Below are 121896 nucleotides of genomic sequence, written 5' to 3'. Positions count from 1 at the left end.
ATTTAAATCAAAACTTCACCACAAAAGATACAACTATCGCAGAGTGGATACATCGAAGATGTCTTGAAAAGATTCGGAATGGAAAACAGTAAACCAGTCGCCACTCCCATGGTTATTGGTCGAAAACTTTTAAAGGACAGCGCATGGTCCACCGACGACCGATGAGAAAAACCATATCGGGAGCTACTAGGAGCGTATATAACAACTGTTTCAGAACTGAACATTGGATCGCAGCAAAGCGCTGATTCTGGAAATTGCGCTTTCGACAGTCGATCCTATACCGGTTCAGCGTTTGTATTTGGAAAGGCTTCAATATCTATCACGCAAACAACGTACAGTGGCTCTATCCTCGACCGAAGCCGAGTACACCACCCTCGATCGAAACACATCGACATCAGATACCATTTTGTCCGTGAAGTAATCAGAAATTCGTCCATAACACTCGATTATATTCCGACGGAGAAAATGGTCGCAAACATTTTAACCAAGCCGTTGACTAAAGCAAGTTACGATATGTGCTCGATTGGACTTGGACTTCATCATCTTCGGACAACGAATTGAGAAGGGGTGTTGGAGTCTGGCAATTCCCTCTCCTTTGACTTTTATTTTGCGCCATGTGCGCCCTCTTGTATTCATATCTTTGTATTACTTCTTATATTCAAAGTTCAGACATAACGAATAAATTCTTTATTTCATTTTGTATTTTCAATCCAAGCGGACGCATTTTTACTTATAACTCTGATAGCTTCGAAAAGTCATTGGACTCGGGTTATCATCCACATTTATATTGAATTGGATATATCGCCAATGATTATAATATATTATTCTACATTAAAAACTAAACTGGAACTAAACCATAACAAAAACTATTTTCAATTAAGGTTTCTCAAATTTAACCCCATATAAACAAGAATCCTACATTTATATTGTATTACGCGTTAAAAGATAAATTATTTGGTTTATTTTCCCATACTTCCCTTTCAAAAACACTAAATTAAGTCAAGGTTCCATTTTCTTAAAATTGAGTATCTTTGAACACGTCTATTTCTTATACAAGTTCACCTCCATTCCACTAGGTGACGCAGTTGTAGCTTAAAAGAAACCCAGATGATTTTTCGCCAAAATAGTGACAAGTCTTGTCTTTTCATTTTAACATTCGTTAGCAAAAGAATAGAAATAGATCGTCTCGAAATCTTTCTTAACTCTTTTATTAGTTTGTTTTAAAATTATCAAATTAGTTTCGAAATTATGTTAACTGAAATTCGTATACGACCACGTCAGGTCCTTTTGTTGATTATAATCTTCTTCGGAGCGCTTATAGTTGTTCATCGGAATGCAAAAAGATGTTCCTTGCCCGAAAAGCTCCAAACATTCTATGACAATAATCATCTACCAACGATTTACGCCATCACACCAACTTATGCACGCCCAGCTCAAAAAGCTGAACTCACCAGGTAAATAAAAGACACTTAATCTTCTTCAACAGAGAGTAAAACTATTAAGAAATTAAATGCTTCCCTAGATTATCACATGTGTTTATGCTTGTGCCAAATCTTCACTGGATTTTAGTAGAAGACGCCAACTCCACCAGCAATCTAGTGCGAAACCTTCTCATTCGAGCTGGTTTAGAAAAAAGATCGACTCATCTGAATATTAAGACTCCTGCAGCTTTCAAACTGCAAGGCAAAGACCCCAATTGGATAAAGCCTCGTGGAGTGGAACAGCGCAATTTGGCCCTGCAATGGATTCGCTCCAATATCAAACCCAACGATGGCCATGGTATTGTTTTTTTCATGGATGACGACAACACGTACACAGTGGAGTTGTTTGAAGAAATGTGTAAAATCGAACGAGGAAGAGTGGGAGTGTGGCCTGTAGGTCTTGTCGGTGGTCTGATGGTAGAGAAGCCGGTCTTAAACAGCGACAATCAAGTGATTGGCTTTAATTCTGCTTGGCGTCCAGAAAGACCATTTCCCATCGACATGGCCGGATTTGCTGCTAGTGTGGATTTGCTATTTAAATTTCCTGAAGCGGTCTTTTCATACGAAGTCCAGCGGGGCTATCAAGAGAGTGAGATTTTGAGACATCTCACTGTGGTTTCAGATTTACAACCACTCGCAAATCTATGCACTGATGTACTCATTTGGCATACTCGAACAGAAAAAACTAAACTATCTGCGGAAGAGGCTCTCATAAAAAAAGGACAACGTTCCAATACTGGAATGGAGGTCTAGATATAAGACTTGCATTAATCTTTTCATCATCTTCAATAACTCGGACTCAGGAGGCTGTGAAATTAAGGGGTTAGTAGAATAACTTTTTGTAACTTGCTCTCTGTGTTTTGTATTTATGTATCTAAAGTTAAAAGCAATAAGGAAGTCCCGTTTTTATTTTATATTTACCGACTTTTGTTGTATGCCAGAAATATTAACAGACGAAAATTAGGTCTGCAAAAAGAGATGCAAAATCAAAAGTAATCCAAATAGTTTACAAATTCATGTATCTGGCGTAAACAAGCGATATAAATAATTGAAAGAAGCTACATTTTAAATGAATTCAATTTTAATAGAATATTTAAGACAAAAAAAAAAGACACCAATTAAATGTTATTGTTTAATATAAAGTATTGATCATGATTATATTTATGTATTTATTTTGTTTTTTTTTACATTATCAAAGTACCTATAATACCCCAATCGCAAAGATAACTATTAGATTCTTTAATAATTCTTATAACTCAAATGTATTGGAGCTTTTATTTTACTTAATACAGTTATTTAAATTAATTTAATTACACGAACAGTATTTGAAAAAGGAATTCAATTATTTTTGACCTTCGACGACTCAAGTTAAATTCCCAAATGAAATTTTTGCAACAATTATTTTTGATTTGATTCTTTATTTAGCTTCTGCTATTTTTTACAATCTTTAACTTAAAACTAATTTAAGGAATAAAAACTAATATTTTTAATTAAATATAATTCATTTTTACATATAATATCATTTTTCTTTTAAAAACAATAAAATTATTTTCTGACTTTAAGTCAAAAGGCAAGTTATTAAATAATTTAAAACCTTTATGATACAATATATTCTGCGATCTACTTGTTGTAAAAAATGGTAGCCTGAAATCACCACCATTTCTTAAATTATGTGTTTGCACATTAGATACATAGACTATTTCATTATAAAGATAATTAGGTAACATATTATTTTTCATTTTGAAGATAAACATTAGTACATTCATTAGTGTTCTTTGGTTGATGTTTAGCCATTTTAGAGTATCAAACATAAGTTGTATCGGTGTTAACCTATTACACATGAGAATACAGCGCATTCCCCTGTTTTGTAATTTTTGCAACCTTTCTGACATTTGTCTAGAACCCAAAAACAGTATTGTTGAACAATATTCAAAATGTGGTTTGATCATTACATTATAAATTTTAATTGCACAATTCATAGATACTTTACCTCTTATTCTTTGGAAAAATCCTATTTTCTTAGCAATTTTATTACATATATTGTTAATGTGATTTTCGAAACTTAATTTTTTATCAATAATAACTCCTAAATACTTAATTTCTTCAACCTTTTCAATTGCCACTTCATTAATAATAATATTTTGTACAGACTGTACATTAATTATAATAGCTTTTGTTTTTGAAGTGTTAAGCTTTAATTTATTCATTTTAAAATAAGATTCAAATCCGCATTCAGTTGATCGATACACTCCTCTGCAGATCTTCCAGACACATATAACAATGTATCATCCGCAAACAGCCTAGCCTTCGCATGTCTTAATACATTTTCCACGTCGTTTATGTAAATTATAAAAAGAAGTGTTCCCAACACCGCTCCTTGAGGTACACCCAGCGTTACATCCAAAACTTCTGATAAATTACTTGACACTTTGGTTCTTTGAGTTCTGTTTGATAAATAGCTTTTGAACCATTGTAGTTCCACTCCTTTAATACCATATCGATTCAGTTTTTTCAGCATTATATCTCGATCAATTGTCTCAAATGCCCTTTGTAGATCCAGAAAAACCGCCACAATAACTTTCTTGTCGTGAACATCGGTTTTCCATTGCGTAATTACCAGATTAAGTAATGCTTCACAACTGTGATTTTGCCTAAATCCAGACTGATAATCCGTTAAGAAATGATTGGCTTCCATATAATTCTGCAGCTGATTATGTACAACTTATTCAAGAATTTTACTCTCCGTCATAAGCATGTTGACCGGCCGAAATTCAGCCGGATTAACAGTCCCCTTAACTGTTTCTATTGGCACTACAATTGATTCTTTCCAGGAACTAGGAAAAACACCACTACGAAGAGATTCGTTTATCATACTCAAAAAACAAGGTCCAATAATGTCCATAGTACACAACATCATTTTAGTTGACAAACCATTGAAGTCCCTTTTATTGTTCATGTTTTTCATTATTTGTGTTAAATCACTCATATTAATTCGCTTAAATTTAAAACTTATTTCTGGGTTTATATTTATTTAATTTTTATAATGTTCAAATGGTATTTTATCATTTAATTCCAATACACTCTTAACAAAAAATGTATTCAGCTTATTAGCTATGTCAGACTTATTCTTAATCACTTCACTATCACAGATTATTTGTTCTATTTCACTATTCTCTTGATTAAGGACTAGATTTTTTATTGTTCTCCACACGGTTTTTTGATCCGTTGATTGATCAATCTTTCTAGCAATGAAATTATTTTTTGTCATTTGAAGTTCAGTCGCGTACCTGTTTCTATAGAGTCTATACATACTCCAGTCACCGGTGTTATTTGTCCAAACAGCTCTTTGATGCAGTTGGATTTTCATTTGCTTCATGTTAGACAAATGTTGATTAAACCAATCAAAATTTCCATTCCTCCCATTAATTGATCTTGAAATTATCATTTTTTCCAAACTATGTTTTAATTTCATACTGAAAGATTTAGCTGTATCATTTAAATTATTCCAACTTATATTTGTTATCTCATTATCAATAAGCTCACTACGGAAAACGTCTTCTTTAAATGCCAATGTCCGAATAATTTTTTTAGTAGATATTTTATTTATAGAACTTGTTTCGATAAGGATTTCTAAAGATTCGTGGTCACTGATTTTAAATTCTTTTTTCACATTTGCCTTTGTGTTTTCAATATTTGTTATTACATAATCTATTAAAGTAGTCGAGTTTTGCGTTATTCTTGTTGGTTCAGTCAATATTTGTTTAAATGAGATGTCCGATATACTTTCGAAAATTCTTTTTCTGTAAGTCCCATTAACAAACCAATCGATGTTAAAATCACCCATTATAATAACGTCTGCAGGTGAAGAACAGAGATCTTCTATTTTATCTCCACAAAATCTTCTATTTTAAATCACAAAAAATTCGTTCGGGAGAGTTTTGTTTATGTGGTGACCTATAAACTGCAACTAAAGTCATATTTATATTGTTTAAGCTCACTTTTATTACTAGCCACCAAATCATTTTACCAATTGCTATTTTACAAATTTCCTCAACTTGCCATTCTGGTTTAACAAAAAAAAAGAACACCACCAGTATGACTAGAAACACTATCGCATCTAAAGATTTTATAATTAAGTAGCTTTATCTCAGAGTCCTCGATATCCGTTGTTAAATGAGTTTCAGTGGCGCATATAATATCGAAATCGTTTATAACCGTTATCACTTCTAGTTGATTTAAATTTGTTCTCACTCCCCCGATATTTAAACAAAAACACTTAACAGATGGTGTTTATTGCTAATAAATTATTCTTTCATTTTCAATTTTTAATTTACGTTGGAGCGTACGACAGCAGTTGTCTCTGCAATCATAGTTAACGTCAATGTCATTTAAATTAAGTTTATCTTTTGCTTTTTGGCAATTAACACACTTTCTATTTTCATTAACACAATCTTTAAACGAATGACCTTCCTCTCCGCACTTTGCACATACCTGGCAACTTTTTTTACAGTGAGTAGATGTATGATTGAATCCCCAACATTTAAAACATCTAAGTACAGATAAGCTTTCATAGACTGAGCACCTATCCCACTCAATATTTAATTTTCCTAAATTCATCACACTTTCAAAACTTTTACCGTCTAATTCAATTATTGCATTATAAAACCTCTTGTTTTTAAATGATTTATACACTTTGATGCACTTGACATTGTCACACATAACATTGTTTTGTTTTTTTATTGCTTCAATTATTTTGTCTCCTTCCATATTTTCACTCAATCCAGCAATTACTAATTTAGGGAGACGCATTTTCGGCAGATGCACATCATATTTGTCACTCATTTTCTCTTTCATTTCGTTTGCCAGTTTTGATCGCGCTTCATTATTTTCACATCGAATTGCAACCGCGCCGTCTTGCCTGTTTACCATTGCACTCACTCCTACATTTAGCTCCGATGGTTTAATTTTTTCTTTAATTTCATTCTTTGTTTTCTCACTTTCTTGCTTTGCCTTAGGCTTCAATACAACTGGTGCACTCACTCCCACTGACTTCTTTAATTGTTCAGCATATGAACCTTTGTTTTTATCACTGCCTTTTATTTCTTTCACAATATCAATTCTCATTTCCTTTACACTTTCAATTACTGTGCTGTTATTACTTGTCATCTTTTTCAGATCACTGCATATACTATCGCTTTGCTCTTTAAATGCTTTACTGTAGTCATTCACTTTTTTTAACTCTTCTACACACTTTTCACACATGGTTTGGGTATTCATCATTTCGTTTATTCTTTTAGAATATCCCTCTTCAATAGCTTGCAATAAGCTCATAATCTCCCGTTTGTTATTGTCCAATGCACTTTCAAATTCGTTTTTGTATTCCCTTAAATATTCACTATTTTTTTCAACCGCCGACGACATATCTTTTAATGCGAAATCGACATTATGAATATACAAAATACAGTCCCCGCATATGAATCTTATGTTTTCGCAAGTCTCTAACGCGTTCGCGGTATACGAATCGAAACCACAAAAACTCGCCGAGACGTGGAAAATTTTATTGCATACGGCCGCACATCTTATTCCCGTTTCTCCGCGAATGGCTTTTTTACATTTTCTGCAAGTATTTTCCATATTAAACAGCAACTTGAATCCACATCAAATTCAAAGTTTGTAAACTTTTGCTGTTAAATAAATTAAATCAGATTATTAGTTTTTTTTCCTTTAAATCACTCAGAACACTTGAAAACACGTCTATCTCTTACGGAATCTTATCTTAAACTAAATTATGCAAAACGATAGGATTTTATTAATTATTAAATATATATATATCAATGGAGTTTGGTCAAAACAACATAAGTTAAAAATCTTTGTTTTGGGATAAATGCGTTTCAAAGTTAAAAAAATTCCTCCAAATCCGGTTTTATTAAATAAATATTTTTTGGATGCAATTTTGTTTCAAATAATAATATTTACACGAATAAAATAAAAAAGTAATATTTAAGCTTGTTTATAGGGGAGAGGGAGGCACCTTAGAACAGTTCTTGCTAAAAGCGCTCTAATTTTCTTAAAACACGGTGTATTTTTTCGAAGCCTGCAAATTATCGTTGTTTATGGTTTCACATATCATTATGATACAGTATGCATTTTGTTTGATTCATATTTGTATGTATATAAATATTTTTAAAAATGTCTCCAAGTGTCCCAATCTACCCCTCTGGGGAGGCACTTTTGGACAGTAACTCGAAACATTTTATCAAATAAAAAAATAATTCTACAACGAACTCTGAGTTTTTAATGTTAACTTGTTGCTTTAACAACAAGAAATAAAATTATTCCCAGAAAAAAGTTTCTTTGTGAGTATCTTTATTAATATAATCTGTTCGATTAATATATATTGGTATATACTACAAATTTCCTGAAATTACATATTGGTTTAAATCTACATTGTTTTATTTAAAAAAAATTAAGTTGCTTACTTTTAGTTATTTTCAGGAATAAAATTATAAAATAAATTATACTTTGTGTTGTTTTGTGGTCTTGATCTTTGCGCTTCAATTTACAAAATACGTTTGTCTGGCTCTTTTGAATTTGCCCAGCTGTTTTGTTCATTTAACGAAGGCTTCGTTCAGTGGGAAAATGATAGAAAAAGGGTTTGTTCGAAGATGTCGGTGATGCCAATATCTTTAAAGATTGAAAGGTGTGTTCGAGATGTCGGAGATGCCACTGTCATCAACACTCCCCCCCGGTATGACGACCTTCATATCCTTTGAGGTCGACTTACCATTCAAAACATCGAGGACTGCCAGCTTAACAGCGGGCCTTTCATACAGCCCTGATGTAGTTTGGACGGTTGCACGCCTAACTTGGTCATTTTTTCCAAGAGTGACATCTATTACACGTCCCTTGGGCCATAGGTTCCGAGGATTTGCTTCGTCTGTCACTATTACGATATCTCCCACGGCAATCGGTTTCACAGGCTCAAACCATTTTGATCGGCGGGTCAACGTGGGCAAATACTCCCGTATCCATCGTTTCCAAAATAGGTTTGCATACTGTTGCGACTTCATCCAGTTTCGTCTCAACAAATTGTTGTCGTCTGTTAAGATGCTATCCGTTTTCTCGCCAGTTGAGGCTCCCAGCAAAAAGTGATTCGGTGTCAGGACCTCATCATTGTCGTCTTCGAGTGGGATATACGTTAGCGGTCGGGAGTTAATCACTTGTTCAACTTCTAGCAACATGCTGTGCAGTACTTCATCTGTAGGGTTTCTTGTTGGCAAGATTCGGTATAATGTTTTCTTCACTGACTGGATGAGCCTTTCCCAGCTTCCACCCATATGTGGGGAGGCTGGAGGGTTGAAGACCCACTTAGTGTTAGCACTTGAAAACTCATTGGCTAATTGAATTTACTGTTGTTTTAAGGTTTCTTGCAATTCTCTTTCCGCTCCATAGAAGTTAGTTCCATTGTCACACCTTATTTCTTGTGGTATGTCTCGGCGGGCAATGAAGCGCTTGATTGCGAGAATGCAAGAGTCCGTTGTTAAGCTGTTGGCAACTTCCAGATGTACCGCGCGGATAGTCATACACGTTATCAGTACTCCCCATCTTTTCTCAGTATGCCGCCCCACTGTCACATACATAGGGCCGAAATAGTCAATTCCTATGAAAGTGAACGGCCTACAAAATGGTGAAAGCCTTGCTGCCGGTAGATCACCCATTTCAGGTGGACTGGTTCTAGCCTTTCGATTCTTGCAAAGTTGACAACCCTTTCGCTCTTTTTTTACAGCTGCTCTTATACTTGGAATATAGAACTTTTGTCGAATTTCGTTCACAACGGTTTCGTTGTTGTGATGATGATACTTCTCATGATATGAATTTATTATTAAACTGGTAATATGATGTCCTTTGGGTAATATTATCGGCCGCTTTGATTCTTCAGTTACACCAATCACAGCATCAATTCTCCCGCGAAGTCTTAAAACATCATTTTGGTCTAAGTACGGAGATAATTTTCGGATTTGACTTGATTTATCGAAAGGCTTACGAAGTTCTACAGAAAGTTTGATATTATTCTTCAAGATTGCTATTTCATCACGAAACAAATCTAACCGCGCTTGTCGATATAAATTATTTTCGGCTTCCACATATTCTTCTTGTGCTATGAATTCGTCGTTCCTTAGTGCAACCCCTCTCTTCTTTGCTGTAATGTTCCATATGAAACGAGAAGCATATGCTTGAATACGTACCAGTCTTATCCATCTTGAACAGCGTTTGGGTTCAACCGAGGCACGATTATATACTGCATGATAAAACAAAACAGCTGGCTTAAGTTCTTCAGGCGTATCTGGGATTTTTGTCAAATTAGCTGGTCACTCATTTTCAGATTGCTTGAGAAATGGTGGTCCAACAAACCAACGGCATCTTGGAATTCGGACTCGGTGAATGTTCTTGAGGTGGTTTACCCATACGCGCCACTTGTCATAAATTACCATGGATAGCTTCATCCCAGCCGAGTTTAGGACGCCAAATCTCTTGCATTAAAATCTTTATGTAAATTAGTGAATTTGCGATCAGGCCGAGGGGATCAAAGACACTCATCAAAACACGTAACACTTGTCGTTTGGTTGGTTGTATATCTTCTGCTAGGAGCTCACTCATAGATGCTTTTGTTGACACTGCATACCCAACACCTTCTCGGAAGAACTCTCTGGGTTGATGTCCAAGCTTCTTTTTTCTTCTGGTCGTTGCTCACCCAGAGCTTCGATGACATGTGATGAATTTGAGATCCAATGGCGAATTTCAAATCCGCCATTTCGATGTATGAGTTTGACTTCCTCGGCTAGTTTTATCGCCTCATCTGCTGTGTCAACACTATCCAGGAGGTCGTCAACGTAATGGCTATGGAGGATTGAGTCAACTGCCCTTGGATACTCGTCCGAAAATTCTTGTACATTTTTGTTTTTAACAAACTGGGCACAGCTGGGAGAGCAAGTGGCTCCAAACGTTAACACTTGCATTACGTAAACATCTGGTGTTGAATCAAGATCATCATTCCATAGAAAACGTTGGGAATATTGGTCCTCGCTTCGTACACCGACCTGGTGAAACATCTCACGAATGTCGGCGCAAACTGCTATTGGTCGTTCTTGAAAGCGATATAAAACTGATATTAAAGAAACCAGTTGATCAGGCCCTTTCAAAAGTCGTAGGTCCAAATTTTCTTCCTCATATTCTTCGTCCTCTGCGTTTCCGAAATCAGAATCACATTCAGCGTATATGACTTCTTTATCCGTGTTTTCTGAACTGGAATCGTTGGTCCTCTTCGTTGTTCGTTTTGGTTTGGTATTTTGCATCCGGTTTATTTTTAATGCCGATTTTGTTAATCTTTTTTGTCTTTCTAGGAAGGCCGCTTCTATTTCACTTTTTTCTGGAGTTTCAGTTAGGATGCGTGACCTTCCTTTTTTCCTTCCTTGCAAGCCTTCTTTTCGCGGAGCAGCTTTTGGAAAAGGCTTCACCATTTCTGGAGAAAAAATTTCTGCAACTTGACTTGATGTTGGTGTCTGCACCTGTTCAGTAGTTGTTACAGTGTTTCCTGGTATTGATGGTTGAGACACTTCTGGGGAATTAAAGATCCTTTTAGTAACTTCACTACAATCGAAGTCTTCATCACTACAAACATTTCGTGAAAAGGGAAAGATCCCTGTTGCTCTGAAACCTGACCTGGTGTGAATGAATTGTTGTATGCCGGTGTCACTATTGAAGGTAGGTCATGAATGGTAATAGTCTTCTTTGGATTGTTGAGTAGCCAATCATTTTGTGAAAGTGATAGTTTCTTTTTAAACGGTCCTATGACTGAAACATCTAACGGCTGTAACTTGTGGGTGCAGTGGGGTGGAAAAGTGAGCAAAACAATGCCATTTTCCCGGCAGAACTTTATGGCGTCTATAGAACAATGGCTTTCATGGTTATCGAGAAGTAGAAGAATTGGATCATTCGTTGTAGACCTCGAATATTTTTGAAGGTGGTCAAGGACTTTCACAAATAATTGGCTTGTCATCCATCCGTTTGTGGGACTATTTGCTAGTTCTATCGAACCGTTTGGTGCTCCCTTAAGCATATGATCGTGGAATCTTGCTCTTGGAAATACAAATACCGGCGGTACAGAGTTTCCAGCTGCATTTACAATCGCACACATTGTAATAAGATGCCCTTGTCTTTTCATAAACGACTTCATCCACTCTATGCCTGCAATTTGGTTCTGTTCTCACAGCAGTGGGCACTAATTCAATGCATTTGCATATTGAAAAGCTAGATGTCTTGCTTGTGGATACATCAGGACATAATTCATTTTAGAAGACTTTAAAAGGGTAAGCTTCTAACATACCTTCTTCTGTCTTGTTGAATACTTGGGCAACAATATGTTTGGATGAGTATTCTTCACTTTTAAGAGCCTGATTCCGTTTTTTCAAATTTAGTCTGTACTCCAAAGGGCTTTTTGATATCCCAAAAACTTGTGCAGCTATAAATAAACATAACTTCAAAGCACTTTTCAATTGAAACTTGAACGAAATTTTTAAATTAAGTACTTACATCGTGGAGCAAAAAAAATACAACTGCCTTCCAGAAACACACTTTTGCTATGAAATTTTTTGTGTGCTGGTACCGTTACAATATCAAGCAGATGGTTGTTTGTAAGGGTGCTGACACTTTAATATAATTTTTCGTCCTAAACTGCCCCCTCTCCCCTATATTAATAGTGAGATATGTTCTTTTGCCGCCCAAACTGGGTTGCGTTCAAGAAAAAGATTATTTTTAGTTGTGTCTTTAATACCAATATTGAAATACGATTTAAACTACGTTTTTTTTTAGAAAATAAATTTATTTCACTTTAACAAAATACAAAAAGTAAAAACTAAATATAAACATTATAAAAATTCATTATTAAAAAAAGGAACGAGGAGGGAATAAAAGTTTTTATTGATTTTTGTTTTAATATTAATCTACATCGGATGAATCGGATAAATCCGGATCTACATCCTGTTTTTCCTTTTCTGATTTCAAGGCTTTATAAAAATCGTGGAAAATCCAAATCAAATTTTGTTTAGTTTTTACCCCTTCGTTTGAAACTTACACATCGAAAAACTGTTTCTTCATGCAGTGTTGTTTTGAAAAGGGCTTTTCCGGGATCTGATTTCAAATAACGCAACCATTTGATAGTTTGAAAACCAAAAATGTTCCCATCTTCATCTTTCTCTCGAACGGCGAAGCCCGCACTCGCTTTCAATAAATTTGAAAAATTCCAAACTTCCTGTGGCTTTAATTCGTGTACCACAAATTTTTGTTTTTCCCCACATGATTTAACAAGTTGGTACCAATCATGGGGGTGGTAGATTTCAGAATTTGAATATTGCTTCTTCTTTTCTATTACACAATGGTCGATATCACACTCCATATGTGTATGGCCAGGAATTAAAAATGAATGTTCCACTGTCTCTATGCCGATTTCGGGTGTTTGCATTGATAACAAAAACATTGTCACAACAATCGTGTTTTTGTTTTTGCCCGAACAGGTATCGGAATAAAACTTCACCGATTTGATAGAACTTGGAAGGGTTTTAAGTGCAGAAAAATGCATGACGCGATTTCATTTGCCCCTCTTCCAGTTATTCCTTCATGTCACATATAATTCTTTAAAAACTCATACGATAAATCATGCATAGTCAAATTAAATGTCCAAAGTTGCTTCTTGTAAAATGCAACTGATGTGGACAAGCTTGGCGTCGGCAGATATTGCTGGAGATTGAAAACAAAACAAGCTTTGGCGCTATCTTCTTGGGCTTCAAGCTTGTCTTTTTTTTGCATTGTATGCCATGTCTGCCTCCTTATGATGTTTATCTAATATTATTTTAAGTTGCTCCAAATCATCACTTTTTTCTTCGGTTGCAAGTTTTATCTTCATCTGTAAAGAATCACAAGTGTTGCACGTGTCCTGTTTTGGTCTTTTAAACGTTAACTTCATTTTATGAAATTCTCTTTCATAAATGGTTCTTGAAACATGCTTTTCTTGTTCTGTGGCTTGGTATAATTCAAACATTTTCGCCAATGATAAGTTTGTCGGCAAAATACGACGGTTGTTTGTCCTTCTCATATAAAGGCTATCATAAGATGGAAAAGATTGAATGTGCTGTTTAACTGATTGAATTACAAAATCAGACGTCTTATTACTAGGAGTGTGACAGCCACGTTGATCTGTAGGCAAAGTTCCACTTAAGGATGAAAGTTTCTTTTGCAACACTGTTCTTATGAAAGAATCTGTCTCATCCACAGTGTCCTTAAAGCATTTTTTACAAACATTTTGTCGTTTTCCATTTATTTCGAAAAAGTAGTAACACGACATAATTCTGTTTTTTGGGTTAGAGGAAAATGTTGGCCGGTGATATTTTGGATGATCGTGGCATATTAAGTTTCCAACAAAACTTGCCCTTGCATCCCGAGAGCCAAGTGACCAATAAGCATCAAAGATATTTTTTTGTACATCGGGTTTCAAAATTCAAAACAATCGTTGCGACATACAGCTTGTCAAGTTTTTTGATGCTTGACAACGCTTAACTACATTCTTGGCAGTTTTGTACGATTTACCTGCATTACGACTTTGTTTCCTTTGTCGACGAAGAGATCGTTTCCAGGGCTTAGATTCTGCCGCAGTAGATTCTGCCTCAGTAGATTCTGGTGGATTTTTTTCCTCGGACGGGTCCACCACTGGGTCCACTGTCTGGCTGTCACCAGAAAAATTAAGTAACTCCAGTAATTGTGGTTCTATATCTGGCGCCGAGGATGAAAAAAAAACATTGTGTTTTAGGTTTTTTCTTAAAATATGTGCTGCCACCTGACGGACAAGACGAGAAACAGCATAATTAATTTTGTTTAAAGCTGAACTGGAAGTATATGTGAGCATTTTACTTTAAAAATCTGGCGGGATGACTGTTGTTCTTCCTTATTATTGGAACAACGTGATGCTTATTAAAAGAACAAAGAATCAAGTTAAATTTGTCAGTTTCGAATTATTTTTATTTACAGTAGAAATTTTATGAAAAACAATCCATTTTTTTCGAAATTCTTGGGTTAGTTGGTCTTCTCTCGATGAGTGCTGAAATACGTTTGTGTGAAATTTTAATTTTTCGTTTCTTCTTGGTATTGCAGTTGGTATTGGCATGGCTTAGATTTTGTATCTTAAGTTTGGTATTGGTATGACATTGAAGTTTGTATCTTGAAAGTTGGTTCCATTAATCTTACATAATAACCTTATTGCTAAACTTACTCTAACTTAATTTATGCTACTCTCACTACAGTACGGTGGGAATACATATCAGATATAAGTGACTGTGATGCCACTGCCACTAACACTTCCCCCGGTATGCTGACCTACAGATCATCAGGTCGGTATATCCCGAAAAACATCGAGGACTTCCAGTTTCACAGCTGGTCGTTCATATATCCCTGACGCAGTTTGTATCGTTGCTCTCCGAACTTGTCCGTCTTTTCCGGGCTTGACATCTATAACCCGTCCGACGAATCAATCCCCCGCCATAAGTTGCGGGAATTGATTCGTCTGTAACTATGACTATGTCTCCAACAGCAATAGGCTTCGTTGGTGTAAACCACTTTGATCGTCGAATTAGCGTCGGCAGATATTCATGTAGCCACTTTCTCCAAAATAGATTCGCGTATTGCTGGGCTTTCATTAAGTTTCTTCGTAAGAGCGTATGGTCGTCGGTAGGAATGCTATCTGTCTTTTCACCGTTGGTTGAGCCTAACAAAAAATGATTCGGACTTCATCATTCGCATCTTCGAGTGTAATATAAGTCAAGGGGCGAGAATTAACTACCCGTTCGACCTCCAGCATCATGATGTGCAGCAATTCGTCAATTGGGTTACGACTTGGTATGATTTGATATAACATCTTTTTTATGGAGCGGACTAGTCGATTGTAAATCCATTTGGGAGGTTGAGAACCTTTTGGCCATGTCGGATTGTAATTCATTTTAAGATTCTTTTAGTTCATTTTCTGCTATATGGAAGTTTGTTCCATTATCACATTGGATTTCCTTGGGAACACCTCTACGAGCAATGAAACGTTTAATCGCTAGTATACAGGAGTCAGATGTAAGGCTATGGGCAATTTCCAAATGAAATGTCATCCAAGTTATCAATACACCCCATCGTTTTTCAGTATGTCGACCGACAGTGGTGTACATCGGGCCGAAATAATCGGTGCCAATGAAGGTCTGGTAAACGGTGCAAGCCTGACTTCTGGTAAGACTCCCATTTCCGGTGGGTTCAGTGAAGCACTTAAATTTTTGCATAAATGACATTTTTTACGTACCTGTTTTACAGCTGTTCTAATATTCGCAATCGAAAATTTTAGTCGGATCTCATTCACTACGGTTTCGTTGTTATGTTGATGATATTTCTTGTGAAATGACTTGATAATCATAAACGTGATGTATGAGTCTTTAGCCCTTAAACCACTGACATCAAAATATAAGAATTTTGGTTCTTACATGATTTTAGGTTGAAAATTACGAATATGAAGTCCTTTTGTCCAAAAAATGTCACCTGGAGGAGCCAGGTGAAAATAACGGAAGACCGTCTGTACAAATTATTGTTCTGTGTGATAAGTTTTAAAGCAGTTTTTTACTTTTGAAAAACATACATGAATTTTGCATTTGGTACAAAATGTGTGTGTAACGGACTTTTTACACACTTTGCAAGAATTTTTTGTTTGCGCATTCTGGAAAACGATTGGTTCCATCAAATCTTTCACTTGCTACCGGGTGTACAGCTTTTTTCCCAACCTGTTTGCTGGAAGTTGCCTGTGCAGCAGATGATGGACGACCAACACATCTTTCTTCAGCAGCAGCACAGGTTTGGCAATGCTCAACCGAAATTCACACATCTTTATATCTTTATTTGTTCTTCTTCAATACGATTTTTTCAGCGTTCCGTCGTCTATATAAAATAAACGCATTAGTTGTAGCCATATCTAAAAGATGATAGAAAATTCTTGTCGCCATGTCCTGTGTTTTTATTTGAAGTCCATTTCGACCCATGTCCATCAAATCGACTCCACCCATGTGGGCGTTATACTCACGTATCATTTGTGCACAATCGATTTCATGATAGGTTTTCTCTTTCCTATTGTAGCGAGCAATTTTTGATGGCTGGCTTACCAAATTAATTTTTAAAAACGGCTTTGTTCCAACATACGTTGAACATAGTCTGACATTTTTTGTGTCCTTCCAAAGAACTGTGGTAATATCGACAACGTAAGCGGATCCGACGTATTATGTCGAAAAACCTCTGGCTGCTTGTTTTTAGCTCTTCACTTTTATCAGTCGGAAGTTTGCATTTATATTTTATGAATTTATTCATACCGATTATGAATGTTTTCATGCGATTTATTTTTTCTTTCATGGAATTGATGCAATATTCATCTTTTTTTATGTAAGACTACATACAAATTATGTAAATTTTCATACAAATTTATGTAAGCTTTCATAAAAAATGTATGAATACATTCACACTGATTATGAATGTTTTCATACGATTCATGTTTTTTTCATAGAATTAATGCATAAATGTCATAAAATATATGAATAGTTTCATTAATTTTATGAGCTTTTATGCAAAAATTATATCAACAATATATGAATCGTATGAAAACATTCACAGTCAGTATGAATGTATGTAGAGACGCTTCCACTTTTATACAAATTCAGATAAGCTTTATTTATTTGAGAAATTCTTAAATTACAGATTAAGGTTTAAATTATAGATTAAGGTTTAAATTATAGAGAGACAAATATCAAGACGCGACTACCGCCACTGCTGAATTTAAAAAAAATGCCTTCCTTCTGTTTTTCCTGCTGCAACCGGCTGCATCTTCTTATATTAGCTAGCTGTCTCTTTTTGTTCTTTACTTTTTTTTTTAATATTTTTTCATCTTCACACGGCCAATCCTACATGTCATCGGCCTCCGATGATTCGTACCGCCAAAGCTTCAAATTATCCGCCGACGAACAGGTGTTGTAAGGGCCTTCACTGGTACCGATTTTATCTAGCTCATATCGGTCGTTGCCCATCAGCTTCATGATTTTGTACGGACCATAGAAACGATTGCGAAGCTGTAGGTGACTGCAAATTGCAAATTGCGTCCTCTTCATGGCCACTGTATCGCCAACGGAATATTGATAGGCTCCCTTTCTGTTTTTATCATAATACTGTTTTTGTCGTTCTTGAGCCTGAAGAATGTTCTGCCTCACCTCTGCCCGATGTTCGGATCTCTCACTTATGAAGTCTCGTATCATCTCGTTCCGAAGCAATTCGTACACGGACTCATCAACACCATCTCTCATTTTAACTCCCGTCATGACTTCGAATGGAGTTAAGTCAATGCTTGAGTGATACGTAGAGTTAATGCATCGGAAAAATCCATTCTTTAAATCTATGGTAGAGAATACTTTTTACCTTGAGAGTTTATCTATTTGGTCATCAATCCTTGGCATAGGAAATCTATCTTTCTGGACAATACTATTCAAACGCCTGTAGTCCACGCATAGACGATAATTTCCATCCTTCTTCTTTACGACAACGACTGGACTAGAATATTCTGACATGCTTGGAACTATAACACCTTCCCTTAGCCATTCTTCAGTTTGCGCCTTGATAACAGAATTTTCCAACGGGACCATACGCCTGGCTCGCTGAAAAATTGGTATATCGTCATGCAGAACCAGTCTGGTCTCAATTTTTGACGATTTTATCTTTTGAGGAATATACGAATCAATAATATTTCTTACCTCAGAATAATATATTCTTTTGGAACATTGATCTCGTCAAAATCCGTAGCTACCCCAATGTTGAAAATGTCATGCTCATTCAGAGCAGCTGTCTGTTCCTCAACACCACCTGTCATATCAGAAACCTCGATCTTCCGCAAAGTTATTTTATTTGGAGTTATGGATATTTCACACTTATTTAGTATTTCCGCGCCGATTATTATTTTTGTCTTCATGCTATATTCCGGCATTATAAAAAAATCGCTTTCAAAGTCATCACCGTTTATATTTACTGTTTCTCGAACTTTACCACAGGGCTTCACGCACGCACCCCCTAAGCCACTAAATGTTTTATTAGAATGTGTACATTTCGGAGAGCCAATTATTTTATAAATATCGCGTCTTATCAAATTTACATCACTTCCAGTGTCTATCAAAGCCTTTAATGTTTTCCCGCGCAAATTTAACACCACCGACATGCTATTGACTTCTTGGCAACAATTCACATACGATGAACTTGTTTCATTTTGTTTTATATTCTTCTGTGGACATGCTGGGGATATATGACCGAATGCTTGACACTTATAACACCTTGGGCCTTTATCACCACTAGGACATTTTTTGGCGATATGTCCATGCTCACCGCATTTAAAACATTTTGAATTGCTAGCACCAGAATTTATTTTAAAATTTCGTGATATAATCTTTTTAGGATTCGAACTTATCACCACTCTGTCTTTTGTTAAATTCTCGTAATCCACGAGCATGAGCATGTCTAACGTTGTAGCACCGTGTAAAATAAGTTTTTCTGGTGAGTTATCTTGAACTCCTTCTACTATATAATCGATCAAAGCCTTAGTTTGCAAATTGCCTTGCGACGCTATTGTCATCATATCGTACACGTATGTTCGCCACGGTTCCGCTGGCTGTCTTTTACGATTTCGTAATTTTTCGTGAATATCCCGCCTGTTTACTTCTATTTCGAACTCATTTTTCATGACAAATTTGAATTCAGTCCAAGAATTAATTTTGGGTTTCAACAAAACAAATTTCTTCGCCGCCCCGCACAACATTTTTCTCGCGAACAACAATAATTCATGATCACTATATTGCAGAATGCAATTAATGTCGTCCAGTTGTTGCAACCAAACATTTATATCTTCCCGCCCGTCACCATTAAATTTTTCGACCGAGTCTTCGGCATCACGAAAAGAAATAAACCGCGAAGTTGACGAGCGCATTTCAATTTTGTTGGGATTCACATTCAGCCCATTTACTGATCCACTATTTGGGGCCGCTGCTGTTTTTGAATCACAACTTGTGTAAATGGTATTATCGTGATCTTGCTCATTCACATCATCATAATTCGCCGCGTCTTCATCTTCAAAGTCGTTATTTGTCTCTTTTTCACCACCACCACCAACACCATTGCTCTCCTTGTCATATATCGTCATCAAACGAAACTTTAATTCCGCCTTCATTCCGTCAGTATTCTCGTCTCTCTTCTTCAATTCAACTTTGAGTTGACTAAGATTCATTTTGTCTATGGCATTAAGTCCTGCCATCTCGCTCAGACAAACTCAAATTAAAAAAAAAGCACCACAAAAAAAAAACGAACAACGGTTTGAATGTGCCACTTGGATTGCTCCACCAAAAACCAAACTGCGTAGCACCCGACTAAGTCCACCGACCCGACCACTTGCAGCTATCACCAACAATCCACTGTCCAACAAACTAAGCAGCACTATTTCCACCCCAATGCAAATGCACTCAACAGCCAACACCAACAAGAGTCCACTTCTCTTCTTTTTTATTTTTCTTTGGCTATCCGTTCCTTCTCGGACGATCCCCCAAATTTGTAGAGACGCTTCCACTTTTATACAAATTCAGATAAGCTATATTTATTTGAGAAATTCTTAAATTACAGATTAAGGTTTAAAGTATACATTAAGGTTTAAATTATAGAGAGACAAATATCAAGACGCGACTACCGCCACTGCTGAATTTAAAAAAAATGCCTTCCTTCTGTTTTTCCTGCTGCAACCGGCTGCATCTTCTTATATTAGCTAGCTGTCTCTTTTTGTTCTTTACTTTTTTTTTTTATTTTTTCATCTTCACATGTATTCATACAAATTTTATGAAAATTGATATCATTTTTATGTAGTTTTACCTACAAAATACGACTAATTGCATGCATTCTAAAAAGAAACATAAATAGCATGAAAACATTAAAATACGATATAAATACATTCTTATATGGAAAATTAATATTACATAAAATGTATGTTAAGTTCTTAGCTTACCTATATGTTTTTTCTTGGAAATGTATGATTCATTTTTTAGTTTTATTTCTGTCCTTTTTTGGGGATTTGTTTTTCCGAAAATCTTGAATCCTTTATTAAAAACTAAAGACTTTTGTATGAGTTTTAAACTTGTTATTATTTCCCAGAATAAAATTAATACATTTATGGCTTTAAATTTAATGTAAATAATATTAAAGTAAAATTAAATAATATTTAGCAAGAAGAGCCCCTTAACTCTTCTGAAAGAACAAACATTTTAGAAGATGTATTTTTTGAACTTTTCATATCATAAAAGTGATTCTCTATAAATGACCAAAATTAAGAGCAGGCTAGAGGATATAAAAACAAATATCAACAGCCCTTAGGAAGCTATTGAAAATAAACTTAACGCCGTCTAAATATACATAAAAGTTTGAAATTGTATTAAAATTATTGTCACCTAGACCAAGAATAAACGGCTGAATATTTTCGCCTTTTGATTTTAAAAATTCAAGGTGATTGTTCATTTTTTAAACAGAAGGGGCTAGAAACAGGAACGCTTGCTGTGAGCTGTGAACTGTAAATTTAAACACTCTTTTTTCCTGTGTTGTCCTTTTTTACAGCTTTTTGAGTTGGTATTAAAAAGAAGTGCAAGCACCACATCATTTTTACTGCTGTTGTATCTGAAATTAAAATTGAAACAAATGATTAATAAAATAAAATGGTAAATAATACTACTTAAAATCGAAATAACTAATATACATAATAAAAATGGCGGTTATTCATAGTTTGCAAACTCAACTATTAATAATCTACAGCTTTAACTAAACAACAATTTCGATTTCTAAGATAAGTTCACCATCAGAAGCATAATATGCTGTACTAAATAAAAACAAAATGTGTAAAGAACAAATTACCTTTATTCATATCCGAATCCCCAATTTCTTGAAGCATTTCACGTATTGGTTTATCCTTCAAGTGCAGTTTCTTGTTCCGGCCATCTTGAAAGGATTCCTGGACGACTTCCAAACACAATCGCAAAATCCTTATCAATCTGAAGAATTAATTGATTTTGTAATATAAATTAACAATTATTTTTTAAATAAGTACATAGACGAAACTTTTTTCATTTTCGTTATAATGCTAATAATATTTATTCAAATGAGACTTACTAAGCGATATCCAGTTGGGTGTTTATACTCCGGCCATTTTGAAAATATGCTTTCCAGAGAACTGGCTTCCTAAATGTTTTTCATCCTATACTGACTACATGATTGCCAACAGCTGTCAAATTGCATAGCCGATAAATTGTCATACTTTAAGCTTCGGATAGATTCTTCTGCATCACCTTCAGGACCTGTGGGGTATAAAATATATTACATACCCAGGTTTACTAAAAAAAAATTATTGGTAGTCTCCTGCCTAGGAAATAAAATAGAAAAGTGATCTCTAGCTAATTTCATATAACGTTTCAAAAAGTCTAACTACAGCTTTGAGAATTTAAGATTTTTGTGTCAAAAAAATAAAAAAATAAATAACAGTACATGTAGCTAGAACCTAACAGCCCTATTAATAAAAATACACCATCCGCTCGTAAAAACACGTGTCCTTTGGACAGCCGATTCCGAATAAATAAATGACTCAACAAGAAGTTAATTTTAATCTTAATTTTATTATCAGATTGCGACCGTGCGATCATAACGACTTCTACATTCAGAATGAATGGTTATAAAGATGTAAATGAAAAGTATAGACAAAGAGAAGGACATATAGATACATAAAAGTGAATACACGGATGTTAGGATAGGAATATACAAATGAAGGAATGAATACAGGGATGACAGCTCGGCCCTTTCTGACTTCAACTCGTCCCGAGTTACTCTGTGTTATGGTTCAGATTTTGGTCTTCTTCTTCGGTGTCGTAGTCTTCGTCGATCTCTGGATATACATAGAGCACACCAAGGTTTGAGTTTATCGCTGCTAACTACTGTAGTAAACTTGCGCTTAACTTTCACTCCATCAATGTTCTCCACGACATAACGATCGAATCTCAGAACCTTTGTCACCAAGTATGGACCCTTATATTTGTTTTCTAGCTTCCGAGACTCGCCTGTACTTTGGATCGGACTTTCGATGAGCACAAGATCTCCTTCCTCGTATTTTTGTGGCGTTTTGTATTTAGCGTTGAATCGTTTCTTCCACTCTTCTCTTGCTAATTCGATATTTTTGATTGCTTCTTCACGTTTCTCATTAGCTGGTGGGTTGTCAGCGAGATTGATGTCGTCCTCATGGAGTGCTGATAGCAATTTATTGCCACTGATGTCACGGAGTGGAAAATCGTATATGAGTTCAATCGGAGAAAATTTTGTTGTTGAATTAGTTTTAGTGTTTATTGTCCACTGCAATTCACGGAGCTTGGTATCCCAATCTTTAACATCGTTGGATGAAGTTCTTAAATAGGCCAATATGCTTTGGTTCACTCTCTCAGCAAGCCCGTTTGCTCGTGGAGTCCTCACTGCTACTTTAATATGTTGTATTAAATTATGGTTACAGAAGTCTTCAAACAAAGCCGAGGTGAATGCAGTTCCTCGATCGGTGACAATTGTTTCTGGTACACCGAAACTCAATGTCAAATGGTTCAGCGAATCGATGACAGGCTTACTTTTTGTTGATTTAACAGGAAATATAATAGAACACCTTGTAAGAGCATCGACAATAACAAGTATATGTTCGTTTCCACGACGACTTTTGATAAATGGTCCCAGATGATCCATATGTAAGACCTGAAATGGAGTTTTAGGAATATCCATTCCATGCAGTTGGCATTCTTTCTTTTTCGGATCACGACTATAGCAGCATTCAATACATGACCCTATGAATCCCTTAACAAAATTTCGAGTTCTAGGAAACCAGAAATGTTGTGAAATTCGTTTGACTGTTCCATCGACGCCAGGGTGTCCTATGTCATCATGACACAGTTTCACGACTCGCCAACGCATACCACGAGGAATAACTAGCAAAAGTTTGTTTCCATCACCTTTCTTATAGAGTCGATTGGATTTCACTACGTACTCGCTACAATATTTCGTCTGTTGACTTGACTCTGTTTTCCCAGAGAGAATGTTCATTATTTGAAGTAATTTTTCGTCTTGTTTTTGCATTGTCCACACCCAATCGCTTTCAGAGATTCGTACATTCATTATGCAGGCACCTATGTCTTGTGGTTCATGATCGGTTTCTACCGGAGCACGGCTCATCGCATCAACATGCCTCATCGCCTCTCCAGGTCAGTGGATAATGTCAAAATCATATTCCAGTAGTTTTAGGAACCAGCGGGCTATACGTGGTATAAGTGGTTTCGTTGATCTCAAACTTGATATTGCAGAGCAATCGGTAGCAATCGTGAAATGTTTTCCAAGGACATAAATGCGGAATCGTTCACATGCCTCGACTACAGCCATCACTTCGAGTTCGTAGCTGTGATATTGACTTTCGGATTCGCTACATGCCCGACTGAAGTATGAAACTGGTTCTAGCTGCCCATTTTTGTTCTTTTGAAGAAGAATCGCTGCGAGGCCCACGCTGCTGGCATCAGTGTAAATATGATGCTCCTTATTTACATCATAGATTTTAAGCACTGGTTCTTCTGTCAAAATGTGTACAAGCTTTCGAAACGCATTCTCACAGTCGGTTGACCACTTGAACACGGCTTCCTTTCTTGTCAGGCGAGTCAAAGGTGTTGCAATATGGGCGTCGTTGGCTACGAACTTCCTGAAAAATCCAGTGAGACCCAAAAATCTTCGAATCTCCGTTGGGTTAGTCGGTACTGGATATTCACGAATAGCGTTTGTTTTGTTCTTTCCTGGGGTAATACCGTTTTCGTTAAGTTCATGACCAAAAAATTTTACATTGTTTTTCATAAATGAGCATTTTGATAAACGCAATGTTAGACCCTCATGTCGAATTATAGATAAAAATTCCTCTTCGAAAGTGTCCGATGCAGACCCAATCTCATCCACATACATGGAGACTTTACTTTTCAACTGATTTTTTATTCTTTGCATCATCTCTTGGAACGTTGAGGGGGCATTCTTGAGTCCGAAAGGCATGCGATTGAATTCAAAATGCCCATCCCTCGTAACAAATCCTGTGTATTGTTTGCAATCTTCTTCGATTTCTATTTGGTAATAGCCTGACATCATATCAAGAGTATTGTAAAATCGCTTACCTGCCATAGATGTAAGAACTTCTTCGACGGTCGGCATTGCCCAAGGTCGCTTTTCTGTAATTGCGTTCAACTCACGGTAGTCCACACATAGCCGCTCTTCACCGTTTTGTTTCCGAACAATAACAATTGGTGATGCATACGAAGATGTAGCTGGACGAATTATGTCTAAATCAAGTAATTCCTGAACAATTTTGTTCACAGTTTGTTGTTTTGGGAAAGGAATAGCGTATGGTTTTTTTTCGATCGGTTTGTTTGACATGAGCTTAATTTGCATTTTCAACGACGTGCACTTCCCAAGGTCTTTTAAATTATCACCGAAACAACCCGCAAACGAATTCAAAAGAGCGATTAATTTATGCTTCTCCTCTGCGGAGAGTTGATCACCAAAATCGATCTTTTCATGGTCAAGCGCAATTATTTCACAATGTCCGTTTTCGATTACGACGCGGCCTTTACCCAGAACATCGACTCCAATTATAACATCGTACGACATCACCTCATCATCGATGACCATGAGTTCACTCTTAAATTCAGACCCGTCAATTGTTATCGGCACCATCCATTTTTCCCGACACTCAAATTCGCCTCCTGCAAATCCAACGAGTTTTTCATTGCACGGAACGATATTATTTTTGAGATTCGCGGACAATTTTCTACGTACAAGCGAGAAGCTACTTCCGGAGTCAATTAATGCAACACATTTTAAGTTCTTGATAAAAATTGTTTTCAATGTTTCTTGACGCGCACTATTCGTGATTGTATTAATTGGGGCTCTACTTTGATAGGGACAATTTTTCGTTTCGTGGCTATTTGTCATACATTTTTCACAGCGCGGTTTCCTTTGAGGTTGGTTACAATGCCTTTTAACGTGTCCGCGTTCGCGACAATTGTAGCAAATAGGTCCCGAATTCTCTCGTGGTTGACCACTGAATTGCATTTGTGGAGCTTGAGTATAACGTGGTGCATTCACATAAGGAGCTTCACTCGCGCACACCCGGTTCAGAGTTTTCAGTAAATCGCAACACTTTGGGAACGAGCAAGCTGACAGCATTCTACGCAACCCATCATCGTACAGCCCGTTAATTACATAACTTATAATCGCGTTATCATCGAGACAACCGCGACGACCGACTGACAACACTCTATAATAGAATTCAATTAGTGTTTCACCTCTCATTACGCGCATTTGCATCATTTGTCTATGTACATCGGCTGTATTAATATCGCAAGGAAAATCTAACATGAAGGCATTCACAAATTCGGGCCATGATTTAAAAACATTTTGTGCGTAAATCCACAATTTTGCAGCCCCTTTCATTTTACATTGCACTGCGAACAGAACGGATGCTTCGTTCCACTGATACGCGATTTTTAATTGTTCCACACGGTCGACGAATTGTGTGGAAGAAAGACTTCCATTACCGGGTTCAAACTCTGGAATTATACAAAGTAAATCGCGAATGTTAACGTTTTGTGCAGGCGGCAACTCGGTTTGTGTTGATTTTCTATTTTCAAAATACAGTAACTCATTCGCTACTCTATTTACTCCAGCCGACGAAGGAGAAACAGAAATGCTTTCGGGCACACACACATTGGATATACATGTCGGTGGCTGTTGTGTTGCCAGCAATGGCAGAGACAGAACATTGGTAGAGCAGGACGGCTGCATGGTTGGATTTTGATTTCTCGTGTTAGTGTTCGTTTGCATTATTGGAGACGGCGGCATAACGGTTGATCTAGAAGCGACGAGACCACTCGTTCGCGTCGTTTGGCTGTTTCCGACGACCGTTACATTCTGTGCATTCGAAACCACTGAGCACGTTTGCGCGTTGTTATTTGCTGCCTCCACTTCGCTCACTAGCCTCGAATTGTCCTTTTGGAGACTCGACGACAGTTGGATGACGGTAGTAAGTTGTTGGGTCAGCAACTCCATTGAACGTTGGAGTGCACTTACATCGTCCCTCAACCTACCTACGTCCGTCTCGTCTTCCCGCTCTTCATTCTGACCCAATTGGCTTTCGGACGCGACCGATTCTTGTGCCTTTTGTACTTCTTCGAACTGGTAGTTACTGAGACGATTGATAAGTTCGTTTTTGCTTCCCGTCGTTTTATCCTTAAGCTGGGCAAGAATTCCCTTTAACTCCCGCACTGTGCACTTGTTAAAGTCCATATTTATTTTCACTACCTTAAACTTTTATTAATTATTTGTTATTGGGTATATCCCACTTCTGATATTGTCCTTTGGACAGCCGATTCCGATTAAATAAATGGCTCAACAAGAAGTTAATTTTAATCTTAATTTTTTTATCAGATTGCGACCGTGCGATCATAACGACTTCTACATTCAGAATGAATGGTTATAAAGATGTAAATGAAAAGTATAGACAAAGAGAAGGACAGATAGATACATAAAAGTGAATACACGGATGTTAGGATAGGAAGTATACAAATGAAGAAATGAATACAGGGATGACACACGTTTTACTCAACACATGGTACATGGATAGTGAACTTAGCCATTTGATAAAATAAAATATAAATAAACTTATTCTGTCTTCAATTTATCTGTTCCCTGAATAACACCGAAAAGTAGGCAGCACTTCGCTCAATTGTACTAAATATTCAAGTACTTCTTTCATTTTTAAAATCTTTCTGTCATATCAGTCAGCTTTGAATTGAATTGTAAACGGTAAAGTTTTCCGCTCGTTACAACACCAAAATTGGTGAGATAAGTTATCCGTTCATTGTCAAATGTCTTTTAAGGGTAAAACACATTTATTTTTAAGAATTATAAGTTAAAACATGTGTTAGTGTTGTTTCATATCTATTTTGTGATTATTAATAGGGCTGTAAAAGTATATACATAGTTTTGGAACTATTTGAAACCCTAAAATAATTTTTAAAAAATGCGAAATACAACTCCATTTAAATATTGTTTAAATATAAGTAGATACGTGGATTTGTTGATTCAACATTAGGGGTATCAGGTGCATCCGGTACCGGAGCTAATGTCCACAAATGTACAGCCGTCAGACAGCATGATAAAAAACTGTGTGTTCTCGGTAAAATAGCGCCTTCACTGGACATGAACCGTTCATGTCGCTGTCTGGAGATGAGCTTTTGTTTGTTTTATTTTATTGTTTTCTAGATTTTACTAATTTTGTCTGTAAATTGGATTCACTTTTCTTTAAAACCGATATAAATGGGTAAAATGCTATAATTTATGTCCAATATCTTTCAACAACAAATATTAAATATGAAGCTTTGTAGTTCGGTACATACAAACTATGCTAGGTTTCCCAACAACAATTTCAATGGAAATAATTTTTGAACGATGAATATAGTTACAAACATTTGAAGTAATATGTTCTTGTTCTTATTTTTTTATTACTCAGATCATACATTTTTGCATTCTGGATTTTCCCCTTAAGATTGTGAAGCAAACATTTTTATGGCTCCGGTTCATACATCCGATGATTTTTTCATACTAAGTATACAAGGTTTCATCATCATCATGAGACATTATTAAATTAGAGTATTATTCCGTAAGTTTATGAAGTTCTGTTTTTTGTTTTTGTGACATGTGACTGTCTCTAATGGTGACGGAGTTTATTGAATTAGAAATTTGCTATTTGAGTCGGATTTTTAATTTATTTTTAATGAGCATATAACTTTCTTTTGTAAAAAAGACAGCTGACAAGTCTTTAAGGCTGTCATTGCCTAGAATTCCGTGGAAGGACTTAAGTGTGGGAAGAATGAAAAATTGTATTTGTATGGTAATGATACCGAAAAGGTTTATCATAGTATGTTGGCTTATTTCAACTTTACTGCCAATCGAATTTGCAAAAAAGTTTTGTTTATTGGTAATTGGATTCTTTACTAAGCTGGGCTGAATATAATTTTTGTTCGAACCTGTGTCGACTAAGAATTTTAAGATTTTACCATCGCTCGTCTTACATTCAAAGTATGGCAAGGAGGAGCTTGTTAATCTAAAAAATGAATATCTGCAAAGTCGTTAAGGTGTTGATCGTAGTCATTTTGATTTGCAATATAATCTTCTAATGATTCGTCTCCAATATGCATTGCATTCGTTGAATTCAAAAGTGAATTGTAAGCATTGACGTCAGATTGGTAAGGGTAGTCATATGGCTGAATATTATTTGAAGCAGTGTTAATTTGTTCATCAGTTTGCTCAAAGTTTGGATTTTTTATTGATTCAGGATAGGATGGTGTCGTTGAGACATGGAAATTTCTTTGAATTTTAGGTGGGTTTACTTGCGCAGATGGAGGCGGATTGTTTTGTTCGGTTGGTCTTTTACCGAATAATGGGTTTTGAGGTTTTAGTCTGTTCATGTAATTTATTCCTTTTGAGTGCATGCTTTGGTCGATGTCCATTGGGACTGGTTTGGGGAAAGGTTTTGGAGCGTTAGGTCGAGGTGGGATACCTTGTTTTGGTAGGAAGGGATTTTGTTGCGAGTATTGGTAATGTTGTGGGTACTGCGGGTATTGCGGGTATTGTGGATAAAATGAATTTTGTAGAGGGTGTTTTGGTATATGCGCCAGATGTGGGAAAAATTGTTGTTGTTGTGTATTGAAAGTGGGTTTGCGTGGTGGTAAATCATGAATCGGTTTTCTGTTATGGGTGTTAGGGTAATTGGCATGTTGTGATCTTTAATTTTGGTTATCGAGTTTTTGGCATAACTATAGGGCCTGTGGGAGATCCACGGGTTCTCTGATACCTAATAATCTAGGGAGATCACCTCTTAATCCCCTTATGAACGTGTCGAGTGCTTTATCTCGGTACGTTTCCGTTAACAGATGCATAGCATCTGTCGAAATATTCATGCTTGAAATTTTGTTCAGTATCAGTGACAAATGCTAATATACCATTTGGTAATAGTTTTAAACACTGTAACTGCCTTGCGTAAGAGTAGTCATTTGGTACTCTAGTGTACCTAAGTCTCCCTTGTCAGCATAGTTTGTAGTGAGGCATTTGAAATGCACTCCCAATTTAACGGCGTGTTGTAGGATTCTAGGACGGCATCTGCGTTTCCTGTTATTTTATTTCGTATGGTATTGAGAATACCAAAATATTTTGGGGTGCCCTTGAGGTGCTGATAGATATTTAAGATTCTTTCAATGCTCTTTCTTCAAGAGCTATATTCACCAGGATTTCCTGAGAAATCCCTTAGTGTTCGAACTACGTCCAGTACTTTGGCTAGATCGTTTAGATTTCTTGAAAATTGAGCGTCAATAGTCTGTTCTGTGCCCTTATAGAAATTGGCATGAGGATTAACTATAGTCTGTACAATGTTCCTACATTGGTCATTACAGACTCTTGAGACAATGTTTGTTATTAAAGCTTCTAGTTCTGGGGTGGCAACTGCATTTTGATTTTAAGGTGGTACGTTAAGGTTTGGAGGGGGGGGGGGAGTCACAATGCTCAATCAGTCATGGTGGTATCACAAAAACCAACTAATGTTGAGTTCTTAAACCTAGTTTATACTCTTTAAGTTCGTTGGTTCTTAAACCAACCTTTAGCTCCTGTTCTCTTATAAATAATTTTCCTTTTTGATTGGTAGTGTTCTCTAAAGCTTGTTGTCTTAAAATCTGAACTTCCTCCCGTTTGAGATCTCGTATTTCTGACAATACGTCCACGACTTTTTTGTAAAAGTCTTCACTGGAACTTGCCGAGTTCTTAAACATTTCCAGCTTGTCCATCATTCCTCTAGATGCAGATGATTGTGAAATGTTCTTTTCAGTATTTGTTTGTTCCGCAAGAAGAACAGAAATCGGAACAGAAGCAGGAACAGTCTTCTCACTTTCTGAACTCACAAGGGCTTTGACAAGATTTTCTAGACTGTCCTTTGACTCCCATGATGAAGATGAGGAAGACGAATAGCGCGTAGGTGGTTGGCTCGCAGGTCGTTGGCTCATAGGCGGTTGCGGTTGAATATCGTCACTAAATGTCTTTATGTCGTTTATCCCATATACTGCTGTCCGTATTTTTGCTAATTCCACTACAACTTCCTCGAACGGAGTTAGTTCCTTTTTCTTGTATGGGCCACCACCAGTTTTGTTTTTGCCCATGTCTAAAAAAGAATGAAGTTTATGATGATAATAAAAACAACTATATAAACATTACTAACTTTCTTCCAGACCTTACAATTTTTGATGGGGGGCCCATTCGAGTTAAGCTTTAAGGTAAGTGCTTTCCACCGTTTGTTGTTCTGGAATAATGCCAATAATCGTTGAAAAACGAATAATAGCTTTTGTTTCGTTTGTTACAGAATCTGGCCCCTGGTTTTTGAACCAATCTTGTACAGAGTTTCAGCGACTTCCAGGCGAAAATCTGCTGATGCCATGACGGCCTTGTCAGGAATGTTTTTGTTTTTGCACACCTTCTTGTAGAGCAGCCATGAGTTAGCCATTGTAAGATCTAAGTAATGATCAAATAGACGCATCTGCCATCGTTTGCACCTTAGTCGTATTTTATAGATACCCATTATGTTGTCGATAAGGTCAACACCGCCCATTGGTCGGTTGTACTCGCCTACAACATCAGGTAGTGCGATGTTGATATACCTGGAGTTCTTCTTACCGTATCTCCGGATTTCAGAAACTAGATTTTGACCTTGTAAATGTGGAGGTCAATGTAACTAGTTTTTTGTCCTTCGTTGATGTTGGCTTTTTCATTATTACTTTTTCATTCGAAAGCTTGCAGTCAGGTATTCTATTTCTTCGAATAGTACCTAAACCAAAAAATCCTTCTTTGACTAAATATTCCAGAAGAGGCAAGGAAGTGAAATAATTGTCAAAGTAGATTCTATAGTTTTGGTGACGTGGAATCATACGTGACAATCTTACAACGACGTTGGAAGAGGCTCCAAGATCTTTCTATTCTGCTCTGACAACATTTTCTTTGCCAGTTTCAACCTCTGTCGAATAACCGAAACCAGAAACGCCAATTAAAACTTATAGTTTATTGTCCCACTTATGAGGTTTGTTGCTGTTGTATCTTTTCAGCATATTCCGCGCTTTTGTAGAGCACATTTGTTCGTCTACACAAAGCCACGGTTCTAACGAAACTAAGCATATGCTTCGTTCAAGGCCTCAACAACTGGACAAATTTTGAATATCCTATCAGCTTTCGGATTGCTTCTGGGAAGCGATTGTGTATTATCGTTGATGTGAAGGTGTTGTCTTATCTTTTCAAATTTATTGGACGGCATTGTTTGCTGAATATATCAATCAATAACATTATATACACCAGACCTATAAATTGTTGTTTTGATCTTTTCGTACCAAATACAGGTTTGTTTCCTCTAAAATTTTCTTTATAAGTTCTGGTGGGAAAAGGTAAAGAAAGAACTGTATGTGAGTTTGCAGATCTAAAATATTAGAACCCAATGATTCGTTGCCAGTAAATGCCAGCTGCTGTGCATTCAGCTCCAGGTTCTTCTTTTTCCACAGTATTGTTGACTTTTCAGGCTTTCGTCCTTTTGCGGGGGGACCTGACGGATCTTGAATGCCAGAACTAGAAGGTGTTGGTTCTACCTCAGGATTAGAATTGCGGATGTCATTATCCAAATTATCTAGTAATTTGTCCATATCAAGTTCGTCCTCAAAAGTATCATCAAGAAATTCTCCAAAATTTGGGTCAAAATCAGGATCTGCCAAACTATCGTCATCAAAGTCGAGGCCATCTTCACTTCCAGAATCATCGTGGATTGCACAGGCATCGATGTTATGAAGTCGCAGTCGGTGAGCCATCCTATAACACTAAAATAAACAGCATAATAACTTCTGTATAATGAAGTTTACAAGACACAAACACTAAATACCAAAAAATACCAATATACCTATGAAATCGCCACAACATTTTAGCAAAATAATAATGTTAGAACACTTACCTTGCAGGTTTTAACCCTTCGTAGCCCAAGAACATACAAAATCAATCAAAAATGAAGACATTTGTTTGTCGGTGAGATTTTTTGTCTTTCTGTTTCTTCGGTATAACAGTCAAGAATTCGCCATCGTCAGGTCTAATAGATGATAGAACATTCGCACTTTCCATCTTTTGCTTCTTATCATATGAATGGGTGTATCGAGCTCCAATAAATTTGGTGGTAGACTAGAATTTCCCGTGAATCGAAAATGTTGGTTCTTTATAACCAGGTTCTTTTTTTTTCCATTTCAATTCTGGCTTACGTCGCTTTTGATTAGTCGAAACTGGTTGGCTTGTTTGCTGTTCCGGATCTTGAAATGAGGGTTCAGCAATAGGTTCACTGGGTTCAATATCTTCAATGATTGAATCTTTCAAATCTGCACACGCTCACTCTTGACACTACTTTCTGACTTTCTTACCGAAAAATTCAAACTGATGAAAGTCCAAAATTTCCTAATTTCTTAAGCCTAATTTTATTAATAATTAATTTATACTTTTTATCACAGGCGGACGACTTGAAAACTTTCGTACTTTTAACAACAATGGTATATACACAAAAAGTAGTGACAGTTAGGTTACTTTGATTATACTTGTTTGAAAGAACGAAATGTAGACTAAAGTCTACAATGCGCGCAAAGGTAAAAAACGTAATATGTGAAGAATGACGAATGGTTAAACGGAATGTTGCCTGTAGTCTATTGTACGCTATAGAGGGTTAGGTCATTCCAACTGACCTCTTTGGCAAAACAGCTCCATTTTCAAGACGCATGTCCGCTTCTCTAACAACTCCGTCAAGTACAGGATAAACTTTTGTTACTCTACCCATTCACCAAGCGGCTCTTGCCTCTCCCGGATTGATTACTTCGAACGCCTTGTTATTTCTAGCAGGTATTCGATGTACCATCGCCTAGTGAATTCTTTCATAAGATGTTGTGCTCTTCTGCTATACAATCTGCTCCATTTATCACTATCAGAAAAAATTCCTGTTGAGGTGACGTCTGTCACTTTCGCCGAAAATAATTAAGTTAGGGGTGAGCGGCTTAGGATCTGCTGGATCAACGGGTGAGTGGTCGTCTGTTGTTCTGGCCCTGTGCTTCCAACATACTATTTACAAGTACGTCTTCTCGAGGTGTCACCTCTAGTAGTATAAATCCAGTAATGGATTTAATTGATCTTATAAGTCCCTCTTAAGCACCGCTTATCCAGGGAGAATAAGCTGGGATAAACTGCCAAACTATACCCTCGTATTCAGTGACGTCCGGCAGTCCATTTAAATGGGTAGACACAAATTTGTATTCATTATTTCGCATTTTAAGCACTTACATCATTTGGTTTAAAGCCTTTGAAGAAGGTTTTTTTTTGTTTTTTGTTTTTTTTTTTTTTTTGTTCTTAATTTTTCATTAAGTTTTTAGAGGCGTCTAAACTAAACTTGTTTTTTTGTGTTTTTTTTTTGTAGTTTTTGTTTTTCTTTCTGTTTCCTTCATATTAAGTTTTAAATGATAGCTTAACTTGCTTATAAATTAATTCAATGCGCCTGGTCTTTTGTTTTGCGAAAATATCGACTACTTTGTTTTTGAAGTCAGTTGAAACCATTAATTCTTTAACTAATTATTTTTCAATTGAAAGTAGAGCTAAGCTTGTTAGTCCGCCATTCTATTTCTTGTTTTTATCCTCTTTAGTGCACTCATAGTGAAAGATCACTAGTGGCTGTTGAAATTGGAATAGTCAAAAACAACTTTAGTAAAGTAAAAGTTTCTGAATAAACATTTTCAAGACCGTTTTCAATTAGAAGGTTTAGCAGTTTCAAAAGGGTTTATGGTATTTTGAGGTGTCGGAATAAATAATTTGCAGTTCATTTTTTAACTTTTCTGCATCAAAATATTGTTTATAATTTTTAAGCAGAACTTGATTCGACAAAACTTTTTCATCCATATCACTGAGTTGTCGAGATCCGTCCACTACGCTCCCAACAACAGTTTTATTTATAAACGCCCTTTGCTCGTTGGCTTGTTTTTTAACGGACGATTTGATGTCTGTCCAGCACTAAAACAAAAACAAAAAATTAAAAACTTTTTTCCTCGAAACAAGATCAACGCCAAAATTGGTGCTTAGTTTGTTTTTGTATATGTGTATTATGTATACCTTTTTCCATTGCTCAACAGTTTTTATGTTAGGTCCTTGAGCATTTAGCTGTGCGCTTAAACTCTCCCACGTCTCACTCTTATTTTGCCTAGAATTTAGGCTTGAGAATTGGCCTCTTGCAAATGGCTTGTTTTGGGCCATAAATTCTATATTTTATTGAATAAAATAATGTAAAAAAAGAACTTTTTATTATTTATTTATTTGTTTACCTTTTTAGCTTCAGACATTTTATTAAGTTTCTTGATCTATTCGCCTGCTTAATGGTAAGTGATTAGTTTTGACATTTAAATCGATGAACTTATCGACTTTCAAAGATACAGAAACCGATTTTATCACATTTTTCCAGTATTTCTGTTCCGTTTGTTTCAGTCGATAAAGTTATCGACTGTCAAAAGATACAGAAACCCGATGATGCGATAAATTGATTTTTGTACCGATTCTCACCGTTTCTCGAAGAATTTTATCGATGCGATAGTTACAGAACATGGGTTCAGATTCACTTATGTCTACTAGCTTCCATATAAAATTATTTTTTGGGAATGATACTTACTTAAAGTGGAGCTACAGTCCTGGGTGAACTACCACCTCACCCAACAAACTTCTCCATCTAGCTCGGTCCTTAGCTAGAAGTCTCCAGTTTCGCGCTCCAAGTTGGGTGAGGTCACTTTCCACTTGTGCGCGCCACCTGATCCGCGGTCTTCCTCTACTGCGCTGTCTTGTGGGTTTAGATTCGAAGACTTTCCGGGCCGGAGCATTGGTTTCCATGCGCTCTACGTGACCCAGCCATCTTACTCGTTGGAATTTTACCCTTCTTGTTGCAATTTATTTTGCCGAATATTAAAAAAAGGTATTAAACAAAAATAAAATTAAACAAATCAACCGCGAAAAAAAACAAGAATCGAATTAAAAGAATTATACCGAACTGTCAAACAACAGCGGCGAATAAGCGACGAGGCAAAAATTGCAACAGGCAGCAATTTAAGTGCTGCCACCACGACGAGCTCAGAAAGGGGTGGGTTCAGCAATTAATAATCAATCGATGAATCGATTGATAAAGTTGCGTATGGATATGATATCACGTTGATATCAAAAATATTGTTTGATTAAAAAAAAAATTGCCACAGGGGCGTTCTTACGTTAAGTAAGAAAAGGGGCGCCAGCAATTTTTTCTCTGAAATAAAAAAAAAGGAAATTGCAAACCTTTAAGAAGAAAAAAAAAACAACACAATAATAAAACCACTATAGAAACAAAAGGAAAGAACAAAATGGAAATCTTTTTAAGATATGTTTATTAATTTAAATAGGCCTGAGAAACCTTGCAAAAGCAGGATGAAAACTCAGGATCTTTTCCAACAATTAAACAAAAGATTTCATAAACTATGGACCGTTAAGGCCTTAATTCCCATCAATAAATTGGGGTTAAAAATGAATAAAAAAAAAATGAATTGTCAAAACGATTTTACACAGAACCAATAAAATTTGTACTTATCTTTTTTTTCTGAAAATCCCCAACTAGCAACTTATTTTCAACTAATTTCCTTTTCCTTCTTTATTTTTCTTCAGTCCCGACACTTTTTTTTATAATTTTTCTCAATCTTTTTTTTCACACTCTTTGTTCGAATTTCTCAAATTATTTTTTTTTATCTTCACTCCTTGAAAGTTTGTCAAGAATTGACGGCCAGATCTCAAGATCTGTCCTATCTCTTCTTTACCTCTCCCGCCATTTTAGCTTTCAGCCAATATGGAGTGGCGGATTTCAATCACATCATCAACAGCCAATCGGAGATCGGCATGTTGATCTCAACTTGTGATGAAATTCTCGCGATCCCGCTTACTCGCTCTTCTCTCACAGCTAAATGCAAGTCATCCTAGAATTCGCCGCCCGCTGGATTCAGTTCCAGGTCACGACGATTCCAGGAGCTGCATTCAGCCAGCTCCACTTTCTACCTTGATATCGAACAATGACTATAAAATTTAAGATCGAGAAAAATCTTTACTTTAACTTTAAATTTAACTTTATCTTCAAAACAACCGCGCGAAAGAAAAAAAAGATAATTACAAAATGGTATCTGTTGATTAAACCCCGAACTAAGTTTCCCGAAACTTAACCGTCCAAAAATTTATGAAATCTTTTTTTTTGTATTACAATTCTTCTTTCATTTTTTTTTTTTTAATATGCTTGACGTTAGAAATGATTAACAACATGAGCAAAATAATTAAATTAATTAATTAAATTAATAATTAAAGAATATAAATTTACAAAAAAAAGTTTTCTAAAGAGTTAAAGTTGGGCCGTAGGCCATTCTCCATTTGGAGTGACTTCTCATGAAACTTTACGTGTCGACCAGACCGTCCATCTGGTTTGGTTTCACTTCCATGGAAACCATCCTTCTTTTGAAACCTGAAACGAGACTTGGTATTTTTTTCCTCACGAAAATGACAGAGAGAACCATGGTCAGAAGGACTATGGCCGTCCCGCTCTCTCTCATCCTCGTGTAGAAGGAATATGACAGTTGTCAGATCGAAAATTGTAGACAAAACACAAGTGAGCCAGTGGATGCAAAATGCATCATTGTTTTTTCTTTAATTAAAATTAAATGTTTAAAGAAATTGTTGCGTTCATTTATAACGCAACAAATCCCACCCTTTCTTCCTTGAAAAGGTGTTTGTTCATAACACAAACAAGATTACTAAAAAAAGTTCTCTCGTTTAATAATCACGAGATAGAAACATTACTTAAAAAGGGACTTCCAATATTTATTCATTTTCCGATAACGACGTAAATGGCTTCAGATCTTTTATGTGCCAAGTGCCACGATCTTTGCCGTTGTCATCTACAAGAACATAAGTCCAAAGAGATAACCTTTTAGAGATTTTAAATGGGTCCACAAACTTTGGTGCCAATTTAGCTGCATAGTAATTAGCAGCATCGGATAAAACAAAATTCCTTCGCCATACGAGGTCGTTCGGGAGTTATTGAGTATCTCTCCTCCTGAGATTGTATGTCTCGGCGGATTTCTTAACCGCTACTTTTAATTTTGCAGCTATCTCTATTCTCAACTTCCTGAACCGTTCTTCAATGGTTCCTCCTTCGACTCTCTTATTCCCTTCAATACTCTCACTCCTAATACCTTCGTAATTCCCACTCGTTGACATCTCTTTCCCAAAGTTCGCATGGTATGGACTAATACCTAGAACTTCATGTTGGGATGTGCGTATGGCACAAGCTACCTTAGCTAACTGAGAATCCCAGATTCGATAATTCTCTGAAACGTACGCTCTTAAGGTTGTTTTTGATAATTTGGTTAATCCTTTCGGCAGGATTAGCCTGTGGATGGTAATGCGGAGTAAACCTAATTTTCGACGAATAACCTTCACAAAGTGTCCTCAACTCACTACTCTTGAACTGGGGACCATTGTCACAAATGACAATTCTGGGAACTCCAAATAACAGAAAAACATAATCTTCTAACTCTTTACATACCGCCTTTGCGGTGGCCTAAGTGGAAACAATAAGGGAAATTTGGTAAGATAATCTACTACTGTTAAAATATACATAAATCCTCTGTTGGACTTAGGTAAGGGCCCTACTAAATCTACGCTAATCATCTCCCAAGGAGATGATGCTCCTACTCTCTCAGTCATAAGACCGGCTGGCTTGTCATTGATCGGTTTCACTTGGTGGCATATACTACATTTCCTAACATATTTGGTGACGTCTACTCTCATCTTAGGCCAATAATATTTAGCTCCTACTCTCGCGAACGTTTTCCTAACTCCCATGTGCCCTGCTAGTGGACTATCGTGACACTCTTTCAACACTCCTAACCTATCTTTCTTTCCGACTACTAACTGCCACTCTTCGTTATTGTCGTGCACGATCACATGATTTGTCTTTACAAATTTGTATAACCTGCTATTGTCTACTCTCCAATTCGGAAAAGCTAACGGATTAGACTCAACTGACGAAACCATCTTAGCCACCCAAGGGTCCTTATCCTCATCTGAAATCCCTGTTGCGATAAGAGGGTGGAGGAACGAACGACTCGACATTTGCCCTAATAGTTTCCAGCCTTCTGCCCAAGGCCACCAAGTCGTTGACTGACTTAATGTCAGCTTAACCTAGCTGTGTCTGGTAAAATGGAGCGATATTCTTCATGAGAATAGCCAACTTCCTATTCTCACTCAGAGGCTCCGAAAAACGTTTGAAAAGAGTCTGCATGAGCGCAACGTACATGCCTATTGACTCTTCCTTACCCTGGGTTCGACGCCTGAACTCATCCAACAAGAGATCATCATAGTTGGAGGGCAAAAACTCCAACTTCAATTCCCTAACCAACTCTTTCCATGTTGAAGCCGTGTCCCTAATCGCCCTAAACCAGAGGAGCGCCTTCCCAGTAAACAAATCCACCGCTGACCTGTAAATTGCTTCTTCCGAAACACCGCGAGCCTCCCTTAATTCTTCTATTCTTTCAATAAAAGAGTTCACTGATGAACCACACCGTTAACCAGAGAACTGCACGTTCCACTTGTATGGTCGCTCGGGGTTCCGGTCACGGGATGTATCACCCTGTATTTGGAACCCACTAGAGCTCGTTCGTTGGTCGACTGACGCAGCTGGCGCTTCCAAATCTGCTGTCGACATTGTTGATTGATTATTATCATTATTATTATAAACATTTTTAGGAGGTTCCATCACCTCCTCTACCTCGGACAATTTCGCCATCAAAAGCAAAACTTCCCCCTTAAATCCGCTACCTCGTTAACCTCATCCGACGATTCGGCCTTAGTCCTAGAGATCCTACCCAACGACCACTCGATTTTTGTCAACACTTTCTAATAATCCGACGACTTCGGATTTTTCGACACATTCGGAATCCCTAATTTCTAAAACCTTCGCCCTAACCGCCTTTGAATCCTCTTCAAATGAATATGGATAGTGGGGACTATCCGAAGAAATTGAACCAGCTCGTTCCAGCATACGACTAGCCCTGAGAGTCATCCTCATCTCATCCACTTTAGACCCTTCCTTCAGGCCCCTAGCCCGCAACTCATAAACGAGTTCTTCTTTGGAAAGCCTATTAATATCCATCCTAACAAAAATATTTCCCAAAAGAAAACTACAACAAAATTGTATTTAAAAGCGTTGAAAAATAAAACCACCCTTTTAACTGAATCAACCAACGATGGCAACTACGTCCAATTAAAATAAAACAAAATTTAAAACGATCAATACTAACAAAAAGAACACCTTAAGAAGAAACTCCCATTCTCAACCTCAACTATATCCAATATCAAATAAAAATTATCAAAAAAAAAAAAAAACAATATGGTCACCCCAACAAATGATCAAGTAAATTTTAAGAAATCCTAAGAGAAAATCAATACGATAACACTAGCGAAATTATTTTAAAATTAATTTAAAGAAAAACCAACAAAAAATTAATATGGTAACCCAGTAAGGAAAGAAAAAGAAATCAAATAAATTTAAAAAAAAAACTAAAAGAAAATCAAAATGATACCACCAGCTAAATTATTTAAAATAAATTTTGGGAAACCAAAAAATTACTATGGTAACACTAATAAGAATCAACTAAATTTTAAGAAAACCTACAAAAAATATTAATAAGAAAAAATTTGTATCGCATTCAATTTTAAGAAAACAAAAAAATTACTCTGGTAACATCAATAAAAAATTATATCAAAATTAAATATAGCACAAAAAAAAACCGTCAATAAAAACTTGAAGTTATTACCGCCGAAATTATGAATATTGAATATATGTATTATTTATATATATATATATAGTTATATCAAAATGATCAAAAGATCACCTTCAAGATCAACCCCAAATCTCCACTATCACTGGCCAATATAACTATATATGTATTTGTCTATATATTGTATGCTTAATCAAATTAATTCTTTTTTCAATTTTATCAAAGAAAATACAAAAAAGAAAAAGAAACACTCACTCAATTCAACACTGAAAACCTTCAACCAAATGGGGTTAATTTTTGAGGATTCCCACCGCTGTTTCAACTCCCCGGCACAAGATTTTTCCTTTATTCCACTTCACAAATATCCTATAGAAAAACAAAAAAGTAAAACTTTCAATGATAAAACACAAGAACAAAAAGTCACAAAACTTAGCTAAAGAAAAACAGACACCAAGGCACAGCACACGATTCCCAAAAACAACAAGTAAATTTTTCCACACAAGATTTCCAAAAGAATGAAGTAAATTTTTCTTTTACAAGCCCCACGTTATGGGCGTCAATTTGTTGCAATTTATTTTGCCGAATATTAAAAAAAGTAATTAAACAAAAATAAAATTAAACAAATCAACCGCGAAAAAAAACAAGAATCGAATTAAAAGAATTATACCGAGCTGTCAAACAACAGCGGCGAATAAGCGACGAGGCAAAAATTGCAACAGGCAGCAATTTAAGTGCTGCCACCGAGACGAGCTCAGAAAGGGGTGGGTTCAGCAATTAATAAACAATCGATGAATCGATTGATAAAGTTGCGTATGGATATGATATCACGTTGATATCAAAAATATTGTTTGATTAAAAAAAAAAATTGCCACAGGGGCGTTCTTACGTTAAGTAAGAAAAGGGGCGCCAGCAATTTTTTCTCTGAAATAAAAAAAAAGGAAATTGCAAACCTTTAAAAAAAAAAAAAAAAACACAATAATCTGAAAATCCCCAACTAGCAACTTATTTTCAACTAATTTCCTTTTCCTTCTTTATTTTTCTTCAGTCCCGACACTTTTTTTATAATTTTTCTCAATCTTTTTTTTCACACTCTTTGTTCGAATTTCTCAAATTATTTTTTTTTATCTTCACTCCTTGAAAGTTTGTCAAGAATTGACGGCCAGATCTCAAGATCTGTCCTATCTCTTCTTTACCTCTCCCGCCATTTTAGCTTTCAGCCAATATGGAGTGGCGGATTTCAATCACATCATCAACAGCCAATCGGAGATCGACATGTTGATCTCAACTTGTGATGAAATTCTCGCGATCCCGCTTACTCGCTCTTCTCTCACAGCTAAATGCAAGTCATCCTGGAATTCGCCGCCCGCTGGATTCAGTTCTAGGTCACGACGATTCCAGGAGCTGCATTCAGCCAGCCCCACTTTCTACCTTGATATCGAACAATGACTATGAAATTTAAGATCGAGAAAAATCTTTACTTTAACTTTAAATTTAACTTTATCTTCAAAACAACCGCGCGAAAGAAAAAAAAGATAATTACAAATTGGTATCTGTTAATTAAACCCCGAACTAAGTTTCCCGAAACTTAATCGTCCAAAAATGTATGAAATCTTTTTTTTTGTATTACAATTCTTCTTTCATTTTTTTTTTAATATGCTTGACGTTAGAAATGATTAACAACATGAACAAAATAATTAAATTAATTAATTAAATTAATAATTAAAGAATATAAATTTACAAAAAAAAGTTTTTAAAGAGTTAAGGTTGGGCCGTAGGCCATTCTCCATTTGGAGTGACTTCTCATGAAACTTTACGTGTCGACCAGACCGTCAATCTGGTTTGGTTTCATTTCCATGGAAACCATCCTTCTTTTGAAACCTGAAACGAGACTTGGTATTTTTTTCCTCACGAAAATGACAGAGAGAACCATGGTCAGAAGGACTATGGCCGTCCCGCTCTCTCTCATTCTCGTGTAGAAGAAATATGACAGTTGTCAGATCGAAAATTGTAAACAAAACACAAGTGTGCCAGTGGATGCAAAATGCATAATTTTTTTTTTCTTTAATTAAAATTAAATGTTTAATGAAATTGTTGCGTTCATTTATAACGCAACATTCTGCCTAAGTAAGTAAGTCTACGTCGCTGTACAGCCCGTACAGCTCGTCGTTCCATCTTCTCCTCCACGCCCCTTCGATGCATACGGGACCGTAGATCACACGAAGAACTTTTCTCTCGAACCGACCCAAGGTGCTTTCTGTTGAATCAATTTAAAAAAACAAACAAACAATTTTAAAAAAGAAACATTTCATAACTTTATTCCTTTTACAAAAGAAACAGACTACACAGTTGGTTTTTGAATACAATAAAAAAAGGTTGTGTTCAGCAATAACTTAAAAGATGTTGAGGTGGCTGCATTCAGCTACAATTCAACAGCCCCCCTCAAAAACTAACTTATTTGATTTGTTCAATAGTAATTTAAATTACTTTTATCAGATAAAATAAAGTTAAAATTCATAAATCTACTTAACATGAATTTACAAAAAAAAAAAATTGTACGATAATTCTTAATTGAGGACCGTTTTCGCAAAACTCAACAAGGAAAAGGTTTTTTGTGTGTGAATCAAAAAATAAAGAAATTATTGAAAATGCAAAAAAGCATTTCTCCTTAAAGGTAACTTTGTCACAGTAAACCGGAAGAATCACAATAATGAAGTATCAAACTTACCAAATATTGAGTGATAAAAATTAACAGTTTTTTTCAAAATAAAACAAGTACACACTTTTGAAAAAGCTTTTATTAATTTCTTTTTTACAAAACAAAAAACTGAAATGATAGAAATGTTTTATTTTTAGAAGCAGTTTTCTTGCTCATCGTAAAACTTTTCCTGGTCTTCAATGGAGTCACCAGCGGCTCCAGAAAGAATACCGCGAAAAAATTCTTGCTCATCATCCGGTATGACGAAAAACTGCATAAGTTTCTTCACGTCTATCATTTTTGGCAGCATTCATCATACGCAGAAGAAATGTTTCTTTTAAGTGGCTCAACAATGATTGGTAGGCCAATATAAGTGTTACTCACGCCAATAACTACTCTTTATTGTAAGTGATAATATAGAGGAACTTATTTTAAAAGGCAGCGTCGTCTTGAAAAGTTGCTTTGATACTTTTTTAAAATCGAACACTTTTTAGTGCACACCTATTTGACGTAAATGTCCGTGCTTTTGGAGTATTTCGAAGTACTCATTCCGGGAAACAATATTTTCTTTTTTACGGTAACATTTTTCTATGCGCCAAATACCCGATCAGGTGGCATTTAACTATGACTTCTTATTTGAAAATAATGCTTTATGTCTGAAAAAATGGTACTTTTTTCCAAAAAACACATTAAGGCTGTCATCATTATGGTGTTCTTGTTTTGTGAAGCGCACGAATCAGAAAAAAGGCGCAGTTTCGATGGCACTTCTGCGGTACCGTTTTCGGCAGCTGATTGCTTCAGATCATTTTCCAAATTTTCCAAAGAATTAATTAAAATGGATGCGACTTCGTTGGCACCACGAGGGCCATCTGTTTCGAGCCAGGTTGAGCCAAACCTGACGCGAATAAAAAACCTCGCCAACGGAAAGTTTCGAAAGCGGCTGATTCTGTTGTAAATCGAAAATTATATCGACTGTTCCTTCTTTTGGTTTGTTCATAATCGTATGGAACTTCTTGGCCCGAAGTATATGTAGTTTCTTTTTGGTCCTTTCTTCTTGAAGCCGCGTTGAGTCGTTTTTAAATTTCATGAACTGCACATCGAAAGTTTTGCAAGTTGAGCATGTGTCAGTATGCGGATTTCCAAATCCACGATTGAAATTGGAGTAGAAGATTTTTTTTGTATTTCGCAAGCGAACATTTTGGTCTTCCATTTTGTTCCTGGCACTCAACAAACATATCAAACATTTTCTTTATGTTGAGTTCCGGTGGAAGATAACTTTTTTTAGTTTTATTGCGGGAATAGTGACTTTCACGACAATAGAAAGAAGAAATATTCTTCCGAACTCCTTCGGAGACCTCTCCATCGGTGGTTGTGGAACAAGTTTTGAGCAAACCAAAAGTATGCTCAATTACTATTCGCCCAGAATAATGAATTTCGTTGAATCTGCGTTGAGCATCTGTCATATTCCCATTGTCTTTGAAGGGTGGAATCAGCCATTCAAGACATGGATATGCCGAGTCACCAAGCAGGAATGAGTCAAAAGGAAAACGCTCTTCGGTCCTTTCGAATGAAACTCTATATAAATCCGATCTTCGGAGAAGTCGGCTGTGGTGCAAACTCCCCGGTTCTCCACAAAAGACATTTATAAACCCTTTTTTTTTGCATTCAACACCTTGAAGTAAAATGCTGTAATAATGCTTCCTGTTAAAATAATTTTCTTTGTTCAGAACCGGGGCCTTAATTTTTATATGGGATCCGTCTATGCAACCCAAAATTCCTGGCATCTTTGTTTTTTCTTCCATTAAAGCCATATTTTGAGAAATTTCATCCCAACTTGGCCACTTAAAATATTCATGGCCGATGGATATTTCCATGCTGTGGACTGTGACACGCCGAATAAATTAGATACATCGCGAAAAGTGTTGGTATTTGCCATGTACTACAAAAATAAATATACTTCTTTTGCAGCAGAAGTTTTCGGCAGACCTCTTTTTGGTGTCGAATTGAATCGTGGTAAATGCTTATACCGATCTAAAATACATTTTAAATACATTAGCATCTAAACATAAATATATTATTTGAGTAAAACTGAGTGCATACCTATCAATATGTGGACGGTGGACCTATGAAGTCTGAAGTGTTTTTTGAAGTCTCCATCGGAATAGCTTTGAATTATTTCCAAAAAGTTTTTAATTCTTTAGTGATTTGCAGGAACATTTTCAGAAGTTGTGGAGCTACAACTGGAACTTGAATCATCATCGATAAGATTCAATAGGGATACAATTGAATTGTTTGATTCTTCGCTTTCATCACTTTCAAATAAAAACTGCAAATTAAAAAAGTTTTTAATAGAGAAAAGAAATACAAATTAAAATGAATATTTACATCAACCACAGCAGCTTCCATTTTGAGTATTTGTTTATATTTTTTTTTTGCTTCAAAATGTCACTTTTGAAAGAGCGAATTTGACAGTGCTACCAAACTTTAAATACAAAAAAATGTGATGATCCAATGCTGTGTTATTATCATGATCTGATCCGGATCTGAAACTTACTAAACCTGGAACATCGATAATTGTATGGTCTTTAGAAACCAAAAACTGCCATAAAAATATTCATACTGCATCAAAATTTCATTAAAAAAACTTCAATTTAATAAGTTTATAGTAAAGTAGATTTGTACAACATAATTCTTTTTTAAATATTTTTATGTGTTAAGGGAAAGACATGGATTCATTAACTAATTAATGATCATTCATTAATTAATGACCATGAGGCAAACGGCCTTATTACACATTCATACTACATACACATTCATACTACAAATCCTTAACAAAAGTACTAAAAATATTAACTACGTCCGTGAAAAGTGGTGCATAAGAAGTTTGACAATTTTTCCACCAACAGTTATTTTTATCGGAATCTAGAAGAAAACACTGAGGGACCGAATTTTTGGCCTAGTTCCTGTAATAAATATCTAAATGCTACCTTATTCACACGATTTTTACTAGTGCGCGCCACCTGCTCCGCGGTCTTCCTCTGTCCTGTGGGCGTGGATTCGAAGACTTTTTGGGCCGGAGCATTGGTTTTAATGTGAGCTCTACGTGACCCAGCCATCTTAGGCCCGGTGCACACATGCAGTGGTGCCGCAATTGTTCAGTGCACACTTGCGGGTTTTTCTCGCAGGACTCAATCTGCAGTTTGCGTTTGGCTTGCAGCAATGGAGGTTTATAAAAAGAAACGAGTGATTTTCGCGTATCTAGTTGAATTTAAACACGTATGTTACATACTATTTGTATAAATTTTGATTAAAAATAAAATAAAAACAGGTACTTACATATTTCATTTTTGGATTTATCGGATTTCTCCTCGAAATCTTTGCAAAATACTCGGCAAACATTTATCCACGCCGCTCTTTTCTTTTGCCGGTCATGGTATTCCTCGGAAGCAATATTCCATATTCCTGGACACTTTTTTATCTCATCAATAAATAATTCGATGTCAAATTCTTCCATCTTTTAAATCTTTCTATTAAATTTTAGTTGCGGCAAAATGACACATGTGTGCACCGATCAATAACAAACAATGTACTGAAAGGCCTGCGAGTATTTTTTCCCGCAAGAATGACGCGCGGTGACCCAGCGTCATCGCACGTGTGTGTGCACTACTCCATTTATTTGTGAGTACTGTATGACGCATAAGCGGTGCCTCTGCGTCACCGCGGCGTCAAAAAACGCATGTGTGCACCGGGCCTTAGTCGTTAGACTTTTGTCCTTCAATCCTGACACCTCTCGACTAGTATTGCGTTCTACGAAATCCGCACTTAACTTCCCACAATTTTTTACAATTCGTGGGTTTTGCTTTAGTGTCTTAGTAGCAATTTCACGACATTCATTACTTGATTTTAAAACAAACTTGTGTATTGTACAGTATGCTTGAAAATAGAATTAATGTATCAATTCTTCAATTGATGTCATACAAATAGTTCACTCATTTCACAACAAGCCCTCCGAGTAGTGTTCATTATAAGAACGGGTTTTTCAAATATAGGAATTTAGAAAACAAGTGTGCACCTCACTAAGCACACTGTGTACACTGAGAAGTGTGTTTACTCTAAATACGGATGTGGCGGCCGCTTCGGAACAATCGAAATAATATAATTCCTTTGAGTTCAATGTAGAATACAGAATAATTTTATTTCCTGAAGCGATATGATTTTAATTAAAACTTAAATACAAAATATATTCTACTTACACTTTTTACGTCCTCCTTGCTAAGCGTCGTCACGATAAATGGCGGTTACTTACAAAATTCTGCCAGACAAGTTTTAGCAGGCTTTCAACTTAAAATAAAACATGAAATGAGTGTGTTCAGGCGCCTTAGCAAGGGTGACGTTCAAAGTGTAATTGAATGTACAAGTTTTATGAAATTGACGAATAGATGGCGATAACAACGGATATACTTTCTTCTCTCTCCATTCAAATTTCTTCCTAAATATGTGAAGAAGAAATATCTGTAAAAAATATGGCGTTTATATTTTAATACCAAACAAACAAATAAACTGATTTTTAAAAATTTATTTCTTAAAAAAAGTAAGAAAAATATACATGTATACATATTTTCATTTTCTAAAACTCAATAAGATCCTTAAAAATATCAACGTTTCTTAGATTTGAGTGTAAGAACATTATTTGGATGATCAAAGTTGGGTCGGATCCAATTAAAATTCTTTTTTTTCAGAGATTAATGTTCGGGCTGAAGAAAATATTCTTTCGGTGGCTGCACTACTTGCCGGTGTAGCTAATATTTTGCAACTGACTTTACAATAACAGAAACTCAATTTTGTGTAAATTCCACCACTGCAAAACATCAAAACCATCGTAATAAATGACGTTAACATTTTCTTAATCCAAGAGTTCCTTGTTAATTTTATCATAGAGATATAAATCGCTTCCGGTGTCTAAAAGCGCGGTAAACTTACTCCCTCCAGCTGAAATGTCTTTAAAAATGCGATTTTTCCAATTTTGTTCATTCTGGCTTCCGGCAAAGAATTATTTTGAGCGCTTGTTGTTGCAGTGTGCCCACTCTGGTTCTCAGCTCGCAGCTTACTTGGTCCTGAATCGGTTCTGCACTCACGAGCTATATGCCCTGGTTTCTATTCAGTGAAACTGGCTGTGAGTGCACTTTTAGTTTTTTTTTTAACACCAGTTAGATACGGTTGTTCGTTTTTCAATCGACGAAGACTGTACTGAAAGACCTGTGGTGTGGTTTCTGCAATTTTTACTTTATTGCCTTGATTGATTTATGCTTATTCAATCCCGGACGAGCTCCTAATTTGTAGGATTATTTCCTTCCAAGAATTGGTAGTCTATAATCTAGTCTTTATTTTAAATAGCTTTTAAGTTTTAATTTGCGACGACCGTCCAACTCTGAATACAATCTAACTCTGACTAGTTTGCTTTATTTTTAAAGAGAGATGGTCATTTTTTTCTCTTTGTTCGTTGTATGTACTACTGTCCCGTTGGCTCATTCATGTTCGTTATGTTCTTTCATAAGTGTTTGTTCGTGGCCAGTAATATCATGGAGTCAACATTTTCGTTAACTTGAATTATAGCTCGTTTTTTATCCACAAATCAAATCTCCTATCCACTTTTGTGATAGGACCCAATCCGTGGCAGTTAGATGCAAATTAAAAATGCTTTTCTCTGTTCGGTTTAAAAAATTGTGTTCCATAGAGGTTTGATTGAACCTTTGATTGGTGGTTTGCTTGGTGAAAGCTCTACCATGATAAGGGTTTTGTTCAAACTCCTTTCCGCACTGAACGCTTATGTGATCCTCTTCACTGTATATTCCTTTTTCATGAAGATTTATTTGTTTCCTTATCTCGTTTCCTTAGCTGTTAAAAATGCTTGTATTACCCTCCTTGGCTGTTGCACAATCTCCCTAGAAGAAGGGGTTGAGAAGGGGTTGATGATTTCCCATATAATATGTTGAATGCACACGAATCGTACATAGTTCCCCAAGCGTTTAGGTTCACAGCTGCAGCCGAATATTTCACCAATTCATAAAAGTCCGGACAAAAATCATAATCTAGTCTTGCCAAATTTGACATACACCGGACGGGAAAATGGACATAATGTCGATTGACACTTGGTGTTTTTCTAATATATCTACGCACTCTTTAAGTTGTGTTTCGTATAGTTTTTTGCACCCGATGTCTTCACTGCTGTTTACTAGCCATCCATAAAGGAAAAAAAAAAGAAAAAAAAACTCATACATGTGACACAAGTTTAAAAAAGACGTGTGGCACTCGGGAACTGCCGCGGTAAAGCTATGGCTATATTATTTGTTCTTCATTTTTTTCAAATCTTTGACATGCACTGTTTTTTTTTTTTTCTAGCTCTTTATGTTTTTCAGATCTAAACCAAAAGTGGTAACTAACTACGGTGTCTCTCTTCAGTTCAAGCACGTCGATTTCTTCTTCTTCCACGTAATCCACCATTTCGCTTTTTTCCACCAATCACTTGTATTCGCCGATAGGGTATTTGAGAGAGATGTTTCAGGCAGGAAAAGTAAATACACTTTAAGAATTTGTGGCTGTAGTCAACAGATCTGAACCAAAAGTGGTGAACTAAGGTGTAAGGCACCTTTAGCTACACACACCTGGTCGTCAAATTTGGAATTCCTTGCAATAAGAAATTGGGCAGGAGCCCCATCAGTTGTGATTGATACGAGTTTAAACAAAGGTAGTTTAATCTGGTTATTACATGCTTTGACTTTCTGTGAAAATATTCCTTTTAAGGAAATCATACTTAGCAATTCCCCTTTCATAGAGAAATCATCGAAACCCATCCGACAAAAAAAATAAGTAATTGTGCAGTATCAGTTATATATGTCGACTCGTAAAGCTGTAGCGAAAAAGCAACGTAGCGGATATCTTTTTGTAGTTGTTCTGTTATGTCTAAACTTATCGTTTTAATGCGGCGCATCACAGTATTTCGAGACAGCTGTAAACATTGTTTGGAGCCAGGTCTCCACGGGGGAATGCTTTGGAGTACTGGAAGAGGCTTCAGCACGCTTGTGATTGCACGGCTCAGCTCGTCGCGTGGGGTGGTTCTTGGCACCTCCTGCTCGACTAAACATTAATTTAATTCGTGCCTAAGGTAACTACAAGATGTAAATGACACAAACCTGAGAACTTTGAAGATATCTAAAAAAAATTTGAAATCGGTGCTTCGAAATTAAGTTTAAAAAAAAAATCCAAAAAAAATAATATGACTAATCTAATATAATAAAAAAAACCTTCACCAAAAATAATAATAATAATAATAAAAATTAATAAAAAAAGGAAATTATAAAAAAAATAAAAGAAAACTAAACCCTAACTAAAACTAAGATTAAAAAAAATCTAAAAATGTAAACTTATTCTTCCTAAAGCACCTCTTTCTAACCCACCCAAATATCGTCACACTGAATCCCAAACGTTCGTCTGATGTTATTGACGAAAATCTGGCCAGCCCGCCCAAGTATCATGAAGATACTTCCTTCGCTATCTCCATGGCCGAATGTAGCGGAAATAGCCCCTAAAATGACTCAACCAGTCACAAATTCGTCCGTTTCGAAAGTTAGTCTGTCATGTCGAAACAAAATTTAGAATAGCATCTGGACGGCCTTGCCAAGCCTCCACACACCACTAGCTCCAATTAGTACACCATTTTATTTTCAATATTACTTCAAATTATAATTTTATTTATTAATTTTTCGGTCATTAAAATAACAAAAAAAAACTTAATCGAGTTCTCTTATTTTTACTTATCAAACAAAATTAATTGAACTAAAAAAAATGAAAAAATGTATATAAAAAAAAAAGGTTTAAATCTAAATTCATAAAAAAAAATTGACCTTAGAGGCTTTTACTTTTTGATCTTTTATCAAACTAAAAACAAAAAAAAAGGTTCTTACTTACGATTTTCCTTAGTCCCTCGTCGTTCTGCCGGCAGCACGTTGAGACCCAGGTGTAGCACTGTTTTTTGAGCACTGAATAATTTTTAATTCTGGTGTTCAATAATTTCGCACTGAATTTTTATTTATTCGAGCGTTTTTGTTTTCTTAGACTCGCGAATTGCTTAGATTTTGATGCTAAAACAAAATGACGAATTGTTTTTTTGTTGCACTGATATTTTATTTAATCGAGCACTTTTGTTTTTTCTTAAAACTCACGAATTGCTTAGATTTAGATGCTAAAGCAAAACGACGAATTGTAGATTCGTATTACCGGATTGTTTTGTCTTGTATAATTTCCGTTTATACTCTGACTTACAATCCTACCGACTGCGCCAATTAAAAATGCAATTTAGATGCAAATATTTTTAAAAAAGAATATCAAGAGTGGAGCTCTTGATTCTTGATCTTTATTGTTAAGGAGTAATTTTAGAACTAAACTGGAACGTCGCAGACGACCAGTTTTGAAGTGTATCTTTATTTACATTACTGACTTCGTCAGCATTTTTGTTTCTTTGTTCTTTAAATTGATGACTGTAAGGGAATACGATATCACATTCATATTTGTTTGGAATATGAATGTGATTTCATTTCCGTTGTTCAAAAAATTCTTTTAGTTTGTTCTGTAGTTATAACTTATATACACATGCGCACACTTTTAGTTTTTTTTTGAACACCAGTTAGATACGGTACGCACGGCACTGAAAAATTTGGCTATTGTTTCTAGTGTGGTTTCTGCAATTTTTACTTTATTGCCTTGATTGATTTATGCTTATTCAATCCCGGACGAGCTCCTAATTTGTAGGATTACTTCCTTACAAAAATTGGTAGTCTATAATCTAGTCTTTATTTTAAATAGCTTTTAAGTTTTAATTTGCGACGACCGTCCAACTCTGAATACAATCTAACTCTGACTAGTTTGCTTTATTTTTAAAGAGAGACGGTCATTTTTTTCTCTTTGTTCGTTGTATGTACTACTGTCCCGTTGGCTCATTCATGTTCGTTATGTTCTTTCATAAGTGTTTGTTCGTGGCCAGTAATATCATGGAGTCAACATTTTCGTCAACTTGAATTATAGCTCGTTTTTTATCCACAAATCCAATCTCCGATCCACTTTTGTGATAGGACCCAATCCGTGGCAAAAAAAAAATTGTGTTCCATAGAGGTTTGATTGAACCTTTGATTGGTGGTTTGCTTGGTGAAAGCTCTCCCATGATAAGGTTTTTGTTCACATTCCTTTCCGCACTGAACGCTTATATGATCCTCTACACTATATATTCCTTTTTTCACGAAGATTTATTTGTTTCCTTATCTCGTCTTCATTAGCTGTTACAAAATGCTTGTATTACCCTCCTTGGCTGTTGCACAATCTCCCTAGAAGAAGAGGGTGGTGATTTCCCATATAATATGTTGAATGCGCACGAATCTTACATAGTTCCCCAAGCGCTTAGGTTCACAGCTGCAGCTGAATCTTTCACCAATTCATAAAAGTCCGGACAAAAATCATAATCTAAAGTCTTGGCAAATTTGACATACACGCACTTGCTATAGTCTTGGTACAGTGGATTTTGTATTGGCTTATTTTTTGTGAATAGGTCCATAAGTTCTTTTGGAGCACTTGTTATGACAGGATAGTAACCATGTTTCCGTCTGTAGTTGAAGACAAACTCTCGTCTCATCACTGCTTCTATATTTAATAATGTTTTTAAATCAGATCGAAATTTGTTGGCAACTCCGAATTGTTTTAATTGGTCAAGAAGTTTGTTTGCTTCTAGAGTCGGGTAACCAAAGATTTTTGCAATTCCAGCTAGTTCAAGACCCATTAGTATATCATCTGTCGAGTCACCGGACGGGAAAATGGACATAATGTCGAATGACACTTGGTGTTTTTCTAATATATCTACGCACTCTTTAAGTTGTGTTTCGTATAGTTTTTTGCACCCGATGTCTTCACTGCTGTTTACTACCCATCCATAAAGGAAAAAAAAAGAAACAAATCTCATACGTGTGACACAAGTTTAAAAAAGACGTGTGGCACTCGGGAACTGCCGCGGTAAAGCTATTGCTATATTATTTGTTCTTCATTTTTTTTTTCAAATCTTTGATATGCACTGTTTTTTTTTTTTCTTTTTAGCTCTTTATGCTTTTCAGATCTAAACCAAAAGTGGTAACTAACTACGGTGTCTCTCTTCAGTTCAAGCACGTCGATTTCTTCTTCTTTCACGTAATCCACCATTTCGCTTTTTTCCACCAATCACTTGTATTCGCCGATAGGGTATTTGAGAGAGTTCACCTTAAATAAAATTTGAGGATGTTTCAGGCAGGAAAAGTAAATACACTTTAAGAATTTGTGGCTGTAGTCAACAGATCTGAACCAAAAGTGGTGAACTAAGGTGTAAGGCACCTTTAGCTGCACACACCTGGTCGTCAAATTTGAAATTCCTTGCAATAAGAAATTGGGCAGGAGCCCCATCAGTTGTGATTGATACGAGTTTAAACAAAGGTAGTTTAATCTGGTTATTACATGCTTTGACTTTCTGTGAAAATATTCCTTTTAAGGAAATCATACTTAGCAATTCCCCTTTCATAGAGAAATCATCGAAACCCATCCGACAAAAAAAATAAGTAATTGTGCAGTATCAGTTATATATGTCGACTCGTAAAGCTGTAGCGAAAAAGCAACGTAGCGGACGATATCTTTTTGTAGTTGTTCTGTTATGTCTAAACTTATCGTTTTAATGCGGCGCATCACAGTATTTCGAGTCAGCTGTAAACATTGTTTGGAGCCAGGTCTCCACGGGGGAATGCTTTGGAGTACTGGAAAAGGCTTCAGCACGCTTTTGATTGCACGGCTCAGCTCGTCGCGTGGGGTGGTTCTTGCCACCTCCCAGTACACCTCCTGCTCGACTAAACATTAATTTAATTCGTGCTTAAGGTAACTACAAGATGTAAATGACACAAACCTGAGAACTTTGACGATATCTAAAAAAAATTTGAAATCGGTGCTTCGAAATTAAGTTTAAAAAAAAAATCCAAAAAAAATAATATGACTAATCTAATATAATAAAAAAAACCTTCACCAAAAATAATAATAATAATAATAAAAATTAATAAAAAAAGGAAATTATAAAAAAAATAAAAGAAAACTAAACCCTAACTAAAACTAAGATTAAAAAAAATCTAAAAATGTAAACTTATTCTTCCTAAAGCACCTCTTTCTAACCCACCCAAATATCGTCACACTGAATCCCAAACGTTCGTCTGATGTTATTGACGAAAATCTGGCCAGCCCGCCCAAGTATCATGAAGATACTTCCTTCGCTATCTCCATGGCCGAATGTAGCGGAAATAGCCCCTAAAATGACTCAACCAGTCACAAATTCGTCCGTTTCGAAAGTTAGTCTGTCATGTCGAAACAAAATTTAGAATAGCATCTGGACGGCCTTGCCAAGCCTCCACACACCACTAGCTCCAATTAGTACACCATTTTATTTTCAATATTACTTCAAATTATAATTTTATTTATTAATTTTTCGGTCATTAAAATAACAAAAAAAAACTTAATCGAGTTCTCTTATTTTTACTTATCAAACAAAATTAATTGAACTAAAAAAAATGAAAAAATGTATATAAAAAAAAAGGTTTAAATCTAAATTCATAAAAAAAAATTGACCTTAGAGGCTTTTACTTTTTGATCTTTTATCAAACTAAAAACAAAAAAAAAGGTTCTTACTTACGATTTTCCTTAGTCCCTCGTCGTTCTGCCGGCAGCACGTTGAGACCCAGGTGTAGCACTTTCGCCACCACTGAATTTATTTCACTAAATTAACTGTTTTTTGAGCACTGAATAATTTTTAATTCTGGTGTTCAATAATTTCGCACTGAATTTTTATTTATTCGAGCGTTTTTGTTTTCTTAGACTCGCGAATTGCTTAGATTTTGATGCTAAAACAAAATGACGAATTGTTTTTTTGTTGCACTGATATTTTATTTAATCGAGCACTTTTGTTTTTTCTTAAAACTCACGAATTGCTTAGATTTAGATTCTAAAGCAAAACGACGAATTGTTTTTTTTGTCGCACTGATATTTTATTTAATCGAGCACTTTTGTTTTTTCTTAAAACTCACGAATTGCTTAGATTTAGATGCTAAAGCAAAACGACGAATTGTAGATTCGTATTACCGGATTGTTTTGTCTTGTATAATTTCCGTTTATACTCTGACTTACAATCCTACCGACTGCGCCAATTAAAAATGCAATTTAGATGCAAATATTTTTAAAAAAGAATATCAAGAGTGGAGCTCTTGATTCTTGATCTTTATTGTTAAGGAGTAATTTTAGAACTAAACTGGAACGTCGCAGACGACCAGTTTTGAAGTGTATCTTTATTTACATTACTGACTTCGTCAGCATTTTTGTTTCTTTGTTCTTTAAATTGATGACTGTAAGGGAATACGATATCACATTCATATTTGTTTGGAATATGAATGTGATTTCATTTCCGTTGTTCAAAAAATTCTTTTAGTTTGTTCTGTAGTTATAACTTATATACACATGCGCACACTTTTAGTTTTTTTTTGAACACCAGTTAGATACGGTACGCACGGCACTGAAAAATTTGGCTATTGTTTCTAGTGTGGTTTCTGCAATTTTTACTTTATTGCCTTGATTGATTTATGCTTATTCAATCCCGGACGAGCTCCTAATTTGTAGGATTACTTCCTTACAAAAATTGGTAGTCTATAATCTAGTCTTTATTTTAAATAGCTTTTAAGTTTTAATTTGCGACGACCGTCCAACTCTGAATACAATCTAACTCTGACTAGTTTGCTTTATTTTTAAAGAGAGACGGTCATTTTTTTCTCTTTGTTCGTTGTATGTACTACTGTCCCGTTGGCTCATTCATGTTCGTTATGTTCTTTCATAAGTGTTTGTTCGTGGCCAGTAATATCATGGAGTCAACATTTTCGTCAACTTGAATTATAGCTCGTTTTTTATCCACAAATCCAATCTCCGATCCACTTTTGTGATAGGACCCAATCCGTGGCAAAAAAAAAATTGTGTTCCATAGAGGTTTGATTGAACCTTTGATTGGTGGTTTGCTTGGTGAAAGCTCTCCCATGATAAGGTTTTTGTTCACATTCCTTTCCGCACTGAACGCTTATATGATCCTCTACACTATATATTCCTTTTTTCACGAAGATTTATTTGTTTCCTTATCTCGTCTTCATTAGCTGTTACAAAATGCTTGTGTGCGAATGTAAATAATTCGCGTAAATGCAAACAGAACTTTAAAGTATTTGAACATTCATTCAGTTTTTAAATTCATTTGGTTCATTTTTAATAATAATAAATACGTTCCACAAATTGTTAAATAAGATAAAAATGTCATTTGAATGTCAAGATTATATAAAGAAATTAATGGATTGTATATATTTTGTATTGTACACTAGGTCATATGATAAAATTAAAGATTATTCTAATTTCAAGTTTGAACAAGATAACGTCTTTTCTTTGGAACATTTTTAACCGGCATAATTTCTAAAACTTTGCTAAAGTTTCTAGTCGAGAACATTTGGTCCTTCGAGTTTTTATTTAACATACAAACAGTATTTGAGGTTTTGTTTTTCTTAATTTAAATAACAATCAGTGCAAGCAAATTTAAAGTTAAAACATTAAGTAAATTACATTTACACAAAAAAACTTAATATATAGTGCCGTGTGTGCAGTTTAAAAAACAAGAAATCTAGTTAAAATAAAAAAAAGGAAAAGTATACAAAATATATCATTTAAACGATTCATCATTGACTCGGAGCCCCTGCAGCAACATCAACGACGACGCCAGCAGCATCTTTAACGACGACGACGACGTCAGCAGCAATTCACCGACAAAGTCAGCAGCCGTAGCCGCAGCATACAAGCAGTAAGTCGTTGCTTTTCTTGTTAGTAAAACCTGTCCCGATTTCGTTTTTTTTTTATATTACTCTGTAATTTAAAAATAATTTAAAGAAATGGAAAAATCATATAAGTATGGGGAATTGCAAAAGGGGTTACTTACAAAAGTCATCAAAGACCTTACTAATTTCAAAAAGGCTCCGAAGGAGCGGAGAACACCAGCATATGCATCGGGACGTCTTTCAAAGCTAGAAGAAGATCTAGCTACGTCGAAAGCCTATCACGAGGCAATCATTGGTGGTGGTATGCTGGAAGAATATTTAAAAAAGGATGAATTATTAGTGGTCTATGATCAAATGTATGATATTTACCTCGAATATAGGGCAGAATTGGTAGAGGCGATGGAAAAATCGAAAACACTTATCGCAGGTGATGTCCTAATGGGTGCTCCGCCCCCTCATTCTTCTGCATCGTCCTCACATTCGGCGATTCGTCTCCCGAGGATTGATCTGCCCAAATTCGACGGATCTTACACAAACTGGCGTGCTTTTCACGACAGATTTCAAGCTCTCGTCCATAAAAACGCGACCCTGGAGGACATCGACAAATTGCATTTCCTACAAACGTGTTTAATAGGTGATGCACATCGTTTTATGCAAAACATTGCTGTTGAGTCTGCAAGTTATGAAAAGGCATGGGAACTTTTGGAAGAGCGCTACAATCATAAACGCATTCTGGTGCACATCCAAATGCAATCGCTTTTTGGTCAACCCTCATTGACGCGAGAAACGGCATCTGGTCTCAAGGAGCTCTTGTATACAACTAGAGAATGTCTTCTTGCCCTTGAAAATTTGGATGTTCCGATTTCTTCGTGGGATACGGTCTTGATATGGTTCCTTGTACAAAAGCTTCCTAGTACAAGTCAAAAATTATGGGAGGAAAAATTAGGGAATAGCAAGGACTTACCGAAATTTGATGCGTTTTCCGAATTTTTAGAGACACGATTCCGTACGCTTGAAGTTATGGGCCAACAAGAGCTAGCTACGCCCACCAGGCGCAAAGAAGAGTCATCTGTTAATTCAAGGCCACGCTTTCAACCATCGACTTCAAAGGTTTTACATACAAAGCATGTTGTAAAGCATCAACCTCAGAAAATTCCAAAGCACTTTCAAACTAGCCAAGTTCTTTGCAAATTGTGCAACCACAACAAGCACTCCCTTAGAAAATGCCAGCAATTTTTGGCAATGGACAGTGTCAAACGCCGAGAAGTAGTCCGGGGAATCCATGTTTGTGAAAATTGTCTGACATATGGGCATTCTCTCCAGGAATGCCAGAGTTTGAGTCGGTGCTATTTCTGTCAACAGAAACATCACTCACTCCTGCATTTGCAGCACCATAATAACTCTTTTCAACCTCAACAACCAGGTACTGAACATCAGACCCAAGTCGGAACATCAAGCCAAGGTATGCCGTCTCAACCGAGAGTTGCCGGTTCTAGTTCTAACACATTTCAGGCCTCAGTGAACCCGAATGCGCCTGAGTTCCAACCAGCTGTTCGTCCACAAACTCAAAACTACCACGCGTCGCACGGTGATCGTGCCCAAACACATCAGGTGCTCTTAGCTACAGCAGTTGTCAAAGCGCGAGCCACGGATGGAAGAATTCGTTTACTACGTGCCCTGGTTGATACAGGGTCAGAAACGTCTTTCATAACAGAAGCTGCTGCTCGTCTGCTGAAGTTGGAAAGGCGACGTGCCATTGTTGAGGTATCGGGGTTGGGGTTGGTCAGCAGCGGCACAACACAGCATACAGTCGAAGTGCATTTTGCTTCTCGCCATTCGACGTTTGAAACTGCCACACAGGCATTGGTTTTTAAGTCGCTGACTGGGCATCTCCCGGCCCAACGAGTGGTACCCAATAGTTGGAATCACCTCAAGGGTCTTACGTTAGCAGATCCCCATCTCTACGAACCCGCTCCTATCGATTTATTGTTTGGAAGTGATGTTTGCGCCCAAATACTGCTACCGGAAATAAGAAGGTCTCCGGATAACAATGGACCGATAGCGCAAAATACGCATTTAGGGTGGATCGTGTTAGGGAAAGTTCCAGAGGAACTTCCCCGGCAAATTCGAAGTTTCGTGCAGGTTACTGACCTCGGAATCCAGCTACAGAAGTTTTGGGAGATGGAAGAAACGCCGTTCCAGACACATGAAACCCTAGACAACATTGCTTGTGAAGAACATTTTGAGAGGAATACGACACGTTTACCAAACGGGCGTTACCAAGTCAGCTTACCGTTCAAAGAAGGCCTTCCAGCGATGGGATCCAGCCGTCAAGGAGCTACTCGACGATTTCTCCATCTCGAGAAAAGACTTGCTGCAAATCCTAAACTTTGTGAGGACTATTCAAAGTGCATAAATGAGTACATCAAGCTCAAACACATGGAAGAAATAGATGAAGATGACACGGTTTTGGCGACCCCTTACCATTATTTTCTTCCGCACCATGCAGTTTTTAAGGAAGCGAGTTCCACAACAAAGCTAAGAGTGGTGTTTGACGCAGCTTCTAAAGCTTCGGATGGGAAATCCCTAAACGAGCATCTTCTTGTAGGTCCAAAATTGCAGACCAATATCATTGATCTTGTTCTCAGATGGCGTACTCATCGAGTTACTTTTACGGCAGACATTGAAAAGATGTACCGTCAAATTATGGTTAGTTTCCCAGACCGATACTTTCAGCTAATTTTGTGGAGGGAACAGAAATCTTCGCCGATTAAAGTCTTCAAACTGAACACTGTCACGTTTGGTACAGCGAGCGCACCATATCTTGCGATTAAGGTTTTGAAGAAACTAGCCGACGATGAAAGTCAGAATTTTCCCGAAGGGGCGAAGGTTGTCCGTGAGGACATGTACGTTGATGATCTGATCAGTGGAGCAGATTCCATCGAAGAAGCCAAGAGGAAACAACATGAAGCCAAGCAGCTCTTAGCGTCTGCGGGATTCAACCTGAGGAAATGGACGAGTAACTCCAAGGCTCTCCTGGAAGACATCGCTGCTGAGGATCGAGAACTTGATTTTGAACTCCCGTTTAACACCTCAAATCATGTCAAGACACTCGGCATCAAGTGGTTTCCACTTGACGACTACTTTTCTTTTCAAAATCTGCAAGTTTCACCAGAAGACATCACAAAACGGTCAATGTTGTCCACCATCGCTAAGCTGTTCGACCCACTCGGGTGGATATCACCCTGCATCATCACGGCGAAACTAATGATGCAACGCCTCTGGGAGCATGGTTGTGATTGGGACGATCCAATTCCTACTCCCTTAAAGACGGAATGGGAAGCTTTTCAACGCGAACTTCCTCTCATCGAACGATTGCGAATTCCGAGATGGATCGCGAAAAGCCCATCTAATAAGGCTGTCCAACTTCACGGATTCTGTGACGCCTCCATGAAAGCTTTCGGTGCAGTAGTCTACATTCGGGTCTTAGACACGGACGATCGAATCCTTACCAGCCTGCTTCTCTCAAAAACAAAAGTAGCACCAAGTCAGCGAACCATCACGCTGCCTCGCCTGGAACTCTGTGGAGCTGTTCTTCTGTCGCAGCTACTTAGTTACACCAAGGATATCTTGGCCATCCCCGATGTCGATATCTACGCGTGGACTGATTCGATGATAGCGTTGGCATGGATACAAGCGTCACCAGCAAAATGGACCACATTCGTATCCAATCGTGTATCCGAAATTCAGCGGCTTATACAGATCGACAGCTGGGGTCATGTTGCAACATTGCATAACCCAGCCGATCTAGCGTCTCGAGGTGTATTTCCGGCTGAACTGGAGTCATTGGATATGTGGTGGAATGGACCTGAATTTTTAACGCGACAATGGGAATTCGATGCTCCGCATCGACTCATCGACAATGACACTGAAGAAGAAAAGAAGGATAAAAGTAAAGTGAATGTTTTAAGTATCAATATCACTCATGGCGATAAAATCTTGCAGGCTATTCACGACTCTTCCAGGTTGCTCAAATTACTTAGAGTCGTCGCCACCTGTCGTCGTTTCACAATAAAATGTCGACCTAAGCTTGGTCCTATCACAGGTCCAATCAATCCTGAAGAATTAGATGCAGCACATCAAATAGTGGTCAAGGCAGCACAGAAGGAGATGTTTGGAGATGAGATTCAACAAATTCTTGGAAATGCCAAAATTCCAAAGAATTTACTTTCGTTAAACGCATTTCTTGATTCTGACGGAATCTTACGAGTCGGGGGACGTTTAGCAAACTCCCTCCTTTCCTACGATGCCCAACATCCGATACTGTTGCAGAGCAACCACCATTTTACGAGTCTGGTTGTAAGAGATGCTCACAAGCAAACTCTACACGGCGGAATCCAGCAAATGATTAATTACATCCGACAACGATATTGGATAGGACAGATTCGGCGAAGCGTCAAGCACCAGTTGCATAAATGCCCTTCTTGCTACCGGCAAAAGGCATCTGAAATGCAACAACTGATGGGAAACTTACCTGCCGCTCGAGTACGCATATCGCGACCATTTAGTCACACCGGTGTTGACTATGCGGGACCAATCGAGATAAAAGCCTGGAAAGCCCGTGGAGCAAAAATACTAAAAGGCTATTTCGCAGTATTTATCTGTTTGGCAACCAAAGCCATTCATCTCGAAGCAGTATCAGACTTAACCACACAAGCATTTTTAGCAGCATTCAAACGGTTCACTGCCAGAAGAGGAATTTGTAAGCAGATCTATAGCGACTGCGGAACTAATTTCATCGGTGCCAATAATGAACTGGCAAAAATGATGAAAGAAGCACAACACGACTGGAAGCAGGTAGCAGAACTATTGGCAAATCGCGGTACAGATTGGCATTTCATTCCCCCAGCTTCTCCCCATTTCGGTGGCCTATGGGAAGCGGGTGTGAAGTCTGTCAAGTACCATCTCAAACGAGTCACTGGAATTGAGAGGCTTACCTTCGAGGAGCTCGCGACGCTTCTAGCACAAGTAGAAGCTTGTCTGAATTCGAGACCTCTATGCCCACTAACCGATAGCATCGATGATTTGAACGCACTAACTCCAGCACATTTCTTAGTCGGAGAATCTTTGCATGCAGTACCACAAGGTGAAACAGAAACAAACATTACACATAAAGATCGCTGGAAACGAGTTCAGGCATTATCTGAAGTATTTTGGAGACGATGGAATTCTGAATACTTATCTCGGCTTCAACAACGCCCAAAATGGACAAAAATACAAGAAAAGCCGAAGATAGGAGATTTGGTTCTCTTGAAGGATGAACGACTTCCACCAACACATTGGAATATGGCGCGAATAGAACAAACCCACAGCGGGTCAGACGGTTTGGTACGCGTTGTCACGCTCCGCACCAAGTCTGGACAGTTTAAACGACCGATTACTAAAATTTGCCTTTTACCTTCAAACAAAACCACGGAACAAACGAGTCTAATATAAATAATATTTAAAACCGTCAGAATCATATAAAATCATCACATCAAAACATGAAGTTAAAAACAAAAACAAAAAAAAGAGATCGTAAACAAACCACATCAAATAAAACACCAATTCAATTCTGAAAATTTTAATTTATTCAAAACTATAATATCAGTAACTTGATCTTAAAATTATAAACTATAAATAAGGCTGCAACAAATAAACAATATAATTTAACAAAATTAAAACAATTTGATTCAAAATATTTCAATTTGACTTAAACCAAGATGGCTTATTTCAAATTCTTAATCTAAATTCATCGCTAAAATGGTAATGTCCGCAGCCAAAACATCAAACTTAAGTCCACAATTCAGCTTCAGCACGTCAAACGTCACATCTAATTCACTAGATTCAAAACAAACCAAATAAAATCACAACTCATAAATAAGAACACATACCTACAATTATTCATTTCACCGAAATTAAATATTAATTCACTTAATTCAACGTTTCAAAACACCGATATAATATTAAAATACAATGCAACATTTCGATTAAAACATCAATAAATATTTCCAACAAAACAAAATATATTTCAATAATTTATGAAATCAAATAATCGCATTTGCTAAATGTTAAAAGCACTTCACAGTCACCACCAAATAAAATTTATTTAAATAAAACACAATTTCTACGAATTTAAAATTTGCAACATAAACACTCAACTCAAGATAAAAATTCAACAAAATTATAACGAGTAAAACCATACAACCGATACACGGCACCGCCCGATCCAAATATGTCTGCTTAAAACAAATTACAAAAAAAAATAATAATAATTCTAATCATAACAATACGCGAGAACATACGACCGATGCACGACCCCACTCGTTCAAAATTATGCACATAATTTCTCAAGCCAAAATCAAAACAAACAATTATGCGCACAATTCTCAATTATATACATATGTACAGTACATACATACCGGCTTTTGCAAATAAAAACGGTTAAAATAAAATCGAAAGACTTACGAACTTATATGTAGGTAATTACATATGTACATATGTATATGGAAGCACAAAACTGCATTATTAAATTTTTAAATAAAATTATAATGAATACACATAATAAAAGGAACTCACCCATTGTTTTAACTAAACAACACAACATAATCATATAGGTACCTATGTACCTATTATTTAATTCAACCGCACTTGAATTATATTGCTAAAATTGATGTAACGCATCAAAAATGAAACAACCGTTTTCTTAAATTAATTAAACTAAATAAATTAATCACATTCATAACAATAAATAACAAAATTTAAACTATATCAAATTAAAAACAAACGGAAAGCAACCCGACCGGCACACGAAACACGATATTAAATATATTAAAGAAATAAAATCCCATTCAATTGAATGAGACAAAAAAAAAAAACAAAATCAACAATCAGCGGTACTTTCACTACACATACTACGTTTGTGTTATGATAGAATATTTGTTGCTCTTGGTTTCGTTTACTTACTGTACTTGTTGTTTTTTTATAATTCCTTTTCTAAAAATATTCTCTCTCGTTACATGTTCAATGGAGTTGGGTTAAAATCAGCGAAAACCAAAAGATGTCGATAGTGCAGCGCAAAAGGGTTATACCAAACTATCAAAACAATGGCGGGGAGAATGTGCGAATGTAAATAATTCGCGTAAATGCAAACAGAACTTTAAAGTATTTGAACATTCATTCAGTTTTTAAATTCATTTGGTTCATTTTTAATAATAATAAATACGTTCCACAAATTGTTAAATAAGATAAAAATGTCATTTGAATGTCAAGATTATATAAAGAAATTAATGGATTGTATATATTTTGTATTGTACACTAGGTCATATGATAAAATTAAAGATTATTCTAATTTCAAGTTTGAACAAGATAACGTCTTTTCTTTGGAACATTTTTAACCGGCATAATTTCTAAAACTTTGCTAAAGTTTCTAGTCGAGAACAGCTTGTATTACCCTCCTTGGCTGTTGCACAATCTCCCTAGAAGAAGAGGGTGGTGATTTCCCATATAATATGTTGAATGCGCACGAATCTTACATAGTTCCCCAAGCGCTTAGGTTCACAGCTGCAGCTGAATCTTTCACCAATTCATAAAAGTCCGGACAAAAATCATAATCTAAAGTCTTGGCAAATTTGACATACACGCACTTGCTATAGTCTTGGTACAGTGGATTTTGTATTGGCTTATTTTTTGTGAATAGGTCCATAAGTTCTTTTGGAGCACTTGTTATGACAGGATAGTAACCATGTTTCCGTCTGTAGTTGAAGACAAACTCTCGTCTCATCACTGCTTCTATATTTAATAATGTTTTTAAATCAGATCGAAATTTGTTGGCAACTCCGAATTGTTTTAATTGGTCAAGAAGTTTGTTTGCTTCTAGAGTCGGGTAACCAAAGATTTTTGCAATTCCAGCTAGTTCAAGACCCATTAGTATATCATCTGTCGAGTCACCGGACGGGAAAATGGACATAATGTCGAATGACACTTGGTGTTTTTCTAATATATCTACGCACTCTTTAAGTTGTGTTTCGTATAGTTTTTTGCACCCGATGTCTTCACTGCTGTTTACTACCCATCCATAAAGGAAAAAAAAAGAAACAAATCTCATACGTGTGACACAAGTTTAAAAAAGACGTGTGGCACTCGGGAACTGCCGCGGTAAAGCTATTGCTATATTATTTGTTCTTCATTTTTTTTTTCAAATCTTTGATATGCACTGTTTTTTTTTTTTCTTTTTAGCTCTTTATGCTTTTCAGATCTAAACCAAAAGTGGTAACTAACTACGGTGTCTCTCTTCAGTTCAAGCACGTCGATTTCTTCTTCTTTCACGTAATCCACCATTTCGCTTTTTTCCACCAATCACTTGTATTCGCCGATAGGGTATTTGAGAGAGTTCACCTTAAATAAAATTTGAGGATGTTTCAGGCAGGAAAAGTAAATACACTTTAAGAATTTGTGGCTGTAGTCAACAGATCTGAACCAAAAGTGGTGAACTAAGGTGTAAGGCACCTTTAGCTGCACACACCTGGTCGTCAAATTTGAAATTCCTTGCAATAAGAAATTGGGCAGGAGCCCCATCAGTTGTGATTGATACGAGTTTAAACAAAGGTAGTTTAATCTGGTTATTACATGCTTTGACTTTCTGTGAAAATATTCCTTTTAAGGAAATCATACTTAGCAATTCCCCTTTCATAGAGAAATCATCGAAACCCATCCGACAAAAAAAATAAGTAATTGTGCAGTATCAGTTATATATGTCGACTCGTAAAGCTGTAGCGAAAAAGCAACGTAGCGGACGATATCTTTTTGTAGTTGTTCTGTTATGTCTAAACTTATCGTTTTAATGCGGCGCATCACAGTATTTCGAGTCAGCTGTAAACATTGTTTGGAGCCAGGTCTCCACGGGGGAATGCTTTGGAGTACTGGAAAAGGCTTCAGCACGCTTTTGATTGCACGGCTCAGCTCGTCGCGTGGGGTGGTTCTTGCCACCTCCCAGTACACCTCCTGCTCGACTAAACATTAATTTAATTCGTGCTTAAGGTAACTACAAGATGTAAATGACACAAACCTGAGAACTTTGACGATATCTAAAAAAAATTTGAAATCGGTGCTTCGAAATTAAGTTTAAAAAAAAAATCCAAAAAAAATAATATGACTAATCTAATATAATAAAAAAAACCTTCACCAAAAATAATAATAATAATAATATTAATAATAATAAAAATTAATAAAAAAAGGAAATTATAAAAAAATAAAAGAAAACTAAACCCTAACTAAAACTAAGATAAAAAAAATCTAAAAATGTAAACTTATTCTTCCTAAAGCACCTCTTTCTAACCCACCCAAATATCGTCACACTGAATCCCAAACGTTCGTCTGATGTTATTGACGAAAATCTGGCCAGCCCGCCCAAGTATCATGAAGATACTTCCTTCGCTATCTCCATGGCCGAATGTAGCGGAAATAGCCCCTAAAATGACTCAACCAGTCACAAATTCGTCCGTTTCGAAAGTTAGTCTGTCATGTCGAAACAAAATTTAGAATAGCATCTGGACGGCCTTGCCAAGCCTCCACACACCACTAGCTTCTCCAATTAGTACACCATTTTATTTTCAATATTACTTCAAATTATAATTTTATTTATTAATTTTTCGGTCATTAAAATAACAAAAAAAAACTTAATCGAGTTCTCTTATTTTTACTTATCAAACAAAATTAATTGAACTAAAAAAAATGAAAAAATGTATATAAAAAAAAAAGGTTTAAATCTAAATTCATAAAAAAAAATTGACCTTAGAGGCTTTTACTTTTTGATCTTTTATCAAACTAAAAACAAAAAAAAAGGTTCTTACTTACGATTTTCCTTAGTCCCTCGTCGTTCTGCCGGCAGCACGTTGAGACCCAGGTGTAGCACTTTCGCCACCACTGAATTTATTTCACTAAATTAACTGTTTTTTGAGCACTGAATAATTTTTAATTCTGGTGTTCAATAATTTCGCACTGAATTTTTATTTATTCGAGCGTTTTTGTTTTCTTAGACTCGCGAATTGCTTAGATTTTGATGCTAAAACAAAATGACGAATTGTTTTTTTGTTGCACTGATATTTTATTTAATCGAGCACTTTTGTTTTTTCTTAAAACTCACGAATTGCTTAGATTTAGATGCTAAAGCAAAACGACGAATTGTTTTTTTTGTCGCACTGATATTTTATTTAATCGAGCACTTTTGTTTTTTCTTAAAACTCACGAATTGCTTAGATTTAGATGCTAAAGCAAAACGACGAATTGTAGATTCGTATTACCGGATTGTTTTGTCTTGTATAATTTCCGTTTATACTCTGACTTACAATCCTACCGACTGCGCCAATTAAAAATGCAATTTAGATGCAAATATTTTTAAAAAAGAATATCAAGAGTGGAGCTCTTGATTCTTGATCTTTATTGTTAAGGAGTAATTTTAGAACTAAACTGGAACGTCGCAGACGACCAGTTTTGAAGTGTATCTTTATTTACATTACTGACTTCGTCAGCATTTTTGTTTCTTTGTTCTTTAAATTGATGACTGTAAGGGAATACGATATCACATTCATATTTGTTTGGAATATGAATGTGATTTCATTTCCGTTGTTCAAAAAATTCTTTTAGTTTGTTCTGTAGTTATAACTTATATACACATGCGCACACTTTTAGTTTTTTTTTGAACACCAGTTAGATACGGTACGCACGGCACTGAAAAATTTGGCTATTGTTTCTAGTGTGGTTTCTGCAATTTTTACTTTATTGCCTTGATTTATTTATGCTTATTCAATCCCGGACGAGCTCCTAATTTGTAGGATTACTTCCTTACAAAAATTGGTAGTCTATAATCTAGTCTTTATTTTAAATAGCTTTTAAGTTTTAATTTGCGACGACCGTCCAACTCTGAATACAATCTAACTCTGACTAGTTTGCTTTATTTTTAAAGAGAGACGGTCATTTTTTTCTCTTTGTTCGTTGTATGTACTACTGTCCCGTTGGCTCATTCATGTTCGTTATGTTCTTTCATAAGTGTTTGTTCGTGGCCAGTAATATCATGGAGTCAACATTTTCGTCAACTTGAATTATAGCTCGTTTTTTATCCACAAATCCAATCTCCGATCCACTTTTGTGATAGGACCCAATCCGTGGCAAAAAAAAAATTGTGTTCCATAGAGGTTTGATTGAACCTTTGATTGGTGGTTTGCTTGGTGAAAGCTCTCCCATGATAAGGTTTTTGTTCACATTCCTTTCCGCACTGAACGCTTATATGATCCTCTACACTATATATTCCTTTTTTCACGAAGATTTATTTGTTTCCTTATCTCGTCTTCATTAGCTGTTACAAAATGCTTGTATTACCCTCCTTGGCTGTTGCACAATCTCCCTAGAAGAAGAGGGTGGTGATTTCCCATATAATATGTTGAATGCGCACGAATCTTACATAGTTCCCCAAGCGCTTAGGTTCACAGCTGCAGCTGAATCTTTCACCAATTCATAAAAGTCCGGACAAAAATCATAATCTAAAGTCTTGGCAAATTTGACATACACGCACTTGCTATAGTCTTGGTACAGTGGATTTTGTATTGGCTTATTTTTTGTGAATAGGTCCATAAGTTCTTTTGGAGCACTTGTTATGACAGGATAGTAACCATGTTTCCGTCTGTAGTTGAAGACAAACTCTCGTCTCATCACTGCTTCTATATTTAATAATGTTTTTAAATCAGATCGAAATTTGTTGGCAACTCCGAATTGTTTTAATTGGTCAAGAAGTTTGTTTGCTTCTAGAGTCGGGTAACCAAAGATTTTTGCAATTCCAGCTAGTTCAAGACCCATTAGTATATCATCTGTCGAGTCACCGGACGGGAAAATGGACATAATGTCGAATGACACTTGGTGTTTTTCTAATATATCTACGCACTCTTTAAGTTGTGTTTCGTATAGTTTTTTGCACCCGATGTCTTCACTGCTGTTTACTACCCATCCATAAAGGAAAAAAAAAGAAACAAATCTCATACGTGTGACACAAGTTTAAAAAAGACGTGTGGCACTCGGGAACTGCCGCGGTAAAGCTATTGCTATATTATTTGTTCTTCATTTTTTTTTTCAAATCTTTGATATGCACTGTTTTTTTTTTTTTCTTTTTAGCTCTTTATGCTTTTCAGATCTAAACCAAAAGTGGTAACTAACTACGGTGTCTCTCTTCAGTTCAAGCACGTCGATTTCTTCTTCTTTCACGTAATCCACCATTTCGCTTTTTTCCACCAATCACTTGTATTCGCCGATAGGGTATTTGAGAGAGTTCACCTTAAATAAAATTTGAGGATGTTTCAGGCAGGAAAAGTAAATACACTTTAAGAATTTGTGGCTGTAGTCAACAGATCTGAACCAAAAGTGGTGAACTAAGGTGTAAGGCACCTTTAGCTGCACACACCTGGTCGTCAAATTTTAAATTCCTTGCAATAAGAAATTGGGCAGGAGCCCCATCAGTTGTGATTGATACGAGTTTAAACAAAGGTAGTTTAATCTGGTTATTACATGCTTTGACTTTCTGTGAAAATATTCCTTTTAAGGAAATCATACTTAGCAATTCCCCTTTCATAGAGAAATCATCGAAACCCATCCGACAAAAAAAATAAGTAATTGTGCAGTATCAGTTATATATGTCGACTCGTAAAGCTGTAGCGAAAAAGCAACGTAGCGGACGATATCTTTTTGTAGTTGTTCTGTTATGTCTAAACTTATCGTTTTAATGCGGCGCATCACAGTATTTCGAGTCAGCTGTAAACATTGTTTGGAGCCAGGTCTCCACGGGGGAATGCTTTGGAGTACTGGAAAAGGCTTCAGTACGCTTTTGATTGCACGGCTCAGCTCGTCGCGTGGGGTGGTTCTTGCCACCTCCCAGTACACCTCCTGCTCGACTAAACATTAATTTAATTCGTGCTTAAGGTAACTACAAGATGTAAATGACACAAACCTGAGAACTTTGACGATATCTAAAAAAAATTTGAAATCGGTGCTTCGAAATTAAGTTTTAAAAAAAAATCCAAAAAAAATAATATGACTAATCTAATATAATAAAAAAAACCTTCACCAAAAATAATAATAATAATAATAAAAATTAATAAAAAAAGGAAATTATAAAAAAAATAAAAGAAAACTAAACCCTAACTAAAACTAAGATTAAAAAAAATCTAAAAATGTAAACTTATTCTTCCTAAAGCACCTCTTTCTAACCCACCCAAATATCGTCACACTGAATCCCAAACGTTCGTCTGATGTTATTGACGAAAATCTGGCCAGCCCGCCCAAGTATCATGAAGATACTTCCTTCGCTATCTCCATGGCCGAATGTAGCGGAAATAGCCCCTAAAATGACTCAACCAGTCACAAATTCGTCCGTTTCGAAAGTTAGTCTGTCATGTCGAAACAAAATTTAGAATAGCATCTGGACGGCCTTGCCAAGCCTCCACACACCACTAGCTCCAATTAGTACACCATTTTATTTTCAATATTACTTCAAATTATAATTTTATTTTTTTTATTTTTTTTTATTTTTATTTATTAATTTTTCGGTCATTAAAATAACAAAAAAAAAAAACTTAATCGAGTTCTCTTATTTTTACTTATCAAACAAAATTAATTGAACTAAAAAAAATGAAAAAATGTATATAAAAAAAAAGGTTTAAATCTAAATTCATAAAAAAAATTGACCTTAGAGGCTTTTACTTTTTGATCTTTTATCAAACTAAAAACAAAAAAAAAGGTTCTTACTTACGATTTTCCTTAGTCCCTCGTCGTTCTGCCGGCAGCACGTTGAGACCCAGGTGTAGCACTTTCGCCACCACTGAATTTATTTCTTTCAAGTTTTTTTTTTTCAGCCTATAAAATCACTTTTTTTTCTTAATTTTAAACCGAATTTAAATAAAAAAAAAAAAAAAAAACAAATTTAATTAGGTAAAAAAAAATTTAGAGAACTGGATTCACTGATTTGTACTTTTACTTTACTTAAATTAAATAAAAAAATTTAAAGTTCTTCTTTCTTTCTACACTTTTCATCTTCAACTTTCTCTACTGGACACTATTTTTTTGTTTATATTTAAATCCCTTAGTTTTCTTTCTTCGAGGGATATCTATATATATCTATTACTTGTAGATATAAAGTACCCTCTTGGAAACTACTTTAAGGGTCTTTGAAGTTATTTTCTTTGTTCCGGACAAAGGAATACTTCCACTGTGTTGAATGTCCTTCCTCAGATTTAATACGGGCCTGGGTTCTCCAGAGATTGCTAAAAAAAAGTCTTCAAAAGCAACGAAAAACAACAACAACTTTCAAATTACAAAGAAATCTTCTGTCATACAAAGGAAATAATATTCAGAGGCGGAGGTACTCCACCGTGCTGCTTCTTACTGCAAAGCTGTCAGTCGATTGCCATTTATTCAATTTTTGTTCGGGTTTTTATACATACATTATTGTTCAAAAGCTTTTTTTTTATCTTTATGTTGGAAAGCTTGAAGAGCTTTTATTTGACATTTCATTTTTGTAGTACTTGACACTGCCAGATATGAATTAATATATAAAAAAAGTATTGCCAGAAGGGCTTACTTATTTATTAAAATTCATTTTTAATTGGTATAATAATATAAAATAGAAAAACTTGTTTAAAAATGATATGAGTTGCTACAACTTTTAATTTTTTTTTAGTTTTTTTTTGTATCTTAGATATATGTACTTAGTTTTAATTTCTAATTTATATTTACCTTAAAAAAAATATTACATTTGTAGGATTCTAAAGTTTTCTCGAAAAGTAAGTTTGTGAGAGTTCACCTCAAATAGAATTTGAGGGTGTTTTAAGCAGAACGGGTTGCAGTCGCATTGTTTTTGTGTTCCGTTGCTTTATCTTTTCCAAACTACAATCGATAGTATACATGGTTTTTTAACCTTAAGAATCGGTTTTAGTATTTAATTTGACGAAGATACAACAATTTAATTAAAACGCGAACGCAAATTAATCTCCTAAGGTTTTTTTTTCATTTGCAATCACCTCAAGGTTTTCGTCGGAGATGGTGTCTTCATCAGAAATAAAATCATTTCTTATGTACTTACCTACTTCTATTTTTTCCACTTGGCCAATTCGTCTTCGAACTCCAACTGCAGCCCAAGTTCACTATCGGGAAAAATTTTAGACATGTGTTCCGACCTGAGTAGGAGTAAGCTTCTTTTTGAAAGCCCGCGACCTTTTTAATTAGATACTAAAGTTTTATGTTAGGAATTTACAGAGGTAAAATAATAAATTGCGTATAAGATCGAAAAATCGAAGAGATATTTTGATTAAGAACATACATTTTAAGCAGCCATGTTTATTTTATTAAAAAAAAATTCCCCCTCTGGCTTAATACAGTTAATGTATAAACAAATAACTAAACATAACTTACCTCCTAAAAAATGCGTCACACTTTTAGATAAATTAAAATTGCTCACGATCTCAAAAACTTCCAAATTCAAAAGAATAGAAGGTGAAGGCAACGGCGACGACGAATTACTTATACATGGATTATTTCACTTTCACCTTTATCTTCAATGTTCTCCGTATTTTGAGACAGGACAAAAATATCACTATTCATTTACGAAATAACACTATTAATTATAAAAAATTGATAGCTGACGATCTCTTCTATTTTATAAAAAAAATATTTCTTTATTACTTAGAATACTATAACAATTAGTATTAATAACTAGGGAGAGTACTATGCTGCTCTGCTGATGATTACGAACTGACGACTTGGCTGTGGTAATGTTTGTTAGGAAAATGGAATGATAATTTTGATCATCACTTTTGGGGGATAAAAAGTGTTGTGTGGGTGTTCTTGCTTCTGGGTGGCAATATGGTTATACCATAATACGCTGATGCTGCGATGGGTGGAGAATGAAGATTGATTTCCTTTTCTCTTAACTTTTATTTTGGAAGCCATCTTGCTGAAAGTAGTAATTATTTAAAAGACCCAGTTTTCTCACACTTTCCTTTAAATTCTCTTTGAGAATATTTAGGTAAACATGTTGGTCCATGGTATTTTCTATTAAGACAAGATTTCCGACCCCAGATACAGCCATACAGCCCCATACCACTACTCCTCAATCACCGTGTTTTACTGCATAATTCTGCGCTGTTAATTTTTTTTTTTAAATTCCCTCATAAACTCGTCCTTTAAACTTTCCCAAGTTTTAATACATGTTAGGCTGTTTGCAAACAGTAGAGCTGAACCCCTTAGTAAGCGCTTTGCAAAAATAAATTTTTGCACAAAATTTCACCCAACTGTATCGCTTATCTTTTCAAATTCCCTAACCCAGTTAAGAATGTTTAGATCGTCATCTCCGGAAAATTGAGATATGGACTCCTCCATATCTCGGAATGTAAACGCTGACCTATCTGCATTACCATGTGCGTCTGTAAAGTGCTCGAAATTGTCGTCGTCCTGCATGTTGCCTTCGTTATTTGTCCGAAAAAAATCAATTAACCGAGCTTGCAGCTCAGCCTTGTTCCCTGTACACTCTAAGTTTATTGAAGTTAATTTTTCCTTCAACTGCTCCACACTCAGATTTAAAATTTCAACCAATTCCATTTTGGCAAACAAAATTACAAAACAAACCAAAAAATCTTTAAGTCTACTCTACTGTAAAAAAAAAGTTCAAATGCAAATACATACGGTCAGTGTGTCATTAGGATACACAGAAAAGATAATAAAATACATTTACTAATACACGCTTGCTGATGTTCTTGTTGATGTTGCTTCGATCTTGTTGCTGCTCTCGTCTTCGTTGTTGTATCTTAAATGAGTTTGAGTTCTTTTTCATTGGTTTGAGTTTTTTTTTGTTTTGGCTTGTTGCGGCAAATTACTAATACACGCTTGCTGATGTTCTTCCTGATGTTGTATCTTGTATCTTTGTTATGGCTTGGGATATAGTTTTTTTAGTTTCTCTCTGATATATTTTACTCACTTTTGTTATTTTTTTTCGAAAACTTCACACTTTGTTTTTGTGTTTGTTATGGAAGGGGATTCAGTTTTATATTTTTTTCTTGGGTCGTATTTTACCGTTCTTTTTTGTTCAAATATTAACGTTTTTTTGTATGGCTTGGGTTTTGACTTGTCTTCGTTTTTATATAATTTAGGTTTTATCTTAAAAATCTTTTATTCACTTTCCGTTATTGAATTTCAAGTCTTATTTTTCACTTTTTTCTTATTGGAAAATGGATCTGTGGCAATTTGCACTGGGCGAGCACAACACACAAAATCACTTGCGCACTATACTTTTCGTTTGTTTGTTTTTTTTTTTTAACTCACTATCCTCGGAGAGCCCCCAAATCTGTACGCAATGGGTTTACAAAAAATAAGAAAAATAACACGAAAATGTATTTATTGTATTTTATTTGATATAAGTTTTTTTTTAAATAAATTTTTTGATATTACACAACAAAAAGACACAACTGACTGTTGATAGACTGAAAAACTGAATGCAATGAAATATTGAGTGGAACTTATGTAAAGAGAGAACATGGCTGGCTGATAGCGTTAAGTTCTGTGTTTTATGGTGTTAGTAATGTAAATGTATGTCTGATAGACTATCCGTATCCCACATTTAAGTGTAAAGGTCTTTCCTTTGTGGTATCGTTTACATTTCCATTTTTTTGCTTCGATTTTATAACATTACATAATTTCCAATTTTAAAAAATCTCAGCCAAGTATAACCGCATGCTGCATCGTACCATCATCTACTACTAAAAGTCTTAATTTTGTCTCTTTGTTTTCAAAATAAATAGAGCAGTCGACACAACCTATTATTTTAACTTGGCTTTTATTTATACCATATATTTGTAAATTACATTTTTCTTTTATAATAATAAAATTTGACGTTCTTGGGAAACTGATGAAGAAGAAGTGGGGTTAAGGGTGTGGGAATGGATGAAATTTGGATACGCGGATGTTTTGACAGGAGGATAAACTATCGGAGGGCGAAGACCAACACCCGGATGAGAAGGGTTAACAGAAACTCGTTCTGATTGAGGCTTTATAGAGGTAGGAGAAGTTTTCCGTTTTAGGGATGAAAATTGGTTAGGGAGATAAAAGTTTGGAAATATTCGTGTTTTAAGAGTCCATTTGGGTTCAATATTATTTTTGGGACTATGTTCGAGTTTATTATACTTAATGATATGATTATTGCTACTCATTCGTGAAAACCGCATTCGACCAAGTCGTATATATCCTCTTTGAATCAGGAACTTGAATCTTCTTCCAGACAATTGAAGACATTCGCAGATATTGACACAGAATTCTCGTTTAAAATAGGAGCGAATCCATGTAGCATCAGCATATCCGGGACAATTATTCAGCGTGAACCATGTGTTGTTAGCAGATTCAAGCCGGCTGATTCTTAAATTCCTATCGGATAACTCCAACAATGGCCAAATTCGTTGATTACTTCGTCTTGCGCAATGGTATTTACTCAGCTGGTTTGTTGCAGAGGGTCAGCAGCCAGGTTTGTCGCATGAATTTCATCACGAATGGGTACGTTATCGATATCACACGACGATATGCCGGGTTATTTAATGACGTCGTAAGGCTTTCAAGTTCGCGATGCACACTCGTACATTTTTGTTCTTGATTACTTAAACCTTAAGCAATAGATATGAGTGCGGTTGAAACCCGAGAAAGCTTACAATTAGTGCTTTCAAATTTGTTAACGAGTCTAACGTATGTAACATCACTCAATTGATTGGAAAGGGGGGAGAGCCGAGATGACGTACTTTGAAAACAGCAATCAATTTCCGATTTCAGTAGGTTTAACTGGTCAGACAAGCTTTTTTTCAGATCGTTTGCCGAACAAGTCAACACCTTTAACTTATCGTCAATGTATGAACGGAGAGAATTCAACACACCGATAACGTTACAGTATTGTTTTTCCAGAGAACGTATCGTGGAAAGGCACTGGGTGGACGTTTAGTTGACACTATTGGAGAGATTAGAAATTTGATCTTGGCAAACGAAAAGTTCATTAGACAGGGATTCCTTAAGGCATTGAATTGCAATCATAATATCCGACACGGGTATTTTATTGCATTCATCGCAATAAAACGCAAGCATGCAAGGCATGACTCAAACGAAATGGTGCATGGCAGTCAAAACATGTTGCCTTCTTTATAACATTTTGTTGACAAAAAGCGGACATTCTGAATTCCCTTCTGCTGGTTTAAGAAGTAGAGAACAATAAAAAACTGCTCCTTACACTAAAAAATCTACAAAAACTGGCATTCTCTATTCGTAATACATTTGCGGATTATTTTAAAAATGAAGGCGAAGTGACTGCGCATCCTTTATAATATTCAAAATAATCCATTTGGTCCCGTCCTGCATTTTTTAAGAAGACTTCACATTTTTATTTCAACCATGTTAAAAAATGGACGCAGTCTTGATTTCCGAGGTTGTTAAACAACTTCGGAACTTAAATTTCCTTAGAATAAAACAATATTACTTTATGAAATATCTGCTTATTTATTATGCGACTATGGGTCTTCATTCAACTCTCTACTAATAATTACTGATCGTTTTGTGTATGTTCAGTGATGTCGTGCTTATATGTTGCAAGCTTTTCTTCATGTTTCAGTTGTTCGTTTTTCATCTCGTTTAACATGGTTGTTACATATACATATGGTTGTTACAGCAGCCACTGTCTCAATTGCGGAAAATATTAGGGTGTTTGCTTTTCCTTTTGCCTACAGAAATTTAAAAAAAGTATTTATTAAAAAATAAAAAAAAAATTCAAGTTCAAGTAGAATATTATTTCCTTAGTTTGTTCTGGAACTGTTCATTTCATTCCACACTTCATTCCCACCACGGCGCTCTATTCCTTAATGCCACATAAAACATTTAAAAAATTGAACGTCCAAAGCTGTCGTTTATAAAAACTTATTGAATTTCTTAAAAACGTAGTCGGCACTGCTGTAGGTCAAAAGCAAACGCTTTAATTTCGATCTTTTCGCTTGAAGTTACAAGCGCATTTAATCGAACTGCTTTTGGATTTCTTCCATAGCTGTCGATTTGCAACTCTTATCGAAGATTGACTAATCCAAATCTGTGTCACTTCCACTTTCCATAATATACTCGTCAGAGGAAGACTCGTCCTGACCAGACTTATTTGGTTTCAGACTGGAACTTTGGCTTTGGCCGGTGACTTTCTTTTTCATGGAGTTCTATGGGTATATTGTTCTCTGGGTGCGAAATCTCTGGGTGAGAATAATTCATGGGACAAGGCTTCCAAACCCAATTGTAATATTCTTTAAAATAAGAATAATATATATAGACCAAGAGCATTAATATAAATATAACACAACCTTCGTATATTTTGAAGTTTGGATGTTTATTCTTTTGGAAGAGGTAATACTCATTATCTTCTCAGCCGCTCTTTTCGTGCTTTCCTTAAAATCCTTATCACTCTCATTATTCACTCATTTGTCTTGTCAATGTGTGTGATCTCCATAAATGCCTAAATGCGCATCATCGCTGTCGTCGTCGTCGCTGCCGGCATCTGGCTCTATGTACTGACGCCTTATTTCTGCTGGTAGGGAAAACAATCGTAATAATAATTCGGTTTTTTTACGCAGTCTGTCTTGCCACGACCGCGGCTGAACGGTTGTATATTTCTCGACACGTGACTCGTCGTTTTCCATCTTGCGCAACACAAATTTCGTAACTGAATTCGGTTTCGAGAAAAAATGCTAGTTAGGCTATACATATATACCTACATATGTTTTATATATTTTTCTTTTTTGGTACACTAAACCGCATACAAATTTGGCGGATATCTATCTCACTTCTTGTTTTTAGGACTTAGTTTGACTTTTTTAATATTTAATAAAACTCTGAATTGGTTTAAAATATTTTTCTATTTATTAATATTTATTTTGTTTGCGAGACCAAAATAACACGTCCGACCGATACTAACGACACAATTCAACTAACTCTTCTTCGGTTGGCGTGTTTTTTGGTTCTCTCACTTTACTTAAATTCTATTCTAGTGGCAGCCCTTAAAATGTATTAGTTCAAATAAATAAAAGAGATCGGCTTCTTCTTCGGTCGACGTTCATAGAAAAAGTGCAAAATTATGCTAAGCGAAAGTAATACCACAAAAAAAAATATATATTCCTACATTGCAGGCGCGAATTAAATAAAACTATTACCTTTTTAGTATATACAAATATTTCTTGAAACTATGTCCTTTATTAATACAAATATTTTCTTTTGACTACTACACTGAATTACATTAAAATATATTTCATTAGTCGCTTGTCACCGTAGAAGTGATTGTACATCGCTTCGTTCCTGGTATTTATGCTATTTGCTTCTGTGTTGATAGGAAGGTACAAAGAGAGTCCTTATCATCTACGTGAATATATGTTGGGTGTGTTTGAGTACATTAATAATTATTTTTATTATATACTTTGCTTATTGACTTCTGTGTACAGTTGTGTAATTGTTGCTTTGATTTCTGCGATTTATGTACTGTCGCCATTTAATTAGTTATATTTAATTCTATACTTTTTTGAGCACGGTGTTTTTTATTGCTAGACATAATTATATTGTCTAAGTTTCTTAAATTTTAATTTCCACTGCTTTCTTTAATTTAGAAAGACTTTAAGTATACTTTTATTCACTTTCACTGCTTTCTCTACCTTAGAAAGACTTTATAAGTTTTACATTTGTTAGTTTCTTACTCTAGTTGTAGTTGCTAGTCGCGTACAAGCGTGGCTTACTGTTTACAAGACTAGGAATTCTGTTTTTTTTTCAAGAATATCCCGGTTGAGCCCCCAGTTAATAACGATGGTTCGCTATGGATCCAGAAATACAACTTAGTATTAGCTTGGTATGGTAATACTGTCGTCTATCTGCAATTCAAATATAAGAAACTGCGATTGGAGTATAAAATACACGATCAAGTGTCACTTAATTAAATCGTTTTTTTTCATCGTAACAATTTCTTGCATATTTACTTTTTCTTAATAGATACAAGGAATACATTGCTTATCTCCTAATTGTTAATAATAGATAGTAAGAATACAAAGAGTAAATTGCTTATCGCTTAATTCTAACGTCTACGTAGTCCATTTCTTATCGCTGTGAAGAAATATATTATCTTGATACTTATATAATTTGAAGTAAGAGTATAGCTGTATGTTAACTCGCGCCAACTTATCTGACAATTGGAAAGATCCGTTTGACCGACCAAAGCGGAACTACCTTCCGAACCATAAAGATCTGTTTGCATTAACGTTAGCTAAGTAAAGAGTCATATTATTATTGACGACCATGAAATGATTGAACCAGTAGAAATAAATGTAGGCCTCAAGGTTATTTTTATTTTCTTCTTGCATCTCTAAATTAAAATATTTCTTTGCTGGTCGTCACTTTTGCTGATTCAAAACAATGCGATTCGGCTTGTCGAAAGCTTATGTATGCGTGCATAAACGTAAATTATTCCATTATATTCCATATTCGTTGAAACCTCATTATCTCCAAACGCACAAATAAGATAATAAGTACTATTTTTGTAATTTAAATCTGATAAGTCTTATTGGTGAGAACAAAATTTAACAGTAGAAACAAACAAATAATATTTGCCAAAAAAGTTAAATTTAATCATATACCTTGATCAGGCTTGTGGTTTCCCTTTGTTGAAGAAAGCTGATATATGCGTGCATAAACTTAAACAAAATCATTCAATTATTTTCTAAAACATTTTTACAAACTTTATTAAATATTCAAATGTATTTTTTGAAGTCATTCCATCAAAAGTTTGAATACGATAAATTTGACGGATGTCGAGCCCTTACCAGCCCTTCCTTTTATATTGTTAATATTAATATAACTATTTCCTTAAACTTATGCGGTTGCCAATTCGGCAAGAAAAAGTGATTATGTGTGTTTTTTGATACTTTCTTGAAAAGTATTGCATTTAAGGCGAAAAGTTAAGGTCTATCATAATTATTAAACCTTACTTTACTTGAATGATTTGAAGATTAAAATAAAATAAAATCAAATTTTGTAAATTTGTCTTTATTTATTTATATTACTTTACTAATTTTCACAACATATCTTATTTTTTTGGCGACGCGTTTCGGATATATCTGTGGAAAAACAACATAAGTCACTTTTTGTAGTTTTTCAGGAAAGCAATTTGAAAGTTTGCTATGCGCTCGCAAAAAAAATATACAACATATTAAAAAAGTAGAAACGCAGAATTAAGCAGGATAATAATAATTATTATTTTTTATTTAAATAAGTTAATTTTTTTGATTATTTCTAGGTAATTTTACAAAAAACAAAACTTATGTTGTTTTTCCTAATTAAGTTTTGTAAATATTTCGATGTTAATCGACTTATGTCTTTTTTCCGAACTGAGATTAATAAATTATTTTGTTTTAGTTAACTTATGTCATTTTTACAAAATAGAAACATTGTTTACAATCGATCTAAGTCGACGTTTGTTCTTTTTCCAAAACATAGAACAAAGAACCAAACTAATTTTTTTTCGTACCGAAGCCACCTAAAATTCCGCCAAGAATATTTCTCCCCATCTGTGTTCACTTTTCGCCAAGTGAACTTTTCTATTAAGGATGCTGCAAAGTCAAAAAAATTTGGCTGCTTCATATCAATAACCTTAAACGGATTCTTGTCTCTTAAGCTGGATATTAAGTTTTGCCAGTCTCTGGGATGATGAATCTTAGCTGAGGTGTTCTTTTTATCCATAGCTGATATCTTGTGATGTAGCTTACCACACGCATCAAGCTGGGGTGACTTTATTTTTAAGTTGATATAATGAAAAACTGGCTCACTGGCTCTTCAGTTTTCAAAAAATAGAGATCATACATTTTAGATATTGTTAAACCAGGCTGTAGGTATTTCTTTGATGTCTCCCGTCGCGTATAATTTTATTTATATGAGCTTTTATCTCCTCTTGTTTTAATGGGGATAATGCATTCGGAGGTCTCAAACGACCCCTTTTATCCTTTAAGGATGTGCAAGGTGCTTCCATCTTCTTTCTAAAAATTGTTCTGATAAAACCATTTGTTTCGCTAAAACATCCCAAAAAGCACTTTTTCACACCAGTCTCTATGCTGCTTTGCTGATGGTTATGAACTGACGACTTGGCTGTGGTACTGTTTGTTAGGAAAATGGAATGATAGTGCTGGTCATCTCTTTTGGGGTGATAAAAAGTGTTGTGTTGGTGTTCTTGCTTCTGGGTGGCAATATAGTTATACCATAATACGCCAGCGATTTTACGAATTTCATGTGATATTCATATGAAATTCGTAAAATCACTGGTTTAACCAAGCGACAAGTTGGGAACGCGTTGGCCGATTTGGACGATCGAAACCAAAATTTCAGCCTCAAGTTTTTTAAAACGTCTTTCAAATGTTTTTTGGATTTGGTGAGCTTCTTGAAGAGCACTTTCGTAATTTGAGGTTCCTACTTTCCTCTGTTTTGGACAACTAGGCTGTTCAGGCTGACTTTCGCTATTTTTCTTGTCATCCTGAACAGTTCCACTGTTATTGCCAAGCTAAAACAATTAAAAAGGAATAATTAAGTGTCAGCGCTACTCCCGATTCTGGAGTCGCCGAGTCACCATCCACTGCATGTGTAGTGATGATTCGTAAAATTGCTTCCTCCATCTCATTGAGATCCCTCGTTGCTTCCGTTATACTGCCGCCTCCAGTTTTATTCATAAAGCGTCTTCTTTGGTTTTTTAGCCTTCGAACACTTACCTCTAAGTCAGTCCAACACTGAAAAAATAAAACAAACATTAGTACATGGAACACTTAAATAATTATATTTATGAATTATTACTACCTTCTTCCACTGATCTGCAGTCTTAACCACTGGTCCTATTGCGTTCAGTTGGAGGGCTAACGACACCCACATCTCCAACGCTTTTGCGGGAGAATTTACGCCTTCAAACTGCCCTCTGGCGAAATCTACGTTTGCCGCCATAAAATTGACCAGCAAATCCTTTTGGGCTCTCGTTACCCTCGAACATCTCTAAATAAAATGCAAATACATATTTCTATATTTACCTTTTTGGTTGTTTGCATTTTAATTTTTTTATTCAGCTACTTTTTACCACAGCACAACGTCTACCAACGACAAGAACTCACCGGCTTTTTGCTTGGGATAAAATCTAACATTAGAAACTACAAAATTATCGATATTTGAAGATACAGAAACCAATTTTATCGCATTTTTCCAGGATATCGATTACATTCGTTCCAATCGATAAAATTAACGATTGTCAAAGTTATAGAAACACGATAATGCGATAGCACTTATTTTGTTCCGATTCACATCGTTAATCGCCAAATTTTATCGATTCGAAAGTTACAGAACATGGGTCCAGGCTATCTTTGGGTATTTGTTTGTACACATGTGTTCCTTTCCTATGAGTATAAAATCCTAGGACGCTTTCGACTAGAATTTTGAAAATGTGCAGCTGCATCCATGTAAGGAATTTTTTTTTTTTTTGGGCCCTTCCGCCCTAGCCATGTCCGATGCCAAGGTAAAGGCACAGGGAGGAATATTCTCGAGGATCGAATATTTTATGGCCGAATACAGTGGAAGAAGGCAAGTGAGTGGGCGTTCTAGTGATAAGTTAGTATTAGCCACAAAAGTGTTCACATCCAACATGTCAGTTAAGGCAAATCCCGCTTGGGTGGTATCGGACTCACGAGCTTTGTAAAACCCCTGAATTTGCATCTGTGCCACTATTTGTGAACTAAATGTAGTGGCTTCCAACTTGTTAGCGTAGTAATGGTGCATTTGAGCTAATTGTATACGATATAAGTCCTCCTAATTTGTAGATCTATCCACTTTTTCTTAGTTGGATCATAAGCTCCTCCCACCTTTGGTGCAATCACTAATTGTAGTGCCGAGCTGGGTAAGAGGACCTTATTTTGCTTCGAGACCACCCCCTGCTCTGTCACGGCACTAGAAATAAGCCCATTATAATCCTTTGGGTCACGTTGCAGTTGGTTATCAGATGCTATGTTGCAAAGCATCACATTATCAAACAGGCCGGGTATGGCCAAGGACGCTGATACAGGTGTTGTCATCATACCACTAAATGCTGGACTGTTGTCTACATCACTAGTGGGAAATATGTTCCCGTTTAAAGCGTGCATTGAGCGATTAGCCCCTCTGGCCTTGCTTTCAACATGGCCAGGTAGTCCCAAATCTTTTATTATGGTATCCGCTGTTACCCCATCCTGTTTACTCCACTTCTTGTCTGTATCCAGTAGAATAGACAATGTATCCGATGCACTCCAGTTTTCTATGTGGCTCAAAGCTGCTATGGACACTGCTTCTGTTCTGCCCAACCCATACCCCATGCAAAATCGATTACGGTGATGATGAATTTGCGTGATAAATGGGGGAGCCTAACTATTAACTTGGCTTGGTATTCCGCATTATTTGCCAATTTTGCAGCAATCCTCCTAAATGCCGACAACTCATTGTCCTGGGGTGTCTTGTCTTTAGTGACTTGGTGTTTCGGCGATTGCCCTCCTCCATCACTTTCTCCAATACTAGAAGAGGAGGGTTGGGTTTTTGCCATTTAAGGCTTCGCCTTTTTCTTATTGAGGTTTTCCCACATCTCTTAGCCAAGTCTAGTTCGGGGGTGGGCTGTATTGACTTTTGTAATTCCCCCAAAATTACAAATCTATTATTGGTAAGCGTGTGCACCAGCAAGGACGCGTCTTTATAATCAAGGCTAGTTTTGGCCATAGCTATTAGATGGTCCAAATAGTATGGGGGTCCAAATAGTATGGGGGTCCCGGATTGGGCTCAATCCCCTCAACGGTCAAGTCGTTCCCGGCTCTAGGCAACTGCAGAGCTTTATGGTCAGTTACCCACATGGGTTCACTTCGGCCCAAACCGCCCCCCTGATACCACTCTGGATAGTTATCAGCACATTTATATTACCAGTTATGCCTTGTTGTGCTACTAAGGCAAACATCGCTAATTCTTCCAATATAAACTGGAAGGGCATACGTACTGGGCCCATCACCGTCACATTTAGTAGCCCTAATGGTTTTTTAGTTAGGTCTGTTAGTGACAAACCTAATGGGGCTGAACCATCCATCTGTGTTACTATTGTACCCTTGTACCAGGTGCTAACGTGGGTAGATCAGTCCACGTCTTACTACGTAATTACGTTTGTGGTTGAACGTTTTGATTAAAAAAAAACTTTGTCGTTTTCTTTTCTTTTTATTTTTATTCTTTATTAACTTATTTCTTTGATTCTTATATTATATTATAATTATTTGAACGAAAGAAGCCGCTGTCCAAAGCTAGGCTGCACTTCTTAAGTCAAGAGGAAAATTAAGACTGATCTTACAATTATAATTTATCTATAAGCTAAATTCTGTATTGGGAAAGGAATGCACTTCTTGTTGACAAAATATTCATATTTCATTTGAGTCAAATGAAATATGATCATCACTTTATTAATTTTTTAAATGAACTATGAATGTGCAAGGAAAAGGTGGGTGTATCTATTATAGATACGTTTTGCAAGTTAAGCAAAAACAAATGGCGTGGGATGCCGTTATGGAATTCAGTGCCGTTAGGCAAGGGATTGTAAGGGGAATAATGGGTTAGTGTTAATAGGTGAAGTCTGAGACGTAACTACGTGTGGGGAGAACATGGCAGAGAAACTAGTCATGGGAGACCACATATACTCGTCCCATACTGTAAGGGGCCCGAATTTGGGCAGTGGTGGGGTGGTTTGTTCGCCCCAATCAACAAACTCAAATCCCGCTTCTGTGGGTTGTAAATTTATTGACTCCATGGTAGTCGTGACGTTGTCAGGTATATCCGAAAAAAACAGTCTAGTGAGGTAGGTCAGTACACTACGCCTGGGCGTAGGAATGGTGGTTGTCAAATACGGCTTAGTGTGTCGTACTGCCGTTGGTAGTGAATTGGTAAGTGATAAAGCCCTACCATAGCAATAGTCGGCAGAAGGAAAGTCTTCGTCGCCAACATTCTGGTTTCTTCTCTGTGGGTGTCTGCCTTGTCTGGAGGTAATGTGATTATTTATTATCACCGTTTCCGCATTAATCTAGTAGATCTTTCCAAAAGATATATTTAACACTTGGGTTTCATCTCCCCTCCAAAGTCCGATGAAAATTCACCCAATACTAATTATAACTCCCCACCCTTAATAGCGTCCTTCATAGTCAGCATATCCTCTCCCGCTCCCACCTTTCCTCTGTTTATCCACTCGAGCCAGCCCTCCGTTCTAGAGAGTTCTCAGAAACTTCCTAGACATTTAATACCAAACCGATCGGCAAATCTTCGGTTTAAATGCAAATCTATGGGGTATATGGACACATCTACCATATTTTGTGGTTTGAGCTGTCATTTGAGGTGGATTGGAGCACAAATTTGGAGTGGTATTTCTTTCTTATGTTTGTTATTCTTCTTCGTTTAAAAGAAACGCTGGTTTGAGACGATCGATAGAGATAGATTTTTGATGTCCTTTTATTTCAAGTGTGAAATATTTGCTCGTCTTCGATTTAACAAGGTATGGACCATCATACGGTTGCTGGAGTGGTTTCCTTACTGCATCGTTACAAAGGAAAACATGACTTGAATTTTGAAGATTTTTGGCTATGAATGTTTTGTTAGAGCTATGGCGTTCAGGTAGGATTGGTTGAAGATTTTGCATCGTGTCTCGGATTTTATTCAAGAAATCATGGCTGGAGGTAGCATCAGCTGATGTGAATAAATCGCCTGGAAGTCTTAATGAGGTACCATAGACAAGTTCAGCTAAGGTTGCTTTGTAGTCTTCTTGTAAAGATGATCTTAGGCCAAGCAGAACGATTGGGAGTTTGGCTACCCAATCTTGTGTTTCGTGGCATTTGATAGCTGTCTTCAAAGTTCGGTGGAATCGCTCTATCATGCCATTTGCCTGTGGATGATAAGGCGATGACCGGTGTCTCTTGATACCCAGAAGTTTTGCAAGTTCATTGAAAAGAGAAGATTCAAATTGCCTTCCTTGGTCCGTCACAATTTCTTTGGGGATTCCGAACCTTGAAATCCATCGAGAAAGAAAAGCTGTCGCAACTGTTTCTGCGGTGATGTCTGTGAGTGGAATGACTTCAGGCCATCTGGTGAAACGATCGATGCAGGTGAGGGCATATGTGTATCCATCTGAATATGGCAAAGGTCCAACTAGGTCGTCTTCCATCCAGAGTAATGCCGCTGATTAGGGTCTGAAGTCTTTTCTGTCCGGATTCTTGGAATGCTGACAGAAGACGAGACTTCAGAGACTTGTACTTTTCTGTGGCAGGGGGGCTGGTAACCACATCCCGCACTTCGGTTAGGATATCTGCTTCGAGGTTTCCAACCAAGGTGTAATACCTTGTGACATCAGAAGTGATTCCACTGGTGTGGAACTGTGCCTCAAGCTGGAGGAACCACAGGTCAGGGCTTCGTTTCCAGAATGGTGGCACTTTTATCGAGATTTTGGCGATAACTTCTTCTGCAACCTCTTTTTTTTCGTCGGGCATAGTGTTTGGTGTTAGGTGTGGTGTGGCACCTTACCGTTGGCCGGGGAATACCTTCTCAAATGTGTTTTTATGTGAAATGTTAGGAACCTTACCGTTGATCGGGAGAATACCGTGTATGTAATAGTGTTTTTACTCGGGGTCACCAATGTAGAATACTGAGTTTTTCTTAAACTAAGTTATAATATATAAATTATTATTTTAATTTTGATTACCACATATGTAAATAATTTGTCTTCTAAACAGACTTCATTTTGATTTGGAACATTTCTTCGATTTAAAAGAGGTAATAATTTTTTAGATTTCTTTGTAGCTTCTTCCAGCTTATCTTTATTTTGCGATGGCAATGAGAATGTTTTAAATGTATGTTGTATTATTAATTTTGTTTCATAGTTTGAACATTTTTATTTGCCCAGTTTTGACAGACTGAAAAAGAAGTGAGTACTTTGTTAGCTCAACGGAAATGAAAACAAAACAATAAAACGAAAGTTCATTAATGTACTCACAAGTCAGTTTTCGGTTTTTCTGTTTTGCTCCAATTTGTTCCGTTCTTGATGAAGATTTTTCATTCAAAGTAATCAAGGAATTGATGAAGAGTACTCTGTTATTATAACCCAGTAATTATTAAATAATAAATGTTAATTTTGAAGAATTATTTTGGTAGAGCGTTTCGGCATGAAGACAATGGATTAAGTTTTCTGGCCTGAACATTTTTATCTTTTTTCGTAGTGTCTAAAAACATAATATACAAAATTAAACAAAAAATAGTGAAAGACGTTGCATAATATGTAGGTTTTCTATTTAATTTTGTCATTGTTTTAATAAACGAAAAGTTAAGTTAATATAAACATACAGTTCTTTAAAGAGAAAAAAATAGTTTTTGTTAAAATGTGTGCACGTTCGGTTAAATAAAAGTTTGATATTGTAATAAAACTTTATTTTTCAATTTTTCTTTTTTAACTTATATCTTTAGTCACAGAATCAGTCTTTTTCTTCTTCGTATCCAAACTTCATTAATCTCCAAAAATTACAAGATGGCTTCATTTCCTGCCTTCCACGTGTTTTTCCTCTGTTTCTTGTCCGGCATTGCCAGACATTGCCAGATTATCATCTTTTGTGAGAAGGCCGAGAGGTGGCGCTTGGAACTCAGGAAAGAAACCATTTACATTAAATATAACAATATAAATATAACAGCAAAAAAAAACTATTACAGTTCGGTCAATCTGACATTCATGATTGACCTCAATCAAACAATTCATCTATTTTAAAAGCTCCTCTGAGCTTTTATTTACTTCGGGTGGCATGTGGTTAGTGACCCCAAGATTCGACCATTCTTTCGGTGTTAGCCAACGTCGAATTCGAATAGCTTCAACTACTCCATTATGTGGTAACTGACTCAGCTGACAATTTTCGATATCTCTGAAGACGTACCGATATTTTTGTATGAATTTAATATTTGTACCGGGTGAAGTATCAACATGCTTAATAACGACAAAATCACCAACTGAGTACTGCTTTGCCGGTCGACTGTGACTTAAGAAATACTTTAAACTATAATCTTGCGATTTTTCAATAGCGTTTGAAGCCTCTTTTCTAAATTTTTCTAGATCACGATCTCCCTCATTGCAAAACTTGTCTTCCAAATAAATATTCTTGTCTCTTATTCAGGGTCATTGTGAGTGAATTGCAATCAGTAATTATTTTAAATGGGACTCCTTCCAAGTACACATGGAAGCGTCTTAGTGAGTAAATAATTGCAAGAGTTTCCAACTCAAAGCTATGATACTTTGATTCGAATTTTGAATACTAATCCTACTCCTGGGGTGTGGCCCGAGAGTTTCCCACTTAATCAGAATATTTTTACATTGAATGAATCTAATTTGAGCCTTCAACTCTTCTACTTGTGAATCTATTGGTGACGCTATAGTACTCATCCCAATCTCAACATCCCTACTGCAGATTGGAAGTTCTGATAGACGAGTACTGAGTTGACCTTCTAGTCCTGAGATTTCTTGTAATTCTGACCATTCTCCCGTTGAAAATCGTACACCTAGGTTCCCACAAAATATCATTCGACATGATCCGTTGAATGATTGGGCAGTCAGATGATGTGACCAAATGCGTCCCTTGGGGAGAAGGGGATCCCTCACAGTGTAGTCATCAATGTAAATCTTGCCCCTGGACTCATCTATCAGACTGCAGATTTCTTCGGATTCTTGAGTGTTTGATATCCAAATCATTGAGTCAAAAATAGTTTCGGCACTTGATCCTTGAGCACTTCCATTGATAAATACTGGGAGATACTGTCCATGCTGCTAACAGTTTACAGGTACATAAAATAAATGAATTTGTGCATTAAATCAATGAAAAAATTCCATATTTTATCGTTTAGACCCCCAAAGCTCTATTTATAGCACGTTGAAAAACTGCCGGGGCATTTGCCAGCCCAAACGGCATTCTCAAGTAGTCAAATTGCCCTCAGGGGTGACGAACGCTGTTTTCTCGACTGAATTTTCTGCTATTGAAATTTGGTGGAATCCAGAAGCCATGTCCAAGGATGTGAAAAATCTATTTCCTGATAATTGGTCAAGTTAGTCATCAATTCTGGCAACGAATTTTTTACTCTCACGAATTATGTTTTTCTTTGTTAATTCCCCCACTATTTCCTTCACCACGTTTCTCTCTGGTAGAGCCATACGATAAGGTCGGTGGTTGACAACAGCGTCCTTTGACAAACGGATTTCTTATCTAGTAACAACTCTAACTGCTCTTCAGATGATTTTTTCTGCTCAACTTTTTCGATATCAGTGTTGGCTATTAGGCAGTTCGTCATTTTTCTTTGTATTTTCGTCCAATCTTTGTCCATCCGTATTTCTAACGTGGCATCTTCAAGCACATCACGCCTACCCAGTATCTCCCACTGTAGATACATGGGGTGAATTATATAGAGCGATAGCTCGACATTGACAGGTTCAAAGCAGGCTCTGACATTGATTTTGTAATTAATTAAAATTGAGTCTTTGGCAATTCCCCTAACTGTTATAGGTTCTTTTACTCTTTCAAAGGGCAACTTGTCTACCAAATCTGCCCTTATAAGGGAACAGTCGGAACCCGTGTCTAAGAGGCAGTTATATCGATTCCCTTCGATTGATACTCCTGTAGTACTTTTGGGTATTTCCTTATATCCAACAATACTCACATTTTTACGCTGTGATAAACGCTGTTTGGTCCAGCAATTGTCTTCAGTATGCCCCTTCTTTTTACAATATGAGCAACTCTCTATAATTTTGTTTGTCACTGGTTCCTTTGGCAACACTAAACCACTACTTGAAGTTGTTATTTTTGGCAATTTGCACGCAAATGACCTGCCAAACCACAACCAAAACAGCGTCTATCATTTTCGAGACGAGGGCGTTTACTAGCAATTGGACTTGGTTCCGTTCTTTTTAATAATTGGCGTTCTTTAAATTTTCTGCGTGGATGCTCACGGATAGACGAAAGGTTTTCCGTAAGGTCTTGTTTTGTCTTTGGCATGACAAAGGTCAGAGAATTAAGCAAACTTATATCAGAAATACAACCTATTACTATTCTTACGATTGTGTCTTCAGACAAATCAATATTGAACCTGTTAATTTGTGCTAACTTCTCCATGATAAAATCGGAGTAAGAGGGGAACGTTTCACTCTACGTTCGCAACGCTTCTCAGCAGCTCAATAATGTTTGATGCGCTCGAGAATGTGTTAACCAATGATGCGGATAGATCTGGCCACGTATAGATTTGATACTTATGCTTGTCATACCAGACCCTAGCCCTACCCATTAAAGCTGATCTTACCCTAGGTATGATATCGAAGTCGGACATTTTGTCCCGTGCCGATCTTGTTTTGATGTCTGAACACCATTTATTAATATCGACTCTAGAGTGATCTGGATCAAAGCAAGGAAAACCTACTGAATCGTCCTTTTCTTGACGCTGTGTAATTAAAGGAGATTTACAATGCATTCAATGAGTCGTGCCGGATTTATGGTGCTAATGGCAACCCACAATTTAAAATTTACAATTTAAATAAAAATAAAGTTAATTTATAAAAATGGCATTTTTCTCCTGACTCGTTAAGGTCAACATTGTGAAAAAAACGTAGTTTTCAAGGTTTCCAAAAATAAGTTGACGCAGATAATATTTCAAATGAGTTTCATAGTCTATTTGATTTTGTAAAGTTAAAATTTATCTTATCCCCAAAAATCGTTTTCGCCCCTTGTGAAAAACTAAAGCTTTTTAATTATGTCACTTTTGAACTCTATGTACCTACGATGTGATTATTGAGAAAGAAATGTACCTATTTTAAAACTGACAACTAAAAATTTTCGAACTAAAGTGGCTGAACTCAAAATAATACATAATTTTTTTAATGAATAAATCACGAAAAATGTCATAACTCAAAAACTGGAAAAAGTGTATTTCCTTTTATAAACACTGATTATTTCATAAATTTCCTGTTTAGATGCTCGTAAAATGGTTTTTCGTCTCTATTGAAAAAAGAAGATTTTTGAGTTGTGACACTTTTGTTCTACATACATGTAGGGTTTTGTCTAGGGATAATTTTACGAACTTAAGTAAATAGGCGACGCCAAAGTTACTTTTTGTTTAAAGTTTATTGATAAGTATTTAGTTTATGATTATAATTAAAAATAAATGGAAATGATGCGTAACACAAGGACAACGTAAGACTGAATAACTATTCAATGTGGGTATGGAAAAGAAAATGAAAGGGGACGCTCGTTCTCTTTTGTTATGTCTGTCCGTTTGTAAAGTGGTCGGTTCTGTCTTATTCGTCTGTTGGAGTAGGGTGATGTGTCGAGGTTTGGCCAATCCCACATACATGTGAATTATATTTATCCGTCGGAAAAATAAAAAAGGTTTGTAACCTCCTATTTTGATTTGGTTCGGTTGGCTGGAAGTATTCCCTTTGACTAGCTCGGTCGTGGGATCTTGAACCTTATGGAGTTACAAAAAAAATTATCCAGCCTGCGTCAGGATGTTGATAGACCCGCGAGTAAATTTAATCTACGCTCCCTACCTTGGTTGCTACTCTCGCCAGAGCAACCCCTTTGTCGGGCTTCTTCTTACCCTTCCATCATCCCAAGTCCTCTCCCTTGTTCCTCACCCTCATCCTAAATATTCAAAAGTTAGTCCTGGCACATTGTGCTATTCACTATCATCAATAAATTCTCAACGACTGATTGATTTCCATGATTAAAATCAATTTTAATTATTCATTATTCATTATAAATATGAATTTCATGATATTTAATAATACAATAAATTCATAGGTAATTCATTTGGTTTAAAATATTCTATTTTGGTGATTAAATTTTATGGCTTAAGTTTAAATTAATTAATATTTAAATTTAAAAAAAAGGAATGTATGAAAAGATTTGTATGAAAATTATTTAATTATCATTTTTAACGAGTTGGCAATCTTGCGATAAAAAAAAGAAAATTGAACTCAATACTATACGTAATGATATTTCTATTCCTTTACTAGGTATTTATATTTGTAGGTATTCACTTTATTACTTCTGTCGCGAAATTTTTAGTTCATACACAAAAATATAAATAAAATGTAATATAATTATGTAAATTGTACTCAAACAAACTTACCCCTATTCGTAGAAGTGGCCACTGCTGCTAATAGTTTGGTTTGGAGTCAGCTTCTTCGTAATGTTTTCTTTTTTGTTGCCTTTACCAATTTACTTAAATTTTCGTTTGTAATTTCACTTAATAATTTCGCGAGTTATTTCTTTTTGACTAAACTAGATAGGTTATAAATAAAAGTTATTAAATCTAAAATTCTTTTCTTTAGTCGCACTAGCAAATCTCGTTTCACAAAAGATTACTTAAAAGCAAACAAAACGAATCAAATGTTTAGAGTTAAAGTTAAAAAAAATTAAAAATTTAAAAAAGTTAAAACAAAAAAAGATTAAGTCTTCGATGTGATTCGAACCAGGGACCCTTAGATACGTCGCACAGTGGGGCACCTTGTATGGGGAACCGGAAAAAACTCCATAAAATCTGAACCACTGAATTGATTTTCATGAAATTTTCAGAGAAGATTGATTAAAGCAAGTAGAATCAACTCTAAAAATAACCGCCCACTTCCACGCCCACAAGAAGAGGAAATGGCTTTTGACCAAAACATGTTTTTTCTAAAATCCAACATTGAAAAAAATATAAAGATTATTTTAATTTATTTTAAAAACATACTTTTTTTTGGAAAAAGTATTTTGTGTTTTTTTTCATTGAATTGAAATCTTGTTTATATATCTTTTATTTAATATTTGGGGCCCTCAAAAGGGCCATTTTTGAAGAAATCTTTCTCAAAGAATTTAGAGTTTTTTTTTCATAATTATATTAATAAGTGTTTAGCTTCCTCACTCATCAAATAATTTTTGGACTTCGGCTCAGGCCTTAAAAATGAAATATAGGGATCTGACGATATAAGGAACATATGCAGGATATCTTCGTTTGTAGCCGTCCTTGAAATTTTCCTGCTATTGTTGGATCGAAAATATCTGTAATCCTTATTTCGGCTCTCTTGGGCCTCCTCTGACAAGGTACCAATGAGAAGTTCAAAAGATTCTATAATTTCCTTTCCGTGTAAAAGAATCTTATGAACACTTGCTGGTAAGTAATACCAAGGATATAACTTAACAGCAATATTCGCAGTTTCAATAGAGTATTCTTGAAACTTTCCTGCATCGATATAGTGATTACAACAAATAACCTCCAAAATAGTCGCCAAACGCCTTATTAAATTTTCATCAATTTTGGTAATTTCAGATGTGAGAGATGGGTTATCAAAAAAACGTCTTGAAGTATTACCGGAGTTTGTTGTTCCACACCCTTGTTTAACAACATCAACAAGCAGTCCCATTTTTTGCCGAAACTCGTTCTGTATACGAGTTTTTGTATTTTTTTTTTAATTCTGCAGTTTGTGGGGTTATTCTCCAAGCTTTAAACGGAAGATTATAGGAAAGGTGCAGGATATACTCCATGAAGCGTATTCTTGCATGCAAGGTCGACATTCCAAACTTTAGTGAATCATTATTTGTCGGCTTCAACTGCAAACTTGAAATGTTGTTCATTTCCGATGGCCTGACACCACAAATTGTACAATTGGTACTTGCAGAAGTATTTGTAACAATTTGCACAGTTTTTCCGTCTATCATTGTAAAATATAATACGTGTGTTATTTTAGTTCGAAAACCATTATGCTCTATTTCTGTGGCTCGAAGATTTTTAATTTCATTCTCAACACGATCTCTTTCCTTCCTGACTTCTTCAGGAGTCTCGTTTGAAAATGAAAATCTAATCGCGCGGCAGTAACGGGTTGAAGATGGTCGCGGATTTTTCCATAAAATGTCTTCCTTTTCTTCTTCGACGAGCTTAAGAGGCACAAGGGATGTCAAAAATATGTGTTCATCAGAAACACCTTCCTCTGAAACTCCATAATTTTGCATATATCTGCTTTGCCCACTTGCTTCATCACATCCCCATTTGGTCTGGAGAACAAGATGTCGGTGTCGATTGACGGTTAATTTTTCATCCAAAGTTTTTAAAATTCTACTGCAGGTGCGATCTAAAAGATCTTGCAGTGGGACACAGGCAGATGTTTCATTTGCTGTGGAGTTATTTGGGTAGCATTTTTTTTTCGCTTCTGTAACCTTCTTGTACGAAGGGTAGATATCGTGCCCAATTTCTTTACATGCTTTCCGGATTACTTCATACTGTTCTTTAGTTAGTTTTGCCTGGACAGTTAAGGCTAGAGCAGCATCTGGGTCAAAAGATGACGTTGACGGTGATGATGATAATGCTTGAGGCACATTGTCTTGAAGTTTTCTTATCTTGCTTCTTTTGCTCCGATGGCAGCATTCTTCGAAGTCTTTCATTGGTCTTCCACCAAAATTAACACGGGGTTCCTCAATAGAAATATCGGTAGAGTTCTTAACATCAAACTTACCTTCTATCCAATCCCTGTTTTTTTTTTTAAAGAAAACACTTTTATTGAAAATAGATTCACGATACCGCGTATTAAATTTCGACAAAAAATTTTGTTTATATTTTTTTAAAATTAAGTCCGTTTCTATTTTTGTTAAATTTGTATACCTTGTTTTTAAAAACTGTTCAAAAGATTCTTCTTTTTTCAATATCAAGTCAACTAAGACAGGTCGAGAGATTGAAAACAAAACAGCCATCTTGGCAAAGCAACTTTATTCGATTGTAACAAATAATTTTAATGTACAAATTTTAAAGTTTTTCTTTGTTTTCAAATAAACGGTTAATTTTTTTCTACAACTGTTAAGTAAACAGACAAAACCTTGACTTTGACATTAGTAATGATGTAAATTCAAGGTCAATCTTTGTACTTATGTATGTATGTACATATGTATGTTCATATATAATGTATGTATACAACACTGCCTACTTATCTGGGACTCGAACCCACTTTGCTCTCCACCTGTCAAAAAAAAAGTTTAAAATTCCTTCACATTTACCATAAAATTGGAACATTTTTTTTGTCTGGGGTAGGTAGTGAAAAGAAGTTTCGAATCAGAATTCGAATTCTGATTCAACGTTCCAAAAAATATTTAAAAACCGTTGTATCATCAAACGCACTCTTTTTATCTACCAGCGAAACTCTCATTATTTTAAGCTGACTTTTTATATTCAAATGGCTATAAAATCCGAATTCGGACGTCTTCGGGTGTGATTTTTTTTTGGAAAAAATAGCTGAGACCCAAGACTTTCAAACGCAATAAATTTGCTTACATCGCTAAACAGCGCTAACAGTCAAAACATTATTTGAATTTAAAAAACCTTAAAAAAACAGTTTTTCGTAAAAAAAAATTCTATCCAATTTCAAATTTCAAAAAAAACCTCTGATTTTATTTGCCTGTTCTATTTCAAACATATTTACAAAAAAAAAAAACATTTTAAAAGGTACAAAACTTTCAGAAAATAAGCAATTCAAAACTACTCTTATTTTTGCCAAATTTCCTTGTTTTTCAACTTTAATCGGAAATATCCGCTACAATTATTTTTTTTTAAATCTATTTTCGGATTCTCCATCCTTTTTGCTTTGCGAAAATGTTTTTGAATTTTTTAAAATCCTAATTTGAGAAACATAGTTTTTTCCGCTGTTTCCCCACTGTGCGACGCGTCGTCGCCTTGACGATCACGACCACGGTGCCTCTATAAATTGATGTTGAAATGAGCACTTTGATTTTCCTTGTTCGCTGGGGTATACTTTTAGGCGACTTGGATAATTCCTGGATTAAATTAACTTAAATCATTTATTTGCCTCAAATTATAGTTTAAGTGCATAAGATGCATATATATATGTACATATATTAACGACTTTTTGTCCTGAACGTCCTCTACGTATATATATATATATGCATAGACATATGCCAATTTATCACAGAAAAACTGAATTTTAATAAAATAAAGGACAAAATACCTGGATTTATCCTGGGATTCCACAATTTCCTCGTTCTTCGTAAATGTACGATGAAATAATTAATTCACTCAAATATATAAAAAAATTGAATGTTCAAATCACTTGAAATGACTTTTAAATTTAAGATTTCCACCGGTCTTGCTGCAGGTATCAAATGCCCTTGTTGTGGCTTTGAAGGTTTTTCTTGAAAAGAAAGACTTTCCTTTCGAACCTCTTCCTCAACCTATCCATTTAGTACATTGAAACCCGAGAAGATTCAGCAAACTCATTCGAACCGTTTGATCGTGAGATATCGGAATCGAATATTCGATTCTCATTCTCTCGCGCTAATGAAAATCTTTTTCTCCCGCTCTCAGACTATACTCTGCGAACGCTTCCCAAAAAAAAATATCCCAAAAAGCTTGCATCTCGTATAACTCTAAATTTCCCATAATTCTGAAACTCCCCTCCTGTCATTCTGACAGCTTAGTTCGTCGGGAACAATCAAAATAAACATAAATGTTGACATTGTATCGTCGTCGACATTTAAATTCATTTTAAATTTTAAATCTTTCACGCATCTAAACGAGAAAAACACAAAAAAGTGTAATCCGGTTACAGGTTAATTCAAAAAAATATATTTTTAGATATTAACTTTATTTTCTATTCAACAAGATGGAATATTTAAATAGTTTTACATGCATAGTTCTTACGTACTACTCTGTAACTACTGGAAACTCCTTCCGTGTTGCATCTATTTATATCGTTTTGTTTCCTTTATGTTTGTGTTGGTTAATTACTTTTTGTATCTTTATCTTATTTTGTTATTTGGTTGGTCATAAAATATCTGTTATGTTCTATTTTTATTGTTATCTTGTTTTGTTATTATATCTTTATTATTTTATTATTATTATTATTTCCTCTTATTTCCTGCTTGAGGTACAGTTGAGTGTTTATAACTTGTGCGAGAAATAAATTTAAATGTACATAATACTTACAAAAGTCTATGTTTTGCATAGATAATATGTTTCTTGCTTTTGGAATGACAACTTCGGGTGTACTGGATCTCTTTTGAATCGCCCTCAAGGTATTCTTGCGTTGCAGAATTTTGTGTATATTTTTCCCCTTTTTCCAATTCTGTAATCTCGTTTTCAAGTCTGTAGCTGCATTTTAGTGATAAACACAATTCGTTTTCCAAAAACTAATTGCAAATAGCATTTATCAATGCTTGCCGATGCTCTTCCAAAAGTTTTTTATTTTCATCATAATATTGGATCAATGTTGATGTTTTTTTTTTATTGTTGTGCAATATATTTGGCAATGTGGCTGAGATTTCGAACGGCTCGGGGGAATTGCAATAACGAGAACTGCTTGGCGATGATAGTGTTGGCTCTGAAGCCGGTGCTTTGGAACAGTCGGGTGTTTCATCAATTTCGATTGATTTTGAAATTAAGTTGTTTGTCTTACGCCACTCCATTAGTTTGTGCTCAAATAAAGCTAAATAGAGCTTGAATAATCGTAATATCCAAACCTACCTCCTCCATGGCTATAGCATTTTCGGATGGATTTCTGCTTAACGCGTCTGCGTGTTGCATTTGTTGGGCTGTTCGATACTCCAGTTTGAAATCAAATTCTTGAATTTTCAACCACCACCTGGCGATTCGTTTTATTTATATTTTCGATTGGGTCATCTTGAGAGAGTTACAATCCGTGAAGATGGTAAAATATTTCCCCAATAAGTAGTACCGAAATCGTTCTAAGCTCTCGACAACAGCAAGAGCCTCAAGTTCGTAGCTATGATATTTCTGCTTGTCCTTGGTCGTCGCTCGACTAAAGTAAGATACTGCTTTACGTTCATTTGATTCATTTAATTGAATTAAAACACCAGCGAGGCCAATACTACTCGCGTCTATGTGAAGTTCATGTTCTTTTTTGGGATCGTAAATGACAAGGATAGGAGATTCACACAATTTGCTTTTCAGGGTTTCAAATGAGTTTCCCATCTCTTCAGACCACTTGAAGGGAGTACCCTGTTTTAGTAGAGCTTTAAGGGGTGAAGCTATTTTTGCGTAATTAAACACAAAACGACGGATATAGCTAGTCAGACTTAGAAACTGTTTTACTTGTCGCGTATCACTAGGCAAAGGAAATTTTTATATAGCTTTTATTTTAACACTTCCCGGTTCTATGCCCCCTTCACTTATCTCATGTCCTAAATAAGTTATTCTATCAGCTAAGAAAACACATTTTTTAATATTTAATGTCACTTTCACTTCTCTTAGGACTATAAAAAGCCTCTCTAACATTTCAAAAATTGTATCTACATCTTTTGCGAATAAGACAATGCCGTCCATACATATTAATATGTTCTTGGATGAGAGTTTTTGTATGACGAGGTTCATAAGTCTCATAAAAACCGATGGTGAATTTGATAGCCCAAACGGAACACGATTAAATTCGTAATGACCATTTGGTGTAACGAAGTATGTTAAATATTTCGAACTATCATCTATCGGAATTTGGTAGTACCCATGCATCAGGTCGAGAACAATAAAGATGCGGCCACCAGCCATTAAGTTGATTTGCTCTTCCATATTAGGCATACAAAAATTCTCACGTACCGTTATATCATTAAGTCGGCGATAGTCAATACAGAGTCGCCAAGAATCATTTTTCTTTTTAACTAGTAAAGCTGGGCTAGCAAATTCAGAGTTTGAATGTTCTATAATTTTATTTTCTAAGAGTTCGTTAATAATTTTTACACTATGGCTATATTATGGATGATCTTAGGGGTGGCCTACACTATGTGTAACACTTGCGTTAAGATTGCTGGGTATTGTTTTCTTCCATTTTATATTTTCTGAATTAATTTTTAAAATAATAATTATAAAATTATCTAATTATGAGATATTAAAAATGCACTGGTTTTTTTTTACGAATTTCTGTGGACAAAAAGTGCAGCAACACCGATGTGTGTATATCTCTAATTTGTTTGTATTTGGAATTTTGGCGCGTCAGTGAATAGATTGGTTCGTTGAGCCCTGAAGTCACCCTGACAATGAAATTCTGTTTTATGAGACCTGAACTCGCCCTGAAGTAGAACTAGGTTTTTTGCTGTGGTGAGTTGAGGTAAAGAATAAATTGTCAAAGTGATACAAGTTTAAAGCATTTGTTTTGTTGTGGATTTTAGTGTTGCAGGTAATTACTTACTATATAAGAACAAATAAATCGAATAAACAAATTTAATTCAACAATAATAGAAATAGAAATGGAAACATTTGATGTTGTCGACTGTGCAAGCGGTGAATCCGTACAAATTTCAATTTAAACTACTACAGCACAGAGTACAAAATTCATGTTTTTCAGGTTTGAATGTCAAAGAGACAATTGACAGCCCTTGAGTGTTTTTTGAGAACTCAAAAACCAAATTAAAATTTAAAAAACAACTTTAGGAAATTAAGCAAGCAAAGTATAATGTTATGAATTCCTATGTGCCAGTTTAATTATGTTTTAAATGCTGAATGCTGAATATTTTTACTTTTTTTTACTTTTGAGCAATGTATGAACTCTCAGTGCTTTTTTTATGTTATGTTGTCGGGGAAGAAGTCTACATTAAAGTTTCTTTATAAAGTGATCTTAAGGCTATTGGTTTATCTAATTTGACGAATGATTGGTTTTTAAATGTTTCAGGATTAACTATCGAGTTTAAAGCACCTGTATCAATTCAGAATTTTTTTTCTTTAATTATTATGTAGCAGAGTTTGTTGGGGCATTTTCCCGAAAATTGCACATTGTTGGTTCACATCCATTGGTTCTACTTTGTTATTTGAATGCAACGACTGTTGTTGATTCTGGTTAATATTCTGGTATCTAGAATTTGGATAAGGGTTATAATTATTTGGGTTAGAAGTGTGGCTTGCGTAATTGCTCTGATAATTGTTATTGAAATATGTATGTGGAAAATTTGGATTACTCTGATTTATGTTACTTGAATATCGGGATTAGTGTGGTTAAAAGTGTATATTGGATTTTGGAAATTACATATTTGATTTCTTGGGTTATTAACTTGATTTTTCGACTTTGTTTCCTTCTTTAGTTATAATTAATATCGTTTCTAGAATCTTTGTTGTTGCTTACATTATAATAAGAATAACCTGTCTCATGCAAAATATTAACATCTTCTTCTATGGCCTTAGGGTTTCTACAATATAGTAATAAGCGCATTTTTTGGCTAATGTTATTTTCCAAAATTTCAGCATTTGCTGTGAAAACTTGCTTTGTTTTTTTATTAAGTCTTCTTAATATTGATTTAATATGGTTAAAAAACTCTATACTATTATTTCTGAATGTGGCTCTTCTGAGTTTGTCGAACAGTTCTTCCAATGTTTGTCTATCACCGAAATTGTTGATTAAAATTTGTTTGATGTCGTTACATGGTTATTTATTTCGACGACTTCTCTAGCTTTACCTTTCAATTTTAATTTGATCTTATAAGAGAAAATACTCTTTCTTAATTCGTCATACTTGATTAAAATAGGGTGAATCTTACCTATAAGATCCAAGAAATTTGGATAACATATGTTCATTTTGGCTTGGTTTTTGTAAGCCAAAGTGTGTGCCATCAACACAGCCTATAAGTGCAAACAAAAATTGAATTTAAAAATAAACAGACTTGAATAAATTTACCTCCTGGAATTTTGTATTTGCTGTAGAACCACTGCTTGCACCTGCTCCAATTTTCTTTGGAAAATGTTATGTGGGTTGGACAAAGTTTTGACTCCATTTCGTTTACTACATGTTTTAATATCTTGGATAATGTAGATTGGCCCACTCCAACAAGATAGTCATTGCCTGTTAGTAAGATAATTTAAAAAATTGGCAAACAAATGTAGGTACTTACCAACTGAGTGTTGATAGCCTCCACTTGCCAAGAGAGATAGGGCAGCAGCTAATTGCAATGTAGCTGGAACTGCCGTTGACATATGCCCTTTAAGTTCTATCTGGGATAGCACAAAAACGGGCCTAAACCTTTTGATAAATCTTTTTAAAAAAATTGTTGCATTATCTATTGACATACAAATTTATTTGTTTCCACATAGAATTAAGCAGAGACAATGGATCACTTTTGTCTCGTAAGCGCCTGCGCTCTACTGCTTCGTACTTTTCATCGTCTGAAATATTTACGTTTCGTTAAACATAATTTGCAAATTGTTTTTTTATTCTCACCTTCAGAATCACTAGACAGGAACAAAATATCCATAATAATAAATTGAACTTTTTCTTTTTTTTTTGTTAACCAATTCACTATTCGCATAAACACAGATGTCATCTGTCAAAACTATAGAGACTCGATGAAAATTAAAGAAGAGTCGATGTAGCTGATTATAACTACTACAATTATAAAAAACTAAACGTTACGTCCCACTACGTAAGCCATCATCCCAATGTAGTCCATAGAGGAAATATATTATCTAAAGTCCCGACTTAATGGGTTTGCTCTCTTTCGGCCTACAAGCTAAATTGCGAGGATATTGTCCATAAGGATAAGCATGTGTTAGTTGTCCCGTGCATTTCTTATGGGACCAAGCCATTTTGAATATAGTTGTTATGGAATTTGTGCCCACATTGCTTAACCGCGGGGAAAAAAACTATGTGGTGAACTCAGCCGTTCAAAAAAGAGATCCGTTGAATTCAAAAATTGAAAAATTAATGCAATATTTTAAGAAAAATTAATTTTGCAACTTCTTTTTAGTGAAAACAGTGCTAAAAATAATATTTAACTGCTTTTGGCAAACAAATTCTATGATTTTTATGAAAAGTTTAGCTAAAAACAGAATAAATCATGCCGAAAGTATAGGCACACCCCAGAACTGCAATGCGAACGTGGCCCAATTTGAGTTGTACCCAGTTTTGACAGGTCAACAGCGAGGTAAGTATTTTGACAACGAAAATTAAAAAGAAAACAAAATACAATTTCTGCGATTTAAATTTTAAATAAATCAAAACAAAAGTGAAAATTAATAAAAACAAAGTTGTTAATAGTACTCCTAATTAACTGTTTTATCTATGTTATATAAATAATTTCATACAAAATGATCCAGAGTCAACTATTTCATCGATCTAAAAAGTGCCTTCATCATATCCGAAGATGTATTTCCCAACGTAACTTGGCTCTAGCTGATAGAGGATTCTTTCAGGATCTCTTTATTGTTTATTGAATGAATGGATTCGTTGTAGATTTAAAATTTGAACTCACTTACAGTCAAGGTTGGAAATTTTTTGGAGTCTTCATGCGATTGTATTCTTGTTTTGTTTGCGTCTCTTGCAGAACTGCAGACTGGTAGTACTCTTTACACCTAGAAGATGAAGATTAAGCTAGTTGACTATGATATGAATGTTTCAATACGTACTTACACAATTGATGGAGAAGGGCGTCAGCGGTCGACTATTACATGGCAAAACTTCCACTTGCATCATTGACTTGATGGTGCTGTTTCTAATGGTTTTGATGGTGACACCTCCGCCGTCAACGCCTGCGGCAGCTATTGCAGTTGAGAAGTACATCCAGAAACAATGGGCAGTATCTGTAGTTAAAAACATTGAAATTATTTTGTTAAGAGAAATATAATATACAAAAAACTTACCTGCAAATCAGCGCCTTGTTTGGTTTGCGTTCCAGATTACTTAAGGGAAATTGCTTCCTGCATTATGTCACTATCTAAAATGAAAAGACAGACTATAAAATAAATCGATTATTGTTGCATCTCCTTCACTGCAATTTGACTTACTTTTTAATCAATGAAGTGAACTTGTATATACCCCCTTCATTATAAAGAATTTTGGTCTGAAAAATATCAAATTATATTAAAAATCAAAGCAATTAACAAAAACTTACTCTTAAAATCCGAAACCCATTGTTTTGTTTTGCAAAATTGATTGTCATTTTTTGACAGGTCACAAAAATTCCATAAGTTTCTTTTTAGCCCAATTCCCCATTTTGCTTTTTTTTCTCCACTCACATGTATTCACCGATAGAGAATTTGAGAGAGTTTACCTCGAATTTGAGAGAGTTCACCTCGAATAAAATTTGAGGGTGTTTCAGGTAGGACGGGTACCGGTCGGGACTCTAGATAATATATTTCCTCTATGATGTAGTCACTCGTTCGTTCGGTAACTGATGGAATTTACTCACTCGATGACTGATGCGGTAATTCGGCCCCTGGTATTCTCCTTCGAATTCAGGCAAATTTGACAAGTATTTTAAAGGGTCAATTGTCAAGGACAATGTTAGTGCCATGTTTTGTTTTGGTAACGAACGTGATTCTAAATCTGAATGGTATTGATTTACTATTTGATTTAGTGCCATTGATTGGCTTTGAAGTATTTCTGTATCTTCTAACATGAAATTTTGAAAAGAGGAATAAGGTTTACAATTAAATTTGATTTTTCTTTAATTGAACAATAACACAGAAAGCAAAAAAATATACGTAGATATATATGTGTAGGGTTTTTATTAGCATTAAGTATTAAAATAAAATTGTATACAAAATTGATTATATATTTTTTGGACGATGTGACTTCTGGTTCTGTATATCGCGGTGACTCGAATGAAACTGATTTAAATACTACTCTTCTCCTTAAGGGAATTTTAAAATACATAAAAGGATGGAGAAAGACGCTGGTGCATTAGTATGTGTGTTGTTCAATTGTCTGTCCTGTACATATGTCGTTGGTTCGTTAGTCTACTGGACAAACTAATCCCACATATGTGTAATGTATATGCATGTATAAAGTACATGTATTTACAAAATAAGCAAATATTTAGTTATTATTTTTTATATTTTTTATAAATATGTTTTTTTTTTATCTTTTACTGGATACTTGCTCCTTGTCCTTTGAATGACTTCTTGTTGTTAATGGTTTTTGTAGCTTGTTGAGCTTGAAGTCTGGTGATGATAGTTTAAAGCAAGGTATATAGAATATAATGGTAGGACACACCGAACTTTTTAGCTCCGTCTCCCTCACACATGCTTACGTCATGTGTATCGTGAAACTTCACGTTTTGCTTTAGATTTGATAGAAAGATAATTTGTTTAGGTACTATAATAATGGAAATTATTATGAATATTGAACGTGTTGATATAATATACAAACAAATTATTCCAAAACCTAAAAATTGATGTTATTATTTGAACGTTGATAATTAAATATACACCTATACCTATATTAATGCTGTAAAAAGTGAAACTCTCGGCCACAGTCGGCTCAGCACATACTTACTTAAAGATACATTTTTCATCGACAAAATTCAACTTGCTGTAAAAGAAAAAAATAAAGAAATAAAGAAGAACATTTAATTCAGATTTTTATTGAATTTTCTTTTTTTTACATTTGAATTTTCTGTCAAATCTTTGTTTAATATACGAATTTTAAAAAACAACTTTTTTATTTCGAACTCAAGCTCAATTTTCTCTGCCAAATTTAAAAAAATCTTTATAAAACCAGGTCCAACTTTCAATGATGTTGAATTGTAATTGTTGAAAATATCTTCAAGATCATTAGAGTCCGCACAAATTTTTCGTTTGGTTTTCGCAAGCCCCCTTCTGAAACTTGATTGTTGCAATAATTTTCTAGCAGGTTTGGAATTATGGATTTGAGGCGATTGAGAATGTATCCTGCTAGATACTCCAAAGCATCGTACTCCAGCTCACACATTTCAAGTGCCGATTCTGCCGTTTCATGTTTGTCCACAAGACATGTGAGTAAACTAGATGTTATGATAGGCTCGGAACTTAACTCAGCTTCGTAAGGATTTATCGCATCTTCTTCTTCGACATTTGATGTTTTATTCAGCCCATCACTCACATCCATTTGAAGTTGTTCACCACTATCAGACTCTACATTTGCAGACTGTGAAACGATGCTTTCATTTCTACCGAGTATGTATCTTCGAAGACGATATTTAAACTGTAATGCGGTGGGGTGATCATAAAGGCCGCCTTTCGCTCTCATCACACCAAAAAACATTTCCAAAGGGTCTTGATTTAGACGGTATGTTAATAAATATGATATCTGGTATTCTTGCTGAAGGTCCTTGAACATCATTCTGAGTGCACTGATATTAGTGAGTGTACCTTCTTGAAATGGTATCAGTAACATAAGGTTTCCGACTCGCATAGTTCTCATCGAGGATTCTATTTGGGTTAAAATTTGATCCTGATGTTCAAGTTCTAAGCCAAAAGCTGCCATTCTTGGACGCGATTCAACGCTTGGAATTCTCGTGTTGAATATGTCAAACCAATCATTAACCTGCGGATAAAAGTGATGAAATTACGTACATTATTATGTGTATTATAAAGAAGAATATAAATTTAGACTAACCTCTTTGCACAAAACAGCTAATTCATTCCAATATTTGGATTTTGCTAAACCTAGAGTACCCACTCTAGTAAGAGCGCACTCGTTTGTGTGAGAAAACAACTGCGTTGCAAATTTGACTTTTTGTCTCCTTGCAGCTTTCACAATCAGGTGGGTGGGGGTTAACCGACTTGATATTTTTAAGTCCAAGTTCGACTGTTTTGCCAGTAACTCTTCAAGTGGCTCCTTTGTTAGATGCTTACCATGAAGAAATACTCCAGTGTCCAAAAAATGAATTCGAAGCAATTTAATTAAATGTGGTGTGTCACTTAATACGTACTTTTTACTTTTCCTTGTTACTAGGGTTTAAAAAGAAAGGCTGTGTTTCGCTTATGCCTATTCTTCTCCAGAGCCCTCGGTTACCTCCTCCCAAATCAGAGACTACACCGACAACATTATAATCCATGGATTGTAGCTTTTTAATGATGGTTTTAAACATTTCTTTTGGTAAGGCACAATCATAATTGTAAAGCACACTACACAGGCTGCTTCCAATTCTTAAAAAGTGCTCTCGCCATTACCACTTGAACATAATTATCGGGGGCCAAAAGTGTATCGCTTTTAGTATCGTACTCATACGACTTCTGTATTTTTATTTCATCTACCATGAGAACGCAGACTTTTTGAAAGGTAGACAGATTAACATTTCTCATTAAAGCAAATACAGAGCTGAGGTAACCCGGGTTGATGTTAACTTTTGAAGCCCAAGTTCTTAGCTTAGTCACAGCTGGTAAAGGATAATTTCTTTTTAGCAGTAACCTGTTTGCTTTAGGCCCACTTGAATAAATGGCAATGGCTGAAGAAATGTCATTCACTTCCCATTTAATCCTTTTGCCATTCGCTTGAAGCTTCCTTCTTTGACCAGGCGTAAATATGTTATCCATGTATTTACTTTCCTGTTGGAGCATCTGAACTTTTGCAATTAAACTCTCATTTTGTTGAATAAGTTCATCCATTAGTTCATGTGTGTGCTGTAACAACAAATAATTTTATGGCTAGCGAACTTTACTAATTACAAAATATTTAATTAACCTCGTAATAGTCTCTTTTGAATCTTCAGTGTTAGTAGATTTGTCTATTCTTGAAACGTAGCCTTCCTCTGGTGCATATTGAATATCTACACCTGTTGAAAGTTCCTGAAGATTTTCTGGTCCTGGGGCATCGGCAAAACTTCTAAGACAAAAAACGAATTATTAATAATAACGTAAAGATACTTTGAAAGAAATATTACAAAATTTCCTGGACTGTTTGTTTCGCTTCCCGCCTATTTTTTCTTTCTTGGCGCTTACTTTTAGAATCGGCTGATGACAAAGGCAAGTTAATTGTTGGAACAGCATCCGATTTAAGTTTTTTACTATTTTTTGGGGAGTACTTGAGCATTTCATGCATCAAATTCCGCAAATATTGGTCAGGAGTGAAATGTCTTGAACATATAAATGCATTCTGGACGTTGAATTTGTCTTTCCTTCCGCACTTAAACAGCCACATTTTTGGATTTTTTCATCTTTCGGAAAGTGAAAAAAATTGTTTTTTTTAATATCGTTTGATTGATTTCTTTTTAGTCTTTTATCGTTGCTACTATTGCATCCGAAAACAGCACAGATTACCATTTTAAAACAATTTTTTTTAAAAATAATGAATTTCCTAATCAGAAAAAAAACAAAATTCTATCAAAAAGAAAACAAACAACTGCAATGTGAAAATGAACACACGAGACACGATACAAATGACGTAAAATTGTGTGAGGAAGATAGGAATAGAGAATGTCGAGTGTCATACCATTTATTCTATATACCTTGAGTTTAAAGGCCCAACTATAATAGACATAAGTTTATGTCAAAAACCCAACGATAATTAACTTAAGTTTGCGATATTACTACATAGCCATAATGCAATTTTGCTTACGTATTTAAATGTCAGATTTTACTTATGCGGCGAGCGACTGGGATCGCTCTTGCTTAAGTATGCTTAAGTTAACGAAACTGAGAAAAATTGAACGAAACGGAGCTAGACTCCATTATGTTCACTCGTATTGAGATTCTTTGTATTCGCACGTTTACTTATGCGCATATGCTAGCTTATGCCTATTATAGTTGGGCCTTAAGAATTAAAGATGAAGAGAAAATTGAACGAATAATTTTGGTTGTAAGTTTTGCACAAATTAACACTGCACTGGAGTACTTTGGGGTATTTAGCTGGATCTAGTGTTTTAAATTCTTTGAATTTCAATTTATTAAATACAAATTCAAAATGTTTACAATTTGGCTTTAAAGAAAAACAATACACCAATTTAGGCTTTTGGTCGTGTTTTCTGATGAAATAAGTTTACACGCCGTAGAAGTTTTTAGTCTTTTTCGTAGAAACAACCACGATTTTATTTTTTCTAACAGAAGAGGGTTACCTATCTTTTTCGTAGATAGAGAAATAAAACACCACCACGATCTTTTATTCTTAGTGAAACAAAAGTTTTCAGCTTTAGATACTGTACGTGTATCTATCTTTTTCGTAGATAGAAATAATTCACGATATCCTACCGACTGCGCCAGAAGTATTTATTTTGTATCAACTCGAAAACTTTATACGCCCGAAGACTCCGAAGAATCAATTTCAAATTTCAAATCATTTATTATTAAGTCACCACGAAGTATACAAAGTGCATATCAATTAGTTCTTCGAACCTCAATATAAACCAAATATGATGAACTCAGATTTTGTTAAATTTGCGGGGTTATAGTTATACTATAACTTATAAACTCTTACAGTATTTAATTGATATTTTGTTCCTGTACAATTTAGTAATGTACAATACATTGTGGCAATGTAAAAAGTACATTAAGCAGATCTTAGATGCCATGTATCTTATAAATTGAGTTAATAAATGATGCATTGTGATAATGTTCAGTGCAGTTTTTAAACATTGATTTTGTGTGTCTTGTACATTCACCCAATGTAATTTGTACATTCGAACAATGTATTTTGTACAGTATTGGTATTAGTGTTTTGTTATTATACTATTAACATCCTTAATCTAATATCCCCGTGAACTGAACATTTCTAAAAAGTCTCTGTTATAAAAAAACAAACTAGACTTTTTGTAGTACTTTAACTTTTATATTGTATTGACTCTAATATATTGTTGCAAAATTAAATGGAGTAAAACAGCAAAGCACTCAAAAATTCGTCTGGTTCTTTCGATGTCTACAGATAAAGTATCTAGATTTTCTCGGAATTTGTTTCATCAGACAAAATGTGCAGCTGCTCTCTTTCGGCGGGAATGTTGGTCTTTTAAATTTATGACGCGACATCTGAATTTGAATATATACAACTTTGGTGTTGCCAATGCATGTTTTTCGTAACAGTCCCCATAATAGTTAAATGATAATTGGAGAAGGTTAACTTTTGAAATTGTTGATTTACTATTTTCAACATTTGTCTACAAAAATAAACAGGTTTTTGGATTCCCTTTATGAAATACTGCTTATATAAAATTATAATAGAAGAAAATACATCTTTTTTATGTATAAAGCCCTCAAGAGGTTAAGAATTATTAAAGAATCTATTAAAAAAAAGAAACGAAATTAACAAAAATAACATTTTAAAAATTTCATTTTGTCAGTTTAGTTTTGTTTAATGCCAATCAAATAATCAAAATAAATTAAGAAATTGAGAAATTATTCAAAGTAATAAATATACCAATCTAATGTATTATTTTAATTATGTATTATATATTATATAATATTATTATATATATTATTTATATATTCAATATGTAAAAAACAACAATAAAAAGAATAGGAAACTTCCTCAAATAATACTCTACTGTGTCAAATTTGTAAATTTATGTCCAATCTATAGAGTAATATTTTTATAAATTTTATATTTATTAAAATCGATAATAAAAAAATAAAAACAAAGCAATTTAAAGAAAATAGTTGTATTTTATTTTTTTGACCTAACATGATTAAAGTAAGTATTCCAATTTTTAAAAGCTGAACGTTTTAATAGTCTTTTTTTCAGGTATCCAGTAAAAAAGTTGAGAAAATATTTGCGTTTGGTTCATCGAAGTAAAGATATACATACACTGCGCGTCATCAGGTTAGCACACACTCTCGGGTAACTGATTCCAACCAAACCAAATGAGTTAAGATTTTTATATTATTTTTGATTTATGGCCGATTCAATTTTTAGTTAAATAAAATAAAGGTTTTTGTTTTTCCGTTTTTTAATATTGTTATAAATTTTTTTTTTGAAAATAGCACAAAAAATAACAATTCAATTTGAGTCATCAGGTTAGCACATATCACTTTTTTCATTTTTTTAAAGCTTTTAAGCTTTGAACTTATTTCTTAACTTATACATTTAGTAATTAAAACATTGTTTAATACATTTATTTATTATTTGTATATCCTCCCTTGTTGACAATGACCTCATAAATTCGATTGGGAAGCGACTCGTACAATTTTTCAATATAATCCAAGGTAATGGATGACCAAGAGCGTTTAATGCCTTCGATTAGTTCTGGTTTGTTGGAATATTGTTTCCCAGACTCATAAACTTTACGAGCAAGCAACCCCCACTCGTTTTCTATTATATTAATGTCAGATGAGTAAGGTGGCCACTGAATTAAACTTACATTTTGCCCGTGAATCCATGTCTTAACGACCCGGGATGTGTGGATCGGAGCGTTGTCGTGTTGAAAATGCCATGGTAAGTTTCCAAACAAATTTTTGAAATGTTGAAAAGCATTTTCAAGTACGTTTTTGTAAGTACTTCCATTCATATTTGCTGTCAATAACTGTAAGTCGCACTTACCATAGAAGGAGATGGCTCCCCACACCATCACACCCCCACCCGACTATGAAGGCGATCCAACTGGTGTTCCTCCTTGCGAAGATCGTGAAAGTAGAAATTGTATCCGTCTGGACCTTCCAAAATAAATTTATTTTCATCAGAAACGACGTGCAAAATCCAATCGCATTGCCTTTCGAGCCACGTTAAGTGGGGGTTTCTTCTTCAGTTTAAATCGTTTTAAGTGTGGATCATCCCTTATCACTCTTTGGATTGTTGATAAACTCGCTTGAACACCTACATTTGCTCTGATCTTTGCTGTCGAATTGTGAGAATAAGATGCTTCGCTCAAATTTGCTCTTTTATCAGTTTTAGAAATCACTCTATTATTGCAGCCTTTATTATTTTTTCCATATCCTGACTTATTACACAAGAATGTGGATACAACTTTTCGACTTCTACCGATTTTTTTCGATATTGCACTTATTGACAGCCTTGAATCCTTGTAGGCTTTAATTTTAGCTTTCTCTTGCACAGATAACGATTTTTTCCTTACCCACATTAATTTTAATACACCACTTAAGCAGCAACAAAAATGCGGTTAGCCTACGCGTTTAACTCTTGAAGATAAATTACAAACAATTTGCATGTGCTAACCTGATGACACAAAAATAAAGGTCACTTTTCCATAAAAAATAACATAAACAGTAAAAACCGTATAACGGGATCGTTCCATTGCATGTTCTTTTTGACAGTGAGAGAGTAAACAAAGATAAGAAAAATAGGATACACAATGTGAGCTGCATGTTGAAAACAACAACGACCAGACCAGTTCTATTAAGCTTATGGGTGATATGCTAACCTGATGACGAGCAGTGTATGTAAATAGTATTTAAACTCCTATTACAGCTTATGTGCTGTGCTCCTAAAAATTATTTTCTGAAGGTAAGTATCAACGAAGTGTGTTCAAAAAGTACCCGGAATTTTTAAATTTCGCGGGTCTGGAGAGTTCGAAGTTTAACATTATTTTTTAGTGTGTTGGTATATAATGCCCTTAAAGTATGATACAATTTTCAGCTATTTTCACTGTTTACTTTGGCTGTGGTAGTTGCTAAGGTTCGACGTGTTTTTATGAGCTGGGCGATTTTTCTAAACCTGCTGAATTTTGACCAAAAAAACAATCGAATGAACATCGCTCAGAAACTGTTACATGACGTCCACGAGACGATCCAAGTTTGCTTCAAAGGGTCATATTTTATTTTAATTTATTTTATTTAGCTTAATACAAGCTATCATAACTTAACACTAGCTTAACATTTTTTTTTTGCAGTTCTTGCTATCAGTTTTCAACATTAATTCATGTCTGCCCTAAGGCCCACATAGAAGCTCTTTAATGTACAAGAACTAACAATTTTGATTTTATTTGACTTAAAATTACAAGGGACGGGGAATTCGGACTCAAAAAGGGAAAAAGTAAAGGGTATCTTTCAGATGGGATTTGGAAATGTTGAAATCGAAAACTTCCATAGCAGCGTTGCAGTGACGATGAATTCTGGACATTGGTTCAAAGTGCCCGTAATTAGTGCGGTGATGAGGGATATAGAAAGGGAAACAGATCGCAGATTTCGAGGGTTGGTGTTAAGATGAATATCACTCAGGAGTGCCGGGGAATCTATATTGCCCATTAACAATTGGTGAGCAAATAATATATCAGCGTTTTTGCGTCTAATATATAAGGGCTGTAATTCTATCAGTTTTAGTCGATCGGCATAAGGAGGCAAGTTGGATGTATCATCCCAGAGGAGGCCACGTAAGGCAAATCGAACGAAACGTCTTTGAACATTTTCAATTCTGAGTGAATGGTTTTCAAAAAAAGGAGACCATACTTGGCATGCATATTCAAGATGAGGACGGACTAGGGAAATGTAAAGCGCTTTAGTTACATAGGGGTTGGAAAATTCTTTTGACCATCTCTTAATAAAACCGAGAGATCTATTAGCTTTATTTATAATTTGGTCAAAATGGGAATGGAAATTCAGGTGTTTGTCATGCATAATGACAAGATCTCTAATAGAATCGACTACGTTGACGGCGTCATTAAGGAAGTAGTATACTCTATGGGATGGGATTTGTTTTGCGCGAAAAGGTCATTTGTTTACATTTACCTACATTTAACTCTAGGAAATTATGCACCAAACAAAAAAGATATTAAGATCATTTTGTAAAAGTAAGGAATCAGATGGAGTAGAGATAATCTTAAAATCATCTTATCATCCGCAAACATTGGGATATCTGAGTTTTTTAATTTAAGATAGACATCGTTAACAGATAAGACGAAGAGAAGGGGGCCAAGGTGACTACCTTGTGGGACTCCAGAAGTTGCATGTATAGGACTGGAGACTGAGTTACGGAAAAGGACTCTATAAGTTCCATTCGCAAGATAGGAGCTTATCCAGTTTATAAATATAGATGGAAAGCCTAGAGCTCTTAGTTTGAGATAAATTATGTTATGGGATATTTTATCAAAGGCTTTGCTGTAATCAGTGTATACAACATCAACTTCTTTGCCATTCTCAAGGGCTGACAAAACTTTGGATATAAATTCAATTAAGTTAGTCGCAGTGGATCTACCTTTAAGAAAACCATGTTGAGCGGGGGAGAATAAAGGCTTGCAATGGAAATAAACGGAATCATAAACTTAGCTTTCAAAAAGTTTTGGAATGCATGAAAGTTTAGCAATAGGTCTATAATTGTTAATTTCAGTTTTATTGCCTTGTTTATGAATGGGAAATATAAATGAATCTTTCCATATATGAGGAAACACACCTTGGGAAAGCGAGAGTTCAAAGAGTGCAGTTAGAGGCTTTGACAGAGAATGCATACATTTTTTTAGAACAACTGATGGGACGCCATCAGGACCAGGGCTAAAGTTTTCTTTGAGGCTTACGATTTTGGCAAGTACCATTTCTTCAGTTATTGTAAACGATGAAAGGGAGGTTTGAGTGGAACCATCTAAATAACTGAAGTAGTGTGGATCAGGATCATGCAAATGTTCAGTATACGATTTGCTAAAGTAATTAGCAAATAGATTTGATATGGTTGTTGGATCAGAGGAGATTATGTTGGAGAAACTCATTGAAGGTGGAAACCCATCAGATTTTCGTTTGACATTTATAAACTTGAAAAATTTCCTTGCATCAGAAAGAAGGTTATTTTCCATTTGGTTAAGGTATTGGTTATAAAGGGATTCCCTTAATTCAGAAAAAGAATTATAGTCGAGAAGATAGTTGTTGTGATCAGTATCAGTATATTTTGACTGTAAAAAGATCTTCCAAAGCTTGTTACGGGTATTTCTTAGGCTACGGAGCTCTCTGTTGTACCAAGGGGGAGCAGAGGTGAAATCTTTTCTACGAGAGAACGGTACTGATTCTTCAATACAGTAAGAAAGAATCAAATAAAACCAATTTGTAAGGGACTCAACTGTTAAGTGGAGGGAACTTAATTCAAAGTCGGCTGAGCTTAGAAGATTGTTAAGTTTGGAGAAATCAGCCCCACAAAAATCATAACAGTAATTTTCCATTTCAAAAAAGTTGTTTTCAAATTCAATGGGGAAGGAGAGATTAAGGGGAGGATGATAGCGATCCAAGTTTGAGAGAAGGTGAGGGCTCGGGGAGACAACACAGTTATCACAATTAGATGAGAATATGAGATCGAGGTGTCTCCCCATAAAGTTTGCTGCTTTATTTAGTTGAAAAAGACCACAATCTGACAGACGATCAATGAATAGCGATTCAGATTCAGAAGAGATGTTAGTTGGAAAGAAGGATGTCTGATCATCTGAGGTGGACCAATTGAGACGGGGAAGATTAAAGTGTCCAAGAACGATGATTAAATCATTAGGTTGCTTGGTATGCTTTAATTTGTTGGGCTGGTCGAATATAACAACAAAGGACAAAAAGACAAAACTTAGGGAGTGTAACCTTAGCTGATACACCTTCAAATTCGATTGAAGTGGGAATACGGAGTAATGAACTTTCGAAATTACTAGTGATAGCTAAAAGTACACCACGACAGTGTGTATTACTCGCATATTCCACGACATCCATTCGAAAGATGGAATAGTCGTTAGTGAAGAGTTCAGTATTAAGGACATCAGGGGTGAGGTTGGTTTCGGTAAGGGCAAAGATGTCATAAGGAAAGTTTGGGAGACCTTAACCCTCTTACATTTTGATAGTAAAGGCTAAGACATTTAGGTTTAGTGGTCTTTGGGTTAGGAGCGATAGTATTTCTTCATATCTGCACGGGATATTTGGATATGAGATAGTCTTTTTGAAGAGATAAACGACGCAAAAGAGGTTAGGTCTTCTCTCACTTTTTGAGGAGAAATTTCAAGAATATTTCCATAGGTGCATCACGTTTGGTAGGGAGGCCTTCTTGGGAGATTAAAACCTTAATGTTTGTATTTGTTTTACCTTCAAAGCAAACAGAATCTGGTTTGTCGTGCAGGAAAGCTAGGTAAAGACGAACATTATTATAGATTTTGTGGTCTCTAAGACGGGACATAACATACCGATCATTAGTATTGGCCTCAGATAAATGTTTAGTTAATTTAACATTTGGAGGGATCATTGGGTTAAGGAATCCTTGAGGTTCTTGGGAAACTGATGAAGAAGAAGTAGGGTTAATGGTGTGAGAATGGATGAAATTTGTATAAGCGGGTGTTTTAGCAGGAGCATCAACCATCGGAGAGCTAAAACCAAGACCCGGATGAGAAGTTTTAAAAGAAACTCGTTTGGATGGAGGCTTTACAGATGTAGGAGAAGTTTTCCGTTTAAGGGACGACAGTTGGTTAGAGAGAGAAAAGTTTGGAAAGATTTGTGTTTTAAGGGTCCAGTTAGTTTCAATATTTTTTTTGGGATTAGGTTGGGGATTGGGCTGGGGATTAGGTTTAGGAATAGGTTTGGAATTAGGTTTGGATTTGTTAGACTTAATTAAATTATTATTGCTACTCATTCTGGAAAGCCGCATTTGACCAATTCGTAAATATCCTTTTTGGTGATGAAACATCCAGTTATATTTGGAGGGAATCAGGAACTTGAATCTTCTTCCAGACAATTGAAGACATTCGCAGATATTGACACAGAATTCTCGTTTGAAATAGGAGCGAACCCATGTAGCATCAGCATATCCGGGACAATTATTAAGCACGAACCATGTATTATTAGCAGATTCAAGCCTGCTTAGTCTCAAATTCCAGTCCGATAACTTCCAGGAATGGCCACATTTGTTGATTATTTCGTCCTCTGCAATAGTATTCACTGAGGTGGTTTGTTGCAGAGAGTCAGCAGCCAGGTTTGCCGCATGAATTTCATCACGAATGGATACGTTCGCGATATCACACGACGGTATGCCGGGTTGTTTAATGATGTCGTAGAGAAGCGATTCAATTTTTTGAGATTTAACATTTAGGGTTTCAAGCTCGCGGTACACACTCGTACATTTTTGTTCTTGATTACTTAAATCTTAAGCAATAGATATGAGCGCGGTTGGAACCCGAGAAAGCTTACAATTTATGCTTTCAAATTTGTTAACGAGTCTAACGTATGTTACATCACTCAATTGATTGGAAAGGGGGGAGAGCCGAGATGACGTACTTTGAAAACAGCAATCAATATCCGATTTCAGTAGGTTTAACTGGTCAGACAAGTTTTTTTTTCAGATCGTTTGCCGACCAAGTTAGCACCTTTAACTTATCGTCAATGTCTATACGAAGAGAATTCAAACCTCTTATGACGTCACAGTATTGTTTTTCCAAAGAACGTATCGTGGAAAGGCACTGCGTAGACGATTGTTGACATTGGATCTTTGAGTCCCCAACACTATTACAGACGTGATCAAATTTCTTGGAGAGATTAGAAATTTGATCTTGGCAAACGGAATGTTCGTTAGAAAGGGATTCTTTTAGACATTGAATTGCAATCATAATATCCGACACAGATATTTTATTGCATTCATCGAAATAAAACGCAAAATGAAAATGCGACTGCACTTGACGAAGGTATTAAAATAATAACGATTATAATGGCATAGTGCATCAAGAGTTCTTACCACAACGTCGTACGGTTAATAAGGAGTATTAACTTGAAGTTATGTTAAGTTTTTTTAATTTTTTTATTAATTTATAGGCACTCAAGGGGTTATTACTACCCTTTATATGTTTATATTTAAGCACAGAGCGAGCGTTAGAAAAATAGGGAAGGATTCAAAAGGATATACAGTAGCAAATTCGTCTTAAAGTTCTGAACATCAAAATGGAAGGAAAAACAGAGTTGGCCAAAGCATTCCACATTCTCGATGTGCGATTTAAGAAAGAATCTCTATACTTGACTGTTCGCCCGAAATTGAGCTCAAGGGTAAACTGATGAGCATTCCGAGAAGTGCGAATTGTTTAAGGGGTGGAATGCAACTGGCTAATTCGACAGAACATTGTTTGTAAAAATATCTATAAAACAATGAAAGGCATGAAACATTGCGGCGGTGTTCTAGCGATGTAAATGTTTCGATTATAGTTCTGTCGCCTATCATTTTTAAAACCCTTTTTTGAATTCTATCCAAGAGATTTAAACTTGTTTTGGGGCCACCTGCCCAGATATGCGAATTATATTCAAGCTTTGGACGGATGAAAGCTTTGTAGATTATAGCCAGATCAGAAGGAGTGAAAAATGTCTTGCATCGTCGGAGAAATCCTAAGTACCTGGCAGCATTTTTGGCGTGGTTGAAGTGGTCTGTAATACACATAGCGAGTACTGATAGTTGATTGGTTTCCCGGATGCAAGTGCCACTTTTAGATGGTGGCATCGGGGGTGCGTTTCGCTTTAACGACAGGAGACAGCATTGAGTTTTCGAAGCATTGAATTCTACACGGTTTTTGATTTCCCATTGGACAATGCTGTCAAGATCAGAATTTAATGAGCTTATCATACGCTGCCGTTGAAGTTCCACATCCGAAGGACAAGGATGTGAATCTAGAAACGAATATGAAAAGCTGAGGGTAGTGTCGTCGGTGAAACAGTTTAATGAATATAAGGAAGAGAGTCGGATACCAGCCCTGGGGGACACCAGCATTTATTTTATGAATTTCAGACTTGAAACCATCTAACACAACATGTATTGAACGGTTATTAAGGTAATTTCTAGTCCAACGAAGAAGTGTTTTATCAATACCAAAAGCACGCATTTTCGATGAGAGAGCTTGGTGCCAAAGTCTATTAAACGGGTTTGAAATATCAAGTGCAATAATCTTACTTTCTCCAAAACGATGTAAAGATTTGTTCCACTGTTCGGTGAGATGAACCATGAGATCACCAGTGGACCTATTGCTACGAAAGCCATATTTTCGGTCATTAAGAAGCTTCCGTTCTTCAAGATATTTCTTAATCTAAAAATTAATCAGCGTTTCCATGACCTTAGAAAGAAGGAACGTAAGTGCAATTGGACGATAGTTTGAGGGAGAGGAGGATTCGCCTTTTTTAGGGACAGGCTGGACAAATGTAGTTTTCCATCTACTCGGGAAGAGACCTGTAGAGTAGGAAAGATGGAAAACACCTCTTCAAAACAATTGGGGAGATACTATCCGGTCCAGCGGATTTATGTAATTGTGTCAAGGTCTGTCAGTACTCTTGTAACTGTACGAGTGCGAAAGACGATTCGTCCCATAGGATCATTTACGTTCTCAAGAACAGGAGGACTCATGACACTTTCCGGTAGAGTCGAATTAACAGCAAACTGTGCTGCAAGCAAATTGGCTTTATAAATCGAGCTTACATAGGGAGTGTCATTGTGGAGGAGCGTTGGAACCTAGGATGACGTGTTGTTTCGTACATTTTTTACAAATGACCAGACATTTTTACTACCTTTGGGACATTGTCGTATTTTTTGCCTTAATTTCTGATCATGCAAAAATTTGGTTCGTCGAATATGACCGTCACAGGCCTTTCTAGCTTGTGTTAACTTATTCCGGTTTTCCTCAGTCGGGTTGGCTTCAAAATAACAGAAACTTACATCTCTGATCCTAATAACCTCTTTACATCTCGAATCAAACCATGAGTTCTCTTTGGGTTTGATAGATTTCACCCTATTCGGGATAAAATTTCTCATTCCACAAAGAATTAAGTTTGTTACCATATCTGCGCTGAAATCCACTTCACTATCGAGGAAGCATAGTGACCAGTTAAAGTTCCTGAAGAATTCATTGAGACCGTCCCAGTTGGCTTTCTCATATTGCCAAACGGTTCTCATAGGAGTTTTTTCTTTCACTGGTATTTTCGACATGAGAATTTTGCAGATACGATACAATGGTCTGATGTGCCTAGAGGCGGTATTACACTGATTGTGTATTTATTAGGGTCAGAGGTAAGAAACAAGTCTAGGGTGTTGGCGGATTGACCTGCAACGTCAGGTATTCGAGTTGGCTCATCGACAAGCTGAGTTAATTGATTTAACTCAGCAAAGATCCCAACATACTTTCTTTCCGGTGTTAACTGACCAGAACAACGATGCCAAGAAGTGTACATTGAAATCGCCCGCAATGACGATTTAAGTGTGAGGATAATGGGCAACAATTCTTTGAATGGAGTCAGACAGAGCATCAAATTCGTTTAAAATTGAATTTATGTCGAGATTTAGACTTCGATATAAAAAACATGCGTGGATGATGTGCTTATTTACCGTAAATTTTAACCACATGAAATTGCGTGAAGCAATCCCAGAAAAAAAGGCTCAGATTTTTAAAAAAATCCATGGCTTTTGCACCACGATAACGCACCTACTCACTCGTCGTTGCTTGTTAGTAGACAATACCTTAGTCATGCCCCAACCTCCATATTCACCAGATATGGCTCCGTTTGACTTTTTCCTGTTTCTAAAGTTGAAAACACCCATGAAAGGCGGCGGTTTTCCTCGATTGGAAAAATAAAGGCCGAATAGCTGAGAATCCTCAAGGATATATCAAAAAGTGAATATCAAGAGTGCTTTCGAAGATTGGAAAAGACGCTGGCATAAGTGTATTATGTCTGGGGGGGGGTACTACATTGAAGGGGACCACATTGATGTAAACGAATAAATAAATATTTTCTTGAAAAAACGAAAATTTCGGGTACTTTTTGAACACACCTCGTAGAACCAGTGCCATACCCGAATAGAAAAAAATCAGTCTCTTATTCACTAAGCTCATTTCGACAAGGTTTCTAATCTTAGGATTCTATCAATATGGCCATGGCTGACCTATACAGAGAATTTGCAACGAATGGGCTATCATTCAACCCCAATTGGCATACATTTAATAGCTTACACTCCAGCAGATTTTTTAACTTTCATTATAAAAGAAAACAGCTTAAGTGGTCTTGAAAACATGATTTTCTTAGGGTATAGAAAGAAAAAAAAGGTTAATATTAGTAAGCTCAGTATTAATCTCATATGTTGGTCTTTTTATATCACAATCTACAAAAGCAATCAACTCATCTGTTAACCTCATTCCATCGAGGTTGCTAATCAATTTACTAGACAGAACATTGGACTACAATACCCATTTAAAGAATAGTGACTGTCAGCCAGCGGTCTTGAGATCAATCCCTGCCTGTGCCTCTTAAAGTTTTTTCACGGGTACTGCCTCCTGCGAAGAATTGACAAATCTTCCAAAAGTTATTCCTGTCATGAAAAGAGCTTTCTTAAATTGGCCGATCTGGCGTATAAACTGTAGGTCCCCTTCATCCCACACAAAGAAATGGTTAAGAGTTGTAAGCCACCCTGGTTTTCAACGGACTATTGCACCATCTAATTTATTTATTAAACAGTCATACAGTTATTTCATCTAAAGGGTTTTCCTATAGCTGGCAATTTGAGTACATCTTTCTTTTCTAGTTCTTAGCATTATGTTAAAGGTTTTATAAGATTTCTTCTTCCCGTCATAACTTATACTTACTTACTTACTTACTTAAGGTGGCGCTACAGTCCTGTGTGAACTAGGGCCTCACCCAACAAACTTCTCCATCTAGCTCGGTCCCTAGCTAGATGTCTCCAGTTTCGCGCTCCAAGTTGGGTGAGGTCACCTTCCACTTGTGCGCGCCACCTGATCCGCGATCTTCCTCTACTGCGCTGTCCTGTGGGTGCGGATTCGAAGACTTTCCGGGCCGGAGCATTGGTTTCCATGCGCTCTACGTGACCCAGCCATCTTAGTCGTTGGACTTTTACTCTTCTTGCTAAGTCTACGTCGCTGTACAGCCCGTACAGTTCGTCGTTCCATCTTCTCCTCCACTCCCCTTCGATGCATACGGGACCGTAGATCACACGAAGAACTTTTCTCTCGAAGCGACCCAAGGTGCTTTCATCCGCTTTTGTCATGGTCCATGCTTCTGCACCGTATAGCAGGACGGGGATGATAAGGGTCTTATATAGCAACACTTTGGTCCCTCGAGAGAGGACATTACCACTCAATTGCTTTCTTAGTCCAAAGAAACAGCGGTTAGCAAGAGTTATTCTGCGTTTGATCTCAGCGCTGGTGTTGTTTTCTGCGTTTACAGCGGAGCCTAGGTAGACGAAGTCCTTGACTACCTCAAAGTTACGTCTGTCGATTGTGACGTTTTGACCAAAACGTCGGTGTTGTATGTCCTTTCTAGACGACAGCATGTACTTTGTTTTGCCCTCATTAACCGTTAAACCCATTTTTGCCGCCTCTGCCTCAATACTTACAAAATCCCCATTGACATCACGCTGAGTTCTTCCGATGATGTCAATGTCATCAGCATATGCCAGTAATTGGACAGACTTTTGAAAGATAGTGCCTCTAGTGTTGACGTGTGAGCTCCGCACTATTCTTTCAAGCACGATGTTAAACAAATCGCATGACAGCGCATCACCTTGTCTAAAACCTTTTTTGACATCAAAAGGTTCTGTTAAGTTGTTTCCAACCTTTATGGAGCAGCGTGAATTCTCCATGGTCATCCTGCACAAACGGACGAGTTTGGCAGGGATGCCAAAACTAGACATGGCTCTATACAGCTCGTCCCTGTAGATGCTGTCATATGCGGCCTTGAAATCGATGAAAAGATGGTGGGTGTCGATTTGGTGCTCTTGAGTTTTTTCCAGGATCTGCCGTAATGTGAATATTTGATCAACTGTGGACTTTCCTGGTCTAAAACCACACTGATAAGGACCTATCAGGTTGTTGACGATGGGCTTTAGACGTTCAAATATTACGGCAGAGAAGATTTTATAGGCGATGTTAAGTAGACTGATTCCA

General features: G+C 35.8%; 3 protein-coding genes and 2 long non-coding RNA genes across 8 annotated transcripts; 2 read left to right on the top strand and 3 right to left on the bottom strand.

Annotated features, from left to right (window-relative positions):
* Window positions 1–1130: 1130 nt before the first annotated feature.
* Window positions 1131–50178, top strand: LOC129944456 (galactosylgalactosylxylosylprotein 3-beta-glucuronosyltransferase I). 2 transcript variants are annotated; one of them, XR_008781444.1, is made up of 3 exons: window positions 1131–1454; window positions 1523–2303; window positions 49734–50178. XR_008781444.1 is itself a non-coding variant. In XM_056053889.1 (2 exons), the coding sequence occupies exons 1-2, from the start codon at window positions 1249–1251 to the stop codon at window positions 2232–2234; spliced, it is 918 nt and encodes a 305-aa protein (XP_055909864.1). In that variant the 5' UTR covers window positions 1131–1248; the 3' UTR covers window positions 2235–2649. The 2 variants fall into 2 exon arrangements, 1 of the variants encoding a protein (XP_055909864.1); XM_056053889.1 differs by lacking the exon at window positions 49734–50178 and having other exon boundaries at window positions 1523–2649.
* Window positions 11062–11676, bottom strand: LOC129945119 (uncharacterized). The gene has a single exon (XM_056054779.1). The coding sequence runs from the start codon at window positions 11674–11676 to the stop codon at window positions 11062–11064; it is 615 nt and encodes a 204-aa protein (XP_055910754.1).
* Window positions 50179–56596: 6418 nt separating the features above from the next.
* On the bottom strand, window positions 56597–58061 carry LOC129944458 (uncharacterized). Its single transcript, XR_008781448.1, has 3 exons — window positions 57602–58061; window positions 57394–57538; window positions 56597–57320 (listed from the first exon to the last, which is right to left on the bottom strand). It is a non-coding gene; the product is annotated as an uncharacterized LOC129944458 (long non-coding RNA).
* A 1487-nt stretch (window positions 58062–59548) lies between these two features.
* Window positions 59549–62728, top strand: LOC129945118 (uncharacterized). Its single transcript, XM_056054778.1, has one exon. The coding sequence runs from the start codon at window positions 59549–59551 to the stop codon at window positions 62726–62728; it is 3180 nt and encodes a 1059-aa protein (XP_055910753.1).
* A 39899-nt stretch (window positions 62729–102627) lies between these two features.
* LOC129944457 (uncharacterized) lies at window positions 102628–103403 on the bottom strand. Of its 3 annotated transcripts, none has more exons than XR_008781447.1 (5): window positions 103291–103394; window positions 103184–103239; window positions 103040–103113; window positions 102810–102979; window positions 102628–102751 (listed from the first exon to the last, which is right to left on the bottom strand). It is a non-coding gene; the product is annotated as an uncharacterized LOC129944457 (long non-coding RNA). The 3 variants fall into 3 exon arrangements; XR_008781446.1 differs by having other exon boundaries at window positions 102651–102751; window positions 102806–102979; window positions 103040–103131; window positions 103291–103403; XR_008781445.1 differs by having other exon boundaries at window positions 102651–102751; window positions 102806–102979; window positions 103291–103395.
* Between the last annotated feature and the right edge of the window lie 18493 nt (window positions 103404–121896).

This window comes from Eupeodes corollae, chromosome 2 (assembly GCF_945859685.1).
Source record: "Eupeodes corollae chromosome 2, idEupCoro1.1, whole genome shotgun sequence".
In the NCBI taxonomy this organism is placed as follows: Eukaryota; Metazoa; Arthropoda; class Insecta; order Diptera; family Syrphidae; genus Eupeodes; species Eupeodes corollae.
This window is presented reverse-complemented; position numbering and strand designations above follow the sequence as displayed.

Coding starts and splice junctions, on each gene's coding strand:
- LOC129945118 (XM_056054778.1), top strand. CDS start 59,549: ATGGGATCCAGCCGTCAAGGAGCTACTCGACGATTTCTCCATCTCGAG.
- LOC129944456 (XM_056053889.1), top strand. CDS start 1,249: ATGTTAACTGAAATTCGTATACGACCACGTCAGGTCCTTTTGTTGATT. Junction 1,455..1,522: donor CAAAAAGCTGAACTCACCAG/GTAAATAAAAGA, acceptor ATGCTTCCCTAG/ATTATCACATGTGTTTATGC.
- LOC129945119 (XM_056054779.1), bottom strand. CDS start 11,676: ATGTGTGCGATTGTAAATGCAGCTGGAAACTCTGTACCGCCGGTATTT.